At 34.8% G+C, this 144179-nt stretch overlaps 1 long non-coding RNA gene across 1 annotated transcript; it reads right to left on the reverse strand.

The window, feature by feature from the left end:
• Positions 1-6530: 6530 nt before the first annotated feature.
• Positions 6531-106061, reverse strand: LOC116565531. Its single transcript, XR_004275488.1, has 2 exons — positions 105610-106061; positions 6531-6684 (listed from the first exon to the last, which is right to left on the reverse strand). It is a non-coding gene; the product is annotated as an uncharacterized LOC116565531 (long non-coding RNA).
• Positions 106062-144179: the final 38118 nt, after the last annotated feature.

A 144179-nucleotide genomic window follows, 5' to 3' on the forward strand; every position in this document is an offset into this window, starting at 1 on the left:
TGGATGGCAAAGAGGGAGTGAGGCATCACACATGGTGGAGGTAAGAACAAGAGGAGCGGGAGCCGAGAATGGTGCCACACACACTTTTAAATTGCCAAATGTCATGAGAACTCACTAACCATTGCAAGGACAGTGCCAAGGAGATGGTGCTAAACCATTCATGAGAAATATGCCCTTATGATGCAATCACCTCCTACCAGGCCCCATCTCCCCTATTAGGGATTATAATTTGACATGAGATTTAGCAGGGACATAGATCCACACCGTCTCAGTGGCCATGCTCCAGTCTAATGCTAACTTTTCCACTTGTGCCTTAGATTTCATTCTCTTTTATTTTTCAAGGATTTGCTTCGGTAATTATTGATTATTTGATCTTAATTTGTTATCAGTGATTGCTTCTATATTCTATCATATTTTTCATTATCAACCCATGGAGTAACCTATTTAATTAAACAACAAACAAACAAACAAAACACAAAACGACCTGAACTGCTTAACTGCTTCTAGGTTATACTCCATTTTTCTGCCTTTCTTTGCAGCAAAACGTAAGGAAGTTCCCTCAGATCCCTATGGTTCTATTTGTTATTGAAACCACATCAATCAGATTTTTATCACCACTCTTTTGAAACCACCCACAGTCACACATGATCTCTCTGTGGCAAAGAAAGCTCACAATCAATTATTTTACTCAACCTTTCAATAACATTTAACACAGTCAGTAACTCTTTCTTTGAAGCTTTTTGTTCAATTGGCTTCTAAGACTGCACTTTCACCTAGTTCCCTCCAGGCTTGTTGGTTACTGCTTTTAACTCTCTCAAGTTGAGGTATCATGGTTTCCTAAACTCTTGGAATGTTATAAAGCTCAGTTCTTGTATCTCTTTTGCTCTATCTACCCTCACTCCCTAGGTAATATTTTTACCCATGACTTGAATGCCATATATATGCTAATAGATCTCAAACTTACATATTAAGCCCCCTACCCTATTCTAAAATTCATCTGGCCTTCTCAGCATTTTAGGAATCCTACACACCTCTCATCATCTCTCTTAGTTTTGAAATCAGATGTCACAAACATAATATTTCCACCTCAAAACTGACTCTGATCCTACCCCATCACGAGGATTTCACATATAAGAAAATTGTCATACTCTTTACATACTACTTTCCTGATTGTACTAAGATATTATTTGCCTTAATCATACTGTTTCTCTCTTAGCTGTAGAGTGGAGTTCTCCAGAGTTTATATGGAAAACATAACAGCATCACTTTTTACAGTTAATGTAATTTGTGCTTGTGTATTATGTGTATTTTTTAAATATCTCAGTTTTGATTGGAAAACGGAAGTCTGGCATTTCCTCAAAGGTTAAACATAGAATTACTATATGATTAGCAATTCTACTCCTAGTTTTCTATCCAATATGAATGAAGACACCCATAAAAACAAAAACATGTGCACAAATGTTTATAGCAGCATTATTTGTGATAGATAAAAAGTGAAAACAATCAAAATGTCTATCAAATAATGAATAGGTAAATAAAATGTAGTATATCTACACAATGAAATATAACCTTGAAAAATTTTAACTGATGGAAGCTAGTCACAAAAGACCACCTGTCATATAACTCAATTTATATAAAATATCCAGATATTCGGAATAGGCAAATCTGTAGAGATGAAAAGCAGATTAGTGCTGGTTTTTCTGGAGGTTCATAGAAAGAGATGAGTAATGACTGCAAATGAATACACATTTATTTTGGAGGTGATGAAAACATTCTAAAATTAAGTGTAATGCTTGCACAACTCTGAATACTAACAAACTATTAACTGCATACTTTAAAAAAAACATTTAATTTCAGGGGTGCAATTGCAGGTTTGTTACATAGGTAAACTTGTGTCATGGGGGTTTATTGTAAAAAAAACTAACAAATTGGAACTAGGATTAATACCTGAGTGAGGAAATAATCTGTATACCTTAAGCTGGTGAATTTTATGGTATGTGAATCATATCTCAATTTTATTTTAAATTATTATCATTATTTTTTAAATTGTGCTTTAGGTTTTGGGGTACAAGTGCAGATCATGCAGGATTGTTGCACAGGTACATACATAGCAAGGTGGTTTGTTGCCTTCATCTCCCCATCACCTGTATATGATATTTCTCCCCATGTTATCCTTCTACATCCCCCACTGTCCCTCCCCTAACCCCCCAGCTGAGCACGGTGTGTGATGCTCCCCTCCCTGTGTCCACGTGTTCTAATTGTTCAACACCCTCCTATGAATGAGAACATGTGGTGTTTGGTTTTCTGTTCTTGTGTCAATTTGCTGAGAATGATGGTTTCCGGATTCATCCATGTCCCTATGAAGGACATAAAATCATCATTTTTTATGGCTGCATAGTATTCCAGGGTGTATAGGTGCCACATTTTCTTTATCCAGCCTATCATTGACGGACATTTGAGTTGGTTCCAGGTCTTTGCTATTGTAAACAGTGCCACAATGAACATACGTGTATACATGTGCATGTGTCTTTATAATATAACAATTTATAATTTTGGGGGTATATATCCAGTAATGGGATTACTGAGTCAAATGGAATTTCTATTTCTAGATCCTTGAGGAATTGCCACATTGTCTTCCACAATGGTTGCACTAATTTACACTCCCACCAACAGTGTAGAAGTGTTCCTGTTTCTCTACATCCTCTCCAGCATGTTATCTCCTGATTTTTTAATGATCACCATTCTAACTAGTGTGAGATGGTATCTCAATGTGGTTTTGATTTGTATTTCTCTAATGACCAGTGATGATGAGCACTGTTTCATAAGTTTGTTGGTCTCATAGCTGCCTTCTTTTGTAAAGTGTCTTTTCATACCCTTCGCCCACTTTTGAATAGGTTTATTTGTTTTTTTCTTGTAATTCTGTTTTAGTTCTTTGTAGATTCCGGATATTAGCCCTTTGTCAGATGGGTAGGTTGCAAAAATTTTTTCCCATTTTGTTGGTTGTCTATTCGCTCTAATGATTATTTTCTTTGCTGTACAGAAACTCTGGAGTTTAATTAGATCCTATTTGTCTATTTTGGCTTTTGTTGCCATTGCTTTTGGTGTTTTAGTCATGAAGTCATTGCCTATGCCTATGTCCTGAATGGTTTTGCCTAGGTTTTCTTCTAAGGTTTTGATTTTTTTTTTTTTAAACAGGGTTTTGCTCTGTCACACAGTCCGGAGTATAGTGGCACAATCTTGGTTCATTGTAACCTCCCGGTTCAAGCAATTCTCTTGCCTCAGCTTCCTTAGTAGCTGGGATTACAGCTGCATGCCACCATGCCTGTCTAATATTTTTACATTTTTAGTAGCGATGGGGTTTCATCATGTTGGCCAGGCTGGTCTCGAACTACTGACCTCAGGTGATCTGCTCACCTCAGCCTCTCAAAGTGCTGGGATTACAGGCAAGAGCCACCACAGCAGGCCTTCAGTTTTGATTTCTAAAGTGGTAGATAGATAGAGCTCATATAAATAAAATTTCTTTGAAGTTCTCAATAATTTTTAAGAGTTTAACTTTTAAAAGTTTAAGAACCTCTTTCCTAATATAAACTAGAATCTCCTAGTTGGTCTTGATGTTTTTATTCTAATTCCCTGATGGTTTACCTTTAATAATGATTAAACAAAGATATCCTTTAAAAATGTAAGTTCAATTATATCATTCTATTTAAAAGCCTTTCAGAATCTTTCTATTAATTAGGGTAAATCTTATAGCCCTTATCATGACCTTGTTATCTTTATCAATAGTCATGTTCTCCCATACTGGCATTCTTACTATGTCACAAACATACCAAGCATGATTTCACATCAAGACCTTAGAATTTCTATTTTCTATGCCTAGGTCATCTGAAGATATTCACCTGAGTCACCTCATTACTTTATTTAGTCAACAGCTCAAATATCACTTTCTATTTTAGTCCTTTTCTGACATATTTCCTCCCATAGAACCCTTCATTTCTCTGTTTCCCCTTTCTCTTTTCTGAACTACTCTATTTGTGGACAGAGCAGATCATAATTACCAAATAAAACTCATACTTACTCAGCATCCCTTTACCAGTGATTGATAAAAGTTGATAGTAAAAGTATTCCAGCTCCTGTGATCCCAATGTGGTATTGCTCTTGAGACATAATGTTCTTCACTGGCACCTAGAGTTCACTAGTGGTATTAAGCTCCAGTTTTTCCACAGAAGCAAACTACCCAATAGCACACACTATATTGGTGGATTTCCTTTTGCAGTCTCATTTTCCTACTTTCTTAAGAGTATTTCCCAGTATTGCCTACTCACATTAAAATATTTGTTTCTTACAGTTATCAGATTTGATAATGTATTATTATATTTATTTATATTTGCTATTGCATATTTTCTCTTTCAACTACTAAAATATAATGCTAAGAAGATAAGAATCTTGTTTTTCTTATTGTGCTTATATTGCCTGGCACGATGCCTTGTTTAAAATTGGCACCTAGTATTTATTGAATGTAAGAATAAGTAATTATTTATTCCTTACAGTGATCCTGTAACATAGGTGCTATTGTCTCATTTCTCTATCATAGCTGATGAAAATAAGATTTCAAAAGGATAACTAAATTGTCCAGTGTTGCACAGTATGTGAAGAAGTGTCTCTGCCCTACCTGTGTGATATCAGAGTCCATACTTACAACAAAATTCATAAAAGAGAAAATTCAGCTTTAAGATCTAAGATAAATTATTAGAACACAATAGCAGCAAGTGACATTATAAAGGACATCTTAATATTCTTAGATTCCTCCTGATAAAGCTCGGGATTAAGTAAGGTAAATCTTCAAAACTTAAAGGAACATAAAGGTGAAATTAAAACAAATTAGTATAGATTCTTATGAAGATCTGAGCTCCTCCCCTCTAAGTTTTTTTCCCCCCCATTTATTTATTTTATTGCATTTTAGGTTTTGGTATGTGGCTTACAGGTCTCCTATACTCCTCGATGATTGCTGTGGTCACTTTTCCCATCAGAAAACTTGATGCAACTTATGATTCTCTGCTTTACCTGGTTAAGGGTCAAATCCATGTCTGTTTTAAGCTACCTCCTTGTGTTTTAAAGTTCAGAGTAAATCCACTATCTCCTAGATCTCCGTCATTTTTTATCTAAATATGGGAGAGCAACCTTTAAACTTGCCTAGGAGAATAGCCGGCACTATCCTCAGCAGGTGGCCATTTAATGGAATTACCCAAATGTAGCAGTTTGTGACCTCTGTTTTCTATTCAGTAATTGAATACCTATAGTATTCTATGACATCAGAACCGAAAGAACAAAAAAGAAAAATTATGAATGTCTACCTTTTTTAAATTATTGTTTCCTTATTTTCTTCAAATCTTAATTTATAAACTAATTTGGCAGATGGAACAAAATTGAAGCATTAGCAGCCCTAAATTATTTTATTTATTTTAATTATGTCTATTAGTGAGGAAAAACACAAATGATTTTAACTTCTTTACTGCTCAACTTAAAAAATTAGTGAGTCCTTTAACAAATTATTTTACAATAGGCCAAAGATATAGATTTTTCTCTCATAGGGTTTTAAACAATAAATAGTGTGGTGACTTGTCACAAAAGTTTCAAACGAAGTGGGCATCTGGTATTAGAGAATATAACAGTAGGACCAAGTGAAAGAGGAAGAGAGGGTGACTTGAATGAAGAGACAGCAGACAAAGCCAATTATATGACTCAAACCTGTTTGCCTGAGAATCACTATTTTAATATTTATCAATTCTATAGCTTTGCCAAAATTATTAAAGTCTTACTGAAAGGATGGTTTCATAGAAAATTAAAAGCAAGGACATTTGTTATAAAACTTGATTTGATTCAGCTCTACTACAATCTGATGACTTGAAAAAAAATCTTCATTGCCGGTGATACAATGAATTCGTTAAAGAATGAGAGGTTCACAAACACCATTTATTGTGTTGACTTCAGGTGCCTAAAGATACAGTCCTCAACTTCATTTATCTCCAGCATCTAGTGAAGTCAGATGATTGAGTTATTATGCACATTTACACAATATATATATGTACACATATATGTCACTTTTATTTATATTATTTATCCTGACATAATCTTTCAATTCAATGATGTTAAAAATTGGCAGCTGACTTGGCTGTTAACTTTTTTTGTTCAAATTCAAACTGCCATGGCATTATGAATACATGGAAAGAAAAAAAAGGGAAGAGGAGATCTGATGGCATCCTTTTACATATGGCTTCCAAAGAGGACTAGAAATGGCCATGCAGGGTTGCAAGAAATGCTTCCAAGACTCCACTCCCCTTTTGTGAAAGCAATAGTTTGATGGAAGAAGTCAAGTGTGACACAAGGAGGTATTTGTTACCTCTCTTCTCCTCACGAAGAGCTTCCCACCTTGAAGGGATTTGGCTCATGCCAGGAATGAAGAATTTCATAGAGAATAAACTGATGGAATAAAGATGTTATCATGGGTTCAGTCCTTTTTCTTTTTTCTTTTCTTTTTTTTTTTTACTCCCTTGGAGGAAAAACTGGGTAGCATCTCACCATTATTAATAGTTGTCCTCCTCATTGCTAAGATCATCATGCTGCATATCCTGGCCAACATTCCCAGTTCTGAATTCAGCAGAAACTTAATTTGAGGTAAATTCAAGGCTAATAAAGGAAAAAAATATAAAAGCAGAGTATATGTATCTCAGAGCCTCACCTGGTAATAAATGTACGTTTGTATATAACTTTACACACAAGTAATCCAGCAAAACCAAAATTAGTCTAGAGAAAATGTCCTTTTACTTTTTCCTGCCATCCTTGCTTCCTATAATATTATATTATTATGTATTCAAATAAAGAAAATATTGGGAAATGTAGAGATGAACTTTTTATTTATAAGTTGGTGAATTTGTCATCTAGGACCTATATATAAATTCTATTAGAAACTTTTGGATTTAAATATTATTGGTAGGAATGTTGTTTCTATAGATATAAAGTTCCAAATTCTCATAACCAAAAAGAGCAAGAAAAACATCTTCATCATAAATCCAGTCTACTAAGGTATTTCTAGACACTCAGCTTCCTGTCTTTGATCAGCAACACAGCAAAGACAGGAACAGGGAAGAGAAGCCTCCTTTCCTTTTTGTCTTTTCTAAAGGAAGTATTGTACTGAAATGTCCAGAGCTTAGAGAGTACTGTCACATTGTTTTTGGCTTGAGGGTTTTGGCTTGAAATCCTTTGATTAGATGAGACAAATAAGATTTTATTGAGCCACTAGGGAGTTAGAGGGTTCTCTGAGCCAGACAGGAATATCAAATGGTAAGAGGTATGCATTACAATTTAACTACACAAATGAACACGATTTGACAGTCTTAGAAATAAAAAGAAAGGTGACATAGGTGATCACAATTATAAAAATAATTTATAGTACCAAAAGTTTTCTTTTTCTTAACACCATAAATGGCCCTTGTTATTTAATGTTATATTTTTATATGTTCAGAAAAACAAATGAAAACTTTTTGTTCTTTTGTAACTAGCTGTGACTAATGAATATTTTTAACTCTTGACAAAACTATCATTATGTTGTTACCATTTTGAAGCAGAGTAAAATAATGTACATAGGTGACATATAATAATAATTGTGTGATCCTATTATTGGTAAGCAGAGAACTATGATTAGCAAGGTTAAGACATTAGATGTGAAATGTTTATGTATTTTTTTTCTTAAATAAGTGCAATGAAAGCAGAAAGTTGTAGAAGTTTCTGATTTTTATTTTATAAATGTGGCTGAATATAGAACAGGTGTCAGCGTCCATAGATTCATTTACATTTCTCTTCTTCCACATCTCCCAGCCTCCCCTTAACCCTCCAGAGCTCTCTCTATCTTTCCACATCCCCACATTTCCCCAGTCCAATCAATAAACTTCTTATCATAAAAATGCACTCGCTTTAACTTTGCCACTAATATTTAGTAGTTACAAAATCATGCTTTAACTAAACGGGTATATTTAATTTCTAGGAGTCACTTTTTAGTGGCCCTGATGTGATCACCCACTTGTAAATTGTCCAGAAGAAATGATTGACCAGATTTTTCTTGACGTTTTCAGATGAAGATAGCTGTCTTTTCTTTTTGATTTATGTCACTTGGCTTTTTACAAAACTCTTTCTCTTCAGAAAAGACCTGGTTTTGTCTAAAACGACTCACAGAGATGAAAGGCCCAAACAATGAGCAGAAAAGCATTCTGTGTCTGGAAATTAATGAAAGCCTTGTTTCTAATTTGAAGACTACATTGTATCTAAATATCCAACATAAAGGTCATTTACGTACCTTGATTTTAAATTAAAGCTAGGTAAGGAAGATTTATTTCATAGCAAGAAAAAACAGTAATTACAGCTCCCCATTCATTTACTATGATACCTAAATACTAAACCTGATACCACTTAAAGAGTCCTAGGACTTTTCCTTTTTCTAAAATCCTAGGGTGTTATCTAAATGCTTCAGAGTGCCTGGTGGTAATCACTGAGGTTGTTTGCTGGGGAGATAATTGCAGGCCTTGTTAACTGATCCACTCACAACAAGAAAACTGTAGACCAATATCTTGCTAAATCTTGCTAGAATCACTCACCTGCTCAAATTAGAGTATGGCCAAAGGTAGGGACTTGAAGGCAAAAGGCAGAAAACTTGACATGGTGCCACCACCCAGGCAATACATTTTACTGAAGACAAGACCCAAAAATATATTTCAGTATCTATGACAGATGAATTATCCTAAAGCTGCTGTCCAGTTGACTTTGGAATAATTGTCAGAAGCCAGATAATTTTTATAGGATGGGATCACCAGAAGAAAAGAATGTAGAAAAAAAACCATACTGGTCAACTCTGCCCAGGAGCCATAAGAATAAATTCCATTGATATTTATCTGTTAGGGGTGGGAAAATGAGTTGCATGATATGTTGGACATATTTTCTGTGAACCTGTATTTACTTTGAGATCATACGCTAAAGACAGAACTAAAGATTTTACTTACAGAAATGCATTTCTGTTGTCCCTCTTATTCTTTATAACTTACAGCATCTCTTCTCCAATGTCTGATCTTGTGCTTTATTTTTGGAATGTCATGGGAAAATTTACTGACCAAGAAAAGGCTACAACACAAAAAATGTGAGAGAGGGAAAAGATTAAAAGTGGTGGGTGTGTGAGCTTTTAAGCAGTATTCTGTTCGATTTATTCCACTTTCTTTACTGTTGTTTTTCAGGGTGTGTCCATTGGGGAATAATTTTCCCCACTCACAGTTCCGTGTGGAAAAAGATTCTTTCTTTGTTGTTCTGCTCTGTTTGAACTACAGCAATGCATAAAGCAGGTCCTGCCAAAGCTCTATGAGAAGGTTTGGTGTATATTGGAAACAAGTTGAAAGTGGGTGGGTGTAGGGAGGGGAGGAAGCTGTTAGGTAAGCTTGTGTGTTTCAGACTCAACAACAGGTTTTGCAAGTTCCGACACTGGTAATGAGTTTGTTCTCTGAAAGAAATCTGGGCCTCTGTGTGGATAAAATAAACATTTTAAATTGAAACGTATAAAAGAATGAAAGAGTCAAAACAACTCTTTCTCTCTTTCTCTCTGAGGGGTAGATGGAAGACTTTGGTATCTGACAGGTGCAGCTTATGAGTAACCTGGACAGCAGCCAGAAGCTCTTGTAAGAACAGACCTAGAAGACCACACCTGTTGATTGAAAACACTGTCTTCCCACATAAAAATATCAAACCACATAAAATGCCATCCCTATTCTCCCATTTCCGGCGTTGGCTGATTGTCATCAAATGAAGATTAACACTAACTATATTATGCAGTTCCAAATCCTGGAAATCTCCGTTGAATAGATTTCATTTGAATAAAATCATAGCCTTGCCTGAAATGGGAAGGTTCATTTTTAAATAGTCTTCCTAGTGTTGTTAAAGAATGACTTTGAATGCCCTTTAATATCCTTGGCAGGGCATTAAGTTAATCTGTTTGCTTCCTGGACATAAATTAGTTTGTATAACTTTCCACAGCTAAAAGCATTATGAAAGTTTGCTAAATGTGAAAGTCATGTCATGTGCCTAGAAGGTGAATGAAACAAGTCTTCAGGGTAATCTCTTTGGAAGAAATACTCACCATCCAATGAGCAATGCAAAGACAGAAGCTGTAAGGGATAGTTGTCTGGATAAAGAAGAGGAAGCTATCTAATAGAAGGGAGCAGGAAGAGACGAGGAAAAAAATCTGTACCAAGAAGCTTCAGAACAGTCTCTGACAAGAATACTTACTAGTAAATTGTTTAAATTCTGTTTAAACTATTGACCTATATGTAAACCTGTCATCTCCTATTTCTGTGCAGTTCTTTATGTCCATTCTGGTTGTTTTTCTTTTTTGAATTGCTGTAATTATAAAACTCCTTCGTATAGAGGTTTAGATGGAGAAGAACCCAATGTAGGAGAATTCCAGCTTTCTCACTACATAAATAAAACGCCTTACTCTAAAAAATTAATGGTGCTGGAACAATGAATTTTTGGCCAAATATTTTATACATATTTTATGTATATAGAAATAGATGTATATGAAAAACATTTGTAAAGCAATATTAATTACTTCCTCCATCTTTATTTCCTCTGTATCCCATATCTAACCCTCAACTTAACATACTTGAGGAATAAGATTTCAGAGTAAGTGAATTTGTTTTGTTTCTGATAGAAGGATGATATAATTTTCTGCCTCCCAAGTAAGAAAAATAGAATAAGCTCTTATTATGTACAAAGCACTGCTAAGGAAGCAGCTAGAGGCAATAAAACTGAGATTATATATCTTCTGTAATTAAATCTTTCTTTTTTTCCCCCACCTTGACCTATACCAGATAATTCCTTAGGTCCCATGAGCATATTTTACATATCATCCTCTACAGTAGCCTTAAGATAAGAAGAGGCAATAAATCAGAAATGTTTAACCCGTGGAGTTTTTTTTAGTTTCTTAAGAAAAATTTGGGAGATGGTGTTTCCATTCAACAGCTGTTGTTAGAAGTTGATTCATGATTCTTACCAGGCACCTATATAGTATTTACTCCAGAATGCATGTGGGTTTCATTGTTTTCTTTGTCTTTAAACATCTTACCCCCAGCCATGTGCACCTCTTTCTACTCCACCTCAGAACACACCCTACATAAATGGCGTTTGGGTTGGTTGGTTGCTTGGTTGTAAAAGTCTAGATGCTTTGGGCCCTATGTGGAAGATATGTGTTGATGAGTGACGGAGATGAATGCTAGGTGTGTGTTTGTTTCTGTCTTATGAGCTCGTGTGACTCTATTTACACTCATATGTTCCTGGATTTATGGATATATGGTAACATTGTTTTCTAAACAGACACATAATGCACTCTCATAAAAAAGGAAGAGCTCAAGAATTAGCAGAAACAAGAAATGCCCCTTTTTCTGTTCTTTACTCTGATGGATTAGACAGGGCTGACTTGGAGCGCCTTCAAATAAATATTTTAGTGCTAATGATCAAACTATCATAGATTTTTCAATCAGTTCAAGAAAGATGGAACAGAATGATTTAAACTTTCCTGACATAGAAACATAAGCATTTCTATCTATGTAGGCCAGGTTGTTACACATCAGTATCCTCTCCACATATTCTTTGCTATTTAGTGGAGATTAGGTGACCTAACTCCACCTGCTGGATGAGTCAGAATTACATTGCTTTGGATTAGGAAGGTGCACTGGCATCATGGGGTGGACAGCAACATAAAAGCTGAAAATTCTAAGAAATTTCTCATTTTCCTAAAGACAAAAAGAGTAATAACACCTCATCTCAGAGGTTGTAGGTATACAGTTTGAAGGACATTTTAACATTATCACAAGCTCTTTTTGGTGACCAAAGGTATTTGTGGTTCTAGACAATACAGCAATGACAGAGACAGAATTGTATGAGAGTTTGTTTATATTAATTAATGCAGACAATACAGGAGCAATATTGGGAACAATTCCAACTTACGTAAAAGAGAATATTTTAAGGAAGAGTAATAAAAATCATGAGAAAAAAAGTTACCTGTTTCTCATTTCAACATGTTATAATTTTTTTCCTGTGACAACATTGTGACCCCTCTGTGCTCACTATGGCAACTCAAATCACAGAAAATCACAACAATACAAACACTCATACACACCCATAAACATACACAGAAAAAGAGGGACCCAATCTTCAGTTCAGATCTTGTGGCCTCTGCCTGCGAATACTCAGCCTCTTGGTATGTCCAGGGTTCACAAGTGAATATTCAAAACTAAACAGATTGAACAAGGTATAATTTCACATTTTGGCATCAAGAGTATTGTTTTTGTCCTTCACCCTGTCAAAAACCACAAAGATCTTACATATTAGGTAAGAAAACTGTGAATAACTAGAGACCAAAGATAAAAAAGCATACTTGTTTAAATGGGATGGTCCTATTTGATAGAAAAGGAATTAAAGGGGAAAAGACTTAAATAAAAGTAGATTTGGCCTTAGGTCCCCAGAACATATGAATGGAGTTTGATGGGCATCTTTAATTTAAATCAATTAGGGTTATGTCCTCTCATGCTCGTACTATTTCTTATCCCTCTTATATGTCTCTTTATTAATAATTTAACCTTTTTTCGCCCGGGTTCTGACCTTTTCAACTCCCTCTTCTGATAGTGTGTTATTTAATTTCTAATATATATTTTTGTTAGTGTTTTATTTAATTTCTTTTTTTTAAGAAAATATATATATTATTGCAGTTTAGGTTCTGGGGTACATGTGCAGAACATGCAGGATTATTGCATAGGTACATATTTGGCAATGTGGTTTCCTGCCTCCATCCCACTGTCACCTGTATCTGGCATTTCCCCCCCATGTTATCCCTCCCCAACCTCCCTAACCCCCGCTGTTCCTCCGCTATTCTCCCCCAACAGACCCCAGTGTGTGACGCTCCCCTCTCTGTGTCCATGTGTTCTCATTGTTCAACACCCACCTATGAGTGAGAACACGCGGTGTTTGGTTTTCTGTTCTTGTGTCAGTTTGCTGAGAATGATGGTTTCTAGATTCATCCATGTCCCTACAAAGGACAGGAACTCATCGTTTTTTATGGCTGCACAGTGTTCAATGGTGTATATGTGGCATATTTTCCTTGTCCAGTCTATCATCGATGGACATTTGGGTTGGTTCCAGGTCTTTGGTATTGTAAACAGTGATACAATGAAAATACCTGTGCATGTGTCTTTACAATAGAACAATTTATAATCTTTTGGATATATACCCAGTAATGGGATTGCTGGGTCAAATGGAATTTCTAATTCTAGGTCCTTGAGGAATCGTCACACTGTCTTCCACAATGGTTGCACTAATTTACACTCCCACCAACAGTGGAAAAGTGTTCCTATACTATACTATACTATACTATACCATACTATACCATACCATACCATACCATACCATACCATACCATACCATACTATACCATACCATACCATACCATACCATACCATACCATACCATACTATACTATACTGTACTATACTGGTATAATTTGAAGTCCGATAGTGTGATGCCTCCAGCTTTGTTCTTTTTACTTAGAATTGTCTTGGCTATGAGGGCTGTCTTTTGGTTCCATATGAAGTTTAAGGTGTCTTTTTTTTCCAGCCTGTGAAGAGGGTCATAGGTAGCTTGATGGGGATTAGCATTGAATCAATAAATTACTTTGGGCTGTATGGCCATTTTCACAATATTGATTCTTCCTAACCAGGAGCATGGAATGTTTTTCCATCTGTTTGTGTCATCTCTTATTTCCTTGAGCAGTGGTTTGTAGTTCTCCTGAAGAGGTCCTTTATATCCTTTGTTAGTTGTATTCCTAGGTATTTTATTCTGTTTGTAGCAATTGTGGATGGCAGTTCATTCTTGATTTGGCTCTCTTGAAGTCTGTTGTTGATGTATAGGAATGCTTGTGATTTCTCCACACTGATTTTTATCCTGAGACTTTGCTGAAGTTGCTTATCAGTTTCAGGAGATTTGGGGCTGAGACAATGGGGTCTTCAAAATATACAATCATGTTGTCTTCAAATAGAGACAATTTGATTCCCTCCTTTCCTAATCGAATACCATTTATTTCTTTTTCTTGCCTGATTACTCTGGCTAGAACTTCCAATATTATATTGAATAGGAGTGATGAGAGAGGGCATCCTTGTCTAGTGCCAGATTTCAAAGGGGATGCTTCCAGTTTTTGCCCATTCAGTATGATATTGGCTGCATGTTTGTCGTAAGTAGCTTTTACTATTTTGAGATATGTTCCTTCGATACCTAATTTCTTGAGAGTTTTTAGCATAAAGTGCTGTTGAATTTTGTTGAAGGCCTTCTCTGCATCTATTGAGATAATCATGTGGTTTTTGTCTTTGGTTCTGTTTATGTGGTGAATTACGTTTATAGACTTGTGTATGTTGAACTTGCCTTGCATCCCTGGGATGAAGCCTACTTGATCGTGATGGATAAGCCTTTTGATTTGCTGTTGCAATTGGTTTGCCAGTATTTAATTGAAGATTTTTGCATCTGTGTTTATCATGGTTATTGGCCCTAAGTTTTCTTTTTTGTTGAATCTCTGCCAGGTTTTGGTACCAAGATGATGTTGGTCTCATAAAATGATTTGGGAAGGATTCCCTCTTTTCGAATTGTTTGGAATAGTTTCAGGAGTGGTACCAGCTCCTCTGTGTACGTCTGGTAGAATTCAGCTGTGAACTCATCTGGACCTGGGCTTTTTTTTGGTGTGTAGGCTATTAATTGCTACCTCAACTTCAGCCCATGTTATTGGCCTATCCAGGGTTTCGACTTCTTCCTGGTTTAGGCTTGGGAGAGTGCAAGTGTCCAGGAATGCATCCATTTCTTCCAAGTTTACTGGTTTATGTGCATAGAGTTGTTTGTAGTAATCTCTGATAGTAGTTTGTATTTCTGTGTAATCTGTTCCGAGAACAATATAACCTAAGATTATGTTTTTCAGTATAGACATTCAATATTTATTTATATCCACTTAACTGAAGAATCAAAATATTTCATATATATATTTCATGTATATGGACATATTGTTTTATCTTTTTTATTGCATCTATTTGATTTTTCTCTCTTTTGTTTTTTCTTAATCTGCATAGTGGTCTTTCTATATTGTTGATCTTTTTAAAACACCAGCTCCTGGATTTATGATTTTTTGAAGGATTTTTTTGTGTCTCTATCTCCTTCAATTCTGCTCTGATCTTAGTTATTTCTTGTCTTCTGTTAGCTTTTGAGGTTTTGGTTTTTTTTGTTGTTGTTTTTTGTTTGTTTTTTTTATCTTGCTCCTCTAGCTCTTTCAATTTTGATGATAGGGTGTTGAGTTTAGATCTTTTCTTACTTCTCATGTGGCCGTTTTTTCCTATAAATTTTCCTCTGGACCCTGCTTTATATGTGTCCCAGAGATTCTGGTACATTGTGTCTTTGTTCTCGTTGGTTTTGCAGAACATCTTTATTTCTGCATTACTTTCTTTGTTTATCCAGTCAACATTTGAGAGCCAGTTGTTCAGTCTCCATGAAGTTGTGTGGTTCTGAGTTAGTTTCTTATTCCTGAGTTCTAATTTGATTGCACTGTGGTCTGAGATACTGTTTATTATAATTTCCATTCTTTTGCATTTGCTGAGGAGTGATTTACTTCCAATTATGTGGTCAATTTCAGAGTAGGTGTGATGTGGTGCTGAGAAGAATGTATATTCTGTGAATTTGGGGTGGAGAGTTCTGTAGACGTCTTTTATGTTCCCTTGGTCCAGATCTGAGTTCAAGTCCTGGATATCCTTGTTAATTTTCTGTCTCATTGATCTGTCTAATATTGACAGTGGAGTGTTAAAGTCTCCCACTATTATTGTGCGGGATTCTGAATCTCTTTGTAGGTCATTAAGAACTTGTTTCATGTATCTGGGTGCTCCTGTATTGGGTGCATATATATTTAGAATTGTTAGTTCTTCTTGTTGCATTGATCCTTTTACCAGTATGTAATGCTCTTCTTTGTCTCTTTCAATCTTTGTTGGTTTAAAGTTTATTTTATTAGAGACTAGGATTGCAACTCCTCCTTTTTTTTGCTCTCCATTTGCTTGGTAAATCTTCCTCCATCCCTTTATTTTGAGCCTATGTGTGTCCTTGCACATGAGATGGGTTTCCTGGATACAGCACACTGATGGGTTTTGACTTTTTATCCAATTTGCCAGTCTGTGTCTTTTGATTGGGGCATTTAGCCCATTTACATTTAAGGTTAATATTGTTATGTGTGAATTTTATCCTGCCATTTTGATGCTAGCTGGTTGTTTTGCCCATTAGTTAATGCAGTTTCTTCATTGTGTTGATACTCTTTACTATTTGGTATGTTTTTAGAGTGGCTGGTACTTGTTGTTCCTTTCTATGTTTAGTTACCATTTGGTAAGTTTTTGTAGTGGCTGGTACTGGTTGTTCCTTTCCATGTTTAGTACTTCCTTCAGGAGTTTTCGTAAGGCAGATCTTGTAGCGACAAAATCTCTCAGCAATTGCTTATCCATAAGTGATTTTATTTCTCCTTCACTTATGAAGCTTAGTTTGGCTGGATATGAAATTCTGAGTTGAAAATTCTTTTCTTTAAGGATGTTGAATATTGGTCCCCATTCCCTTCTGCTGAGCGATCTTCTTTGAATCTGATGGTCTTTCCTTTGTGGGTGACTTGACCTTTCTCTCTGGCTGCCCTTAGGACTTTTTCCTTCATTTCAACTCTGGTGAATCTGACAATTCTGTGCCTTGGGGTTGCTCTTGTTGAGGAATATCTTTGTGGTGTTCTCTGTATTTCCTAGATTTGAATGTTGGCCTGCCTTTTTAGGTTGAGGAAGTTCTCTTGGATAATATCCTGAAGAGGGTTTTCCACCTTGGATTCATTCTCCCCATCACATTCAGTTATGCCGATCAAGGGTAGATTAGATCTTTCACATAATCCCATAGTTCTTGGAGGCTTTGTTCATTCCTTTTCACTCTTTTTCTCTAATATTGCCTTCTCATTTTATTTCATTGATTTGATCTTCTATCTCTGATATCTCTTCTTCTGCTTGATCAATTCAGCTGTTGAAACTTGTGCATGCCTTAAAATTTCTCGTGCTGTGATTTTCAGCTCCATCACGTCATTTATGTTCCTCTCTAAGCTAGTTATTCTAGTTAGCATTTCATCTAACGTTTTTTCAACGTTCTTAGTTTCTTTGCATTGCGTTGGAACATGGTCTTTTAACTCAGAGAAGTTTGTTATTATCCACCTTCTGAAGCCTGCTTCTGTCAATTTGTCACACTCATTTTCTGTCTTGTTTTGTTCCCTTGATGGTGAGGAGGTGTGATCCCTGGGAGGGGAAGAGGTGTTCTGGTCTTTGAAGGTTTCATCCTTTTTGCGCTGTTTTTTTCCCATCTTCATGAATTTATCTCCCTTTGATCTTTGAAGTTGGTGATTTCAGGAGAAATCTCTGAGTGGATGTCCTTTCTGTTGCAGTTGGAGCTATATCTTTTTTGGCCTGTAGAGGCACTGCTGGGCTGCCTAGAATTCAGTCAGGTTGCTAGGTGGGTGGTCTTCCCCAGGGGTTTGTTTGCAGGTGACATTAGCCCCACCTTCCCAATGGTGTCTCTCCTTCCCTGAGCTTGATCTTCCTGGTTGGGGTAAAACTGGTGTATTCAGTACCAAGCTCCCTGTGGGTTTCAGTTTGAGTTTTGTGGGAGGTGGGGCTTGCCAGGCTTTATGACTTATTTCCCTGCTTTCAAACTCTGCCTCTTTCTGTGGGATGCGTTGTTCTGTCCTGCTGGCACTAGTTCAAACTTCAGCCCTAGTCCAGCTGACGACTTAGCGTATCAGGCAGGAGCTGTCACTCAGATTTGAATCCACAACCCACAGTACTCCGCAGTTCTGGTGGGGCTTTCATGGACTATGGGTTGCAGGAGGGATGAGGTAAGCACAGAATCTGAATCAGAGCACCGAGGGAGTGAAGTCCCCTGACACTCCGAGCTGCTGCATGTTCCAGGTGGGGAGGTGCCCCACTCTGTCTTGGTTCATTCTCCCTGGGCGGCTCTCACCCTGCTTTGGCTCCCTCCCTGGGCTACTTTCAGAGTCCTTCCAGTTCCCTCAAAATGAACCTGGCACCTCACTTGGAATCATGAATTCTTCTAGCCCTCTGCGTCTCATTTGCTGGGAGCTGCATTCCAGTGTTGTCTCCTCTCAGCCCTCTTGGTGCCACCCCTGTTTTACTTAATTTCTAATATTTTTTTCTAATGGGCCCCATTTTCCAAGAACAATATAACCTAAGACTATGTTTTTCAGTATAGACATTCAATATTTATTTATATCCACTTAAATGAAAAATCAAAATATTTTATATATATATTTCATATATATGGACATATATACACACACATACATTGTGAGCATATAGATGATATATGTATGTATATATGTCATGAAGACATATCTATATGATCACCACATATGTGGTGATGTGTGTGCGTATATATGTCTTTATGACATACATATGCATATATTATCTATATGATTGCAATATATGTGTGTATGACATATATAATCTATATGATCACAATATTTCCTCCACATATGTATACATATATATGTGGAGGAAAGAATATATCTATATGTCTTTACTAAAGAGCAAGAAAGCCATAAATGCTTTCATTATTTACTAATGTACATTCATGCATTTAAAAATAATTATAACCTCTTTAATGTAATTGGGCGTAATAGTTTTCATTTTTGAAAATCAAGATGAAAAGTTACGAAAGACTCCCCTGAAAGGAAAAAATCATTTCATAATTTAACAGGGTTCATTTTAGTCAAATAGGAAGTAAATCTTTCTTAAGTGCTCTAGGACCTTTCCTTTACTTTGCCTGCAACCTCAAGTATGTGAAGATTCTTCTAGCTTCTCTAAAGTTAATAGAAGAGAATTTAACAGTCATGATTTCACAGATCATTTAAAAATTACAAGTTTACTGAGTGAAATTTACCTATGTATATACACATGTAAATCTGAAACTAGATATCATAATTTCAGTTATGTAATTTTAAAATTTAATTATATTATCATTTGAAAAGTTAATAAAAATAATAGCAGTTAAAACATGAGCTAATGTAGGATGATGGGCCCTGGAATTTAAAGTAAATATCTCAACAATTTGGGTAAGGAATCTGATAATATAGTCAACCTATCCTTACATCTGGAATAAGTTTTTAACATTTGCGTTAGTGAAACCACTAATAGATTCTGACAGGGTTTTCCCAGCTATATTTCTAAGCATTTATTGAAACACAGTAAAAATGGAATCCATGTGTACCTCGTTCATCATTGCTACATTCTATAAAACATGGTTTTATGTAAGCCACTGATGATATGGTCTCATGGCTTTTAGAATGCGTTCTTTCACAACTCCAACTCTTCTTTTTAGTATGAAGGTAAAAATATATTAATCCTATATTTCCATTTTAGAATTGATCTAAAATATCTGGTATCTGTCTTCAAATTACTTACGTCCTCCTGTCAAAACAAATGAATCTCTGATGGCATTTTCATATTTTATCAAATGAATATGACAATTTTTTCTGATTACAGAAGTAAGACAGAATCAATTTTAGATGTTCAGAAAATATTTAAAAGTATATTGATAGCATGGGTTTATTTATATTCCAGATTTGTCCTTTGCATATGCAAAAAAGTCTCTTTAATCACAAAATAAGATGATGTTATTGAACTGCCTGATAGAATGCATTTTTTTCTCCATTTTATATCTCATAGATATAATGCTACAGCAATTACTTTGCTTTACTTCCATCACTTGGAAAAGCTACATACTCTTCTATTCGCAAATATATCATGATTTATTTAACTTGTCCCCTTTCAATTGACATTTAGATTGTTTTCATGTTAATATAAACTACCCTGTAGTGTATGTCCCTTATATATGCCTCTGAACACTAAGCTGATTTTTTTTCTTCTTAAATCCCTAAAAGGAAGCTTGTTAAGTCAAACAAGTTAAGCACTTCTAAAGGTTTTGATTCACATTTCTAAAGGTTTTGCTTAATAGTTCTCCAGATTATTTGTATGAATTAGTATTTGTTGATAGTGTATGCAAATGCATACTTCCCCACATTCTCACGAATATTATTAATGTCATGGATAAGGCACTTACACAATTCTGCTTGTTGATCTTCTATATATGCTTCTAATAGCGCAGTTAAATACTAAAGGGTAAGTGTTTAGTGTTGAGATCTTGGGCTCTATGTAAAACACTGTGACAGATTTATAAGTCAGATAAGACGTCCATTTTGAACTGTAAAGGTTCAAATAAAAGAACTTTATTACGTATTCTTCTAAACACTTGCTTTGTGTTTCAACTTTTTTAGAGGCCCATTATAACAGAAATAGAATAGTGATTTGAGACTTAATGTAGAATTGATGGATAGATTACATTCACATATAGCACCATCTTGCTTGGGGAGTTGGAGTCATTCCCCAAGTTTCAAGTTTCACAATAGAATTTGGTTATGGTGAGAAGATGGTTATAATTCTCTGCCTTAGCTAGGTAACCAGTGATAATTCAGAGTTCAGACTGCAATTTAAATGAAAGGGTAGATTGTTCTAGTGTAGGGTGTCTGTGTGTGCATGTGCATGCATGTGTACGTGTCTATGAAAGAAATTCACTCAGCCAATTTTTTTTTTGTATTTTTGGTAAAAAGATTATATTTCAGTAATCTTCAAAAGCTTTTTCCAACTCAATCTTCCTTCCCTCTTTATTATCACTGTTTTTACAGTGCTCTTTTTGGACCCAACACTGTCCTTCCTCCTCTTTGCCTGTGGACTGACCTTTGCATGTTTTCTGCAGCTTCTCTTTGTTTATAGGACACATTATCTGTATCATATGTCTTTAGAACTCCTGTTGTAAATTCCCATAGAAGCTGCTCTTTCCTTTGTAGGGCTACTTTTCCCTGTTAAAATTATTTTCCTTTATGGTGACTGGCTTAATTTTAATGCAAATTCTAATGTAAGGCACTGCCTCTTATCAGTTTTGCATTTCCAGTTGTTTTCAGACATGCTCCAATCACTTGATGTGAGCTGCACTGACCTACTATGCCACATTCTCTCCCTTTTGATGGTTTCTTTCTCTTTCAATTTTAATCCTGTCTCATTCTTTGATAGTATTTTCTTCAACTGTACTTTTTTGTCTTTAATGAATTCTTTTGTGTTTCTTTCCTGTTATCATGCTTTCATGTTTAACATTGGTCTTTTTAGTTTGTTTTCACATCTGTGTCCACTGAAGCTCTTCTGTTCTGTCCTGTTCTATTGTTTCCTGAGATAGTCAATCATTTTTTATGATAACATACATACGGCATGGACCTCAAGGAAAATACCGTTAGGTGAGAAAAAATTATGTCTCCCTTTATCAACATATTGACTAAATCAGAATCATGTACAGCTAATGAGCTGGTATCCATTTGAAGGTTTGGAAATTTCTTGAAATATCTATTATGCTCCAGTAAGCGTTAAAAATATAAAACACTCAAAAATGATGCTGAAAGATAAGATAAAAATAAAAATAAATTTGAGATCTAGTAAAATAATGACTCTGCTATCATTAAGTCAGGGCTCAGAGTGATCTTAAATGTCCTTTAGATCACTGTATTATCTAATATCTTAAATCTCCACAACATCCCAAACAAATAATCATTTAGAGCATGATTAAGGAACAAGGATAACCAAAAACAGATTAGCTGATTAGACTTTCATATTTTCCTTATATAGAGTGAAAATCTGTGTCAATGTAGACATGTATTTTGGCCCTAGTTTTACTCACTGACATCATGCATTTTTTATAGATTTTATTTTTAAAGCAGTTTTAGGTTCACAGCAAAATTGAACATAAGGTACCAGAGATTTTCCATATGTCCCCAACCCCCACACTTGCAGAGCCTCCCACATTATAAACATCCCCCGCCATAGTGGTGCATTTATTATCATTGAGGAACCTACACTGACATATCATTATCACCCAGAGTCCACAACCTACATTAGAGTTTACTCTTGATGTACATTCTATAGGTTTGGACAAATTTATGAGAACATATATCTACTATTATAGTATCATACAAAGTGGTTTCACTTCCCTAAATAGCCTCTCTGCTCCATCTATTTATTCCTCCCTCCCTCCTAACTACTAACAACCGCTGATCTTTTTACTGCTCCATGATTTTGCCTTTTCAGAAATGTTATAGCATTGAAATTATATAGTATGTAAACTATTCAGATTGGCTTCTTTCACTTAGCAATAGATGTTAAGATTACATATCTGTTTTTATGGCTTCATATCTCATTTATTTTCAGCACTGCATAATAGTCAATTTTCTGGATATATTACAGTTTATTTTTCATCTACTGAAGAACATCTTAGTTTCTTCCAGTTTTGACAATTATGAATAAAGCATCTATAAACATTCATGCACAGGTTTTTGTGTGGACATAAGCATTCAACTCCTTCAGGTAAATACTATGGGGACATGATTTCTGTGTCATGTAGTAAGAGCACATTTACTTTTATATGAAACCACCAAACTGTCTTCCAAAGTGGCTGTACCATTTTGCATTCCCACCAGTAATAAATTAGAATTCCTGGTTCTCTGACATTTAGTATTGTCAGTATTATGGACAATGGCAAGTCTAAGAGTTGTGTAGTGGTATCTCATTGCTGTTTTAATTTGTATTTCTCTGATGACATATGATGTGAAACATCTTTTCATATGCTTCTTGCCATCTGTATATCTTGTTTTTGGGGTAGTGTCTTTTAAGGTCTTTGGTCTGTGTTTTTAGTTGAATTGTTTGTTTTTCTCATGGCTGAGTTTTAGCAGCTCTTCATTGTATGTTTTGGATAACAGTATTTTATCAGACATGTCTTTTGCAAATTTTTTTTTCTGTCTATGGTTTGTCTTTACATTTTCTCGTCAATGATTTTGACAGAGCAGAATTTTTAAAAGTTAATGAAGTCTGGCTTATCAACTACTTCTCTCATAGATCATGTGTTTTTTATCGTATACAAAAAATCATCACCAAACCCAAGGTTATCCAGATTTCTATGTTTTCTTGTAAGTCTTTTACAGCTTTATGCTTTACATTTAGTTATATGATCCATTTAAAGTTTATTTTTCTGAAGGGTCTAAGGTCTGTATCTAGATGAAATTTTTTTTTCATGTGAATGCCCAGTTGTTTCAGCATCATATGTTAAAAATCATTTTCCCTATATTATTGCCTTTGTTCCTTTTCCAAAGGACAGTTGATTGTATTTATGTGGGTCTATATCTGGGCTATTTTGTTCCATCAACTTATTTGTCTATTCTTTCACTGACACCACAGTGTCTTGATTACTATAGCTTTATAGTAAGACTTGAAGTTGGGTAGTATCAATCCTTTAACTTTTAATTTTCTTCTCCAGTATTGTGTAGGTTACTCTGGGTCTTTTATCTCAAAATATAAAGTTTTGAATGAGCTTGTTGATATCCACAAAATAATATGCTGGAATTTTGATTTCGATTTTATTGACTCAATACACCAATTTGAGAAGATCTAACATCTTGACAATACTGTCTTCTTGTTGATTAACATGGAATATCTTTGTATTTATTTAGTTCTTTGAGCTATTTTCTCTGAGTTTTGTTTTTCTCATGCTAGATCTTGTACATGTCTTGTTAGATCTATTTCAACTATTTTATTTTTAGGTGAGCTAATGTATATGGTACTTTTAATGTCAAGTTCTGCTTCTTTACTACTGGTGTATAGGAAAGTATGAGTTTTATATATTAACCTTGTGTCCTATGGCTCTATAAAAATTGCTTATTAGTTACAGAATTTTTTATTGATTCTTTCATATTTTCTATATAGATCATCGTGCCATCTGAAAACCAAGGCATCTTTATTTCTTCCTTTGTAATCTGAATACTTTTTCTTTTCTAGCTTTATTGCATTAGCTAGGACTTCCAGTGCAATTTCAAAAAGCAGTGGTCATAGACTATATCCTCAACTTGTTTCAGATCTTAGTGAAATCTGATGTTATTATATTATATATCCAGGTTTTTTTTTTTTAACCATTGATTAATGGTATTCTCTATCCATCTTATTGCTAGATTAATTAAAAATAAGAAAAAATGTAAGTTTTCATTTTACCTTCATTTATTTCTTCTCTGATACTCTTCCTTTCTTTACATAAGTGAGTTTTTGACCTATGTCATTTTCCTTCTGTAAATAACTTCTTTTAACATTTTTTTGCAAAAAAGATACACTGGCAGACAATTCCTCCAATTTTTATTTGAGAAAGACTTTATTATCTCCCTTCCAAGTACTAACCAGGCCCGACCCTGCTTAGCTTCCGAGATCAGATGAGATCGGGCGCGTTCAGGGTGGTATGGCCGTAGACTACTTTATTATCTCTTCACTTTTTTTGTTTGTTTTTTGAAACAGAGTTTTACTCTGTCATCCAGGCTGAAGTGCAGTGGCATGATCTTGGCTCACTGCAACGTCCACTTCCCAGGTTCAGGCAGTTCTCCTGCTTCAGCCTCCCGAGTAGCTGAATTACAGGCATATATCACTACATCCAGCTAATTTTTGCGTTTTTAGTAGGGACGGGGTTTTGCCATGTTGGCAAGACTGGTCTCGAACTCCTGACCCCAGGTGATCTGCCCACTTCAGCCTCCCAAAGTGCTGGGATTACAGGCATAAACCACTGCACCTGGCCCCTCCTCATTTCTGAAGAAAAATTTCGCAAGTTATAGTATTCTAGCTTGGTGAGTTTTGTTGTTTTGTTGTTGTTATTTTCTCTCTCTCTCCCAATGCTTTAAATATTTCATTTCATTCTCTTCTTGCTGACATGGTTTGTGAAGAAAATTCAGATGTAATTCTTATGTTTATTCTTTTTATAACAAGTACATTTGCTGTTTTTTTTTCCTTCTGTCTTCTTTCAAGTTTTTTTTTCTATTAAATTATTATTATTTTTCATGAGATCAGGTCTCACTCTGTCATCAAGGCTGGATTGCAGTGACATGATTACAGCTGCTAAGCTCAAGCAATACTCCCACTTCAGCTTCTTGAATAGCTGGAACTACAGGGAGAGGCTACTATTGTTTCTGGCAAAAATTTTTTATTTTTTGTAGAGTTAGGGTATCATTTTGTTGTCCAGGCTGGTCTCAAACTCCTGGCTTCAAGTGATTCCCTGTCTCACCCCCTGAAACTGCTGTGATTACAGGCATGAGCCGTCACATCGAACCATGAATTTTTGTAAATCTTTGATCCTGTGTACTTTATAAATGATATGCCTAGGTGTATTTTTATTTTCATATTTATACTGCTTGTTTTTCTATTGAACTTCTTGGATCTGTGGGGTTTTTTTTAATCTGATACTAATTTTGGGAAATTATCAGTCATTATGTTTTCCAATATTTTTTCTGTTTTTTCCTGCTTGATTTTTACTTCTGATAGTCCCATATGACATACTTTCTGCAGGTGTCCCACAGTCCTTGGATAATTTGTTCCAGGTTGTTTTTTTTTTTTTTTTCAGCCTTTTTTTTTCTCTTTTTCTGTTTTTTAGGTTTCTACTGAGATATCCTTAAGTTCTGAGATTCTTTTCTCAGCCACATTCATTCAATTAATAAGACCATATAAATCACCCTTATTTCTGTTATAGTTTTTTAAAAAAATTATTTACTATACTTTAAGTTCTGGGGTACATGTGCAGACCATGTGGGTTTGTTACATAGGTATACACATGCCATGGTAACGGTTTGCTGCGTCTATCACCCCGTCATCTACATTACGTATTTCTCCTAATACTATCCTTCCCCAATCCCCCCAACCCCCTGCTATTCCTACCCTAGCCTCCCACCCCCCAGGCCCCAGTGTGTGATGTTCCCCTCCCTGTGTCCATGTGTTCTCATTGTTCAACACCCACTTACGAGTGAGAACATGCGGTGTTTGGTTTTCTGTTCTTGCGTCAGATTGCTGAGAATATGCAGCCATAAAAAAGGATGAGTTCATATCCTTTGAAGGAACATGGATAAAACTGTTACAGGTTTTTTTTTTTTTTAATCTTTACTGTCTTCCTAGAATTTCCATCTAACTACTTACCTTGACTATCTGTTCTTGCATGCTCTCTACTTTATCCATTATAGCCCCTACCATGTTAATCATAATTGTCTTTAAATCCCAGCTGGTAATTCCAGCATTCTTCCCATACCTAAATGTGGATTGATGTTTGCTCTGCTTTTACAAACTGTGTTTTTTTGCCTCTTAGTTTGTTTTGTAAGTTTTTGTTGACATCTTTACTTGGTATACTGGATAAAAAGAACTACTTTTAATAGGGCTTCAGTAATGCGGTAGTAAGGTTTGGTGGAGAGGAAATGTGTTCCATAGTTTATATAAAGAGTGATGTCTCAGTCTTTTAGGAAGCCTGTGCCTCTGGAAAGTGAACTTTACACTTGCTTCTCAGGGCCCCTCCACTCATCTTAGGTGAGAGAGGAGGTCTAAAGTAGTTTGGAGTTCGGTATTTCCCTTCTTCCAGGTCAGTTTGGTGCTGATAAAATCCTGGCAGTTAAGGTCTGGTTAACTGAGAGCAGATCTTGTTAAGAACAGAGTTCTCTGTGTATTTTAAAACCCCTGCCTGCAATCAGGACAAGGAAATATTTTTCTGAGAACCTACTAGATCTCTAGGAGGTAAAATACAACAGTAAGGGGGATACTAGGGTCTTTCTAGAGTTCTTAGCTGTTACGACTTGTCCACAGTGAGCCTTCAGCAATTTGTTAATTACAATTCAGCTTTTCCTCCTCAGCACTGGTTCCCACAAAGATTTCAGATCTTTGGTTTCTGCTGCAGTTAAGTTGTGATTCTCAGTATTCTCCTGTCAACCTTTCCCCTTTTTTTGTGTGGCAGAGGTTTACCCTGTGACCTCATTTCTCTTACAGATCTAAGAAAAGTTGTTGACTTTTCAGTATCTTCAGAGTTTTACTGAAGAAGAAGCATGAAGCGGTGACTTCCAAGGATCTTACATGCAGGATTGGAAACCAGAAGCTCCCTCTACATTTTCTTTAAAATATAATTCTATTGTATCATGGTGTTCTAGACATTTGAAAACATATTTTATCTTCTGTTCTTTAGTTTGAAAAATTTTAATGACTAGATATTCCCAGTATCTGTAACTAACTCTTCCATAGGGAGAATTTTTTGTTATACTTTCACCATCCTTGTTATATCCTTTATAGTATATTTCTGTGTGTCTGAAATGTATAGTATTTCTGTGTGTGTGAAATGTAAGACATAAATATATATCACATCACATGATATACATAGATAGATAGATAGATATCACATCATTCTGGAAGTAGTTGAGCAACTGACAGGAAAAGGCCCATCTCATTCTTTAATCAAGAGATTAGAGTAATGTAATATAATATATGACTACATTAACATTTCTGTAATTGAAACACATTGAATTTCTTTACTTTTCATCAATAAGTAATTTCTTTACTTTTCATCAACTGCTCTATTGCATTTGAGTTTTTAGATGTGAATGTCTATTGCACGTCATCTTGCAAAATATGGCTCATCACTCTTATTTATTGAGGGGTTTGAAACATGATTTTATCATAGTATAAATTAAGTTGTTTTATTTCCTTGATGAATATCATTTTCCATTCATGTTATTGATAGTGAACAAAACATATTCAAGGGCAAAACTCTGTGAAATGCTTTACAGACTGACATTTGTCCTCTACCCAACATTATTTGAATACTACTATTCAATCAGTTTAAAATCCATCTAATTGAAATAACATCCAACCCTACTTGAGCTTTAATCTCATGAAAACATCTTATTAAATTATATTTGTTTAATGCATTTCCTTTATCAACCAATCTAGTAATTATTTTAAAATACATTTTATAAGATTTCTTACTGAGGAAGAACCAATCAGGCACACAGATTCTGATCATTCTAACCCAGGTTTTAATTTAAGCAAATTTTGCATATATAAGTGGCTCATATGATCATAGTCTGTCTCTATTTTCTGGGTTACAACAGCAAAAAGATGATTTAGTCCCCTTATTAATTGATGTTGAAGTTCTACAACAAACATAGTATAAACATTCATTTTTTTTTTTTTTAATTTGCTCATTCCAGAGCCAAGACCCACAAGTTCAGTAGAAAATTCTTTGGCATCCTGTAACAAATAGGTATTTCTGAAGTAGGTATTTCTAGTATCATGGCAATAGATTTCCCATAAAGATATGGCAATCATAGCACCTTATATATAGACTATTCAATACTCAAATCCCCAAGTACAGAAACTTAACAACATAAACATATTTGAAAATATATTTTAAATTATATAAAAATCTTCCTACATTTTTCAATTTGAATGAAGTTTAGCAGAGTTTCTCTTTCATTGTTTAGGAAGGTGTGCTATTATATTTTGCCTGCTAACATTCTACATCTTTATGTCGATGTGTCTAAATATAAGCAAGACTACACTGGGAAGGAGCACAAAGGAATTATCAGGAGGATATAAATATAAACAAGTAAAGCACGTACATAGTCAACATACTGGTTTGAATTTATATGTAATCACAAAACTGACACAGTAAAGCTGAAAGTACAACTTCACAGAAAAACAAGATCTTGTTCTTTTCTCCAGTATTTTCTAGGTTATTATTTTTCCACAATTTGATATACTTTGGGGTTGTTTTTCTTTTTAAATCTTGATTTTAGAGCACTTTGAAAAAATTGAAAATGTTCTACCAAAGATATTATATCATCTACATCTAGAGGAAATCAAACTAGAAAAAAAATGTATATTTAATTTTAAATGATACAACTTTAATTGTTCTTTTTATTTGATTCAGTATGTGTAAAAAGGACACAATAAAGAATATGACCAGAAATTCAATAAAACAATTTACATCTTGACAAGGGACTTCTTTTAAGTTTTATAGTTAATGTTAGTTGAGAATTCTAAGTACTGCTATTGATTATTGTAGCTCTTCATCAATTTAATGTTCAATTTAACTTGTATCCTGCATTGAACTTAGGTATTTATTTATCGAAGGGCTTAGGCATGTGTGGGTATGTCTGAAGTAATGCAATAGCAAGTCCTTCAATTGTCCTATTTGCGTGGGAACTCTTGGAGATTCCTGGGAAATAATTCAACCTAAGAGAAGGGGGTTCTAGCAGATGACTTAGATTTCACAGAGTCAGAAGCAGGGTGGTGTGATATACAGTATGCTCTCAGTCATTCATGGTTTTCTGGCATCACTCCCGAATTATTTTTTGAAAGGCTGTAAAAAACATAGTGTAGACTAAAAGCTTAAGAGTGTGAAACGTAAGTAACATTCAAGTAAACTTGTTCTTCAGAGACAGAAAGTAGTAACTTCAGATGTGAATGTATGGGGCATAAATTGTGTTGCCAGATTTACTAAATAAAAATGCAGAATACCCAGTTAAATTTAAGATAAACAATACACACACACACACACACACACACACACAGAGAGAGAGAAACCTATAAATATATATAATATTTCTAGTTAACTTGTGTGTATATACACAAATATATGATATACTTTATATCTCTCATATATATATATATATATATATATATATAGTTTTTAAGTAAGTCTCATGATATTTGAGGCCATACCTATATTAAAAACAATTATTGATCATTCCTTTGCCATTCAAATTTAACTGGGTATCCTGCATTCTGTTGATGGGCATCCAACAGCATATCATCAACATTGGCAGTCGCAGTGGAAGGGGCCAGGACCTATAACTCAGAAATATTTTCCTTTAACACATGGAATATAGAGAGCAGATGCTCCTACAATGAGCAGCAGCATAATTGGAACCCTTAATGTTTTCTGTATATTGGCCCTGAATATGTAGCCATTGAATATTTTTGGCTTACTGTACACTTCCTTTCTCTGTTAATGTGTGCAGTTCCAAGTAATTTCTTTTTTATACTTCAGTAATTAATTTAGAAAAAGAAAATATGTAAGAAAAAGAATAATAAACAAATCAAAAATATAACAAAAATTTTAAAAAATAGAATAAAACAGCAAATTTTTGAGCCAACACTCAACAGACAAGCAAAATAAGATATTACCAATAGAGTGACAATGTTCCTCTATATTCCAATATCTTCTTCCTTAGAAAATACCCTTATTCTGACTTCTGTGTTTATCAGTTTCTTGTCTTTTATGGTAGAATTTTCTTTAGTCCTAGGATTATAAATATTATTATATGTAAGTGTTTTATTCAACTTACTTTATTAAGACCTATCAATCATGTGGCCTATTTGTGTAGTTTCGCTGATACACCATCTTCTACAGGTATAATATGGTACAAACTGTTCAATCACATTCTGTTGATGATTTTTTACCATTTTGATTGTTGTTATTGTAAATAATGCTGCCCTGACATTTTATTTACATGTCTCCAGAAACAGATGTGCAAAATTATTTCTTTAAACACTGCTGTACTTAGGTGGGGAATTGTTGATTTATACAACACGGGCATATTCAATTTTGCAAGATACTGTCAAATTGTTTTCCAAAGTTACATCAATTAAATTCCTACCAGCTATGTCGCTTCTCCATACCCACATTCATACTTAGCATTTGCCAACTTTTAAATTTTGCCAATCGAATGAGTATAAAGTGGTATCTCTTAGGTCTTAATTTATGTTTCCCTGAATGCTAATTAAATTAAACAGCTTTTCCTATGCTAAATGGCCATTCACATTTCTCCTTTGTCAAGAGCTTTTTTTGTTTTTGATTTTTTTGCATTGATTTAAGCATTTCATTATAAATTAGGATAAATAATTATTTTATGTATACGTTGGTTGCCAAGATATTTTTCCAACTTCATAAAACATCTTTACTGTGGTAGCTTATGCGTTCTTAGCTTTTCTTTATTCTCTCCTTCCATGTGCCATTTTAAACGTATTCTTTCATACTTTCTCTGACATGTTATGCAGGATAGTTAGCCTATTCATAATTTTGTCTTCTTTTAAAACATATTTTCTTATGGTTGTTGCTTTTGATATTTACCTCCTTCAGTATCTATGGATTCATGTATTTCATGAGCTTTTTTGTACTCGTAACTTACATGTTACAACTCTTTTTTTTTGTTTTCTTCTTATAGAAATCTTATTAGAGATAACTTTCCTTATTCTATCATACATGTGTTCACATGTACATACACATTTTATTTTTCAATATTGTTATTTCTCCCTGCTGCAATTTAGGTCATTTTATTTTTTCAGATTGAACATATAATTCCCTAATGATAGAAAACAATTGTGTTTAACTTGTTTAATCATGGAATGGAGTTTTTAAAATTTCAATAATTATATTTTTGACAGCTTTACTTGTTTATATCAAAAGAATGTCTGGTTGTTGTTTCCAGATCTTACAGTATAGATACAATTAATTTGCTCTAGAGAAACAGTGTTTTCTAGTATCAACTAAGTGTTAATTGTTTACTTATTTTTGACCCTTGTAGGTATTTCTAACTTTCTTGCAAGCACAATCAGCTTTAAAAAGTAATAACTTTGGTATAAAATCTATAATACTCTTACACTCTTAAAGAAGATCCAATCAAAATACTTGTTCTTCTATATTTCTGAAGTAGAAACTGGTTATTACTCATGACTCTTGTCTCAGGTTGCTTCTCCCTTTTCTGAGAAGACTCTCCTGGCTCCCATAACACCCATGACTAACTCAAGTCAGTTTCTTGAGTTTAGTTTGCATGAAATAAAATTCAGTGGATATTGACAAATGTGTTTTGTTTTCTATTGATAATGGAAGGAAGAATGGGTTTTATCACATAGGAACAAAATTGAGGATGTTGGAAATGTCCAATGCCATAGTTTAGCTGAGGGGTCTAATATATTGATTAGTTGAAATTGTGACATCATGAGAGTTCCCTGATATTTCAGGATAATGTTGAAGGGGCTTGTAGCTCCTGAAGAAAGAAAAGCAGTGCTACAGAATGATTTCACGATCTTGTATTATCTGTAGGCCTCTGTGTCCTGAGAAACATAGGTAATTTAGCCATTTAGAACTAAGGGAACAAAGAACTTTCTTTCTTTCAACTAGTAAATTTGGTATTTCTGATCATAGCACAATATTTCCTCACATTTTATAACTTTAAGGAAATTGGTGACCTTACCGTCATTTGTTTCTATTGAAAAAATAACAAGAAAGTGTATATAAAATTATGACTGCAATCTACTAGCCATCATTAGAACATACTGGATTTTAACAGGCAATGTATAGTTTACAGAAACAATCTTCACAAGCGATCATATTATAGATTTTAGATATATTTTATACTAAAAAAAGACAGAAAGGTACAACTTAATGAGAACAGTTTTTACTTCAACTACTCCCTTATCTCATCTTTATGATGTAGAGATTTTTTTTTCTCACATTTCCCTTGGCTTTGTTGTAAATCATGAGTCTCTTCCCATGTTGTATCACTTTTTAAAATTTTTTTTCTAATATAAATTCTGTTTTCCATTCTCCTTGATGAAATAATTTTAAATTTGAATAGTTGTTTTACCTGAGCTTCTGTGTCCTCTATAGTTCTTACAATTATAGAAGCTTATGTGTACTTTCCTCAGCCAAACAGGTATGTTTCACTTCACTTAATATCTACTCGTGGATAGACATGAGAAAAATAATGAGTCCATGAGAGTGTCAATAAGAAATACATACTGGCAATGGATTCTGGCCATGATATTGCGATTTAGCAGTGCCCAGGAAGGCCACAGCTTGAGCATAAAATGTTATCCCTTTTTCCTCAATAGGACTACACAGACCACAGTGTCTCTTTCATTAACCATGTATAGAAATAAATTACCACAAGGTAAGAGAAATTATGTAAAAGCTCTGTCAATGCTGACATTAGAACCAACTCTACTAAAAATAACTTCTTTGTGGAGAAATGACTTGGAAATGTAATCTCTTTATCCAGATAGGTCAAAACAAAGCCTGGGTGAAGAAATACTCTGCTGAGGCACTGGTGATATTTACTAGTGGTGACAGAAACTTCAGAAAGTAGTGTCAGCTTTTTCCATAGGTTATAACTATATATGCTCAAAGCATTATATAAATACTCATTGAGATAATCTGAGGCAAGATAGATGAGGAAGACCAAAAGTTTCTTAATAAATGCTATGTACATCCTTTCTTAAAATATATTAATTGTATCTGTAGTGCATACCAGGACATATCACAAGTTTCTCAGTTCATCTATATTTCTAACACCTTGAACCATCTTTAATACTGGAGGAAATATTCAAAATACCTCTAATTTAGAATATGACTGTCAGTAGAATAGTCAGTGGGTTTTTATTTGTCTTTCTTATCTTGTACAGAATTGTGGCTGTAAATAATTTTTCAATAATATAAATTTAAAATCAATATTATCTTTATTTTAGATAATAAACTCCACAACCTATGAATAATTTTAATTTGTATTTTATTTGAAATTCAAAAACCATTGTTCCTTTGTATTTTTCTTTACATAAGATGATTATAAATGTGTGAGAATAGCATACAATCTCTTACTGCCTCTTTAATTAAAAAGTTACTATCCCGATGTAGAAATGAGGCGAAAGATATATGAGCTGGAATTAGTTTAATTATATAAAATAATTAAGAGCTACTTTCATTCACAACTCTGTGATCTACATTACAAAATTAAAATCTATATAAAAACTAAATATATAGCATTTTTTTCCCAAGATGGCAGATCAGAGGCTTTTAGCATGCCTCACTAGTTGAAATAGAAATATAGCACATAAAGATAAACTCTAGGAGCTTTAATTCAAGAAAGAGAATGATAATCCATCAGAATCATGAAGAACAGCCCAGATTCTGGGGAGGACAGTGGAGGCAAATAGCTCCCATAATGGCATCTGGCTAACACAGCTTGAATCTCTAGTGGAGAGGTAAATCACAGAAGGAGTCTCCCTGCCTCTCTCACATCTCCCATTGATATGGTTAAGCTTTGTGTCCCCACACAAGTCTCATCCTGAATTGTAATCCCCATAATCCCCATGTGTCAAGGGAGAGACCAGGTGGAAGTAACTGAATCATGGGGACTATTCCCCCCAAGCTGTTCTTTTGATTGTGAGTGAGTTATCATGAGATCTGGTGGTTTTATAAGGGCTCTTCCTTCTTCTCTCAGCACTTATGCTTTCTGATGCCTTGGGAAAAAGATACCTTGCTTCCCCTGCCGCTTCCACCATGATTATACGTTTTCTAAGGCTTCCCCAGCCATGCTGAATTGTGAGTCAATAAAACCTCTTTCCTTCATAAATGACCTAGTCTTGGGCAGTTCTTTACAACGGTATGAAAATGGACTAATAGAGGAAATTGGTACCAGTAGAGTCAGGTGTTGATGTAAAGATACTGGAAAATGTGAAAGTGTCTTTAGAACTGGGTACTAGGCAGAGGCTGGAACAGTTTGGAGGGCTCAGAGAAGACAGGAAGATGTGGGAAAGTTTGGAACTTTCTAGAGATTTGACTTTGACCAAAATGCTGATAGTGATATAAACAATGAAGTTCAGTCTAAGGTGATCTCAGATAGAGATGAAGAACTTGTTGGGAACTGAAATAAAGGTGACTCTTGCTATGTTTTAGCAAAGAGACTGGTGGTATTTTACCCCTGCCCTAGAAATCTTTGGAACTTTCAACTTGAGAGAGATGATTTTGGATATCTGGCAGAAGAAATTTCTAAACACAAAGCATTCAAGATATGATTTATGTGCTCTTAAAAGCATTTAGTTTTATGCATTCACAAAAATATGATTTGGAATTGGAACTTACTTTTAAAAGGGAAGCAGAGCATAAAAGTTTGGAAAATGTGAAGCCTGGCAATGCTATAGAAAAGAAAAATCCATTTTCTGGAGAGAAAGTCAAGCCAGTTGCAAAAATTTGCATAAATAACAAGGAACCAAATGTTAACTTCCAAGACAATTGGCGAAATGCCTCCAGGACACATCAGAGGTTTCCAAGGTAGCCCCTCCCATTAAAGTCCCAGAGGCCTAAGCAAAAAAAATGGTTTCATGGGCTGGCCCCAGGGCCTTGATGCTTTGTGCCATCTGGGAACTTAGTGCCCTGCATCCCAGTCATAGCTAAAAGGGGCCAATGTACAGCTCAGGCCATTGCCTCAGAGGGTGCAAGCTCTAAGCCTTGGTGGCCTCCACATGTTGTTGGTCCTGCCAGTACATGGAATATAAAACTAAGGTTTGAAAACTTCCACCTACATTTCAGAGGATGTATGAAAATGCCTGGATGTCCAGGCAGAAGTTTGCTGCAGAGATGGAGACCTCACAAAGATCCTATGCTAGAGCAGTGCAGAAGGGAAATGTGGGGGTGAGGCCCACACACAGAGTTCCCACTGGGGCAATGCCCAGTGGAGCTGTAATAAGAGGGCTACCATTTTTCTGAACCCAGAATGGTAGATCCTCTGACATTTAGCACTGTGCACCTGGAAAGCCCACAGATACTCAACACCAGCCTGTGAAAGCAACAAGCAGGGGTTGTAGCCTAAAGAGCCCTACTGGTGGAGCTGCCCAAGACCATGGAAACCCACCTCTTGCATCAGTATGACCTGGATATGAGACAGAGTCAAAGGATGTTATTTTGGAGCTTTAAGATGTGACTGCCCCACTGGATTTTGGACTTGCATGGGACCCAAAGCCCCTTTATTTTGACCAATTCTCCCATTTGGAATGAGTGCATTAACCCAATTTCTGTATGTCCATTGTATCTAGGAAGTAACTACCTTGCTTTTGATATTACAGGTTCATAGGCAGAAGGGACTAGTCTTGTCTCAAATAAGATTTTGGATTTAGAATTTTGGGTTAATGCTGAAATGAATTAAGACTTTGGTAGACTGTTGGGAAGGCATGATTGGTTTTGAAATGTAAAAGGGACATGAGATTTGAAAGGGCCCAGGGGAAGAATGATATGGTTATGCTTTGTGTCCCCACCCAAATCTCATCTTGAATTGTAATTCCCATTATCCTCATAATCCCCATATGTCAAGGGAAAGACCAGGTGAAGGTAATTGAATCATGGGGGCAGTTTCCCCATGCTGTTCTAATGATGGTGAGTTAGTTCCCATGAGATCTGATGGTTTTATAAAGGACTTTTTCCCTTCTCTCAGCACATTTCCTTCCTGCTGCCTTATGAAGAAGGGCTCTTGCTTTCCCCTCACCTTCTGCCATGACTGTAAGTTTCTTGATGCCACCCTAGCCATACTAAACTGTGAGTCAATTAAACCTGTTTCCTTTATAAATTACCCAGTCTCCAGCAGTTCTTTATAGCAGTATGGAAATAGACTAATACACCCAGTATGGGAGCACTTTGTTTCTCCTAAGCCCTGGAGCTACCTTGGGGGAATGTCTGGAGATGCTGTGATGCAAAGACACTGGGAAAAGATGCAGACATTTCCCAGATCTGTCATTGAGAGTAGGATTCCCTTTATAATCTGGGCACATATAAAGTCAGCATGCTTTGGCAAGCATGGGATGTAGGAATTTTATTCTCCTATTCTGGAGTGGGATAGGGATCTCCCCAGCCAGAACTGTGGAAATATCCTCAGTAATAGGCACTGGAATTATGCCGTCCCCTGTCACATGCCTAGCATGGGAGGAATGCTGCTAAAGCTATGGTTTCTCCTGGACAATGAGATTTGTAGCCATGGCCAGCTTGGTGACCTGGAATTGGTCTGCATGTATAATTCCTGGGCACCCAGCCTGATCCACTGAGATTGTGATGCAGTTGGTACCCTTTCTGTTCTGTACCCATGCAGATCTTCAGGTATTCAGAGCACCCTCTTGTCTGGATCAGCAGCCTGAGCTATCCCACCCTCCTGTGCATAGACCATGGTGGAGCGGGATCCTCTTCACTCCATGTGTAGGGATACTTCCAGGAATCTGGAACACCTGCTTGCATGAATTAGCAACCTGATTTCCCCACCCTTCCAGTGCAGAGAACCTGTGCATGGTCATGCCCAGGTAGATCTCTAGGCATTCAGAGTACCAGTTCACCTGGCTGAGCAGCCTGAGTCACCCCGCCTTTCCTAGGCATAGATTATGGTGCAGTGTGGCCCTCTAAGCTCCATACCCAGACAGAGCTCCAGGGATCTTGAGCACCCACTATCTTGGATTGGGAGTTTTGGCCACCCCAGTACCCATGCAGACAGCTTGGAGCTGAGGAGGTTTCCAAGCTACACACCTAGGTACACCTCGGGTGCTTTGCTTGATGTCTGCCTACTGGATTCTCCCTTAGCACTGGTACTTGTACCTACCTTTGGAGGACCTATAGGCTCTCCTGCCTGGTCTGACTCCACGCATCTTGCCCCCAGCTACACCTCAGGGATGAGGAAGGACCTCAGATCAATGTACACTCCATGAATTAGTCCCTTTCCTGAGGCAACAAAGAGCTTCTCTCAGTAAACAAGTATATACCCAACCACATTGGCTGCTTCTGGCTTTTATGTGTAAGCACCTTCTACTAGCTTATAGACTGAAATACAGAGCCCAGTATAAAAACTTTCAACAGTCTTCAAAATAAGCCTTTCATAAGGCTACAGAATAATTTTGTATACAAGAATTTTGGCACCATAAATATATGTGAATGCAATGACACCACCGAAGGATCTCCAACAACAGTCTGTAATCAAAATGAAAACTCAGAAATGACAGATAGGAACTTCGAAACACAGATTGCAAGGAAGAGCAACTAGATCAAAAACAAGGTTGTAAAATCCGTACAAACTTTTAAAGCAATCCAGGCCCAGTGAGAAGAGCAAAAACAGGGAGTGAATCCTGCACTAGCAACTGAAGCATGCAGGTTCTCTCACTGGACTGACTCACTGGTTGGTGCACCCCACGCAGAGTGAGGAAAAGAAGGTTGGTGCAATGGCCCACCTGGAAGCCACATGGGGCAAAAGGAGCTCCCACCCCCAGGAAAGGGAAGCAATGAGTGATTGTGCTAAGCCATCCAAGAAACCACACTTTTCCCAAGGATCTGTGCAACTCACAAATCAGGAGATTCCCCCTTGTGAGCACATGCCACCAGTGCCTGGTTCCCAAGCACAGAGCTGTGCAGATTCTCAGCAGTCACTCATCTAGAGACTGCCTAAGACTACCAAATTCCCTGAATGAAGAGTGGCCATCATCACTGCAGCTGTCTGCTGCCTAAGGTGACACTTTCTAGAGGGAGGGGCATCAGCCATCACTGCTTCCAGGGCAAGCAGGCAAGAGGAAGAAATAAAGGATATGCAAATAGGAAGATATAAAGTGAAACTGTCTCTATTTGCAGATGACATGATCCTCTATCTAGAAAACCTCACCATCTCAGCCCCAAAACTTCTTAAGATGATAAACAACTTCAGCAAATTCTCAGGATACAAAATAAATGTGCAAAAATCACAGGCCTTACTATACACCAACAATAGCTAAGCAGATAGCCAAATCATGAATGAATTCTCATTCACAACTGCTACAAAGAGAATAAAATACATAGGAATACAGATAACAAGGGAAGTTAAGGGCCTTTTCAAGGAGAACTACAAAGCACTGCTCAAGGAAATCAGAACACAAACAAATGGAAAAAGTTTCAATGTTTATGGATAAGAAGAATCATTATTGTGAAAATGATCATACTGCCCAAAGTAATTTATAGATTCAATGCTATTCCCATTAAAATACCACTGGTATTTTTCACAGATTTAGAAAAATATATTTTATAATTCATATTGAACAAAAAACAGGCTGCATAGCCAAGACAAACCTAAGCAAACAAACAAATAAACAACAACAACAAAAAACATACACAAAGAAAGCTGAAATCATCACATTACCTGACTTCAAATTATAGTACAAGGCTACAGTAACCACGGTAACTAAAACAGCATGGTCCTGGTACCAAAACAGACAGACAGACAAATGGAGCAGTATAGTGATCTCAGAAATAAGACTGCACATCAACAACCATCTGATCTCCAACAAACATGGCAAAAACAAACAACAGAGAACAAATTTGCTATTTAATAAATTGTGCTGTGAAAACTGGCCAGGCATATGCAAAAATTAAAACTTGATCTCTTCTTTACACCTTATACAAAAATTAACTGAAGATGAATTAAAGACTTAAATGTAAAACCAAAAACTGTAAAAACCCTAGAAGAACATCTAGGCAATACCATTCAGTCATAGACACTGAATGGCAAAAAAATCATGACAAAAATGCTAGAAGCAGTTTCAACAAAAGCAAAAAAATGACAAATGAGATCTAATTAAACTAAAGAGCTTCTGCACAGCAAAAGAAACAATCAGCAAACAGAAAACCTACAGAATGAGAAAATTTTTTCAGTCTATCCATCTGACAAACATCTAATATGCAGAATCTATAAGGAACTTAAAAAAATTATAAGAAAAAACAAACAACCCCATTACAAATTGGGCAAAGGACATGTACCGACATTTCTGAAAAGAAGACATTTATGTGGCCAACAAACATATGAAAAAAGTTTCAACATCGCTGATCATTAGAGAAATACAAATCAAAACCACAATGAGGTACCATCTCACAGCAGTCAGAATGTTAAGTATTCAAAAGTCAAGAAACAACAGATGTTGCTGAGGCTGTGGAGAAACAGAAACACTTTTACACTCTTTGTAGAAATGTAAATTATTTCAACCATTGCTGAAAATAGTGTGGTGATTCCTCAATACCTAAAACCAGTAATACCATTTGACCCAGCAATCCCATTACTTGATATATAAATCATTCTACTATAAAGATACAGGCACACATACATTCATTGTAGCACTATTCACAATAACAGAGGCATGGAATCAACCCAAATGTCCATCAATGATAAATTAGATAAAGAAAATGTGGTAGATGTACACCATAGAATACTATGCAGCTATAAAAAAGAATAAGATCATGTCCTTTGCAGGGACATGGTTGAAGCTGGAAGCCATCAGCCTCAGCAAACTAACAGAGAAACAGAAAACCAAACACCACATGTTCTCACACACAAGTAGGAGTTGAAAAATGAACACATGGACACAGGGAGGGAAACAACACACACACTGGGGACTATCAGAGAGTGGGGATCAAGGGGAGGGAGAGCATTAAGACAAATACCTAATGCATTTAGGGCTTAAAACCTAGATGATGGGTTGACAGCTGCAGCAAACCACAATGGTACAGCCATAAAAAGGGATGAGATCATCTCCTTTGCCGGGACATGGATAGAGCTGGAAAGCATTATCCTCAGCAAACACAGGAACAGAAAGCCAAACACTTGGCTGGGCACAGTGACTCATGCCTGTAATCCCAGCACTTTGGAAGGAAGAGGCAGGCAGAGGCAGGCAGATCACCTGAGATCAGGAGTTTAAGACCAGCCTAGCCAACATGGCAAAACCCCCCATCTCTACTAAAAATACAAAAATTAGCTGGACCTGGTGGCACATGCCTGTATTCCAAACTACATGGGAGGCTGAGACGGGAGAATCACTTGAACCCGGGACGCAAGGGTTGCAGTGAGCTGAGATCACGCCATTGCACTCCAGCCTGAGTGACACAGTAAGACACCGTGTCACACGTGCACACACACACACACACACACACACATACACAAACAAACACCAAACACTGCATGTTCTCACTTATAAGTGGGAGTTGAACAATAAGAACACATACACATGGGCACAGAAGGGGAACAACACACACTGGGGCCTGTTAGGGGGGTGTGGAAGGATGGAGAGCATCAGGATAAATAGCTAATGCATGTGGAGCTTAATACCTATGTGATGGGTTGGTAGGTGCAGCAAACCACCATAGCAAATGTTTACCTATGTCACAAACATTTACCTATGTCACAAACTTGCATGTCCTTTACATGTGTCCCGGAACTTAAAATAAAATAATTTTTTTAAAAAAAGTAATCCAGGAAATGAAGGAAAATGTAAACCTATAAAAAACAAATCAATGAGAACTTCTGGAATTGAATAATTCACAAAAGGAATTTCAAAATACAGTTGCAAGCTTTATCAATGGATGGGACAAAGTAGAAAAAATAATTTCAGAGCTTGAAGACCAATCTTTTAAACTAACTCAGTCGACAAAAGGTAAAAAGAAAATAATTTTTTTAAATGAACAAAGTCTTTGAGAAGAAATAACACCACTCTCCTATAGCTATTTGACCTTTAACAAAGTCAAAGCCATTTGACTTTTGACAAACAAGCAATGGGAATGGCTCCCAATTCAATAACTTGTTCTGGTATAGCTAGCTAGCTATTTGCAGAAGAATGAAACTGGACTCCTACCTTTCACCATATACAAAATTTAACTCAATATAGATTAAAAATTTAGGTTTCAAACTATAAGAAACCTAGAAGGAAACCTAGGAAATATCATTCCTGACATCAGCCTTGGGAAAGAATTTATGGCTAAATCCTCAAAAGAAATTGCAACAAAAACAAATATATACAGGTGGGTCCTAATTAAACTAAAGAACTTCTCCCTGGCAAAAGAAACTATCCACAGAGTAAGTAGAAAACCTGCAGATGAGAGAAAACATTTGCAATCTATACATCCCACAAAGGTCTAACATACAGAATTGTTAAGGAACTTAAACTATGGAACAAGCAAAAACAAATAATCCCACTAAAATGCACAAAAGACCTGAACAGACACTTCTCAAAAGACATACAAGTGGCCCATAAATGTAAATAAATATTCACCAATACTAATCATCAAAAAAAATGTGAATCAAAACCACAATGACATACAATCTCACACCGGTCAGAACGCTGTCATTAAAAATTCAAAAAACAGCAGATGTTGCTGAGGCTGTGGAGAAAAGGGAATGCTTACAACTGTTGGTGAAAATGTAAACTAGTTCAGCCACTGTGGAAAGAAGTTTGGAGATTTCTTAAAGAACCTAAAACAAAACTATCAACATAGTAATCCTATTACTGGGTACATATATCCAACAAGAAAAAAAAAAAATTGTTCTACCAAAAAGACACATGAGCTTGCACATTTCTTACAGTATTTTTCACAATAGAAAAGATATGGAATTAACCAAAGTGTCTATCATTGGTGGATTAAAGAAAGAAAATGTGGTACATATCCACCATAGAATACGATACAGCCTTTGTAAAGAATGAAATCATGTCCTTTGCAGCAACATGGATGCAGTTGGATGTTACTATCCTAAAAAAATTAATGCACAAATGGAAAATCAGATACTGTATGTTCCCACTTATATTTGGGAGCTAAAAATGGATACTCATGGGTATAACAACGGAAGCAATTGACAGTCCATACTAGGGTGTGGTAGGGGAGGCAAGGAGAAGAAATGTTGAAAACTATTGATTACTATGTTCAGGACCTGGGTGATGGGATATGTCATACCTCGAACTTCAGCATCACGCAATATACTCAGGTTAAAAACCTGCACATGTGTCCCCTAAATCTAAAATAGAAATTGAAATTATTTTTAACCCCCCCCCAATTAATTATATACCTGTTCAATGTAAAAATATTATACTTTCTACATCATTTAACATTTGGATGATGATACTTTAGAGGTTTTGTTGCTGGGATTACTCTAAGCTCTTGGAAAGCAGAATTGTGTACCCTCAAGAAGTTTCCTTACTCTTTATAAATATTACATTTTAAATAGTGATTTTACAAGTTTATTAAGCTAAATAATTTACTTTCTATTAGTGATTTTCATTCTAAAACTCAAATTGTATTTTATTATTTATAAATTTCTAGGAAACCATTTGGGACATGTTTTCTTTTTGTTGACATGATTAAAAGCAGTGTAAAAGTCTAGCAATTCACTACTTTTGTTGTAAAAATGCCAGATTGAAATAGATAATTTCTAGATTTAATGTATAAAGACTCTGATATTTCAATGTCTCCTGTATTTTTAATGAACAAAATATACCTTTTTATAATAATGGTTAGTGATGCAGTAGGTACTTTACACTCTACTAAGAAAAATTAAAAATAAAACTAAAAAGACTACAATGATTTTCGTATTGTTAATTTTAAGTTAGTTCTATAAGTGGTGAAACAGAGAGAAAAGACCTCAGGGCTAGAAGAGTCATCATTAACCTAAAATTAGAAGACACCTAATTAGAAGTTTAATCAGCACCACATCTTATGAATCATTAGCTATATTTTCAACATCTGCATATCTGATGACAGGTGTGTCTATAGTCATTATCTGGAAAATTCAAGTTTCACATCAGAGGCTTGTCAAAATTCAGGACATTCTGGTAATAATACTGCTTTGTATATGTACTGTGTTTTCTCCTATACAGTGTATTTCACATAATCATCATACTTGTGTCTTGTTTCAAACCTGCAGTGTAGGTGGAGACTTTAAATAAAACAGAGGAGCATAGGGCTTAGCAAAATCTAATCTAAGTCATTAATAATTAATAGCCAAGATGTTCTGAATCTATGGTTTTCTCATCACCAATATATTGACTTAAATATACTGATTTATACACTACGCTACTGCAAACTTCTGATTTTCTTTGGCTCTGAAAACGTCAGAAATCAAAAAAGAAAAAACAAACAGAAGTAGAGATGCTGTATTTCTACATAATAAGGTAAGAAAGAAACCTCTCATTTAAAGTCTAAATTTGACATCCACTTAAAGCTAAAATTCTTTGCTGTCTTGCTATCACTTATATTCACCACCACCCCCATTGACACACACATCCCTTTCCATTTACAGTTAGGTGCTGCATAACAATGTTTTGGCCAATGACCGACCGCATATGCAATGATGATCTCAAGATTACAGTACATATTTTTACTGTACTTCTTCTATATTTAGACATGTTTAGCTACAAAAGTATTTACCATTGTGTTACAATTGCCCACAGTATTTAGTACAGTAACATGCTGTGCATGTTTGTGGCTTGTATCAATAGAATATAGCACATAGCCTAGGTGTATAGTAGGCTATACCATTGAGTTTATGTAAGTATGCCCTGTGTTATTTGCAGAGTGACAAAATCATCTAATGATGCAGTTCTCAAAATGCATTCCATTGTTAATAAACACATGACTGTACTTATTCTACTGTAACTGAAGAAAAACTCATTTTGTCAAACTCAAAGTGGTTTTTGGCTAATTCATTCTCTCCCTCCTTCTCTTCCATTTTAGCTTCCTTGGTAGATGTCCACATGTCCCATATATATGTGTTCTTATGATTCTCTTCATCACAGTAATGTTTTTTCCTTATCTAGAAGAATAGGAAACATCATAGGTTCTAATTTCAATTTTGCTACTAAGGACATGGCATTGATCAAGTCCATCTTTCCTGCATTCCTTTAGGTCTTCTCTGCACTGAGGTTACCGATTTGTTGCAAAAACACACTGTGATTAATTACGAAACACTGGATATCAGATGAAATTTAATACATAAGCTTTGGAAACATAGCAAAGAGAGATTCACTGTTAAACATCATTGTCTTTCTTGGGTACATTTCCAGGTTTACGGGAACACTATAAAGATGCCAGTTCCTGCAGGGACAGAAAAATGCTTTTCTCAGTTTTAGGCTGGCAACACTTTCCAGGTGTCCTTCAACTATTCAATCATTCAGTCCGGTTTTCCTCACTGTTTTCCTTTGCTATCCAATGCAATTATTTTGATTGGTACGCAACTATGTCTTTGTAAAATGCTTAATAATCTCTATGTGAATTTAATTAAAATACACAAATAGCTGGTATATATCCTTGCTTAGCTTTGTTTTTGGGTTGGATATGAGAAAAGTGAGTACATGAGTAACTGGCTCTTAATGTTCCAATTTAAGGTAGTGAATGAATGGGGAAGTACCTAAAAGACTGTGACATCGCTCTGATTCTCTTCGTTACTCTTGCTCTTTCTTCTCCCCTTCTCTAGAATAAGAAAATTTATGATACAAACTGCACTGAATAAAAAGTGTCCTCATATGGAAATAAGAATGAGCAAGAACCTTAAGGAGAATTTAATCCTTCATTTTATACGTGAAATCTCAAATGACCAGCCCTAGCACACATAGATCCTAGATACTAAGAAGTGTGTGTTGAGGGGAGGAACAGAGACCCTTGATTCACATAGGTCAGAGTTTTTCCTGACGTGATACACATGATATACATCTTTCATTGAAGTCACGTATACAATCAAAACAGGTAGAAGATAAAGCATTATTTATAAGATTTCAAATTTCTAACTTGATCAAGTATTATGTATATGATCTCTAAGCATCCAGTTTGCACATTTCAAAGATACAACATGTGAATAAAATGTACTATTTTAGGTAAACTAATTTTTAAAAAAGAGTATGCTAGTTTCACAATAATTTTTTATTCTCCTTACAGATTTTTAATTTGCTAATGAAAATTGAGTTGGGACTTACAGAGTTTAGTAGATAAACAATCTTATTACCGGCTTAAGTAGGATAGCTAGTTTATATAAGGATCAGTAAAAAAAAAAAAAAAAAAAAAAAGAGGAAAAACTATGTACAGGATAATGAGATATAACATTTATGTGAGCCGTAAATTCACGTACCTGATTGCTTAAGTTGTAAAGCCATTATTACTTTCCTACGAATAAGATTGACAGTATAAAAATATTAGTTTATATCCACACTAATCATCTGACATATATGATAGAAAAAGATTTTTGAATAACAATTTTTTTAAAAACCTACAAGATTTTCACTCAAATATAGATCTGCCAATTTATTTTAGGAAAGAGCTATATCACCAGTTCTAATCTTAGAACATATTAAAAGGAAAACCCAGGAATTCTAACACTAGTGACCCACTTTGAAATACTATACAAAGAATCAGAAAGTTGTAGAAGTGGAAGAGGCCTTAGATATAACTTCCTCCAACTCTTTCTTTTTCCAAGCTACAAATATGGGATTTGGAAAGGTTAAGCGATTTGACCATGGTCATAGAACTCATTAAAGGCAGAGCTGGTCTGGATTCTAAGACTGTTTCCTGACTGTTCTCAGTTTCGGAAACCATTTAAGTTTAAAAATCTGTTTCTACCTAAGGCTGCTTTGAAAATGTTACACGTCTTCAAGATAGGAAAGAAGATGGTAGAAATAAAGAGTATGACTTAGTACTGAAAGTTTTATCTGATTTATTAAATAAAAGAACAACTACTAACCATTTTGAGAGCTGGAGTAGAAGAAGGTTATTTTTAAAAAATATACAACAACTTAATAACAGATTATGTGGTTGCAAGAAGCCAATATGATTATTTATTCTAACAAAAAATATTAAATCATATATAATATTGCATAATTAGCAACTAGCCTGTCAGAACAAGAAAGCTGTGAAGTTGTTGGCTTTTACTTTTAACGGGATACAGTAGAATGAACGTGTTGACAGCAACATCTGTAGTTTACCTGTAGCCTCTTTCTGTTGGAGCTATTTTTTTTTAATTCCATTGATCTTCTGGAAAATTTACCCTGTAGGCATTTTCTTAGGTTTTTAACTAGTGTTTGTCAATTTAGAAATAACTCTTCAAAGTTTTAACTTCTTCTTTGAACATTCTATTCATCTAATATCTTATTGGTATAATGATCCTTGTCATCGTTCTGAAAGATATGTAGATAGGAAGGCAGAAGAAGGTATTAACAATTTTTCCAACATAATTTAGGGAAAAGTACCATATATAGGCAAATTACTGTCATTGTGACATTAATTTAAAAAAAACCCACATTACTCCTAATTTCCTTTTTCTACAGTGTTGATACAGTATTGATTTGTGGCTTCAGTTAAACATGAAAAGCAGAATACATAACAAGCCAGAAATACATAAGTCTTAGAACTTTTGGCAATTGATTTACTAGTATGGAATTTTTAAACTAGATGTCATGTGGGATTTTAACCAGTTTCTGAAACTATTTAAGTTTAAAAATCTGTTTAACTTATGAATTTCATTTGAGAAATGGTTGCAAGACATTAAAAATGTTCTATTAGAGAAGTAGATGGAAATCTTCATTCTGAAGGATACTCAAATATCCAAGACATAGGTGAAAATTCAGAAAAAAAATCTCTAAACAAAGTAAATGTCCTAAAATTGAGTCGCTGTAATTCATACAGTACTTCACGTATAGGAAACCACATGAACATTCAATCATAAATTCTGTATTTTTATAAGGCTGATTTCCAATGAACTTGATTTGCCATTTAGTTGCTTAAATACGTTAGAATTGATGTAAGAAAGGAAGAGGTTGATAAAATAGTCACAACAGGACAAGAGAAGAAAGTGAGACAAATCTGGCAGAAAATTTAAAACCAAGCAAATAAATATTATAAATAAATAGAAATGGACATTCAGAGCAAATACACTTTCAGGTTACTTAACACAGGGACAAATGGGCTCCATACCTCCTTCAAACAAAAATGTGTCACCGCATTCAGAAAGGTAATAGCATTTTCCCTTTCTCTATTAAATATGCTTTTGTCAAGTTGATAGTGAAACTCTGATATGACCTAGTGCACTAATGCTTCGTTCTAGTTTTTGTAGCACTCTATATGTCACAATTCCAATCATTAAAATGCCAGAGTGTGGTGGGAGCAGTACCTCTAAGTGAAGTCTGGTTTTGAGTACCAATTGTGTCACTTCATAGTAGTGCCAACATTGACATGTTTTTTAAATTTGCTGAGCTTATACTCCTTATTCATAAAATGGAGATTAAAAATAAGTGTCAAATAGGCTTGTTTTGACAATCAAAGTATTGTATAAGGCATTCATCATTCTGCCTGCCACATATTAAGTATTAGTTTTTTTTTACTTATTATATGTCAACTTTCTATTTCAGTCATTTTAAATGGAACAAATTTATGACATATGTTATTTGAAAAAATTTAACAAATTTAACAAATTCATGACAGATTTTTTTCTAAAATTATACATTGTATATAATTGTATTCACTATCATTGTTATAGACACTAGTTTTGCTGAGTTTTAATATAGTGATATCAAGAGGAATCACTGAGGTATACAGTTTTACACTATACTAATGTACCCCAGACTAAATTGAATATTTTAAATTTGCATATGTATCTGTGTCTACATATATGTGGCATGTATGGGTATAGTTTTGAAAAGTCCTTCAGTTTCTTCCCTAGCTGTTAGTCATCACCACATGGTTAATAGTGGGTGTTCTTTCAATAATTTCTTCACCTATTTGGTTTCTTTCTATTTGTTGAGAGTTAAGAAAACTAAATTTATTAGCGAAGATGTGATCGTTAATAATGAATGTCAACTAGATTGGATTGAAGGATGCAAAGTATTGTTCCTGAGTGTGTCTGTGAGGGTGTTGCCAAAGGAGATTGACATTTGAGTCAGTGGACTGGGAAAGGCAGACCCACCATAATCTGGTGGGCATAATCTAATCAGCTGCCAGTCCAGCCAGAATAAAGCAGGCAGAAAAATGTGAAAAGACTAGACTGGCTTAGCCTCCCAGTCTGCATCTTTCTCCCATGTGGGATGCTTCCTGTCCTCGGACTCCAGGTTCTTTAACTTTGGGACTCAGACTGGCTTCCTTGCTCCTCAGCTTGCAGATGGTCTATTGTGGGACCTTATGATCATGTGAGTTAATAGTCTTTAATAAACTCCCCTTTATATATACACCTATCCTATTAGTCTGTCCCTCTAGAGAACCCTGATTCATACAGAAGGTCCCAAGTTTGTCTTTGTGCACATGTGTATTGGGGAGTGCGGCAGGAAATGAGTCAGTACATACTTTATTTTGTCGTTTTTCTTATGTGTTTGTTTGAACTTGTGACATGTATTTTAGCTATATGTATTTTGGCTACTTTTACTTTCTATATGGGTCTCTGTGCTCTATTCCTGATATAGTATTTTGATACATTATTTTTATGTAGGTGAGGATTTAGCACCAATGTTAGCCTTTCGTTGAATCTATTTAAAGCCTACTTAAATTTGTTGATTCAGATATTTTAAAAAGTAAAGACTTGTTTGATTTAATTAACAGTATCCATTAAAATATCTGGGTGAACAGATGTATATACTTTACAGAATTTTTCTTCTCTACTCCCAAATTTTTTCCTGTTCCATCCAAGTGAAAAACAATTCTAAAATGTAACATAGGTAGATTTTTCTAGGAAGATCTTTGAAAAAGCAAAAAAAAAAAAATTGCAGTTTTGGCTTGGTTCTCTGACCAAGTAAATTCCATTTGTTTTAGAGATGGTTGTTTCTTTCAGTTTGCTTCTTCTCAATGTCTCTGTGAGTCATACTGCCACCTACTGGCACCCTCCAATATAGCAGCCATGTTTTGAATCTCCAAACGAGGTAAGCCTGCCTTTTAAACAAAACTTGGTGATTGTTATCATTGAAATTATACTCTAATTCTTTCTTTATTATATATTATACAGTGATAGATATTAAATATATATATATATATTTAGTTAATAAAACAGAGCCTCCAAACATTTGTAATTCCATTCTTGCATTGTTGAAATAGCCATTATTTTACCTCTTTCCCCCATGTCCTGCTGTAATGTTGCATCACAAAATAAACTTGTGTGTTGACAGGTACGAAACTTCTTTTTCCTTCTGTATGTTTGATGAAATTAAAATTTTATGAAAGAATGACCAAATTATAACATTTTGATTTTAGACATAAAATGTTAGTGTCCTGAATTATATTTAAAATACTTTTATTCCTAATTTAGCAGTATCCGTTTTGAGTGACATTTAAAAATAAACAAAAAGTCACATGCAAAAGGAATTTTCGGAACAAGGAAAAGGACTTATATCCAAAATGATGAGTTGTGATAGTCTACTCTTTGAAATTATAAAGTAAGTTCTTGGCCTACTTTTAACATAATGGCTGCAAAATTTAGATCATTCTGTAAATATCCAAATTCATTGGAGTGTAAGCAGATCTTGAAGCAAATTTACATCTTTTAGATGGAGCGCAAATACATTTACTGGCAACCTTTAATTATTATGGACTATGAAATACCGTTTATGTCCAAAGTATTTTATTAAATGGGATTAATGGGTTGAAAAGTCTCTTCCCTTTTCCCAAAGATCTCAATGTAGAGTAAGTGAAACTAAGTTATAAAATTGTACTTAGGAAATCAGTGAATTGGAGGACAACCTCAGAGAGGTAACTTTAACCTCCTCCTTTTAGAGTTATTCAGAATTAAATAAATCTTAAGAACATAATGCATATAAACATTCAGCTTTCACCTTCATGTTTTAGGAAAGATCACTTTTGTAATATAATTTAAAATGAATTTTTCTCATTCCTTACCTATAAGCTAATGTAATGGCTACTTATTTTATATATATATATAAAATATATAATTTACCATATATATAATATATATTTATATATAAATATTATTTATATACATTAAATATATATATTAAATATTTATATATAAATATATAATATATAAATAATATATAATTATTTGAGAAAAAGTAATTCAAATATTTAAACAGTTTTTGCAAAACGGCAGTGTTTAAAATACCTTGGTGGTAAATTTTATATATATATATATATATATGTATATTATATATGTGTATATTTTAAATATATATACATATTTGTATTTTACAAACATGTATATATATTATATATGTGTATATTTTAAATATATATATACACATATGTATATTTTAAATATCTATACACATATATAATATATATATATATTATTTACCACCAAAGTATTTTAAACACTCTCTTTTCTAGTTTCCAACTCCTCCTATTTTTCACAATATATTTTGTTTTTTAATTTTTGCTCTCCTTTTAATTTTCAAACCATGACAGCTTTCCCCAAAATTATGTGGCTTTCTTTAAGGGAGAAAAAAATATGAGTTTTTTATGAAACTTACTATATGTGTAATGAACCAAATTGCAAAAACTATTTAAATATTTAAATTACTTTTTCTCAAATAATTATTTCTCTTGTCTCTGCTTTTTTCTCAAATAAAATTAATACACAATTTTGTCCTTTGAATGAATGTCCTTCCTATTCAATTATATCAGAGAAAAATATATTGAAGATGAACAGCAGTGTGCAATTTACTGTTAATGATCAACCACTATTATTGAATACAATTCCATTTTAGGAATTTGATGGTATTGAGGCATTAAATTATTTTATATCTTTTATGGATGAAATTACCACAGTCTCTAAGTTTATGAGTCGCTGAAGAAAGCTGTGAACTCTCTTCTTTAAAATCATCATAACACAAAAATTTTATGGGCTCCCTCAAATCTAGGCAGCTTTGCTTAGTAAATACTGTACATTTTAGAATGCAGGAGTGGCTTAAATAAATAGAAGATGTCAATATGTACTATTCCAAAATGATCCATAAAGCATTTACTAAAGAAATTTCACCACCAAAAATGAAACATGGATTACAATAAACAAAAAATTCAGTTTTATTGTACATTCTACAAATAAAAGTCATGCCTACTTTGCAAAGGAAATGATTCCAGTGATATCTGTATGTATTAGGCCTTTCAAACAACTCTATAATTTTAAAGACTAAGCAGATACAACTGAATACTTAGGACAAGTATTAACTTATGGAATGACACAGTGGATTGGTCAAATTTTACATATTATCCCATGATTCCCATACATGTTTCAAATACTTTTTTAAAGAAGCTAAATATGGCCGACATTGATTTGTCAAGTTAATTTTAAAAACTTCCCATTTATATCCCTGGATTAGCTGTTGAATTTCACATTTTGTTTACTTACTGCAGCATGGAATGCACTTAACACTAATATTAACTAAAGAGCAACTGATTTTTAAATCTGTGCAAGTGAAAGTCACAAATTTTGAAAATTTATCATGGGCATTTGGTTATTCTAAGACCGTTTCCATTAATTGGAAAGAAATTCAGATATATGAGAGCATACAAAACTGAAATTTTCTCCTCACATTACCTAATAAGGCTGTGAAATACAAACTAACGTCATTCATTAAAACACATTCTAATTATCTCACCTAATAACAAAGGTTTTTTCTTCCTTGAAGATGAAAAAATATTTTTTGGGAACCCGGGAACAGAATAAAGTTATAAAGTCAAATTTCATTGTCTTGATGAAATCACTGTAACTTCTAAATAACATTTTCAGTAGGACATTTTCAGAGCAGGTGTTCTGTGACCTTCATTGGCCAAATTCTTCCCTGAGTGCTCAGGAGCACCTGTCTGTTCTTCAAATTTATTGGGTATTGCTGAGCATCTGAAAAAGCCACATCTGCCCTCTGCAACATTGAGTAATAGATTGCTCTACTATTTCCCCTTAGTGAAATAATTTTCTTGAAAAGTGGAAGTATGTTAAAATGCTCTGTACGAAAAGTTTCAGTTTTTAACTCACTCAATCTCTAGCTTTTGAACCAGTTTATCAGTCACTTTCTGATACTTTAAATAATTTGTTCCCCACTTACCTGCCAAGATTCTATATCCTTTAATTGTCCCACCTACTTCCTTCACCTCTGTTTCTTGACCTTCTTTTCTGGCTTCTCCTCCTTTTCCCATTTCCCAAATTTCAAGATTTTTTGAATTTTATCCTTAAATTTTACCTCTTCATCTTTACTCCCTCTGTAGGTAACTGCCAGCTCTCATGACTGCAAATACCATGTATTTACCACTAACTTCTCCATTTTAAAAATCTCCAACTCCAAACCAATTCCCTGGACTCTCGACTCTATTTTGAACTTTCTCTTCACCAACATTTCCACTTAAACTTCTCACAGGTTTCTCAAATTTTAATAGGCTCAGAATTGAACTCTTAATTTTTCTCTCTAAATTTATCTTCTTTCACTGATTCTCATTTCATGAAAGGATATCACTTACTTGCTCAGCCAGATATATTAAAGTTGGCCTTGACGTCGATCTTCTCATACTCAATGAGACCAGTTGATATATATAAGGATAGCACTAATGTAATATATATCCCAAGTCCTACCGTTGTTACTATATCATACCATCTTTTCACTTTCAATATAGTTTTCACTCCCTATCCAGAAAAATCCTCTCAAAACACAGATCAGATCACGCTTATATCTTGTTTATAACCTTCCAATGGCCTCTTTGGATAATAAAAAAAAATTCCAAAGTTCTTGCCACAGCCTGCATGGCCTTACGTGAAAAAATCCTTGATCATCTTTTCAATTTTATCTTCACTATTTTCCTTTTAGCCTCCTGGAAGAACAACTATCTTTGCTATTTCATTTATACAAGTCAATAATATTTCTGGCTTAAGGCCCCTGAACTTTCTGTTTCCTGTATCTAAAAGGTTTTCTCCTCAAACATGTGAATGACTTGCTTTCTCATTTCATTCAAGTTTGTATTCAGCTATAACCACAAGGTCCCTTTTTAAGTACTATATAGAAAATAGGTCCCTTATTTACTCTTTATATTTTATCTTTTATCATTAGATTGTATATTGTTGATTTAGTTATCTCCATCTTTCTAAATATGAATATATCAAGGCCTTTATCCATACCATTCATCAGCATTAGCTAAAACATGTGCCTGGCACATAGTAAGCACTCAATACATATTGGATGAATGAATGAATCTTAACTATAATGCATTTCCAAGTAGTGGTGTATAAGAAAGTACCTTGCTATATTAAGCACATATAGATACCAAATGTAACATGTAGGTAACCACATATAACTTAACAATTATAGCAGTTCTCTGTAGTATTTGTCAATCAAGACCCCATTATTTTAATATTCTGATAAATTTTATGTGAATAAGCTATAATGTTAGTCTTTCACTTTTCTCAGTCATTACAATTATTACATTATATAAAACTATTCATCCTGCTTTCCTTGTTCTGACAATGATAACCTTAAAATTATGATGACTAAACAATCTGAATTCTTTCCCCTAATTTTGAAATTACTTTTTAAAAAGGTCTAATTGTGGGCAAAAGTTCTGACAAATTTTTACCATTGATCATTTATGAGATGATTTTTAATCTATAGATTAAAAATTATTTTATCTATGGCTTAGTTTTCTAGTCATGCCATAACAAAATACCACAGAAAGGCTTAAATAACAGAAACTGATTTACACAGTTCTGGAGGCTAGAAGTTCAAGCTCAAAGAGTCAGCAGATTTGGTTTCTTCTGAGTCTTTCCTTAGCTTGCATATAGCTGCTTTCTCATTGTGCCCTCATGTGGGATTTTCTCCCCTGATGTTTCTCTGTGTGTACAAATTTCCACTTCTTATAAGGACCCCAATCAGATTGGATCAGGGCACACCCTACCAGTTTCACTTTAATGTGCTCACTTATTTAAAGACCTTGTAAACAGGGTTTACAAGTACGAGGGGTTAGAGTTTCAGTATATGAATTTGAAGGGATAGGATGCATTCCATAATACTCTATAATCCAAATTCTATAAGCACTGGAACTGAATTTGTGTTTTACATGTGCTTTTTCTCTGTGTTCTATAATGCAAATATCCTTATTAAGGATAACATCCTATGCAAAACTCATTCCAAGGAATGAATATTTTCAGATTCCCATCAATAGAATAAAAACATTCCTATTTCTCCACAGTTTCACCAGCATCTACTGTTCCTTGACTTTTTAGTAATCACCATTCAGACTGGCATGCAATGATATTTCATGGTGGTTGTGGTTTGTATTTCTATAATGATTAGTCAGGTTGAGCTTTTTTTTCATATATTTGGTGGGTATGTACTGTCTTCTTTTGAGAAGTGTCAGTTTATGTCCTTTGCCCACTTTTTAATGGCGTTTGTTTTTTTTCTTGTAAATTAGTTTAAGTTCCTTGTATATTCTGGATATTAGGCCTTTGTCAGATGGATAGATTGCAAAACTTCTCCCCTATTCTGTAGGTTATCTGTTCACTCTGACGGTAGTTTCTTTTGCTGTGCAGGTGCTCTAGTTTAACTAGATCCCGTTCCTCAAGTTCTGTGTTTGCTGCAATTGTTTTTGACACTTTTGTCATGAAATCTTTGCCTGCCCCGATCTCCTGAAAAGTATTGTTTAGATTTTCATCTTGTGGAAGACAGTAGCAATTTCTCAAAGACCTAGAACCAGAAATGCCTTTTGACTAATAATTCTATTACTAGGTATATACCCAAAAGAATATAAATCATTCTATTATAAAGATATATGCTCACATATGCTCACTGTAGCACTATTCACTATAGAAAAGACATGGAATCAACCCAAGTGCCCATCAATGATAGACTGGAAAAAGAAAATGTGGTACATACATACCACAGAACACTATGCAGTCATAAAATTAATGGGATCATGTACTTTGCAGGAACAGCGATGGAGCTGGAAGCCGTTATCCTCAGCAAACTAACACAGGAACAGAAAACCAAACACTGCATGTTCTCACTTATAAGTGGAAGTTGAACAATGAGAACACATAAAAACAGAGAGGTGAACAACACACACTGGGGCCTATCAGTAGGGGATGTGGTGGGAGGAAGAGTATCAGAAAGAATAGCTAATGCATGTGGGGCTTAATACCTAGGAGATGGTTTGATAGGTACAGCAAACCACCATGACACACATTTACCCATATAACAAAGCTGTACATCCTATACATGTATCCCAGAACTTAAAATTAAATTAAATTAAAAAGAATGTTTTCAGAGATTATGGTATCAATAAGTAGGTTAAATTATAGGGAATATACAAAATGGCAGTCAAAGAAGATTATGGAAATGAGGGCAGGAAGGACAGACTTGGAGTTCTGAAATCACTTTCTCCTAAATTTTAATTTGTATTCTACGTAAGTTCCATGCAGTTGAGAAAGTAGTTTCTTAAGTGTTGGTTGTTAGATTAATTTTGGACTCTGTCACCTAGGCTGGAGTGTAGTCATGCAAACTCAGCTCACTGAAACCTCTGCCTCCCAGGTTCAAGCGATTCTCCTGCCTCAACCTCCCAAATAGCTGGGATTACAGGCATGCACCACCACATCCAGCTAATTTTTGTATTTCTAGCAGAGACAGGGTTTCAACGTTTTGGAAATCTGGTGTCAAACTCCTGCCCTCAAGTGATTCGCCCACATTGGCCTCTCAAAGTGCTGGGATGACAGGTGTGAGCCACTGTGCCTGGCCTAGTCCTAAATATTTTTGAACAGTGAATGAATAAAGAGATAACTTTAGGGTACTCTCTCAAAATCTTTAGAGTTTATTCTTTCTCCTAATTCTGTTTTGCAATCTTTGGTATGCAAGATTCTAAAAATCCTTTTTGCTGATTATATATACATTTCTTATATTAATGTTAAAAGCAACATTATAGAGAAGCGCCGATATTTGTATTTTTCACGTTAAAAAATAAAGCTGAGATTTATAATGGTAAAGTGAATTGGCTGTAATTGTGTAACAAAAAAATTTCAGAGTCCTGATTCTAAGCAGATCTGTCCTATACTTCAGGCTGTGTTTTACCTAAATCATCTCTCTGGAGAATTTAGGTTTCTTACAGCTGAACATCTATCGCTGTTGAATATCAATGGTAGACAGAATTTTGGCTCTCTGACCTTTGCTCCCTGGTGTTACACCTGTGAATATGTTATATTACATGGCAAAATGACTTTGCAGAGGTAATTAAGGTTAAGAATCAATTGAGTTTAAGATACAGAGATTAGCCTAGATTTCCCAGGTGGGCCAATGTAATTACAGGAGTCTTTAAATCAAAGTATTCTCCTTGCTGAGGACAGAAGAGGAAGTCAAGGAGATCTGAGCAGAGAAGGAAGGGCTTGATGGATTGTTGCTGGCTTGGAAATAAAGACAGACATGGAGAAGGACTGTGGGTCCCCTGGAGGAGCTGAGGGTGACTCCCAGCCACCAGCCAGCAAGAAGGGAGGACTTTAGTTCTGCAACTGCAAGGAACTAAGTTCTACCAAAAACATCATTCAGCCAGGAAATTGTTTCCACATCAAATCTTACAGATAAGAACCTAGTTAGTTGATATTTTAATTTCTGGCTTGTGAGAAACCTAAGCAGAGAACTAAAGTAAACCACACCAGAATTCTGACTGACAGAACTTTGAGCTAATACATTCATGCTGCAATAATTTGCTGTTTGTGACCTTTTGTTATGGCAGCAATAGAAAAACAATAGAGCACCTGAATTCTGTGTCCAGTGTAATTACTTAATAAAAATTAACTTAGATAACTTCTGTTTAAAAGGTTTCTAATTTTTCATACAGTCAAGAAAAGAAATACTTCTCTTTTTTGTGGCTAAAGCTTCATCCTGATAGTTCATGAAATCTTTTTATCTTTTTAAAATTAATTCATCCACTCTGTTATTAATTTCATCATTTAATTATTAATTCAACAAATATTTATTAATGCAGAGAACATATATGGACTGCATTAAATCCTGGCAATATAGTATAAATTAGGAAATGCATGGTCCCTATTCATTTACACAATAGTCTAGCGGAGAACATAGAAATTAAACGAACAATTTTACGTAATGTAGTAGAGAGTTATAATATGGCCCCCATGAGTCAAGCCTGCTTGTGTCCATATCCCAGAGCAATGTAATGTTTCTGTTCCTTCCAACAAAAAACAGTCTGTTCCTCTACTCTCTTGAATTTGGGCTGACCTTGTAACTTGTTTTGATCAATAGAATGAGACAGAAGCTTAGTGTGTAAATTCTGGATCCTAGGTCTTAGATGCCTTACAGTTTCTGTTTTTCCAGTTGTAATACTGTCCTGAGACTATCATGTAAGAAACCCTGTCTAGCATACTGGAGAATGAGAGGCCATCAGTCAACAAAAGCACCAAGTGCCAGACATATGAATACAGCCATTTTCATCTTTCTGGTTGAGTGAACCCAGGAGAGATCAGCCAATGAAATACCTGACCAACCTACTGAATGTCAACAGTAAAGCCTATTTTTTTTGTTGTTTCTTTGTTTGAAGCCATTGAATCTGGGATGGGTTGATACACACTGATGAATAAGTAATATCAATTAGATAATTAAAATTTTAATAATCAATTAGATAATTAAAAGTGTGTTATTTGCTGGAAAGGAAAATTATTAAGATCTTTTTCAAGGTCACCTAAGATATAGTGAAGTTGAGTTCTAAAAGATGGGCAAGATGAAGGGTGAATGTTGGAGTTGGAAATGGGAATTGAGCAGGCAGTATATCATTAAGAGTAGAGTAAATAGCATGAGCTGGGGTGAAAGTGTGGGGGTCCAAATTTAAGAAACTAAAAGAAGTGGAAAGAGGCCTATGTGACTGTGGAATAGTTGCCAAGCAGGACAGTGGTGAGAAATGAGGTCGGTGAAGATCTTACTCCACAAACATATACTGAGTAAATTGTGAGGGTAGTTTTATTGGTACAGTGAGAGAGATGTAAGTTAAATGGCATGGTCATGTCCTTAAAGAAGTAATGTTATAGCAGCACAGTGAGAGGAGAAGGATAGATACGTTTTGACATAATATAATACAAACCTGAGTGAAATAAGTAATTTGCCATAACTTCTAAGAGCTGTAATAGTACAGAAGACAGAAGCAATTTATCACACGACTATGAGACTGTTTCAGCTGCAGCCTTTAACTCCAGACTCCAGGGCCTAGCCACTGAGCCAACTATTCCTATGGTGGATACGGCCCCTAATTCTGCACAAAGAAGCACAGATTTACATGATTATAAGTTAGCCCCTAGTTCTGCACAAAGCAACACAGATTTACATGATTTATAAGTTATTGTTGTTTCTCTCTAACCAAAAAATTTGTTAACCAGGAAAAAAATAACCTAGGGTTATGCAAATATTTTTAGAGTTACACAGTTCTAGGAATCTGAGCAATTACTCAGTTCAAACGTTTCGTTTTATAAATGAGGAAGCATCTCAAAAAGATGAACTGATCTGCATAACGTTTTCATGCTTGACGATGATGACACTCAGAGTGCAAACCAAGTCACTTGAACTCTAGTTCTGTGCTTTCACTAAGACTTGCAATCTGCTGCTTATGTAGCTACCTCAAACTTGAGAGGTACTTGGTCAGGTACAGAAAAGGTTTGGCTGTGTCTCCACCCAAATCTCATCTTGAATTATAGTTCCCATAATCCCCATGTGTCATGGAAGGGACCCAATGGGATGTAACTGAATCATAAGGACGGGTTTTTCCCATGCTGTTCATGTGATAGTGAATAAGTCTCACGAAAGCCAATGGTTTTATAAAGGGCAGTTCCCCTGCACACGCCCTTTTTCCCATGCTACGTAAAATGTGCCATTGTTTCTCCTTCCCCTTCCATCATGACTGTGAGGCTACCCCAGCCATGTGGAACTGTGAGTCCATTAAACCTCTTTTACTTCATAAATTACCCAGTCTTGGGTATTTCTTTATAGCAGTATGAAAATCCACTAATACAGGCACTTCTCACCAATCTTTAAAAGCAGGCTTGCCTTATTAAACTTGTATCTGAAAATGTCATTAAGAACTAAGTCACTCTTATGCCCAATCTTTGGCACTCAGTTAACAGTTAAAGGGATGGTTAATAATGAACTTTTCCCTGTGTGTGTGTGTGTGTGTGTGTGTGTGTGTGTGTGTGTGTGTGTGTGTATATATATTCCTATTTCCTTTAAGCTCTCCTAACCAGACTGATATAGGGGGAATTTGGAAATCCCACCATGTTCAGGTGACAGGACTTTAGCTGTGGAGGTCTCTTTGGCCAATGTTCAATATATTGAGACACTCGATGCTTTACATATGTCATTTAACATTTATAATTCACTGGAAGAAAAAAAGCACAACTATATTAAATATATTTTCAGTGCCCAATTTTTTCTCAGTATTCTATGAAGTATTTTCTGTTTAGCTTCCACTAAATGGCAGAACAACATCAGATAAGAAAATAATTCCTAACTACCACTGTTGGCATTTGGGCATTTTCCTGGGCCATTTTTCAATGGCAGACTCAGCCAGGCAGTGTTGACGATGTTACATTTCAACTATAAGAAAATTATGTCAGCATCAGAATCACATTTTTATTTGTTGCTTTAAGTATGGGCATTTATTATCCTTTTAAATTACTAAATTTTAGAGCGTTTTTACTTCCTAAAAAGATCTTTGAAGGAGAAAGTTTTCTTGGTGAATTTCAGACAACGCTGTTAATTTTTTCAGATTCTGTTCATGCAAAACTTAATGCATGAAAGGATAAGAGAATCGAGATAAGGGAAATGTCAGCAGAAAATTCTCTCTTTCTACATATACTTGTGCTTGCTGATTGCCAATAAGGGTCTGTATTATATCTTTCTTTTGTCTACCTTGTTGTGTCTAACATTCCAATGCAACAGAAATGGGATGAAGGATAGCCTGGCTTCAAGCCCTTTTCAAAATTACAAAGTCCTGAAAGTCATCTCATTCAGACAGATATATGTAGACAATACCCTGCGTTCAGTGAAATTGATGCATACAGCCCTGAATGCAAAAATGTATATCAAGCAACAAAGAAGGAAATGTGATATTTCCCATTTGAAGCTTTCACATGGCTTTTGTGCTTTGTGGAGGTTCTGAATTCATTATAAGACATATTCTTTCAAAATCAACTCAGAGAGCTGCCAAGGGATAATTTAAGGCAGGGTAAAAAATGAAAACACTGTGGTTTAGAGTTTAAACAATATCTCATTTTCAAATAAAATGTCTATAGCAAATTGCAGATTGAAAAGGAAAATGATTATATTCTATGATTGAGCTTCTTAGGCCACAGTGTTTTTGTGATAAGAAGGGGCATCCACATAAAATGTAAATGAAGGCTGAAGGTGTATGTAATCATACACTCTTCTGTTTGAAGGTGTTTTGTGTGTGATAGTTTGTGTGCATGTGTGCATGTGTCTGTACCTATCTATATGTATTTCAGAGGCAGCGTTTTAATTGCCTCTGCAGCTTCTCTTATCAGCCTATCTGGATCCAATTGTACTAATATTTTGCTCACCTTTCAACTTCTTTAATGTTTCTCCCTGGTTTGAAACAACATAAATTTGGCTTTCTCATCAAGAAGCTCATTTAGCTGCAGCTTGATTGCAAGTAATTTGCCCTAAGTAGCTCCATCTTTTAATTGTCTGTGCCTTTTTTCAATCTATAAACTGTAACTTCAGGCAGACTGTTTTTGTCTTACTATTTTCTCTTTAGAAAAGCACATCTAATATTCCCCATATCCTTTGGCTTTAGGCATTCCTCACCATATGAACAGAAGGAATAGGATTTTCATGTAGTTTTAATTGATTTAAAAAATAAATTCACAACATTTTGATATCGGGAAAGAGGTAAATCAAATATGATCCACAAAATTTAATGTTGTGTCTTTTGTTTTTAAGAGGAGAGATAAGAAGAAAAAGGGAACATCGGTCTCTGTGGCTACTAACAATAGTAAGATAGCTCTCACAGAGATCAAAAACTGCCAAAGAGAAGAGTTTTTTTTTTTTGTTTTGTTTTGTTTTGTTTTGTTTCGATAAGTTTAGATATTCCACAGATTCTTGTTTTATTCGGAGAATAAGGAATATATCCTAAAGAAAGATATTCTGGCCTTTCTGAACTGTTATTTTTTTCTCTAGTAAAGACATAAAATGTGACATCTTTGTATCTAGATTTACTCACATCCATGCATACAATATCCTTTTTAGAAAAATTTCATTGAAACTTTATAAGATATTCTTTTCAAATTATTTCTTACAACTAATCTGTTACCTAATTTGTATCATAAATATGTTAGATTAGCAGTATATTCAGGGATGATCCATTTCAAACAAGTAAACTATCTATTTTTCTGATCTACACTTTTTGTTTAATTATTCCAAAGCTAACTGATAAAACATATGATATCCTATCCTCCCCAAAATATGAAGAGCAATTAGTGTGTTTTCATTTACTTATCACATGTTAAGTAAATTTTTGGTAAGTAACAAATACTTTCACCTCTCTTTGCTCTTGAAATAAGTGAACATTTCTACTTCATCCTTGCTTTTGATGTCATAGATGGACATTTCAAATGTTTGAATCATGCAGTTTCAAAAAAACAAAAGTAATAAACAGAGACCTGTTACTATTGTGAATCTTATTGCAGAATATTAAGGATCTAGGAATTAGTATATTAACATTTATATACATCTAAGATTAGGTAGTTGAATAGACATTAAATTAACCATTTTCTGACACATTACTTATAAAAAGAAAAATGTAATTTGAAAGAAATATCACTGGTTAAAAAGTTTTTATTTATGTTAAGAGATTCAGTTCACCAAATCAGAGCAAGTCGTTTTAGATACATATTCTTAAAGGTCAGCCAAGTCAGAGTAAACCAATTTACTCTAATTGGTTTACTGGCCCTAACCAGTAGACAAAAGACCTTGAGAGTTTCATTTTTTTTTTCTTGTTACTTTGAGACAGTCTCACTCTGTCTCCCAGGCTGGAGTCCAGTGGTGTGATCATAGCTCACTGCAACCTTGACCTCTCAGCCTCAAGTGATCCTCTTAGCTCAATCTCCTGAGTAGCTGGGACTATAAGTGCACACCACCATGTCTGGTTAATTTTTTTAAAATTTTGTAGACATGGGGGTCTCCCTATGCTGCCTAGGCTGATCTTGAGCTCCTGGGCTCAACTGATTCTCCCACCTTGACTCACAAAATGTTGGGATTACAGAGGTAAGTCACTGTGCCTGGCTGTTTCATTTTTCTTTTTTTAAAAAAAATTTCACTTTAAATTCTGTGGTACATGTGCAGATCTTGCAGGATTGTTACATAGGTATACGCATGCCATGGTGGTTTGCTGCTTCCATTCCCCTGTCACCTACATTAGGTATTTCTCCTAATGTTTTATCCCTCCCCAATCTCCCCACCCACTTCTATCCCTTCCTTAGTCCCCATTCCCCAACAGATCCCAGCATGTGATGCTCTCCTCCCTTTGTCCATGTGTTCTCGTTGTTCAACACCCACTTATGAGTGAGCACATGCAGTGTTTGGTTTTCTGTTCTTATGGCAGTTTGCTGAGAATGATGGTTTCCAGATTTATCTATGTCCCTGCAAAGGATATGAACTCATTATTTTTTATGGCTGCATAGTATTCCATGGTGTATATGTGCCACATTATCCTTGTCCAGTCTATCATTGATGGGCATTTGGGGTGGTCCCACGTCTTTGCTATTGTAAACAGTGCCACAATGAACATATGTGTGCATGTGTCTTTATAATAGAACAATTTATAATCCTTTGGATATATACCCAGTAATGGGATTCCTGAGTCAAATGGAATTTCTATTTCTGCATCCTTGAGGAATTGCCACACTCTCTTCCAACATAGTTGAACTAAGTTACACTCCTACCAAAAGTGTAAAAGTGTTCCTATTCCTCCGCATCCTCTCCAGCATCTGTTGTCTCCAGGTTTTTTAATGATCACCATTCTAATTGGCTTGAGATGGTATCTCAATGTGGCTTAGATTCACATTTCTCTAATGACCAGTGATGATGAGCTTTTTTTCATATGTTTGATGCCCACATAAATGTCTTCTTTTGAAAAATGTCTGTTCATATCCTTTGCCCACTTTTTAGTGGGGTTGTTTTATTCTTGTATATTTGTTTTAGTTCTTTGTAGATTCTGGATATTAGCCCTTTGTCAGATGGGTAGTGTACAAAATTTTTTTTCCCATTCTGTTGTTTGCCAGTTCACTCTAATAATTATTTCTTTTGCTGTACAGAAGCTCTTAAGTTTGATTAGATCCCATTTGTCTATTTTGGCTTTTGTTACCATTGCTTTTGGTGTTTTAGTCATGAAGTCCTTGTCCATGCCTATGTCGTGAATGGTATTGCCTTGGTTTTATTCTAGGGTTTTTATGGTGTTAGGTCTTATGTTTAAGTCTTTAATCCAACTGGAGTTAATTTTTGTATAAGGTGTAAGGAAGGGGTCCAGTTTCATCTTTCTGCACATGGCTGGCCAGTTTTCCCAACACCATTTATTAAACAGGGAATCGTTTCCCCATTGCTTGTTTTTGTCAGGTTTGTCAAAGATCAGATGGTTGCAGGTGTGAGGCATTACTTCTGAGGCCTGTTCCATTGATCTATATTTCTGTTTTGGTACCAGTACCATGCTGTTTTGATTACTGTAGCCTTGTAGGATAGTTTGAAGTCCAGTAGTGTGATACCTGCAGCTTTGTTCTTTTTGCTTAGTATTGTCTTGGCTATGCAGGCTCTTTTTTGGTGCCATCTGAAGTTTAAGGTGGTTTTTTCCAGTTCTATGAAGAAGGTAAACAGTAGCTTGATGGGAATAGCATTGAATCTATAAATTACTTTGGGCATTAATAAAAATGGCCATTTTCACGATATTGATTCTTCCTAACCATGAGCATGGAATGTTTTTCCATCTGTTTGTGTAGTCTCTTATTTCCTTGAGCAGTGGTTTGTAGTTCTCCTTGAAGAGGTCCTTCATGTCGTTTGTTAGTTGTATTCCTAGGTATTTTATTCTCTTTGTAGCAACTGTGAATGGGAGTTCACTCATGATTTCGCTATCTGTTATTGGTGTATAGGAATGCTTGTGATTTCTGCACATTGATTTTGTATCCTGAGACTTTGCTGAAGTTACTTATCATCTTAAGGAGATTTGGGGCTGAGACAATGGGGTTTTCTAAATATACAATCATGTCATCTGCAAATAGAGACAATTTGACTTCCTCCTTTCCTAATTGAATGCCCTTCATTTCTTTTTCTTGACTGATTGCTCTGGCTAGAACTTCTAATACTTTGTTGAATACGAGTGGTGAGAGGGCACCCTCGTCTAATGCCAGATTTCAAAGGGAATGCTTCTCGTTTTTGCCCATTCAGTATGATATTGGCTGTGGATAAGTTGTAAATAGCTTTTCTTATTTTGGGATAAGTTCCGTTGATACCTAGTTTAGTAAGAGTTTTTAGCATAAAGGACTGTTGAATTTTGTCCTAGGCCTTCTCTGCATCTATTGAGATAATCATGTGATTTTTATCTTTGGTTTGGTTTATGTGATGGATTACATTTATAGATTTATGTATGTTGAACCAGTCTTGCATCCCTGGGATGAAGCCTACTTGATGATGCTGGATAAGCTTTTTGATGTGCTTTTGCAATTGGTTTGCTAGTATTTTATTGAAGGTTTTTGCATCTGTGTTCATCATGGATATTGGCCTGAAATTTTCTTTTTAGTTGTGTCTCCATCAGGTTTTGGTATCTGGATGATGTTGGCCTTGTAACATGGTTAGGGAGGATTCCCTTTTTTTGTATTGTTTGGAATCATTTCAGAAGGAATGGTACCAGCTCCTCTTTGTTTGTCTGGTAGAATTTGGCTGCGCACCTGATTGGACCTGGACTTTTTTTGGTTGGTAGGCTATTAATTACTGCCTCAACTTCAGACTTTGTTATTGGTCTATTCAGAGATTCAACTTCTTCCTGGCTTAGTCTTAGGAGGGTGTAAGTGTTCAGGAATTTATCCATTTCTTCTAGATTTACTAGTTATGTGCATAGAGTTGCTGGTAGTAATTTCTGATGGTAGTTTATCTGTGGAATTGGTGGTGACATCCCCTTTATCATTTTTTATTGCATCTATTCAATTCTTCTCTCTTTTCTTTTTTATTATTCTTTCTAGCAGTCTACCAATTTTGTTGATCTTTTCAAAAAACCAGCTCCTGGATTTATTTTTTTTTTCAAGGGGTTTTTTTTGTCTGTATCCCCTTCAGTTCTGCTCAGATTTTAGTTATTTATTGACTTCTGCTAGCTTTTGAATTTGTTGGATCTTGCTCCTTTAGCTCTTTTAATTGTGACGATAGGGTATCAATTTTAGATTTTTCCTCACTTCACATGTAGGCATTTAGTGCTATAAATTTCCCTCTAGACACTGCTTTAAATGTGTCCCAGAGATTCTGATACGTTGTGTCTTTGTTCTCATTGGTTTTGAAGAACATCTTTAATTCTGCCTTCATTTCATTATTTATCCAGTAGTCATTCAGGAGCAAGTTGTTCAGTTTCCATGTAGTGGTGCAGTTTTGAGTGAGTTTCTTAATTCCGAGTTCTAATTTGATTGTACTACTGTCTGAGAGACTGGTTATTATGATTTCTGTTCTTTTGTATTTGCTGAGGCGTGATTTACTTCCAATTATGTGATCAATTTTAGAGTAAGTGTGATGTGGTGCTGAGAAGAATGTATATACTGTGGATTTTGGGCAGAGAGTTCTGTAGATGTCTATTAGGTCCGCTCAGTCCAGATCTGAGTTCAAGTCCTGGATATCTTTGCTAATTTTCTGTCTTGTTGATTTGCTTAATGTTGACAGTGGAGTGTTGAAGTCTCCCACTATTTTTGTGTGGGAGTCTAAGTCTCTTCGTAGATCACTGAGAACTTGCTTTATGTATCTCTGGGTGCTCCTGTATTGGGTGTATATATATTTATGATAGTTAGCTCTTCTTGTTGCATTGATCCTTTTACCATTATGTAATGCCCTTCTTTGTCTCTTTTGATCTTTGTTGGTTGAAAGTCCATTTTATCAAAGACTAGGATTGCAACTTCTGCTTTGTTTGTTCTCTCTTTGCTTGGTAGATCTTCCTCCATCCCTTTATTTTGAGCCTATGTGTGTCTTTTCATGTGAGATGAGTTTCCTGAATATAGCACACCAATAGGTCTTGATTTTACCAGTCTGTGTCTTTTGATTGGGGTATTTAGCCAGTTTACATTTAAGGTTAATATTGATATGTGTGAATTTGTTCCTGCCATTTTGATGCTAGCTGGTTGTTTTGCCCATTAGTTGATGCAGTTTCTTCATTGTGTTGATGGTCTTTACCATTTGGTACATGTTCGCAGTGGCTGGTACTGGTTGTTCCTTTCCATATTTATTGCTTCCTTCAGGAGCTCTTGTAAGGCAGGCCTGGTGGTGATGAAATCTCTCAGCAATTGATTGTCCATAAAGGATTTTATTTCTCTTTCACTTATGAAGCTTAGTTTGGGGGAATATGAAATTCGGGGTTGAAAGTTCTTCTCTTTAAGGATTTTGAATATTGTCCCCTACTCTCTTCTAGCCTATAGGGTTTCTGCCGAGAGCTCTGCTGTGAGTCTGATGGGATTGCCTTTGTGCATAACCCAACCTTTCTCTCTGGCTTCCCTTAGCATTTTTTCCTTCATTTCAACCCTGGTGAATCTGAAGATTATTTGCCTTGGGGGTTGTTCTTCTTGAAGAATATCTTTGTGGTGTTCTCTGTATTTCCTGGATTTGAATGTTGGCCTGCCTTGCTAGGTTGGGGAAGTTCTCCTGGATAATATTCTGAAAGTTGTTTTTCAGCCTGGATTCATTCTCCCCATCACATTCAGTTATACCAATCAAATGTAGATTAGGTATTTTCATATAATCCCATATTTCTTGGAGGCTTTGTTTTATTTTTCTAAGAAGTGTCTGAAACCCTTAGCTTGATAGTCTCTGAAATTCTAGGTAATGCATCCTTTGTTACATCAATCTTTTACTACTGGTCATTTCAGATTTTTAAATATTATATAATTGGCTTTCCTAATTATTGAAGTGATTACTGATTTCAAACCTATTTTGATTCAGAGTTGAGTTTTAAGATACCCTTTTATCTAAGCCAGATGTTTTTCTCTGAACATATTGCTAATCTACCTTCTGTAAATCATTTTTTTCTTTGTAAATTTGGGCATTAAAAATGCAAAGTTTGGGAGAGGATCACCAAGTGTATTCTATATAGTATGCTCAAAGTTATGTAAATATGCTAAGTGACAGTTGTAAAGCTGATATAGAGCTCTCCTATGCCGAGATACTAGATAAAAACTTGGCAACCCTTCCTTACAGTTATAGGAATATGTGGTTCTGTCCTAGCATATTTGAGTCCTTGGAAACCCAGAAACTAAAAATAAATATTGTGTTCTAACATTTAAGTACATGCTCCACAACATAGAATAGAAAAAAAAAAATCTAGCAGTTAGAAACAGACATCGTCTTGTGAAAAAATATGCCAGAATTCTAAATTATTCATTATTTTATCATTCAACAAATATTTACTGAGTTTGTACTATGTGCCGGGTCCTAGGGATACAGCAATGAACATAAACAGCAGTGTCTGAAGCTTCGTGAGGCAAATATTTTAGTGGAAAAAACTGCAACCAATGACTAATTATGTGATGGTAGCTTTGTTTGGATGGTTGTAAGTGGATCCCTTTAGAAAGTTTAGTTAGAGTCAGTCTCTTTAAAAGAACAACATTTATGTTGAGCTTTGAAGTGTAAGAAAGAACCAGATAAATAAAATTACTTCTAACAAAGATCATAGATACACACACTGCAGTTTAATTTTGCTCTACCATTTATAGAATCACAGGAGCCACTGCCTAGTACCACTATACTATGACTTTATACCATGATCCTTTTTTATTTTTCTCCAAGTTGTCTTAGCTTAATTTTTTGTTCACTTATCTTCTTTTTATTTTGCTGTTTTCTTATCATTTTGATCCAAAAATCAAACAGTAGTGGAAATTGAGAACAATTATAATATTTGGGTGTCACATCTCCAAATCAATGTATCATTAAAACTGTTTACTTTCTTATTCCTAAGGCCCACAAATTGTAAATGTTAGGTCAATGAGACTAGAGACCAAATCTATTTTTTCCTTTGTGGTCCTACTATCTGCATACAAGGATGCACAGATGTCACAAAACAAATCCCACAAAAGATTATGTTCAGTGAATACATGTGTAAATGAGCAAATACACAGATTTACTAAACACTAAAGTCAAGAAATTGTGCACATAATTTGTTGCCAGTGCACAAGAAACTTATATGTAGAATCACTGTTATTTAAAAAATACTATTTTAAGTAAATAATTTCATGTTTAGAACAGAAATTAGCATTTGATTTCAAATTTTCACTTTTATCCACATAGGTCATCCTTCTAATCTACTGTACAGGTTAAAATACTTGTAAAATAAATTCCTTGAGTGATGAAGCATTTTACTGCTGAGCCTCACAACACAGTTATTTTTGGATAAGCATCAGAAGTTTGGGGATATTGTCTGACCCTTCAAACAGTTTAGATAATAGGTGGTGAACATTGGAGATCTTGTTTCTTATCAACTCTGCCCCAAATTAAAATGCCAAGAATGCAATAATATTTTCCTCTGAGTCATGTATTTTTCCATTCGTTTAAGAGTCTTTTTTAGTATTATTTTTATAATTCTGCAGCTCAAGGTGGCCAGTGAAAAAGATTCTTTGAATCTGCACTTGATTATTAGTCTCGCTTACTCTGTACAACAGCAAGGATCCTGTTTTCTCAAAAATATTTGAGACAGCCTCATGGTGAGCTGTAAAGTTATTAATGTTGCTTGATATTTGCTTTGACAGCTGCTCTGTACTCCCTTTAATCATCTTCATCATGGTGCGTAGCTCTTTTTTCCTTCCATTTCACTTTCGCCTATGCTGCTTAGAGAGGATGATCTATGCAGAAAAATTGATAGATCCCCTCCCCTCACATTTTCTCAGATCTTTCTATTCTACAAGTTTAAATTCATTCCTTCATGCAGACATTTATTCATTCAATAAGTATGTGTTTAACTTTTGTCATATTCAAAGCCCTAGATGATGTTCTGGGGATATTACAGAGATTAGCAAAAGATAATTTATACTTTTAATAAATTTATCTTGTAATAGGCTGGCTAAGATAGGATCATTCCAAGGTAGTTGCCTATGACAAGACCCATAACACAGAGAGTAAAAATGTGGGTTTTAGAGTCAAACAGATATAGATTTGGATCTTGATTTTACTACTTACTACCTAAGTGACAATATATGGCTACTAATCTCCTAAATACCTACTCCCAGAGATCCCCAAACTTTAACTTTCTTATCTGCAAAATGGGAATAATATTGTACCTTCTTCATGAGGATTCAATAATATAAGGCCTAAGTCACAATGACACATTCATGAGGTAAATATTTCTCTTTCCCTTACCTCCATTAGTCATCATTTTATAGAAGTAACAATGTAGATGAGAGGTTAAGTCATTCATTCAGTCACTCAGCTAGGAATGAGCAGAGCAAGAATAAAAACAAAGATTAGCTTGCCAACAGACTATAGACTTTGTAAGGAGAAATACAGTTCAGTTTAATTTACGTTATATTTGTATGCATGGGATAGTAAGTCCTTGGCACCTACATGGTTATTGAATGAATTTCCCCACATTCATGTTTCTTTAACAAACCATGCTGATTCTTGGTAGGGATTAAACCTTGATGACAAGTAAAAGACTCTGTGATTTTTATACTAAGTAGTAGAGACTTTGAGTAGGGATGTAGGAACTTAACTGTGTTGTTCATAACATAGTTGCAAAAGGAGGAACTGGCTGGGAAAAGCAATATGGAAGTTTTCTCAATATATATAGAAAACAGAAAATGAAGCTTTGGAGTAGGCAGATAGTAATGGAGATGAATAAGATTGACTAGACAGGGGGAAGGGGTGATGATGTTCTTTTTCCTGATGGCTGAGGGAATAATAATATTGTTAAAATAACATGAACTTTTTAAAAACAACAGCAACAATAATAAGCAAGCAATGCAGGCAGGAGAAAGAAGCAAATAATTTTTGTGTGACTAAAAGAAAAAATTTTGCCTTTTAACCTGTTGACTTTTTAATAATGGGTAAAATATCTACACATATATGGGAAGCAGTTGGAAATAAAGTACTGGAGCTTGGGAGTATGGTAAGGTTGTAGATTCAAATTTGAACATTTCCAGCATAGAGTTGTTATTTGTAAAATTGATAAAATTACTAATGGAGTTCACTTATTTCCTATTCAGGCTAATTATTTGTTTCTTCAGCTTAAGTCATATATCAAAATAGATATAATTTCACGAAAGGCTTGGCTGAACTTTATTCTATGGTTTAAAAATGTATGTGCTATTTAAGTATGCATGTGAAATACAAAAATATTTCATTTACTTGTAAGCACTAAAAATTAAGGTTCACTCTATCATTTAAACAAATAATTAACTATGGAAATAGTTTAAATAGCCTAATTAATGGACTTATAAATTATACTTTTCTGATATGGACTTTAGTTTGTTGTCTTAAAACTTCAACAAAACATACAAACAGGGGTGGTAATATTGAACACTTTGATTTTGCCATTATGAAAAAGAGGCTGGTCACTAAGTATCATGAATAAAAGGACAAGGGTTCATGCTCCCTTACATCGCCAGCATTTTCTCTTTCTATAAGAATATGCTAATTTTTAAAGAAAAATTTCTTCTAGCCTGCTCCAGTCTTTGCTCTTTCACAATCTTGGTGGTAAAGGGAATAAACATCTCTACTAAGACAGCATTTGCATCTTAGAGAACAGATGTGTTGCTGTTTGCATAGCTTCCAGGGGTTCTGCCAACTAGTGGGCCTTATTATGGGAAATAACACTGGAAGCTCTTTAAAATACTGTTGCCGGGGGTTGGTTGGGCTTAAAGCTGTGCACTATGTACAACAGGATTTTACTGTGTGTAGTTGTATTTTAGGGACCATAATTATTCCTGGAAACTTAATAGGCTCTATTAAACTGAGCCATGTTCAAACTGAATTAAAGGAAAGCTTTAGATCTAATTGAGATTACTGGAGATAATTTTCAGGTATTGAAATGAATAATTACAAACTAAATATATCATTGCACTCTTCATTATGATAGTAGCAGATACATAAATATTATATATTCCAAAAATGGAATATATATAGAAATTAATATGGAAAGATAATATTTTTAGTGATTATGACCCCAATTCCTACATTATATTGTCATTAAGCATTTATTATAAAGTCGTGGGCTTAAAAATATCTTCCTTCTTTTTAGTAAATTACCTAAAAGCACCAAAAAGCAAGAAGCCTGGTATCTTATGCAAAGTTTACAGGGACGGTTTAGAAGACATAATTCACAACAATTCACAAGAAATCAAGAATTAACATGATGTGATGCCTCTGGCAAATTAGTCCAAAGCACAAATACAGTCTAATCCTGAACAAGGGGCAACTGGTTCTGCTGTATTGGTCTAGCATGCATGAGACATTGCAGTTCTCACTGATAACATTGTGCATTATCTTGCCTAGTGTTTTCCTAATTAATTTTCAATGTGCTACTTAGTAGATGATTAATATGAATAAAAGGTGAGATATCCATGGATTATTTTAACTTTGGCAGGCCAATAGATTGCACTGGAGATGCTAGTTAGCTATTTTACAGTGAGGAGGTAGCCAGAATTACCTTGGATTCTGCACATTTCCTTAGAAAGGTCTCATTTGAACAGCATGCAGGATCTACCCAGTGGTTCATTTATTTTTCAATGTTCTTGAAAGTTATGCACTTTATGTCCATGAGGGATGCATATTGAAGGACGACTCAATGATTAATAGCTGCATGGCAACAAAGGGTACATAAGAACAAAGAAACACTCCTTTTTCCATTACCTTCTCTACTTCCAACACATTCTACCAAACTAGTGTTGATGAAGAGCCAAACTCTGTAAAATATGTGAAGAGATTTATACTGAGCCAAATACAAGTGACCATGGCCCACGACACAGCCCTCAGGAGGTCCTGAGAACATGTACCCAAGGTGGTCGGGGTGCAGCTTGGTTTTATACATTTTAGGGAGGCATGAGACATTAATCAAATACATTTGATAGGTACCTTGATTTTGTCTAGAGAGGCAAGAGAATTAGAAGTGGGTTGGCATGGGGAGGGTGCTTCCTGGCTATAGATAAATTTACACATTTTCTGATTGACAATTGGTTGAGTTTGTCTAAAGACCTGGGATCAATAGAAAGAAAATGTTCAGGTTAAGACAAAAAGAGTATGAAGAAGACCAAGGCTCTTTGAGGTCTCATAGTGGCTGCAAATATTTCCTATTCTGAACTTTAAAATGTGCTACACTCATAGATAATCTCTTCAGGATTGGGAGGGCCTGGAAGAAAAAGCTCTAGCTATTTTTTGTTTGTTTGTTTGTTTGTTTTTAGATGGAGTCTAGCTTGTTGCCCAGGCTGGAGTGGAGCAATCTCAGCTCACTGCAACCTCTGCCTTTTGGGATCAAGTAATTCTCCTGCCTCAGCCTCCCAAGTAGCTGGGATTACAGGCACCTGCCACCACACCCAGCTAATTTTTTTTGTTTGTTTTGGTAGAGATGGGGTTTACTGTGTTGGCCAGGCTGGTCTCAAACTTCTGACCTCATGATCTGCCCACCTCTGCCTCAAAGTGCTGGGATTATAAGGATGAGCCACTGCACCCTGCCCAAGATCTAGCTATCTTTTAATAGAGATTTTATTCCAGAAGTAAAGTTTTCCTCTGTAAAGGATTTCTTTGGAGGACCATTTCAAAATATGGCAAAGAAATATGTTTTGAGGTAAAATATTTTGGAATTCTTCTTTGTCACATAATGCTTTGCCAGAGTCAGATTGGAAAGTAATTCACAATATATAGGGTTAAATAAAACCCATCTGATGAGAATTTATGGTTTATGGGGCATGATTCCCCAGACTCCTTAGATAGGAATTTGGGCAAGATAAGAAAAAAAATCAGAGCTTAGTCCTCATTAAGTATGTTTTATGATCTATATTTATTCATTGATAAAAGTGCATAGGAAAACAATTTTTGCACTCAATCAATATACAGTTTGTTAGTACTAGTAACATCACTTCTACTACTGTGGACCAAGAAAATAATGATAACATTCTGCCCTTCAAATCTCCCTGATAATCACTGGGAGAAAGCCAGTGGATTTGCACTTAATTAGAACCTTCTGTTCTTTACAGCGCACTCCCTCTCTCCTGCCCTCATTCCTATAAAGAAACTTATTTGCGGATGGAATTGCTTTATATTTCTGGCTCAGTTAGCATTCTGCCAGTGCAGTCATGACTAAAACAACAATATGACAAACATTGACAGTGACAACTACCCCCCCAGAATTTTCAATTAGCAATTATGAGGACAAACTCTCGCCATGATAATTTGATTGATGAATGTCATCAGGAAGAAAAAAAATGAGAAAAAAAGAAGTCAAAATTATTTGGAAAAGAAAAGAATGCTTGAAGTACTGAAAAAAGAAACACCACCCCCCACCTCTGGATTTATTATTATTATTAACATTCTTTTAAAGAAATGTATTTTCTTTTCTGCCACCTAGTTTTGAGAAACCTAGACATAATAGGCATTCACATGAGAAGTTCTAGGAGTAAAGAATTAAAGGAAAAATGTCTTTATAAGAGGTAAACTTTTTAGAAGATCTTCATTTGGGATGAGAAAGACCTGTGTTTAGCTTCTAACTCAAATACTTGTTATTAAAAACAGGTGTATAGAATGGCTTACTAGAAAGATTCCATTTCATTACATCCTAAGATGTACTATATGCCTTGCAAACACATTTTTTTAGTTCCTTTCTGAAATCATCTTTTCACAATGCTCTCTGTCCGTGCTCTTTTCAACCAATATGCGTCAATTTATAAAACCTTAACTAGCATCCTAAATTATTGTGAAATTATCAGTTCCCACAACCTAAAACAGGATTTGTACAATGTTCTCCATTGAGTTCAATTTAGGCATATACATCTGCAGATATCACCCTAATGCTTATAGTTGTGGCCCTATTTCTCACTCCAAAACCTAAAACAGCAGGAAATGTAGACATTTACAATAATAATGTCACATGTGGCCAGAAACTTAACATTAAATTGGATTGTGAGGTGGGAAAGATAACTAATGGTTTTCCCTGTATTTGATAGAGCGCCTTTATTACATTGGTAAATTTGTCCTGATCCCACTTCATGTTTTCAGGTTTAAAATTGTGATTGCTTTGGCATACTGAACGTGGGTTACTTTCAGGGATAGATATGTATTCACTAAAGTCACAGAGACTGATATATAAAATCAAATGCCAAGGGCTTGTTTTACAATAAGAACTAAAACCATCATGCAGATTATAATACTTCTCTCAGTGTAGCCACATCTTTCCCTGAAAGGAGATCATATAAGGAAGCAAATTATATTCAGAAATTTGCTTGGTGTGCACAGTATAAAGCCACAGATCTTAAATACCATTAGCTTTTAATTCTAGTCTTAAGAAAACATTCATTGTTGAAGAATACACTCTCCCTGCATCAAAAGAGTGTTGGGATGGGGTTTGCCAATGGTTTCACAAGTGTTTCTTTATCCTTTGTTTGCAAGACGGAGGACCTCCTACTGATGGACACATTATTTCTTTGATATGCTAATATATCAATAAAGTTATAGTTTGTCTTAAAGGTTTCAGAGCCATATTTTTCTTTTTAAGATGACTTTAGTGATCTTTTTTCTAATCCAGAGTGTACTGAATTAACTTTTAGCTAAGAAAGCAGTCTCCCATACCCTTATTTCCGAGTTCTCAGGTGTATATTTATTATAACTCATAGTTAAATCCCAAAACTCCAAAATAAACATTTTAGATACATTTATAAATCTGTCTACTTAATCAAGGATGGTGCTGGTTTTGCTTATGACCATCTCTTTAGTACCAACTTCAGTGTTTGGCTTACAGCAGGCAGTGAATTAAAATTTGTTGAATACATTAATGTTAGTGTTAGTTTTATTAGGTAGATACTAAAAGCACAAATTTCTTGTATCTCTCATTATTAATTGGTACCTAAGGTACAAGCATATTCAAATATATAAAGGAAAAATGCAGACCCTGTTATAAATGTAGTGTAGTACAAATCTCATAATGTTTTGCCATGTGTCATATTGGCTTAGAAGTATTTGACTTCCTGTCACCGTGAAATAAAATTATCTTAAATAACAAAGGGTTAGAATCAGTGCCAAATTTGATATTGGTATTAATTCACTTCTCTGAAGTTATTCTTGAAATTAGTTGTCTTTAATTTCTTTAAGTTAATTACATTTATTTAATTTGGCTCATCCAAATTTAAGCTTCTCGAATGTAAGAAGGATGCTTTATTATTAAAATTTTGGGGGACTGCATTTGGCAAAAGTTCCAAATGCAGTACTGGAGATACAGGTATTGCCAATAATAGCTTCTTATTTGACTAAATCTATTTCTAAATTACAATTTGTAGAGTGTGTTCTAAAATGTGAATTTTTGTGATAATAAGAGTAACTGGTTCTGCACCTTATTTTAAGACAATTATATGTCTTAATATCAGAGCACAAACTGTACCAAGATGATGAGAGAGATGCTCTTCTTTTCATATTTTGATTTGAATTCAATGTGGTCTGAGTCTATTCCATTAACTGCTCAGTACCCCTTATATTGGAAAGCCATTCATGACATTTACATACATTTGTATGTGGAATTTGTATGTGTTATGTATTTTTGATAATGCTTTCACATTTTCTCTCTGTCTTCTCTGTATTTATTCCTTCTACTGCAAATAAAAAGGATAAATAAAAAGAAATAAAAGTGTTATAAATAGTCTATTTCACAAAGGCAATGGGAGAAGGCTGCTATGACAGAAGGGTAAAAACTATCTAAACTTCTTCAATCAAACAGTACATTTGTCCTTCTTATCCTTTCTTTTTTTGATTCAAGATTTATTTAGTATTTAAAATTCTTACCTAGTCAATCAATTTTCTTTTAAGAGACTCTTAAATCAAAAGGCCTATATAAAGTACTTCAGTCCTCAGATGACAAGTCTGGGTCTTCATTGATCATCCTCACAAACATTAATAACATGTTCTATTGGGTAAGTAGGATTTCCTTGAATGCCTGGTTCCATGTATATGAAACATGTTTTAGATTTTCTTTACTGTCATGAGAATATACTCTCTTACTCTGAAATAAGAGTGTATTTTTAAGTAAAGGCTCTCCATAGACTATGCTATTTGCTATTAACAGTTGTGTTTTAGCTATTACTAAAAAGTTAAAAATAAAATAACAGACTCTGGCAAGGTTGTGGAGAAAAGGGAATGCTTATACACTATTGGTGGGAAGGTAAATTAGTACAACCATTGTAGAAGACAGTATGACAATTCCTCAAAGACCTATAATCAGAATTGCCATTTGACCCAGAATCCCATTACTGGGTATATACCCAAGACAATATAAATTGTTCTATTATAAAGACACATGCATGCATATGTTCACTGCAGCACTATTCGCAATAGTAAAGACATAGAATCAACCTAAGTGCCCATCAGTGATAGACTGGATAAATACAATGTGGCACATATACACCATGGAATGCTATGCACCCATATAAAAGAATGAGATCATGTTCTTTGCAGGAACACAGATGGATCTAAGACCATTATCTTTAGCAAACTAACATAGGAACAGAAAACCAAATACCACATGATCTCACTTACAAGTGGCAGCTGAATGATTAGAATACATGGACACATAGTGGGGAACGGCTGACTCTGAGACCTATCTGAAGGTGGAGGATAGGAGGAAGAGGATCAGGGCATATAACTAATGGGTAGGCTTAATACCTGGGTGACAAAATAATCTGTACAAAAACCCCCATGACACAAGTTTACCTATATAACAAACCTGCATCTGTACCCCAAACTTAAAATTAAAATATAAATAGTTATATTATGCTACTGATTGTAAGTGGAATTTCAGAGAACATCATGTTAAATTAATATATAAGATTTAAGATACCTTCTGTCTCAGTCTGTTTGTGCTGCTATTACTTAATAGTGGAAACAGCGTAATTTACAAATAACAGAAATTTCTTTCTCAAGTTTCTAGAGGCTTGGAAGTACAATATTAAGGTGCCAACATTTTGGTGTCTTGTAAGGGCCTTTTTGCTGCATCCTTACATGACAGAAGCAGCAAGCACTGTGTCCTCACATGGTGGAAGAGCAGAAAAGCAAAAAGGGCCTCGCTGGTTTTCTCCAGCCCTTTAATAAGGCACTAACCCATTCATGAGGGTCCTTAATCACTTCCCAAAATGCCCTGCCTCTTAATATTATCACAATAAGAATTAAGTTTCAACATATGAATTTTGGGAGCTATTCATTCCACCTTCTTTGCTGCAATTTCTGCCATTTATAGTCCAGGTGTTATTATAATTCCCTATATTGAAGTTCTTGAAAATTCTTCTAGTTTCTCTGATAAAAGTGTTGGAATATGCATGCTATCTACTACTTTTTTTCTTGATGATTCACTGTACTACTTTTTGACTGATATTATTTTATTGGTACTTTTAATCATGTACTCATTTCTATTTCCTTTTGAATAGTTTAATAAAATGAAGCCACCTAGGACTAGATATTAAAAACCAAAGTCATCACTGGAATAAAATTGAAAGATGTAGAGTGTGAATGAGGACATACTTGTAACTCTAATAAAAGTTTTTGACCTCTAGGGTAATTATATAACACACTTCAATTGTTATAAAGATACAGGATCAGAGTTGAGTATTTTTTTTAATAGTATAGAAAAAGAAATTGAATTAGGGTTGGTATTAGAAAAGGATGAGTATATTTTAATCAAAAATGTCATATTATGCACACATATATACAATTATATACATGTACGTGTGTGTGTATATATAGACACATGAAGAGGCGTGTTTTTGCTATAACATATCTTTGTGATTCAGTCAGAATAAATAAGAAGGTCATTCAAACTGAGCTTCAGTGGTAATATAAATTAGAAAGTTTGAGTTCCTGACAGTAAGGAGAATGAAGCTTTATTGTGTTTTAAGAGTTTTAGGAGAATTTTCATGTAGTTTGTTAAGAATATTATGTTTTTCTAACATTTTACCTTTGAACTCTAATCAGAAATTGAGGTCTAAAGTCTACATAGATCCTTAGAATATGATTCCTGGCAACTGATTGTTCTCTGAAGGCAGGGATTCACGTGTACTATCTGTGTTATTCTGAATTCACTTGCGTTTATCTTTCTCTAATAGTTCTATGTGCAGTATGTATTAAGTGAGTCTGTGGTTATCTCCTTTTTCCATAACTCTTCTTTCTTCATGGTTGGAGGGGATTTACTACCTATCAGTAGTGATTCTAATGTTTCCTCAAGAACATAAACGGTCTCATTAGAAATGTAGAATCCATGGGAAATTTTGTAACTCATTTGGATCAGAGTTGTCTGTGATGAGAGAAGATATGAAGAGAAAATTTGTCCATTATTTTCCTAATTGGCTTGGATCCAAATGGCTCCTCAGACAAACATGGGTCATGCCCAAGACAGTTTAATTTCCTTTTTAATTTCAGCACCGAAATATGTGAAAATCTGTAGAGATAAATATTTGTATAGAAGTATATAAATCATAAAATTATACATATGTGTCCATCCATGTTCCTGCAAAGGACATGATCTTATTTTTTTTTGTTTGTTTTCCGGCTGCAAAGTATTTCATAATGTATATGTACCACATTTTCTTTATCCAGACTGCAATTGATGGCTGTTTAGGTTCATTCCAGGTTTTTGCTATTGTGACTAGTGCTTGAAAAAAAATGGTCTCATTAAAAATCTAGAATCCACATATACATGCATGTGTCTTTATAATGGAACAATTTGTATCCCTTTTCGTATATAACCAGTAATGAGATTGCTGGAGAAAATAGTATTTCTGGTTCTAGGTCTTTGAGGAATTGCCACACTGTCTTCATGTGTTTGAACAAATTTACATTCCCACCAACAGTGTATAAGTATTCCTTTTATTTCACAACCTTGCCACCATCTGTTAATTTTTGACTTTTTAAAAATATTCTGACTGGTATGACATGGTGTCTCATTGTGTTTTGATTTGAATTTCTCTGATGATTAGTGATGTTGTGCATTTTTTCATATGTATATTGGCCATGTGTATGTCTTCTTCTGAAAAGTGCGTCCTTTGCTCACTTTTTAATGTTGTTTTCTTTTTTTTTTTTTTTTTGGCTTGTAGATTCTTGATATCAGTCTTTTGTCAGATGCATAGATTGCAAATATTTTCTTCTTTTCTGTAGATTTTCTGTTCACCCTGTTGATAGTTTCTTTTGCTGTGCAGAAGCTTTTTAGTTTAATTAGATCCCATTTGTCAATTTTCATTTTTTAGCAATTGCTTTTGACATTTTCTGCCAGGGCCTATGTCTAGAATGGTATTTCCTAGGTTATCTTTAGGTTTTACATTCAAGTTATTCATCCATCTTAAGCTGATTTTTGTATATGGTGTAAAGAAGATGTCTAGTTTCAATTTTCTGCATGTAGCTAGCCAGTTATCCCAACTTGCTTGTATTTGGATAACTAGTTGGTAATGTGAAAAGACATTATTATGTCATTATTTTATTCCTGATTCTTGAGGCATTTACACAGAAAAATGCAGAACTCATACCTGTAATTGCATTCTTACACCTTTATATCTTACATCTTCTTTATATCTTCTTATATCTTATATCTTGTTGCATAGTTCTGGAGTAAGGGTAAATTTCTACATTACTTTTTTGCAAATATTCTCTCCCATTCTGCAGGTTGTTTCTTCACTCTGTTGATAGTTTCCTCCAATATAGAGAAGCTCTTTAGTTTAATTAGATCCCATTTGTCAGTTTTTGCTTTGTTGCAATGGCTTTTGGTGTCTTCATCATTAAATCTCGGCATTTTCTATGTTCACAATGTTATTGCCTAGGTTATCTTCCAGGGTTTTTATAGTTTTGGGTTTTATATTTAAGTTTTTAATCCACCTTGAGTTGATTTTTGTATACCAGTTAAGCAAGGGTTCAAGCTTCATTCTTCTGCATATGTCCAGCCAGTTATCCTGACACAATTTATTGAATAGGGAGTCCTTTCTCCAGTGCTATTTTTGTAGGTTGTTTAAAGATCAGAGAGTTGTAGGTGTGAAGACTTATTTCTAGGTTCTCTATTCTGTTCCATTGGTCTCTGTGTCTATTTTTGTAACAATACCCTACCGTTTTGGTTACTGTAGCCTTAGAGTATACTTTGAAGTTGGGTAGCATGATGCTTCCGGCCTTGTTCCTTTTGCTTAGAATTGCCTTGGCTATTTGGGCTCTTTTTGATTTATATGGATTGTAAAATAACTTTTTCTAGTTCTGTGAAGAATGCCATTGGCAGTTTAATAGAAATATCATTGAATCTGTCTATAAATGGCTTTGGGCAGTCTGTCCATTTTAATGATATTGATTCTCCCTATCTATGAGCATGGAATGATTTTCCACTTGCATGTCTCATCTATGATTTCTCTGAGGAGTGTTTTATAATTCGCCTTATGGAGATCTTTCACTTCCCTAGTTGGCTGTATTCCTAGGTATTTTATTTTTTGTGTGGCAATTGTGAATTGGATTGCATTCCTAATTTGGCCTTCTGGCTTGAGTGTTATTGGTGTATAGAAATGTTAGTGATTTTTGCACATTGACTTTGTGTCTTGAAACTTTGCTGAAGTTGTTTATCAGTTTAAGGAGCTTTGGGGCTGTGACTATGGGGTTTTTTTCTAGGTGTAGGATCTTGTTATTTGAAATCAGTTATGATTTAACTTTCTTTCTTCCTATTTGATGCCCTTTATTTTTTTCTCTTGCCTGATTGTCCTGGTCAGGACTTCCAAGACTATGTTGAATAGGAGTGGTGAGAGAGGGCATCCTGGTCTTTGCCAGTTAGATGTTTCAGGTTTTGCCCATGCTGTATGATGCTGGCTGTGGGTTTTGCCATGGATAGTTTTTATTATTTTTAGCTATGTTCCTTCAATACCTAGTTTATTGAGAGCCCATAACATGAATGTGTGGTGAATTTTATCAAAAGCCTTCTCTGCATCTATTGAGACAATCACGGGGCTTTTGTCTTTAGTTCTGTTAATGCGATGAATCATATTCATTGATTTGTGTATGGTGAACCAACCTTGCATCCCATGGATAATGCCTACTTGATTGTTTTGAACTGGCTGTTTGATGTGCTGCTGGATTTGATTTGCCAGCATTTTGTTCAGAATTTTTGCATCAATGTTCATCAAGGATACTGGCCTGAAGTTTTATTTTCCTGTTGGATCTCTGCCAGATTTTGGTATCAGGATGATGCTGGCCTCATAGAATGAGTTAGGAAGGAGTCCTTCTTCCTCAATTTTTTGGAATATTTTCAGTACAAATGGCACTAGCTCTTCCTTGTACATCTGGTAGAATTCAGCTGTGAATTTATCTGGTCCTGGCCTTTTTTTGATTAGTAGAATATTTATTACTGACTCAATTTCAGAGCTTGTTCTTGGTCTGCTCAGAGATTCAGTTTCTTCCTGGTTCATTCTTGGGATGGTTTATGTGTCCAGTAATTTATCAATTTCTTCTGGATTTTTGAGTTTATGTGCATAGAGGTGTTCGTAATATTTTCTAATGACAATTTCTATTTCTTTGGTTTCAGTGGTACTATCTCCCTACTCGTTTCTGATTGTGTTTACTTGAATCTTCTCTCTTTTCTTTTTTATTAGTGTAGCTCATGGTCTATTTTATTAATATATTTTTTAAACAACAGCTCCTAGATTCATTGATCTTTTGGATTTTTTTGCATGTCTCTATCTCCTTCAGTTTAGCTCTGATTTTGGTTATTTCTTGTCTTCTGCTAGCTTTGGGATTGGTTTGCTGCTGGTTTGTTCTTTGGTTCTTTTAGTTGTGATATTAGGTTGTCAACCTAATTGAGATACTTCTGACTTTTTGATGTGAGCATGTAGTGCTATAAATTTCCCTCTCAATCCTGCCCTAGATGTGTCCCAGATATTCTGGTATGTTGTATCTCCTTGTTACTTTCAAAGAACTTCTTGAATTCTGCTTTAATTTTATTATTTACCCAAAAGTCACTCAGGAGCAGATCATTCAATTTCCATTTACTTGTATGGTTTTGAGTAAATTTTTTAGTCTTGATTTCTCATTTAATTGCACTGTGGTCCGATAGTGTTTGTTATGCTTTCAGTTCTCTTGCATTTGCTGAGGAGTGTTTTACATCCAATTATGTGATTGCTTTTATAGTACGTTTTATGTGGTGATGAGAATGTATATTCTGTTGTTTTGGGCTGGAGAGTTCTATAGATGTCTATAAGCTCCATTTGATTCAATACTGAATTTATATCTTGAATATATTTGTTGATTTTCTTTCTTGATGATCTGTCTAATATTGTCAGTGAGGTGTTAAAGTCTCCCACTGTTATTGTATGGGAGTCTAAGTTTCTTTGAAGGTCTTTAAGAACTCACTTTATGGATCTGGGAGCTCCTATGTTAGATGTATATATATTTAGGATAGTTAGATCTTCTTGTTGAATTGAACCCTTTATCATTCTTTAATGCCCTTCTATGTCTTTGATGATGTTGTTGGTTTAAAGTCTATTTTGTCAGAAACTAGAATTGCAACCCCTGCTTTTTTCTGTTTTCCATTTTCTTGGTAGATTTTTCTTCATCCCTTTATTTTAAGGCTATGTGTGTCATTGCATGTGAGATGGTCTCTTAAAGGTAGCGCACCAACAGCTATCTTTAAGATATTCATCCAGTTTGCCACTCTGTGCCTTTTAATTGGGGCATTTAGGCCATTTACATTAAAGGCTAGTATTAATATGTGTGTATTTGATTCTGTCATCATGTTAGCTGGTTATTTTGCAGACTTGTTTATGTGATCGCTTCATAGTGTCACTGGTCTGTGATTCAGTGAGTTTTTGTAATGTCTAGTAATGGTCTTTCCTTTCCATATGTAGTGTTTCCTTAAAGTACTCTTGAAGCTCCCTTTGGGAGTTTCCTTCAGGTCTGGGGGTAATAAATTCTCTCAGCATTTTCTTGTCTGAAAAGGATCTCATTTTTCTTTCACTTAGGCAGTTTTGTTTGGCTGTATAAAATTCTGGGTTGGAATTCCTTTTCTTTAAGAATATTGTATATTGGCCCCCAATCTCTTCTGGCTTGTAGGGTTTCTGCTAAGATATCTGCTGTTAGTCTGATGGGCTTCCCTTTGTAGGTGACCTGACTTTTCTCTTTAGCTGCATTTAACATTTTTTTCTTTCATTTTGATTATAGAAAATCTCAGGACAATATGTGTTAGAGATGATTTTCTTGTAAAATAAGATCTTTCTGGTGTTCTCTGCATTTCCTGAATTTGAATGTTGGCCTCTCAAGCTGGAGTGGGGATATTCTCATGCATGATATCCTGAAATATGTTTTTCAAGTTGGTTACACTTTCCTCATCTCTTTCAGGTAGACCTATCGGTCAAAGATTTGGTCTCTTTACATAATACCATATTTCTTGAATGTTTCGTTCTTTCCTTGCTTCTTTTTTCTCTATTCTTGTATGATTGACTTATTTCAGAAAGCCAGTCTTAGAACGTTGAGAATTTTTTCCCACTTATTATAATCTGCTATTAATATATGATTGCATTATGAAATTTTTGTAGTTCATTTTCAGCTGTATCAGATTGGTTCCATTCTTTCTATACTGGCTATTTTGTCTGTCAGCTCCTGCAGTGCTTTCTCATGAGTTTTATCTTCCTTGGATTAGATTTTAATGTACTCCTGTAGCTCAGTAATCATTGTTACTATCCATATTCTGAATTCTGTTTCTGACATTTAAGCCACTGCAGCCTGGTTCAGAGCCCTTGCTAGAGAGGTGATGTGTTTATTTGGACGAAAGGAGGTACTGCAGTTTTTTTTGTTTGTTTTCAGGGTTCTTGAACTGATCCTTTCTTATTCGTGTGGGCTTATCTTCCTTCAGTCTTTGAGGTTGTAGACCTTTGGATGGGCTTTTTTTCCTCTTTTATCCCATTTGATTACTTTGAGGATTTCATTTTGGTATAACATGAATGTAGCTGACAGGCTTCATTTCTGGAAGACTTTAGAGGCCAGTGCTCATTTCCCAGCTTCTGGACTGCCTGCTCTAATTCCGTAGGACTTCTATTTGGCCCTGACTTTGCGCTCTGTCTCCTGAGGGTTAGGAATCCACTGTGCTGGGGATCCAAGCTGCTCCTGGTACAAAGGTCAGCACACTCTGATGGGATGTGTCAGCTAAAATGTTTCATATTGTGGTGGCAGTAGGATTTGTTCTTATCATCATGTGTCAGCAGTGGTAGCAGGAGCTGCAGCAGCATGCTAATGGGTGCCTGGCTGCCTCCTTCCCTGCAGGCATTCCCCACAATGGTAGAGGTGTTCACCACAATGGCAGGGGAAGAGGGAATACTACGGGGCCCCTTCTAGTAACTATGTTTTTGGTCATGCTAGAGGTGGTGTTGGGCTAGGGGACACAGGTCTGGGTGCCATCTCTGTACCCTGCAAGCAAGAGTTGTCACTCAGGACAGGGGAGGATCTGCTGTTCTCTGTACAGTGTTAGCTAAAAGGCAGGGCACTGCAGGGGCTGGGGCTGGCTGGCTCTGTGCCCACCAAGGCCCTGTATACAATGGCTTTCAGCATGGAGCAGGGTGGACTGCATTTCTGTGCGCTGACAAGGCAAGGAAAGCAAAGCCAGCCTATGGAGACACACACCAGCAGAGATGTGGGGAGCTGCTCTGAGCCTAGGGAAAGCTGTAGTATGGAGAGGGAGCATGCAGGCTGGTGCATGGAGGCTGCCCCACTGGGCTCTCTATCAGTCAGTCATGGTCCACCAGCACAAAAACTATGGTGTAGGCCCACAGATCACATGAGGTTGCCCTGCGAGCAGGTGTAGCTAGGCTGGGGCCCTGGAAGAGGCCAGCAAACCAAGGAATGCTCAGGTAGGACTGACCTTATCTGACGGACAAGACTTCTCTCAAACTTTGGGACTGAAAGCTCCCATAGGGCTAAACTTTCTTATGGGAGCAAGTTTTGTGCCTAGAAGTATGGCTGTCCCTGGCCACGCTCTGTTACAGATACTTCTGCACCCCACCATCTGGGCGCCAAACAGCTGGCTTGCTGCCTCTACCGCTTCTCTAAGCAGCTGTCCCTGGAAACTCCAATGTCCATGGTGGTCGAGAGGCCTCCTCCTGCTGGAGTCCAGAGGCCCATGACAAGAGTGGAGAACTCTTTGCCAGTTCAAATCACCCATTCCCCTAAAGCTGTTGCAAGCCAGGAAGGAGTCCAGGTGCACGATAGCCCCATGTAGAGTCCCCAGCTTCTTCCCCCTCCAATGCAGCTTCTATGTCTTCCTTTGGTCCACTCTCAGTGTCTTCCCTCTGAAGATCTGTTAGGAGCATGCCAATCGTCTTGATCCTTCAGCAGTAGCTGTTCCACCTGGCTGGGTCTAGTTGGCCATCTGGCCCTCCCTTTCCACTTTTGATTCTTAGGCATTAAAAAATATATACTATTGATCAGTCAATATAAATATATTTTTCTATTGATTGGATAAACAAATCTTGAATTGAGTTAACTTTTTGGACAAACATAAAAACTTAAGGAACATGACAAATTAAATATAAACGTGCCTCAAAAATTGTCTATTTTTGATGTGAACACTAAGCTAGATTTTATGAAGGAATATGTTGAGGAAACATAAGTTTTGGGATTCAAGGAATATAGAAAAGTAGGCATAATAATGAGACTATTGTCAGGAGTGCACACATTTTCTCTGCTTGTTTAAACTCACAAGAAACAATTCAATGATGTTAACTAGAGATACTTTTTCTCCAAATCTGAGTTCTATGATACATTTTGTAGATATATTTACGTGAGGGTCATTGCTGTTGACCCCCTGGAGGTTCACTGAAAATCACTGACGTTACACTGGGCACGGTGGCTCATGCCTGTAATCCCAGCACTTTGGGAGGCTGAGGCAGGTGGATCACCTGAGGCGAGGAGTTCCAGATCAGCCTGGCCAACATGTTGAAACCTTGTCTCTACTAAAACTATAAAAATTATCTGGGAGTGGTGGTGGGTGCCTGTAATCCCATCTACTTGGGAGGCTGAGGCAGGAAAATCATTTGAACTCAGGAGGCGAAGCAGAGGTTGAAATGAGCTGAGATCACGCCACGGCACTCCACTGTGGGCAACAGAGTGAGACTCTGTCTCAAAAAATAATAAAAAAAAAATGCTGACATTAGGCAGATTGATTAATAGGATAAAGGGCATACAAATCTACTGAATGTGTATACCTAGGAGACTTCAGAATGAAGACCCAGTCAGTTACAGAAGTGTATACACCATCTCTACGTTACAGAAAGAATTTGAGCTGACAGCATGGCCAAAAGCAGGTATTGTTGATAAATCAGGTTTAGTGGAAAGACAGATTATGAGAGGGAGAAAGAAAGAGGCTTGGATAGGAAAGGTGGCCTTGTTATGTAGATGAAGACTTCCGTGCAGACAGAATGGATGGTAAATGCTTTTTTCTAGACTTTTAAAAGTGTCACACTCCTAATCTCTCTTCAGTCTAGAAAAGGACTGGCAACACTAATAAACATTCTCCACAAAAGACAACTTTGCAAGGCCACTTCTGTTTGCTGGGCCTACAGAAGCCATCTAAAAATATGTCATAAAAATATATTTTAGGGTAAAATATTTTGATTTTCTTTACAAATATGTTATTAGTTTTCATATGATAGAAGTAATGATTATTCAATTTTAAATTTTATTTTCATCTCAGTTTAAACACTCAAAAAACAAAAATGATGTTTGTCATTTCAATATGCAGAATTCCTAGAAAATATCAGTAGAACTTGAAAGGTTCTTTGAACTGACTGTACCATGGACTATGTCATAGTCAAACCATGGTGACTCCTCCAGAAAGTCCGAGATAACAAGAAAACCACAAAAGGAGAAGAACGGCTAGCTACTGGAGTGCCTGATTAACCAATCTTGCAACATTCCACCATTGTTCCTGCCTCAACTGATAAGTCAACCTTGTGACATTGGACCCTGTGACACCACCCCCACACTGGCTTGCAAAAAACTGCCCTAAACTGTAACTTCTCATTACCTACCCCCAACCTATAAAACCAGCTCCTATCCCACCACTCTGTTGATTCTCTTTTCAGACCCAGCCCACTCGCACCAGAGTGAATAAACAGCCATGTTGCTCACACAAAGTCTGTTTAGGTGGTCTCTTCATTTAGAGCGTGCTTAACAGGACTGCTATCTATTTATTAAGCATTCATATTTTATATAAATTTTATTACCATAGTTTCAAGGTACCAAACATCCATTTATAAAAAGTACAATTATTATTTCTAATAAATGCTCTGTAAAAACTGTAACAAATCAATTCACATTAAGCAAGCATTTAATTAATGGGTACTATTTATGTGTCAGACATTGAGTTTATAATGATAACTAAGATATATATTTTTTGCTATGCTCCAGCCTAAAGAAGTTTGAAATATTTTGGATGAAGGAAGGTTCAAGGTGAAAATGCAGAACAAGAACAGAACAACTGACACATCTATCAAGTGGCCCTTAGTGTAACTTCCTAATGGGTTCTCCTTGCTTGCTGCCCAGTTAGAACTGATTTGTCAAGACAGAGGAATTGCAATAGAGAAAGTTTAATTCACACAGAGCCAGCTGAACAGGAGACTGGAGTTTTGTTACTCAAATCAGTCTCTCCAAAAATTTGGAAATTGGGTTTTTTTTTTAAGGACACCTTGGTGGTATGGGGGCAGTGAGTAGGAAGTGCTGATCGAGTGGGTCTGATAGAAAATCATACAAAGTTGAAGCTGTCCTCTTGCCCTGAGTTGGTTCCTGGATAGGGGCCACAAGACCAGATGAGTGAGCCAGTTTATCCATCTCGGTGACGCCAGCTGATTCATCAAAAGCAGGGTTTGAAAAATATCTTAAACACCAATCTTAGGTTTTATAATAGTAATGTTATCTATCGGAGCATTTGGGGAAGCCAGTGATCTTGTAGTTTATGGCTGCATAACTCCTGAACTGTAACTTCTAGCCTTGTGGCTAATTTGTTATGTTAAAAAGGCAGTCTGGTTCCCCTGTAATAAGGCAGTTTCATTTGAGAAAAGACTGTTACTATCTTTGTTTCAAAGTTAAACTATAAACTAAATTTCTCCCAAAGTTAGTTCAGCATATGCCTAGGAATGAACAAGGGCAGCATAGAGGTTAGATGCAAGATGAGTCAGTTATGTCAGAACTCTTTTGCTCTCATAATTTTCTCACTCTTATAATTTTCGCAAAGGCAATTTCATTAGAACAATCTGCTAACTAAGGGCTCTCTGTAAAGGTTGCTGATTTTCTTTAGAGGTTAGACAGAACCGGGTGCCTAATCTGCACAGGTCATTGAAATGTAAAAATGCAAGCCACTTTTTCAATAATTATTAAGCATTTCAAGATTGCAACAGCAGTCAGCAAGCAAAGGCCTTTCTAAGCATTGGGTCCTGTGTGACTGCCCATATCACCTGCCCCTGAAGCCTGCCCTGAGGTTAGATTTTTTTTTTCTTGCTTGCTAATACTTTAGTTTCTCTTAGAATGCTTTTGTTGTCTGATGCATTAATTTGCTAAAAATGGTTCTGCGTCTCTGTAGTCCAATGAGCATAGATCATGCCATCATGGTTTTCTGGCAATGTTTTAGTTATATGTGGCATTATCTTTAAAAAAGATCTATGCAATAAAGATCTACAAATGACTTCCATTTTACTTTCTTGTAGGGCTTCACTGGAAATAGATATGTGAGTAGAACTGAGGTTATTTTTCCTTTATCATTATGCCATTATATAAGGAGTAAAGAATTGCATGTTAATCCATATATATAGAATGAAATTAGGATACCAAGGATTTCAGATAGCCTTCACACATCTAACTTGCTGTCCGGTCGGTAGCAACACTAATGAGTAAAATAATATTGGGAAAAAAAGGATGCATTTGAATTTTCTGTACACTTAAAATACATTATATATGAATGCATTTTATCATCATTTCATCTAGTAGTCATCTGATTATATCATAACAGTGAAATACTGCATTTTACAACTGTGTGTATCCCTAAGCATATTAAGGACAGTGAGGAGAGATTATGTTTTGATGTGGTGATTTGTGATTACATATTTATATGTTCATATATATATTATATATATATATGTGTATATACACTTAGGGTTGTACTAGATACTACATTTGTAGTGGATATTAAATGCAAGCTTATATGGCATGTTGGTTTTATGACTTAGTAATGAGTATACATTTCATAAAAAGTGAAACTAATAATTAATAAACAGATAATTAAGATGTTGCTTGCCAACAGTATTGAATAATATGCATTACACAGTGAAACTTTCTAGATTCCAGTAAGTAAAAAGAAGCTGATATTTAGTTATGAATTATTTTCTGAATTTAAATAAGTGCTCATCATAGAAATCATTTTATATAAGCTGTGTTTAAAATCTAGTTATTTGTGAATAAAGTAGACCCAATTCATAAATTTATGTGTATTAATTTAAGCACATGCATTTATAAGCAGGATTATATGTACAAACAATAATACTAACAAACATATTACTTATCACAACATAAGACAGCATATCTTATTTAATTGCTGAACTGATAATATTTTCACTCCAGTGGCAGAAATGTACTGCAAAGCCCTAATAAAATGCAACACGTATTGCCGATAAATCCCCTCCATATCGAATACTTTGGATTTATTGTGATCTGTCGTCCCAAGATCTATTGAGAGTTGAACAACATAAATACATAATTTATGCCTAGGAGATAAAATATGGATAAAAATTATCATTATCTAACAATGTGATTTGAAATCTGGCATCTAATTTAGACACACAAACACACACACTTAAGTCTAGTGTGTATTGCCTATAGTGCTCTGACATTACTAGAGGTAAACTATTCTAAGCCAAGAATTTCCTTTGTAGTGGTGGAAATACGTGTGCGGCATAGTTATATGCGCAAACATATGCACACACACACACACACACACACACACACACACAAATGCACATGGCTAACCAAACCTTGAAAATTTAAGTTGCCTTTTGCACTCTCATTTCACTAACTGAAGGTAGACAATCTCTGCATGTATAATAAAAGCAATCGGATTTTTATAATGTAGTTTCTTTAAGCCAATGACATAATCCATTTCTCTTCATCTGGTTCTGATCTAAGGATAATTGACTTAATAATCTCTACTACTAAAGAGACAAGGTGAAATAAGTGAAAGGAAATAGTATTCATAATAATCAGTTTATGTCACTGTGTAGTAATCAACACCCTGATAAACCCTTTCCTCCATCTTCTCCTGAGTGGACAGGGGAGTGAAGATGAAGAATGCCAATGGGAGCAAAAGGAGTCAACTTTCACTCATTTTTGGCAAGCAGACATCTGTGTCCTGGAGATTGTAATTAACCATAATATCAACAAAGGGTGACTATGGAAGAATTGTGCTTTGGAAATCGTCTATTGACTGGAGAACCACAACCATAAATACAAAAGCAAATGCCACCCCATCTTTTGAGCCTAAACTTAATACATTTATGAGATGTCTTTAAATACAATTATTTTCACTCGTAAAAAATGTGAAGCCCTTTCAAAGTAGGAAAAAAATGTGTCCTATTTAAAAACATATAGAAATGAATAGACTATGGAAAATATCCAATTTATGTTTAAAAGTATATTTAGCGTGTTAGTATTAAATTCCCCAGCTGCCTCATTCGCTCACACTCTTGCCTATCACAGATGTAACATTTTATGTTTTTAAAACTTATTTTGTAGTGCGAATTATATACAAGATAAATAAATAAATAAATAAACTTTTTGGATGGAGTCTTGCTCTTGTTGCCCAGGCGGGATTGCAGGGGCGCAGTCTCAGCTCACTCATGGATTCAAGTGATTCTCCTGCCTTAACCTCCTGAGTAGTTGGGATTACAGGTGCCTGCCACCATGCCCAGCTAATTTTTGTACTGTTAGTAGAGATCGGGTTTCACCATGTTGGCCAGGCTTGTCTCGAACAACTGACCTCAGGTGATCCACCTACCTGAGCCTCCCAAAGTGCTGGGATTACAGGCATGAGCCACCGCACCGGGCTGAATAGTGTATATTTTAAGTTATGATTAAATTTTATGCGTTTAAATTAATTGTTTTAGTTAAGTTATAATTTTTTGTATTCCTAAAGATTCTAAAATGTATTTACTTACAATCTTATTATATTGTTTTTTATTTTTAAAAAATAAAAAGTGATTAATAGTTACATATAGATAAAACTAAAATATGCCATCTCAAAATACAACTCTTTGGCATATTTTGAAATGGCTCTTCAGAAGGAATGCAGACACAAGTATGGCTATGAAAGTTATCCTTTGGGGGAGAGATTTGCATCTGTAGAGAAAATTTACATTAGTTAAGTAAACAGCAAATGCAGAAGCTTTTTATAAAGGTGTTTTTATCTGGATCTTGAAAAAATTAACTCACAAGAAAAGGAGCTAATAATTTTGACACTTATAAAGTCCTGATGGTGAAACTTTTACCGAAGACTACTACTATCTACTCTTTCTGATGGCTGCTACCTGTGAGGCTTCATCTGCATAAAAAGACAGCCTTTGTTCACCATGTCTTTTTCCCCATCTCTCGTCCATAATCTGTCACCATGCTCCAAGCCTCAATTTCTTTCTGTAAAATACAAAAACTGTGTCATTTGGCTCTTCTTTCAGTCTTATATTTATAGCACTCCTTCGGTCATGTGCACATTAATAAATCTGTATCCTTTTTCTCCTGTTAATCGGTCTGTTGTCAATTCATTTCAACAGACTTAGACTTGAACATTCAGGGAGAAAATTTGAACTTCCCTACAGTTTTGGCATCTTTGACAGGATTATAGCAAATCACTCTGCCCACACCCGAGGTTGCAGCAAGAAACCATGGAAACTGACACACACCAGCAAAAAGAAAGAAAAAAATTAAGAAGTTTCTTACCATTAAGCCTCCCTGGGTTTCGGTCTGAGTACTAGTCAGGTGAGTGGTAAAAGTCTATCTTTGCCTTTCCTTGTTTCCAAATTTAAAAGAGAGAAAATATTACTAAAAATTAGTTCTTTAAATTTGTGCCTCTTGTGGACTTGTTTTATACTTATTGCTGCTTAATCATTAAACTTCCAAAGACTGTCCTTGTTTTTCTTGTCTCTGTCGTTTGTGTGGTTTGGTATAAAGAGAAAAACCATAATAAGCTTTTCCTTTCATCTTGTTTTTAAGTCTTGAGAAACTTGGCTTTGTAATCCCCAAATTTATTTTCTCATCTCCACCAACCTGGAGGGCGTATTTTTCAGACATATGCCAGGCTGGGAATCTGAAATCTGTTTGTCCAAATGTGTAGATTCTCAAAAAAAAAATTGCCTTTATTATCTCAGCCTTCATTGCCTAACAATGAATGTCTTTGCTTCCTGGAGCTATCTTTGGGAGGAGCTTTAAATAATGAGAGGAGTTGTGTGTACCCTTTTTGAAATGAAATTCTTGTGCTTATTGATTTTAAGCCATAAAAGGGCTTACTATAATAGTTTTGAGTCACAATTGAAGTAGGTATACATTTGGAAGTTTGGAAACCATTTGTATGACTCCTGACATTCATTAATGACCCCTGTCTCCCCACCCCTTGTTACAGGTGGTAGCTGGTCAGACATGAGAAGTGCAGGAAAGGGCTTCCCTGACTTCCTGACACACACACTAGGTTTATCAGGTGACCATCCCGTGATGGTCAGGCAGTTGTTAACTCTCTCTAAAATAGTAATTGTTCAGAGTCAATGCCAGGGAAAGGCAGTCTCTTAATAAACTGAAACACCTGAAACTGGTGATCAACAGCTTCCCTATAAAATTTCAGGAGTTGGAGGAGTTGGCAGAAGCATGCACATTAAAAAGCAAAATGGTGGAGTTTAACTGGTATTTGACTTTCTAGGGACATTTGACTGGTAAGGGAAGAACACCTCAAGTGTGCATGCATCCAACTCTAGTAAACACATCTGCATGCTCCCCTCCCAAGTGCTGGCAGGCCACTGCACAATAGACAGCCCACCCCAGGGGAAGAATCACAGGAGAAGGAATCCAAGATGCTGGAAATGTCTCAACTTACAAAACCTGAAGTCAAAAGGTCAAACTGCACATTTGATCTCTCAAGTTACTCAGTTGGCCCTCTTCCAAGTGTATCTCCTTTCATTACTGCTAGTCCTGCTCTAAACCTTTTTTTTTTTTTTTTTTAAGATGGAGTCATGCTCTGTCACCCAGGCTGGAGTGCAGTGGTGTAATCTTGCCTCACTGCAACCTCCGCCTCCCATGTTCAAGCCATTCTCCTGTCTCAGCCTCCAGAGTAGCTGGGATTACATGTGTGTACCACCACACCCAGATAATTTTTATATTTTTAGTAAAGACACAGTTTAATCATGTTGGCCAGGCTGGTCTTGAACTCCTGATCCTCAAGTGATCAGCCCACCTCAGCGTCCCACTGTGAGGCCACTGTGCCTGGCCTCTAAAGCTTTTTAATGAACTTTCACTCTTGCTCTAAATTTTGCCTTGCTCTTTCTTTTCGCTTTATGCCTCCTCAGTTGAATTGCTTCTTCTGAGAAGGCAAGAATTGAGGTTGTGGCAGACCAGTACGGGAACATACATTGGTGCCTGCTGGGAACATACATTGGTGCCTTGTGACTTGGATATGTTCTGAGGCTAACACTAATGTGAATAACTTGCTTTTTTTTTTTTCTTATTGATTGTTCCCTCATTTTGATGTTTTATCTATCAAGGTCATATGAAATGATCTGGCCTTCATGCACAGGTGGCCAACCAAAAGTTTAGGAGCCCCAAGGATATGGCCAAACAGAAATGTTAGTTGTACATCATTTGTAGCTAGTGAAGTTTTTATTTCTTGCCTGTTCTGTGAGAGTGATCTGAGTCTTGGAAGAGCTACATCTTTCTCTTTCCTCTTTGGAGTCCTTGGTTACAACCATAGAGAGGGTAATTAGTTTAATCTTGAGTCACTTGTTAAATACATCTCTGGTTAAGATTTTGGGTTATATTCAGAGAATATATATTTTTTTAACTTTTCTTTTTGTTTGTTTTCTGCATTCTCATTTGAGCTAACAGGAAATTTTATACTCAAAAGAAGAAATTTGATTAGTAATTACCCTGAACTTCTAAAAACTTTCATTATTTTTGTACCTTTTGAGATGTAAATGCTCTCTCCAGTCTTACCTGAGAAATAATTCCTTTTAAAATGCAAATTTCAGGGAAAGAAAAGCCAGGAAACAGAAATGTTTGCTGTTTGGCTAAAACCTATGATGAGATATTTAAAGATTTCTTTTTTTAAGAGCTTTATGGTCAAAAATTGACTTAATTAACAACTGATATTCAGGCTACAATTTTTTTTAAAAGCCTCCCTGCTTTTTCTGTTTTGGATTCTATTTCTGTTATGGAATTTTTTTAGTCCACAGAAGCACCTTTTAATTATATGTTTAATTCCTTTGTCTGCTTCCCAATTGTCTGCTTTAGGATTTGTTCTTCCATTTACTTCTGCCCTTATTTCTTTTGTCATCTTAATACCCCTTGAGGAACAAATGAAATGGTGCCACTGACCCTCTTTCATCCTCTGTCTTCCTCACAAGCCTTAAGAGTGATAAGTCAGTTCCTCTCAGGTATAAGGTTCTATTGTCTTTCATATCCAGCAACCTAATCTTTTGGCTGTTAGGAGGTGAGGTACTGAGGGACTCCTCCTGCATCTGTGAGGGGCAGGGTTTCAAAGGCAGGAATTTCCCAGCTCTACCCCTTCATCTGGGAATGTAAAGTTCTTTGTCTGGGTTTCCCAGCATGGGCTAGGTAGAGAAATCCACGTGGGCTCCTTTGTCTAAAAACCCCCGCTGAGAGCTCTGGGAGGAGAGGGCTCTTTAACTCAGAGTTGTGGACCAAGTAGCCAATCTGGTATAGAGTCAAAGATCAATCCCTCCAGAGGAAGTTTGCAAGAACTTCTCTCATTGGATGAGAACATGAATGGGGAGGGAATAACTCAAGGGTTAAAATCTAGCACCTCCCTCCCTATATGGATTCCTTCTCTGGATCCCGTTCAGTGCCGCGTGGGAGCCGTTTCTCTTTCTCTCTCTCTCTGTCTCTCACTCTCTCTCTCTCTCTCTCTCTGTCTAATAAATCGCTTTCCGCCAAACTCTTTGAGTCCGTGGTATTTATTAGAATGGCAAACTCAGCCTCAGGGGCCTCTTTCCCCATCCTTCGGAGTAACAGAGGCCAAGAACCTCAGATCCGGGAACCAGGAGCATCTTTGGGACACCCACACTCCCCTGTCCTGGGTTACAGTACCAAGTCTTGCTTTATAGCAGTCGCTGGCAAGAACTACAATTTTAAAGGTAACTAACAATGTTACAGCAACCAGTTATTATTGCAGAAGGGAAACCCTTACTTCTCCTTCTTCATTTCTTTGGATGCTTAGATGTATGACTAAGTCAGACACAACTGAAAATCAGACAGTTATTTTAAACAGCTTCTGAATTATCTTTTAGGCTTATCTGTATGTAGCTACCCAATGGGTTCACCTTGCCTAGAAATCAAGACAGAAAAATTGCAATAGAGAAAGAGTTTAATTTATGCAGAGCCAGCTGTACAGGAGACCAGAGTTTTATTATTACTCAAATCAGTCTTTCTGAAAACACAGTGATCCGGGTTTTCATAGTTTGGTGGGTAGAGAGTCAGAAAGTGGGGAGTGCTGATTGGTTGGGTCAGAGCTGAAATCCTATAGAGTTGAGGTTGTTCTCTTGTACTGAGTCAGTTCCTGTGTGGGGGCCACAAGACGGGATGAGCTAGTTTTTGGATCTGGGTAGTGCTAGCTGATTCATCAAGTACAGGGCCTGCAGAATATCTCAAGCTTTGTTCTTAGGTTTACAATAGTAGCATTATTCCGAGAAACAATTTGGGATGTTTAGAATCTTACAGCCTTCAGCTGCATGATTCCTAAACCATAATTTCTAATCTTTTAGCTAATCTATTAGGCCTGCAAAGACAGTATGGTCCACCAGACAGAAAGGGGGTTTGTTTGCGGAAAGGACGCTTATCAATTCTGTTTCAAAGCTAAACTATGAACAAAGTTCCTCCCAAAGGAAGGACCCCAGATCCAAAGTTAGTTTGGCCTATGCCCAGGAATGAACAAGGATAGCTTGGAGGTTAGAAGCTAGATGGAATTAGTTAGGTTAAATCTCTTTCACTATAATAATTGTCTTAGTTATAATTTTTGAAAATGTAGTTTCACGTATACTTTATTGTAAGAATCCTCTAATTAATTCTTAATTTATATTAACTTAGCAACCATTTAAAATCTTCCTCTTTGTCTCACCTAAGGCACCCAAAACTCCTTGAGAAAACATGTTCTTTCTGTATGCCTTTGAGATGTAAATCTCCCACCTGGTATTCTCTAGGACTTGATAACATTCTTTTGAAAAAATCTGTAAGATCTCTGTATCTATCTGCATGATCGTTTGTGTTTATACACATATACATGTATGATATCTGTTGTATTTACATGATACAAAATCCCTTGATTGAATTTTAAATTGATTTAAAAGACAAATGAACATGCATAAATTAAATACTTTAGACTCCTAAAAGTATAGAAACTAACTCAAATTATTTTCAAGCTCATGTGACTTGGATAAATGTTTGTAAATAAGGCTAGCTTAATATTGCTGGTTTAAAAAACAGTAAATCAAATAAATATGAGTGAGATAGAAGTGTATCTCTTTGGTAACTACATCCTTAGAGTTTTGCTAACTTACATTAAATGATGGTTATTCATTGAATATTTAGTTCATTTCTAAATAAAAGATTAAAACATTAATTATGCAATATAGGTTTAAATTTATTTATATTTGGCTTCTTACATCTTATAGAAAGATAAAATAGATTTCGGTTTGTTAGCAAATATGTCCTTTTCCACATTGGAAAATATGTTCTATCAGGAAGTCTATGTTTCTAGAAGCCATAACGTATATAGTCATAAAATGGGTTGGTATGTGACTTCAAAGTTGTTTACTTCCTAGAGTTTTACTAGAAATTAAGATTCTTAGGATTATGTAACTGGAAATTAATACGTATACTTAAAACTACTAAAAATAAAATAATTCTGTATATAAAGTGTACAAGCAAATTAATGTGTTATAAGGTATCAACATGTGTTTTTGTTGAGGAAAGAAATCATTTTGTCTAGGTAGAGGTTATTTAAAGGTTGACTCAAAAATAAATGAATGGAGGAAAGAATGATTGAGCTGAACTTGAATAAATATAGAAGGTTGGGAAAAGAAAGATAATGAAAAAAATCTTATGTGGTTAAAATGATAAAAATTTACTAAATTTATTATAAGTGTTTTAAAATTGAGACAACATTAATAGTACACTAGTACAAAACTAGAATTTGCTTTTTAAAGATATTCATGTAGTATTAATAAGAGATAATAAAAGATTTTTGTTTGCCAAAACAAAGAGAGAGCGAGAAACATGATATGTGTGCCTCAGTTATCTTTACTAGGCCTTTTGATTATTTAGGAAAACTGAATTAAAGATAAGTTTTTCTATAAAAAATGTAACTTCCTGTATTTGATTCTAAAATTTTTTAGTTATTACCCTGAATTATTAGAATTTCATATTTCCTTGTAATTCTATTTTTATCAAGTGTTTTAATCATTTGATATTTAATAAACTTCTCAAAAATCAAAATTTGGGGGTCTTTTTGATGCCATTTAACTTTCTCTTCACCTGATTCCTCCAGATTTCAGAAACTTTTGTGAGTATTCTTATTTTATGGCAATATGGTTATTTGTGTACCTTCAATCAGAATCTGTTTTGGAGTTCCACAAGGGCTCCTGAACATCTAAAGCACAGACATTAAGCCAGTTCGCCTGATTCAATGTTTCAAGTTATATGGAAAGCATTGTCAGGTAAGTGATGCTGAATGTTCTGCCTGTATTATTAATATAAGTGTTCCGAAATTGTATGAGATTACTAAAAATCTAGTATGTCATCAGTTATAATTTTTGGATATTATGTTAAATGTTATATTCATCAGAAATAACCACATTTATCTGTCATTTATGAGTGATAATAAACTACCATAAGACCTTTAACCATGGTTATTTTAAGTCTCATTGTTCACAGTTAATTGCTTTATTCTGACACTATTTCTAAAAGTGCTTTGCAATTAGCTACAGTCTAAAATTTGCTTATTCTTCAAGAAGAAGCATGGGAAAGACCCTAACAAATGCCCTTGAATATAGATTTCTTTTAACTTTAGAATCATGTCACTGGACTGTATAAGAATTTCCAGAACACTTATGAAGAAACTGATGGATTCCTAAAACTCCCAACCTAACACCAAGCAAAACAAGAATTAATTACATTGTACTGAAATATTTTTTATGCTTTTCGTTTGAAGCATTACTAATTCTTTTTATGTTTTGTTTTCTAAAGTTAAGAAAACTTTTTCTCTTAAACTGTCTATAGCTTTATAGCAATTTGGTAATGTATACTTTCGTGAACAGCATTTAAACATTTATCTTTTCTTTACCTGATCCTTTCAGATTTCAGAAACTATACTTTTGTGAGCAACATTTAAACATTTGTCTTTCTGTTTTTATTTTTTTAGACAGGATTTCTCTGTCACCCAGGCTGGAGTACAGTGGTATGATCAAGGCCCACTGTAACTTCTGCCTCACAGGCCCAAATGATTCTCCTGCCTCAGCCTCCTGAGTAGTTGGAATTACAGGCATGTGCCACCAAGCCCAGGCAATTCTGTTTGTATCTTTAGTAGAGACAGGTTTCACCACGTTGGTTAGGCTGCTCTGGAACTCCTGACCTCAGGTGATCCACTTGCCTCGGCCTCCCAAAATGTTGAGATTACAGGTGTGAGCCACTGCACCCAGCCACATTTATCTTTCTCTTTATCTGATTCCTCCAGTTTCAGAAATTATTTGTGAGTGTTCTTACTTTATGGAAGTATGGTTATTTGTATACCTTCAATAAGAATCCATTCTCTTGAATAACAAAACACAACTAGAAACACTGGTCATTGTTTCCAGGTTTTGGACATAATGGCATATGTTTGAAATTGACCACTGTGCTTTAAGATATTAAGGTTGACTTTGTGGAACTAAGAAAAAGACTCAGAAAAACTGGCCTGGCACCTTAAATACATAACTCACATGATTGTCTTACAGGTAGGTAAAGAGCGCCACTTCTTGGCAACTCCCAAAAAGTCAGGATATTTTGAGAACCTCGAGAAGAGAGGAATTCATGCAGATACTACAGATATTGCAGGGAGAGTTTGAGGTCGCATCTTTGACTTGGTTTCCTAGCCTTGAGAGGCTTTAAAAAGAAGTCTAATCTGAGATTTATTGTAAAATGTTTCAGCAAAGCAGACTTTATAAAGGGCCTGCAACTCTAATCACTATTCTTGCTAAACCATGTAAATGATCTATGTAATAAACTATGTAAATAATCACAACAAAGACTAACCTTATTTTGCAACCAAATTAGTTTTAATATAGATATCTTTGGTAGAAATGGAGGCGGATGTAGAGAAAAAATATGTTTTAGAATAAAATTATAGTACACCTGTTATTAGATTTTAGAACACTATTTTTGAGATTTTATTTTTTACTTGTTATCTGTACTGAATACCAAACACTTTTAGTTTCCTCCTGTATCTGGCTATAAATCTCCAAAACATTATTTCCAATTATTTTTCCCCTTTTGACTTGGAATAGCTAATAATTAAAACTGTTTTCTTGTGCTTCTACAAGCTAAAGTGGGTTCACTTGATAAATAGACTCAAGAGAAACCACCACACTGGCCTGTGTTTAGATAACCTTTATGATATTTAAACAACAAAGCAGGTAACTCTGTTGAATTGCCATTGATTTCCCTGGTTCAACTGAAGATGCTTCAGCCCAGATTCAAAAATCTCCACTGGCTGCCCTCCAGACTCAGAGACTAACTTAAACATTGCTCTGCACATTAACTTTTGTTTTTATTTTTGTTTCCTGATAAAGACATCTAGTTAAATATGTGTATGTTTGCACTATGTAGAGCAGTAGTCTCCAACCTTTTGGCGCCAGGGACCAATTTTTGTGGAAGACAATTTTTCCATAGATAGTACAGGAATGTGGTTTTTGGATGCAACTGTTCCACCTCAGATCATCAAGTATTAGATTCTCATAAGGAGAATCTAATAAGGAGAATGCAACCTAGCTTCCTAGCCTGTGGAGTTCACAGCAGGGTTCAGGATCCTGTAAGAATCTAATGCTGCCACTGATTTGACAAAAGGTTGAGCTCATGCAGTAATGCTCGCTCACTTGTGGCTCACGTATTTCTGTGTGACCCAGTTCCTAACAGGCCACAGACTGGAACTGGTTTAACTTAACTGACTTATTCTAAGGACTAAGATACTGATTTAAGAAGATGTGGTACAGTGTACTCAAATTTGTTCTGTTCTGCTTGTTCCAATCTATGTTTTCTTTCCCTCTGCCAATCTCTTCTCTTAAATTTTCTAATTCAAAGAAATCACCATAGCTACCAATTTTACTTTAACATGTGAAATTTCTGAAAATAAAGTTTCAAATGGGGGACTGAAGGAAACCAAAATATGACACCCCAAAATATATTTGGCATATTTTGAAATGTCTATTTAGAGGGGCTGCAGACACAGAAATAGTTTCGAAAAGCTGTCCTTGTGGGAGAGATTTGCATCTGTAGAGAAAATCTACATTAGTCAATAGCAGATGCAGAAGCTTTCTCAGAGGTTCTCTTATCCAAGTCTAGGAAAGATTAATTCACAGAATAAGAAGAATGAAAATGTGACACTTTTAAAGATCTAACAGAGACTACCATTTATTATTTCTGAGAGCTGCTACTTGTCAGTCTTCATGTGCATACCAAGACATGTTTTGCTAACCACAGCTTTCCTCTCTCTCCCTCCCTTAACCTGCCACCATATTTCAAGCCTCTATTCATTTCCATACAATACAAAAACTTCAATTATTTGGCTCTTGAGTCTCATACTGATAGTGACAGGAGACAGACAAATTCCTAGGCAGACAGGGACACATCCCCAGTGAAATCCAGCCTTCAAGCCAAAGACAGCCTGAAACCTGAAAACCAAACTGCTGGTTCCACATAAAGCCCATGACTGGAGTGAGAACTTTCTCAATGCTTTTTAACCAATTGAATGGTCCTTTTTCTAAGACTACCCATGAACCAATCAACACACATGCCCCTATTTTATGAGCCCTTAAAAACCTCAGACTCAGCTGCAAAGAGGACTGCCCACTTTTGGGTTCCTTCTTGCAGCTGAAGGCAAGCTGAATTCAAGGTGCCCTCTAACATTTGAGAACTTTCCTTCTGTCACTTAATAAAATTATTCTCTGCCTTACTCATTCTCTGGTGTTTGTGCACCTTATTCTTCCTGATTTTGGGACAGGAACCCAGAACTCACTGAGCTGCGGGCAGCAGGAACAAATGAGTGCTAACCCTCCTGTTCACTGAGCTGTGGGCAATGGGAATAAGAGAGCTGTAATATGCTCCCATTTGCCTAGCTGTGATTTTGAAGAGGTGAAGCCATTGGGTACCATTCCCTCCTGGACAGCTTGCTGAACTACAAAAGCCACAACATTTCTTGGGGAGTCAGACCTCAGGATTCCCCTCAGGTGAAAGCTATAACATCCCCTCTGGCTCTGCAGTTGCTGGCATCTCTGAGTTTTCAAGTGTTACCATGTTCCCCTTGTCTAGACACTGGTGCCCAATGTGAAAGCCACTTGCAGTATGCCTGGTCCAGCTATGGCTGAGCATGCCATCCCTGTTCTGGTGTAGGATCTGGGCCAAGGTATGAGCCAAGTGCAGTCTGCCAGGCCAAGTCATTGGAGCAAGCCCTGTAGGCCTGAGTGAGGCCCTGGGAAGTTGTCATGGCAGCTGCAGAGACTTCTGGCTGGCAAAGTAGCAGTAAAGGAATCCTGTAACAATATTTGTGGAATTCCTATATCTATGTGCCCATTAATAAATTTATAAATGTTTACATTTTCTTCTGTTATTCTATTATCAATTCATTCAGCTGACTTAGTCTCTTAGACCTTAGAGAAAAACGTTTAAATTTCTGACAGTATATATAATATATATGTACACACACATACATGGATGTTTGTATACATATACATGCATAGTTTTCTTTCAAATCTATTCCACATATAATGACCATAAAGAGTTCATGTTCATCTTAAAAAATCATAATATGTACTACAATAGGACTACTCTTGTTTTAAAAAAATATAAATAAATAAATACTAAAAAAAATCATAATATGGTAAGGCAAATTATTATTGTAGTGACATATTTCATCTTCTCTGCTGCTCAATAAAGGCATACACTTCAATTGTTGAGAAAATTCTCAACTTATGTGGTAATAACTATCTCCCACTAAAGAAAGTAAAAATGTAAGATTTGAGTTTTTGTTACTACTACAGCTATTTAGTAGAAAATATGAATATCTTAAGTTCCTCAGTGAGATGACTTATTCTATAAATTGAATAGAAGAGCATGAGGATCTATTTAGACAATGAGTGACACCAGTGCTTCCACATGTAATTAGTTTCAGAGGCACCAACGACGTTGTTTCTAGGGACAGCTTCTAGTGCCTATGTGAGCAATATTAGCAGGGCAAGCTAAATTATTCTCCGGTGCATTAGCAGAAAAGTCTTTACTGAACAAATCTGGGTAATTGTGAGCATAGCTCCTGGCCACACAGCTTTCAAGACTGGTTTTCTAGCTTTTAAAAAAATAAATGGCTTCCTCACCATCACATTAATAAACTGAATCTTTTACAACTGGGTTGCTTTTATTTGCTTTCAAATGAAGAAAACTCACTGATTAAAAAATGCTATCAGTGGTGATTAAAAAAAGATTGTCAGAGATTGTAGGAAATCTACACTTGGTTGGGGATAAAAAGAAGTAAATAAAGAACTAGTGTTAATGAATGAAACTTTGTGAACATAGAACAATATGAAAGGCATAAAAAGTGAGTAGTAAACCTCCTTCTAGTGATGCTGAGCAATTTAAAGAGAAGAGGAGATATAGCTTACAAATTACTGCATGAAACAAAACCAAACAACATTCTCTATTTGTGTGGAGAAAAACAAACTTCTTATTTGTTTGCAACTGTGAGGCTGCGATGGTTACACACACAGAAACATAATATTTTTATTGTGGGTGTTGGTATCATTGTGAATGCATAATTTTGTATTGGCCCCAAACTCCTCCTAAAAACCAAAAGTCTACTTGGCCAGCAAAAGAAATAGAAAATATCTTCAATAAAAACTAAGAAACATGGCATCAATATAAGGCTCAGAATATGCAGATGGGGATGGTATGACTAGACTACCAACAGCAGAAACAGTGCAAAATGTACAGTTTGTTAGCATGTGTAGAAGTAATAAAAGAGAAACTGATCACTATCAGATCTGGAACCTTAATATTTCAAAATAAATAAATAAATTAATTAAAATAAATTAAAACCCCAAATGGAAAACAACAGCAAAGCTTCAAAAAGAAATTTGATTAAGTCCCAGGACATCAGAAATATCTGGGATACTTGTTCATTCATGACCTCTAAGATGTAAGTAAAGGCACACAAAGAACCAAAGTAGCTGTAAATATTTAACAACAGAAAATCAAATACTGATGTGGATTTCGGAAACATCAAAAAATCTTCCCTCCCATAAGGACTGAGTTTAATTTAGAGGAGACATAGGAAAAGGTATCAAGTTGAGCATAGCAAAAACAGTCTGGGTAAGAAAGAGAATAGGTTCATATATCAAGCTACAAAAAACCCAGGAGAGTGAAAAACCAGACATTACTGTACAGAAAAATAAGCATCTAAAAGTAGGAAAATTGTTTTTGAAAACAAGGACAATATGACTCTAGGAAACATAGAGCAGGAAGTAAGAAAACACATTCCTGAATCTGCTGTATCTCCGGGAGACAAAGAAGAGGTCACAAAAAGTTATAATGATTAGAGTTCTTCACTGAAACAATCTCATACAAAATCTAAAACGCTGAAAGTTGAAAAAGCTACTCTAGTCCATTACTACTCCTTGTAGAGGAATCCTCTCCTAGTGAGAGAGAAAAACACTTCAAACAAAATTGTAAAAAACCTAAATAGGACAAATGCATTAAATCAGGCAAAAATGTTTTAATATTAAAGGTTATAATTCCCAATAGAATGTGACAATTATTAATATAAGTGGACTAAACAAACTAGTAACATCTGTTATTAAAAAACCCACTAAGTAATAAAAGGTAAAATAGACATGCACAAAAAGAAAAACAAAGAGAACAAAAACAGATTTTAATGTACTTCTCTCACGCTAGACAGAAACAATTAAGATATATCAAACTCCATATTCTAATATAAGGACCTTCTTCACCAAGGCATGAAATCTGACCACATAGTAGAAGACAAAGAAAACTTGAATAAATTGCAAAACTATGAATATTAGAAATAGTTTTCTCTGACCATAGTGCAACCGCTGTGAGACATATCTGAATGGCATCAGCAGCTCATTTCCTTTCTCCTTTTCAAGGCTCAGAAGAGCGTTGGCTCAGTTTCTGTTGCCCTGAGGATATTTGTGCAGAGGCAATGTCTTTGGCTAATGTCAGCTTAGCTGGCATGTAAGTCTGTTGCCCCTGCCTAGGGCCTTAGTATAAAGACTTTGTCTCTTGACTCACAGAAACACTCACAGCACTTCTGGGCCTGGAGATTCCTTTATCTGCCCTTTGTTACTCAGAGAAACTAAGTATTCCCCAATCCCTTTGAGGAAACTCCACAGACATTTTGTTGGAGTGGAGCTCAAAACTGACCTTGGAGGCCTCTCAGTTAGATGTCCAGGCAGCTGGAACCTTGTTCAAAGTACACTCAGCACAGTTATGCTCAGCCTATACTGTGAAATGTCAGTTCAAAGACTGTGTGTGGTCTGCTATTTCTCTGCTGGTATGCTTCCCCCCAATAAACTCTACCTTATATTTGCATTGTGAGTTACCAGTAATAGGTATCTATGATTATCTGCCCCAAGACAGCAACAAAATCAGAAATTAATGAAGCATTTGAAAAAAAGAAAGAAAAGAAAAAGTACTTCTCTTGGAAGTGGAGAGTCAAAGTAAGAAATTCATAAAGTAAAAAAGATTATTGAGTTAGAAAACAAACATATAAAACTAATATATAAATTAAATATGGTTCACAGATAACATCAACCAAAAAGACAAACTATTTCAACCTAATTAAAGAGAAAGTGGAGAAAGAACAGATATCTAGAAATAAAAATGGAAAGGAATAAATAACCCTTCAACTGGATTAAATTTTGAAAAAATAATGAGTATTCATTGCACATCACTAAGCAAACACAGCTAAAAACTTAGGTAAAATGTAAAATTTTCTGGGAAAATATAATTTGGCCAAAGTGACCCACTTAGAAAGGAAGTATAACCAATATTTTTTCAGTTTAACATAATTGTAAAACAGAAAACAAAAATTTTTAAAAACTACTTAAAGTAAAAGTAAAATAATTTAGGCAAATAGCAGGATATAAAATTAATATATAAAGTATAACAATGAATTTGAATATTATATATCATAACTAAATGTATAAAACTATATGTAACTATATAACTATGTATATAATATTTATGACTAACAAAAGACAAAATGAATAAGAAGACTTCATTTTTTTATAGCCTACAGTCATATATATGTGCGTGTGTGTATATATATATATATGACAGAGAAAGTCATAAACCTAAGAATGTGTATGAACTATCTAAGGAATATTTAAAACACTTTAGAAAGACGTTAAAGTAGAATTGAACAAATATTCAGGGATAGAAGTATTCAACACTGTTAATGTGTCTGTTTCCCCTAATTTACAAATTTAACATGATCTTGATAAAAATTCCTGAAAAAAGTACAAGGTAGGGGAGTTAGTCCTAACAGAATTATGTAATATATTTTTAAATTAAAATAGTGTAGTTTTACTGGAAGAAGAGACAAACCAATGGAACAGGATAGGATGCCTACAAATAAATCCAAGTCATTTTAGAAATTTAATATAGAAAATCAAGGCAGCCATTATAAATAAGTAGAAAAGTTTGATTTTTTAATAAATGTGATAATTTAATTGGATAGCAATTTAAAAAATAGTTACATGTAATTAACTCTAAAGTTAGTTAATGTAGAAAACAAACAAACAGGTTTTAGTTAGAAAAAGAAGCCCAACTAGACTGAATCAATCAGAAAATTTAGTCAAGCAGATTCATACAAGCTAAACACAGAAAAATCATAACTTTAAATTGAGCACTAAAAAATAAAAATAAAAAATAGTATTTTTAAGATGGTGAAAAATTTGTAACCTTTAAGGATTAAATGTAATATTGAACAAGGACCAATGTAAATATAGCCAGAAGTCTATTGACTCCCTGAAAACTTATCATAACAAGTGAAAAGCACATCCTAGGGTTACCATTTTCTTGCATGCAAAAATAGTATTCCTATAGTGATTTGACTAAATTGAATACATTGTATAAATTTAAAATAATTTTAATTAAAATTTCCTCTTTTAAAAACAGCATTCATTTATCTTTAAAGTCATATGGAAGGATAGATTCTGGTACATAGTAAAGAAATATGTGAAGAAATAATATGAAGAATGGTTAGTGTCATTTTTGGCTATCAGAACATAGATCTAAAAAGCTAGTGACCTGTGGAACTGACTATACAATCCAGAAATAGATCCCCTGAAAGCAGATTCTAATATATAGGAAATGTAGTTTCTAATATATGGCAAAAGAATAGCTTATTTAGAAATAAAATAATATAGGCTACCCATTTGAAATATAATAAAATTGGAGCAGCATTTAAACCAGTTACAAAATCAGTTTCAGATACATCAAAACAGGAAACAAAAATTAGTGAGATATATTCCATAGTAGGGAATGCTAATACTACCAAATTCATAAAAGAGAAATGAACATTTCACCACGTAGACATGAAAAGCCTTTTGTGGCAAAACACACCATACATAGTGAATAAAAAGACTAGATATTTAAAAATGTGCAATGAGAATATCAAATAAATGTGCTATGTTTATAATAAAAGTGATAATCTATAGTCTATACATAGACATATAAGCCAATGCAAAGACAGGCAAGTCACAGAGGAGCAAGTGGTTAAGAACCATAAATAGATGCAGAAATCACTAGAATTAAGGAAAATGGAATTGAAATTATTAATGAGATATTTATCTCTTGTAGTTTAGAAAAAGGGTTAAAGTGAACGTAGTTAATAATGTAGGGGAAATGCACTATCATATACACTTCATAGAAACTAAAATTTTATGCCTTTTTATGAAGGTATTCTTACAAAATATTTTAAGAAAAAACACAGTGCTTGTTTCTTTAACACAAAAATCTCACTGATGGAAATGTATCATTTAGAAATAAATGCCCCAGTTGAAACTGTGATATGTTCAAGGATATTAAAAATATTATTTTGTTATGGCAAAATATGAAATTATGGCAAAATAACTGAAATAAAATGAAAGATTAGTGATGAGAAGTAATTAAATACATTGTATATTACATATCCACCATGGAATAATATATAACATTAGCAAGAATGAATTAGGACTCCACAAGTAAACAGGCTGTGTGTAGGGATAGGTCAGATTTAGCAAAATCTTATAAAGAAAAGTAAAAAGCAAAAGCATGTGCAAAATATAACTCTGGTTTGAAAAGAGCAACTTTGACAAAAATCTATACAGTATAGATGAATATAGTAAGTCTACATCTACATGTTCTCTACAAAATATGAATATGGGGGTAAATTAAGGAATGATACCCGCTAACCTAATAACCTGTGTTGTTGAAAATAATTGAGAATGGGATTATGCAAGTGAATGGGGAAACTGTCAAATTAGTCATAATCTCATTCAGTAATTATGAGGTTAATACCAACATTTATGTGGACATTAAAAAATATGAGAAATAATTTTCTCAAATGAAGAAATACAAGTGGCCAACAGGTATATAAAAAAATACTCAACATCATTAATCATTAGGGAAATGCAAATCAAAACCACAATGAGATATCATCTCACCTGTTAAAATGGCAATTATCAAAAAGACAAATATTACAGATTCTGGCAAGGATGTGGAGAAAAGTGAACTCTTATACACTGTTAGTGGGAATATAAATTAGTACAGCTATTATAAAAAACAACATGGAAATTTCTCAAAAAGCTAAATATAGACCTACCATATGATTCAGCAATCGTAATAGTGGGTATTTATCCAAAGGAAAGAAAATCAGCATATCAAATGGTATGTGTAACCCCATGTTTATTAGCACACTATTGACAATAGCAAAGATATGGAATCAACCTAACTGTCCATAAATATATAATTGGATAAAGAAAATGTAGTATATATGCACAGTGGAACATTACTTGTCCATTAAAAAAAGAATGAAATTGGTTATTTTCAGCAACATTGATGAAACAAGAGGTCATTATGATAAGTAGAATAAGCCAGACACAGAAAGGCAAATACTTCATGTTCTCATCCACATGTGAGAGCTAAAAAAGTTGATCTTAGGAAGGTAGAGAGTAGAATGGTGGTTACCAGAGGCCAGGAAGAGGGTGTGCTGGTGGTGGTGATAGGCATTGGGGCATGTGGGTATGGAGGAAGAGAGGTTGGTTGCTAGGTGAAAACATATAGTGAAACAGAAGAAATAAGTTATAATGTTTGATATCAGAGTAGAGTGACTATAGTTAATGCTTTGCTTATTCCAAAATATCTAGGAAAGAGAACTTGAAATGTTCTCAACATGGAAATGATAAGCACTTGAGGTGACAGATAACCTAAATATCCTGATGATTATTACACATTCTATGCAAGTAACAAAATATGTCATGTACCCCATAAAATATGCAAAAATGCATTAATTAATAAATGTATATATGAAATATTAAGTATAGATCCAGATTTTTCTCAATTTCATATTTTGGTCTAGTTTCTCATAAGTAAAAAGCAAAAGCCTGTGTAAAATATATCCCTGGTTTGAAAAGAGCAATTATGACAAACACCTATACAGTATACATGTATACAGTAAGTCTATCTCTACATCTTCTTTATATACTATGAATATGGAGGTAAACACTTGAGGTGGCAGATAACCTAAATATCCTGACGATTATTATATCGTAGGGTGTTTTTTGCCACCTGGCTTTTCATTTCTTGATCAAAAGTACTTCCTACTTAGCATCTAGAAACAATCAGATATATTTCTGTGGTATTTACTTTGAAATACTCTGGTATAACAAACTTTGTTTCTTTTTTACTTCAGTGTAGGAACTCAATTATTCATTAAAAAACCTGACTATTCATTTTCTGAGCTAAAAATATAAAATTGCTTTCATACAGGTAATTTATAGATTTGTGTAAGTATCTGTTATAGTTTGGACACTTGACTTTCTAAGGTCCATGTTGAAACTTGATCTCCAGTGTTGCAAGTGGGGCCTAGTGGGTGGTGTTTGGGTTATCAGAGTGGATCCTTCATGAATAGATTAATATCTTTTCTGGTAGGTGGGGTGTTGAGTGTACTTTTGCTCAGCTAGTTCCTGTGAGAGCTGGTTGTTTAAAATAATGTAGCATTTTTCTCCCTTTTTCTCTACTTTTATCATATGATCTCTGCACATGCTGGTTCCTCTTAGCCTTCCAGCAGGAGTGAGAGCAGCCCGAAGCCTTTACTAGAAGCAGATGTTAGTGCCATTCTTCTTTTACAGCCGTCAGAAGCCTCTAGTATTAATTTATAGCAACACAAATGGACCAAGACAATACCATAGACTTGCATTTTATAATTCCCACTTATAGCTATTTTTCCTGCTTCATCACATGGGAAAATTTTAATACTATACAGATCTTAGAATTTATAGATTAAACCTGTGAAGATATTCAGCTGAAATACAAAGAATTCTCATATTCATTAAGGCAATGTCAGTATAAACTGGCTTAATTATTACTTTAACTGAATTCAATACCTTTTGGAGCATATTGGACATCTGGAAAACAAAAGATCAGACTCATTGTGTAAGCAACGGTATTTCCCCTAATTCCAGGAAGTTAAAAGGAAAAACATTTTGTCCAGAGCTGTATTGCACCAATATAAAGCAATATATTTAGCCAGATTCCTCATAAATTAATGTGAATAATGTTATATTTAAACATTTTATAGGGAAAAGAAAAATATGAATTAATATTTTAATACATAATGCTAGAATTCATCATAGACAGGAAATCATTTTTAACTGGAAATAAAGTTGTAAGTACTATTGAATGTGAGTTTAATCTCAAATATATAGAAAATGATCAAATGTGCTTGCTGGGCATGGTAGTTCATTCCTGTAATCCCAGCACTTTGGGAGGTCGAGGCAGGAGGATCACCTGAAGTCAGAAGTTTGAGACCAGCCTGGTCAACATGGTAAATCCCTGTCTCTACTAAAAATACAAAAATTTACCAGGTGGAGGTGGGTGCCTGTAATACCAGCTACTGGTGAGGCTGAAGCATGAGAATCACTGTTTTTAAAAAATAAATAAGATTTATAAAAAGAAAAAGAAAAGAAAATTATCAAAACACAAAGAAATAGCAAAATTCTCCATATAATTAATCAGTAAAAATGTACAGGAGTGAGGAGGGAAGAGAGTAAAGAGGTGAATGGAGAATCATGGAGAGAGTTGACAGTAAACCCATAGCAAGAGCCTGCCACTTTGGAAAAACTTAATCAGTGGTGATTTTGTCACAAATGGTGACAAAATCAAAGGTTGTATTTAAAGAGCCTTTAGTAAGAATCACCTTTTATACCCCAGGATCACAACTGTTAACTTATGTGACCTCTGCTGTAACTGTGTGCTTTAGTTTCTTCATGTGAAAAAATAAAATAAAATAAGTAATTATAGTATCTGCCTCATGGGTTTGTTGTGAGAATCAAATGAGCTAACATGTATAAATAACTTAGAGTGATGTTTAGTAGATGTTACATGGGTTAGGTTTTACTGTTTTTGTTTGTTGTTTATTTCAAGCAATTTATGCTGCTATATATGAAACCCTTGCATTGCTCTCAACCTTTCTGTAAAATCTGCCACAAATATAAATGAATTATGTGAATAGTTGGAGCGGGGGTGGGTGGCATATCATGAAATGGAACTGCATAAACTTCATTGGCTCTATGCCAGCGACAATAACAGAGCCAAAACATGAAAAATGACGTTTCATCTGTGGAAATATACAGAACTGAAATTGACCCAGCTTACACATGCTTCTGGTAATTGACAGATATTTAAAGGAAGACTTTGGCCAAATCACCATTTGTAAGATGGGATTACAAGCTAATTCGTTTAAAATCTTAAAGAAAGGGTGCTTTTGAGTAACATTTACACAGTTCTTTTATTAAGAATACTCATAACTATACTACAAGGCTACAGTAATCAAAACAGCATGGTACTGGTACTAAAACAGAGATATAGACCAATGGAACACAACAGAGGTCTCGGAGGCAACACAACCTTTCTACAACCATCTGATCTTTGACAAACCAGACAAAAACAAGCAATGGGGAAAGGATTCCCTGTTCAATAAATGGTGTTGGGAAAGCTGGCTAGCCATGTGCAGAAAGCAGAAACTGGACCCCTTCCTGACACCTTACACTAAAATTAACTCCAGATGGATAAAAGACTTAAACATAAGACCTAACACCATAAAAACCCTAGAAGAAAATCTAGGCAAAACCATTCAGGACGTAGGTGTAGGCAAGGACTTCATGACCAAAACACCAAAAGCATTGACAACAAAAGCCAAAATAGACAAATGGGACCTAATCAAACTCCACAGCTTCTGCACAGCAAAAGAAACAATCATTAGAGTGAATCGGCAACCAACAGATTGGGAAAAAATTTTTGCAGTTTACCCATCTGACAAAGGGCTGATATCCAAAATTTACAAAGAACTAAAGCAGATTTACAAGAAAAAAACTAACAAGCCCATTCAAAAGTGGGCAAAGGATATGAACAGACACTTCTCAAAAGAAGACATACGTGAGGCCAACAAACATATGAAAAAATGCTCATCATCACTGGTCATTAGAGAAATGCAAATCAAAACTACACTGAGATACCATCTCACGCTGGTTAGAATGGCGATCATTAAAAAATCTAGAGACAACAGATGCTGGAGAGGATGCGGAGAAATAGGAACATTTTAACACTTTTGGTGGGAGTGTAAATTAGTTCAACCATTGTGGAAGACAGTGTGGCGATTCCTCAAGGACCTAGAAATAGAAATTCCATTTGACCCAGCAATCCCATTACTGGGTATATATCCAAAGGATTACAAATCGTTCTACTATAAGGACACGTGTACCCGAATGTTCATTGCAGCACTGTTTACAATAGCAAAGACCTGGAACCAACCCAAATGCCCATCGACGATAGACTGGATAGGGAAAATGTGGCACATATACACCATGGAATATTATGCAGCCATCAAAAACAATGAGTTTGGGTCCTTTGTGGGGACATGGATGAACCTGGAAACCATCATTCTCAGCAAACTGACAGAAGACCAGAAGATCAAACACCGCATGTTCTCACTCATAGGCGGGTGTTAAACAATGAGAACACATGGACACAGGGAGGGGAGCACTACACACTGGGGTCAGTTGGGGGGAAATAGGGGAGGGACGGTGGGGGGTGGGAAGCTGGGGAGAGATAGCAAGGGGAGAAATGCCAGATGTAGGTGATGGGGAGGAAGGCAGCAAATCACACTGCCACGTGTGTTCCTATGCAACAATTTTGCATGTTCTTCACATGTACCCCAAAACCTAAAATGCAATAAAATAAATAAATGGGAAAAAAAAAAATACTCATTCAGTTCATTCAAGAAAAATACTGAGAATTCACTGTGTTTGAATACCATACCAAGACCTGGCCATTAAAATATTTAATTTCTGTCTTCAAATATCTCAAATTTAATGAGAAAAAATTTTTAAATTATAATATTTGTAAAAAATTACAACTTATGATATATTTTTAAGATAGACATATTTACCCAGCAGCATACTTCCAACTTTAGCAAGCAAAATCATCAAATTATAAGTGGTATATTTACATTCATATAAATTATACTGAATTAATATTATACATGTTCTTTACTGAAAAATATTAACAGAAGTGAAAAGTAGAAAAAACACTGGTTATGATAAATAAAACCAAATGCCGATTCCATAAAAAATTTTAAAATGTAAACTTCTGGAACTACAGTTTAATGTCTACAACAAAACAGTGTGGAGTATTGATTTTTAAAAAAGGAACATAATAGTGGATACGCTAGAGATTTAACATCATAATTGAATTATATAAACAAGTTATATTTTCTATTTGTCATTAAACAAACAGAAAATCTCAGAAAAATTTTATAAATATTCAAATTACCAGAATAAATAATAGAAAATAATTTTTCAAAAAATTAAGTTGATGTTTAATAATTGTCTCTTCTTGGCCAAACACTAAAAAATTAAGCAAATAAAAAAAAATAGCAGGGTCAATTTTAAGTTATGTTTCACCAAAGTGCTAAGAATAAGATCAATTTCACATTAAATAAGTTGTTACTCTGAATTAATGGAGGTGATTCAATTCATTTTACAAGGCTAATATGTCCTCAGTTTCCAAACTAGATAAAAACAGACTAAGAAATTAAAAGGAAAGCCATTATTACTTATGACCATAAATAAAAAAATCATGAAGAAAATATAAAATAAAATAATAAGGACAAAATAATAAAATAGCAAAAAATAGAATATTGCTTTTGGATTTAAATCTCAAGTATTTAAGTATGTTGTGTATATATGTATATATTTATATATTATATATTTGATTTATATGTGTACATAGTTGTGCATGTAAATATAATGCATATAGAATGTGTACATTAATTTATCCATATACATAAAGGTACTTGTATACCTATATGTATGAATGTGTATTTATGAACATAAATATATTTATATTATATATTTAATTTATAATTTATATTTGATTATATTTACAAGTAAAATGTGCTTATTTAAATTTACACATATATAAGTGTATAAATTAAACAATATATACATGCTATATTTTTAACTGTGTAATAAGAAAAATCATTATTAAAAAGTTACAAAGAAGAAAAGACATAAAAAAATTTTTGAACCTTAAGTTAAAATTTAAAATCTCTGGAAATACGACCAGGATGGTTAGTTAAATAACTAACCTCCTTCAAAAAGAAGGTCCAAACAGCAAGAAAGTAACCACATGTCAAATAGAGCATCCAAAAGAGAACACTAGAATTCAGCAGGAGAGTGATACAGCCCCTTGGCCCTTATAGGCTCTGAGCCTTATGAAACATACCAGAAGCTATCTGGAGTCCATGCAATTCCATTGTTTCAGAAACAGAATTCAAGCAAGGTCCAGCCTCTAGTACTCAAGCTACTGCAGTATGATACCATTTTGAGGAATCAGCTCCAGAAGATTATATCCTGCCATGGAGCCTACTAATACACCATTGTCACTACTACCAACATTCTCCAGGATAGATTATATATTAGGCAACAAAACAAGTCTAACAATTAAAAAAAAATAGAAATTATATCAAATATATTCTCAGACCACAACTGAATAGAACTAGAAATCATAACTAGACAAATTTTAGAAACTGTACAAATACATGGAAATTAAACAGTATGCTCCTCATTGACCAATGGGTCAATGAAGAAATTAACAAATAAATTTTATTGGGTGTGATGGTGTGCACCTGTAATCCCAGCTACTCAGAGGGTGAGGCAGGAGAATTATTTGACCCTGGGAGGTGGAGGTTGCTGTGAGCGGAGATCGCACCACTGCACTACAGCTTGGGCAAAGAAGTGGGATTTCATCTCAAAAAAAGAGAAATTTTTAAAATTCTTGAAAAAAATGAAAACGGAAACACAATATACCCAAACCTATAAGATAAAGCAAAAGCAGTGCCAAGAGGGAATTTTTATACCAATAATGGCCTATGTTAAAAAAATCAAAAAGATTTCAATTAAATAATCTAACTAAGTGCCTCAAGGAATGATAAAAGCAAGAATAATCCAATTCCAAGTATAGCAGATAAAAAGAAATATATAAAGTTAGAGTAGAACTAAGTTAAATGGAGACTATAAAATAGTACAAAGAATCAATAAAATTAATTATTCTCTGAAATGATGAACAAAATTGACAAAATACTATTAAAGTTATAAGGAAAAAAGAGAAGACTCAAATAAAATTAGAAATTAAAAAAGGAGACATTAGATCCTACAGAAATAAAAATGATTATTAGAAACTATTACAATAGATAATCACGTTAACAAATTCAAAATGCTAGAACAAATGGTAAAACTAGACACATATAAGCTAACTGGATTGAACCAGAAAGAAACATAAAATTGAACAGACTAATAATGAGTAACAAGATTGAATCAGCATTAAATAATTTTTCAACAGAGAAAAGCCGAGGATTGAATAGCTTTAATGCTGAATCCTACCAAAAGTTTAAAGAACTAACACCAATTTTTCTTAAACCATTCCAGATAATTGAATAGGAGGGAATTCTGCATAACTTATTTACCTTGCCAGGATTATCTTGATACCAAAACCAGATAAAAACACAACAAAAATATAAAACTACAGGCCAATATTTCTGATGAACATAGATACAAAAATCCTCAATGAAATACTAGGAATCTAACTCCAACAACATGTCAAAAATTTAATATGTCATGGTGAACTGCTATTTATCCCAGGGATGAAGGAATGTTTTTAACATACGCAAATCAAGAAACATGTACATCACATGAACAGAATTAAGGACAAAAGCCATAGGTTTATCTCAATAGATGTAGAAAAAAAAATCACTTGTGAAAATTCAATGTGCCTTTATGATGAAAACTCTTAACAAACAACAATTCGTCATAGAAATAACATTCTTCAACATGTAAAAGTCCACATAAGACAAGCCCTCGGCTAACAACAATGAATGTAGAAAAGCTGAAAATTTTTCTTCTAATCTTTCTTTGAAACAAACAAGGATGCCTATTTTTATCATCCTTCTTCAACATAGTACTGAAATTTCCAGGCTAAGCAATTGAGCAAGAGAAAGAAATAAAGAGCATCCAACTTAAAAAAGAAAAGTGAAATTGTTCCTCATTACAGATGGCAGGATTTTAGATATAGAAACTATCAGAACAGATAAATTCAGCATAGTTTCAGGATAGAAAATTAAAATACAAAGATCAGTAGTGTTTCTATAGTCCAATAATGAACCAGCTAAAAATAAATTAAGATAGCAATCTTATTCACAGTATGTACAAAAAATAACACCTAGTAATAAATTTAATCAATGAATTGAGAGACTTCTATAATGAAAATTACAAAACTCTCATAAAAGAAATTGAAGAGGACATGAGCCAAAGGAAAGACATCTCATGCTTATGAATTGGAAAAATTAACATTCTGAATGTGACCGTAGTACTCAGTGAAACCTATAGATTCAATGCAATCCCCATCACAATAGCAATGACATTATTCTCAGAAGTAGAAAAATTTCTAAAATTTGTGTGGGACCACAAAAGACCTCAAATAACCAAAGCAATACTGAGCAAAATAGACAAAGCTGGAGGCATGATATCACTTAACTTCAAAATATACTACAAAGCTATAGTAACCAAACAGCATGCTAGTGGTATAAAAATAGATTCATAGCCCAGTGAAACAGAAATAAATTCACACATTTAGAGTCCACTAATTTTCTACAAACTTGCTAGGAACATACATTAAGGAAAGTACACCTTCTTCAATAAACAGTGCTGAAAATCTTGGACAGCCATATACAGAATATTGAAACTAAACCCCTGTCTCTCTTCATATCCAAAAAGCAGCTCAAAAAGGATTAAATACTTAAATATAATGACCTGAATCTAGAAAACTACTGGAAAAAGACTCTGGAGAAATATTTCAGGTTATTGGTGTAGGCAAGGACTATATGGCTAAGACTTGAAAAGCACAGACAACAAAACAAATAGGTGAAGGGGCTATATCAAAGTAAAATGCTTCTGCACAGTCAAGAAAACAATCAGAATGAAGAGACAACTTTTAAAATTGGGACAAATATTTGTAAACTATTCATCTGTCAAGGAGCTAATATCCAGGTTATTCAAGGAAATCAACTCAATAGCAAAACCTAAAAATAAATAATCCGATTAAGTGAACAAAGAATCTGAAAAGAAACAAAACTACAAACGAATATATTTTAAAAATTCAACATCACTAATCATCAGGGAAATGCAAATCAAAATCACAATGAGATATTATCACACCTCAGTTAGAATGCTTACTATCAAAAAGATTTTTTTAAATGACAAATGCTGCTAAGAATGTGGAGAAAAAAATAACTTGTACATGGTGACTGGGAATGTAAATTGAAATGGCCATTTGGAAAAACAGTGTTGAAGTTTTTCAAAAAAACGAAAATTAGAACTACCATATGATTCGGCGGTCTCACTACTAGGTATATAGCTAAAGGAAAGAAAATCAGTATGTTAAATAGTTACCTACACCCCCAGATTTATTGCAACTCTATTTTTTGTTTTTGGGAGGGAGTTTCGCTCTCATCACCCAGGCTGGAGTGCAATGGCATAATCTCAGCTCAGAGCAATCTCAACCTCCCAAGCTCAAGTGATTCTCCTGCCTCAGTCTCCCAAGTAGCTGAGATTACAGGCATCTGCCAACATGCCTAGGTAAATTTTGTAGTTTTAGTAGAGATGGGGTTTTACCATGTTGACCAGGCTTGTCTCAAACTTCTGACCTCAGGTGATTGACCTTCCAAAATGCTGGGATTACAGATGTGAGCCACTGTGCCTTATTACTAAGATATGTAATAGAATTAAACGTCCATCAAAAGACAAAGGATAAAGAAAATGGGATATATATATGCACAATGGAATACTATTTAGCCATAAAAATGAAATTTTGTAATTAATGGCAACATGAATGAGCCTGGAGGTCATTACATTAAGTGAAATAAGTCAGGGACAGAAAGATAAATATTGCATGTCTACACTCAGACTAAAGCTAAAAAAAAGTTGGAGCTTACAAAATTAGAGTGTAGAATTGCAGGTATTAGAGACAAGGAAGTGCAGTAGAGAGGGGAAGAGGGGAATTAAGTTGGTTTAGGGATACAAAATTAATGCTAAACAGAAGAAATGAGTTCTGGTGTTCAGCACCAATGTAGGATAAATATGGTTAAGTTAATTATTTGTATACTTTCAAAGAGCTAGAGAAAAAAGTGTCATTTTCACAACTTTAAGAAATTATATGTTGTCCATGATCAATATGCAAATAATACTGGTCTGATCATTACACATTGTATACACATTGAAATATCAATATGTATCCTATAAATATGTATAATTATTACTTGTTAATTAAAAATAAAAGGAGAAAGAAAATTAGATCTGACTACATAGCATTCTATGGAAGAATTTGTATTTTTAAATTACCTTTTCCTCATAATTAAATAAATACATTTTTGTTAAAAAATTTAAATTTCTAACATCAGCATAAGCTTAAAGAAAAAAATAAAGAGTTGGTGAAAATACTTTTAACAGACATATGCAAATGAAGAGCATACTTAGTGTGTTTTGAAGTACAATTTCCCCACAAAATAGAACATTAGACAGAGATTATTGAGTAGTCTAAAATTGTAAGTACTTTAAAGAATTTAAACAAATTTTTAACCTTCTTGGTAAATAAGGATTTGAAATGGGTTAGCCCACTATGTTGGCAAAAGTTCAATTTAAATTTTGATTAAAAGTCATGATCAAAAGAAGTGGGAAATAGTTTCTCTTACATAGTGAGAAACTAAAATATGCAACCCCTTTGGAGGACAGTTTGACAATACAATTGCAAATGAAAATGCATATGTTCTAAGAATAACAGTACATTTTAGGACTCCTCCTAAAGTAATGTATGCACATAAAGTTGTATAAAAGTAAATTCACTATTATAAGAGTTTTCAATGACATAATGTTGAAGATGGTTTCAAAATGTATCTGTATTATAGGGGGACTATACAAACGGTGTTCTGCGCATACAATCTGAATTGTTATATACCACATTGTACCCTTAATGACGAAACGCTAGGACATATTGTTGAGGGCAAAGAAAGGTTGGAGGTAAATATAAATAATATGAGGCATTGAATGTGAACTATCCTCCAGATTTTGACAAAATTGCATATATATTATGTACAATATATTTGCATTAAGAGATAGTGAACTTTCTCAATTAATAGAAAGAGGTTGAGAATATGACATCAAATTGGTATCAGTGGTTATTACGCTTAAGAAATTGGAGTAAAATTTATACACAGAATAATGTTTACATATTACCGAGAAAAATTATGTCATATTTTGCTTGCATAATTAAAACAAAAACTTTAGATGAGCTTAGCGCTACTTCACACATACTCTACATATTGATGCATCCGCACCTCTAAACTATAATGTCACAGCATTCCATATATTCCAAACAAAACGTGTTTGTTTGCCTAACAAATGTTTTTTGAATGCATACTATGTGCCAGACACTCTTCTTGACACTAAGGATATATCATAAAATAAATTGAAAAAGAATCCCAGTCCTAATGGATCTAATTTTCTAATTTTAATGTAAATGTGTGTGTGCAAGGTACCTGCTCTAGGTTGAGTCCATTACTTTGAATTTCTGTCAGAGATCAAATCGGCTCCATTGCTAATGAGCAAAATATTATGGCAGTTATTTTTTCTTCTTAATTTTCAGAAAATGATTGTTTTTTTTATGACACAGGGTGTCACTCTTTTTCCCAGGCTGGAGAACAGTCACACAATCATTGTTCATTGTACCCTCAAACTCTTGGGCTCAAGTGACCCTCCAACTTGAGCCTCTCAAGTATCCAGAACTACAGTTGCTTGTCATTATGCCCAGCTCAGAAAATGATTCTAAAGCAAAATTAGAAAGAGTAAACAAGAAGTTTTACATTTAGGTCTGGAATTATTGTTTTTATCACTCTTCTACCACAATGAGACAACTCATTTCTGCTACTCTAATCGATAGAATCATTTTAATGTGAAGCTTTTGTTTAGAAACCTTCTATTATTGAAACATGAATTACCTCAGGTCATCTAATGTATTCTACTCAAAGACAGATAGATGTTATATACATAATGAGAGACATAAGATATACATATACAGGTTTGCATATGTAAATAGATGATAGGAAAATATGTAGGTAGATATAGATAATTTCTGATCATTACTTTTAAGCCTGTGAAATTCTCAAAAGAGAAATTTACAGAAATATAAAATAATATTGTGATGGTAAAAGTATCTCCATTAGGCCCAGCAATGTTTTATTACAGCATGTCTTTCCACCCATGAGCTCTGGAGATCCTGGACACCCACTGGTGGGATAAAACTCCATGGCTAGGAATCACCAGTTTAGCCATTCTGCTTCCAAATGAATAATGAAGACAAATATGATCATAATAATTCTTGTGCATGCTGAGTTCCCTACATATTATTTTCTCTGATGGAATATATGCCACAGGATAATATTTTAAAGCCAAATATCTACAGGAATACAAGGACATACATGCAAAATAGATAGGAAAAGCAATTGGTGCATTTTGTTGTGCCAAAAAATACATGATCAATCTAAAACTACATTTAAGGCAGATTTATTTTTACACACTGAGCAAAACATTTCTGAAGATTAATGCATTATGCTCCTTTCTTCCCAACTTGTGACTGTCATGATCTACAGTTTTGTATTGTTTTGTTTTGTTTATTTCCCATGATGTCCCCTTTCTCTATTCCAATGCTGGCAGGTAATCAGTACTGGGGTGTGTTTTCTTCCCAAGGGGAATATATATTATATGGTAAAAATCACAGATAAGTTTGATTTGTCTGAAATTTTTGTTTTTGGAAGTTCTTACTATAACTAAGAGGATTCAAGTTATAGTAAAGGTATATATTTCTTCTATAGAGAAGATATTGGGCTTTTTACACTATACCAAATCCCACTGTAAATGAAGATTTCCTGGTCAAGGGGAGGAGAAAATGTGGAAGGGGTAAGAAGTGCTGTGTGAGAAATGGCTCAGTAATACCAATAGTCCCTAACCCATAAAGAATTATCTGGTAGTCAAATGCACTGCATTTTGAAGCATAGACAGTCTCACAGAATTTCTCAAATTCTGGGCATGGAAATAAAGCAGCAGAAATATGCGTATATTTCCCAACATGTGGTGAAGGCATATTATAAATAATATTCCCTGACTCAAGCATGGTCCAGGAGAAGGTCAAAGAACCATGTGTGCAATATGCCTCATGTAGGTACATCCTGACAGTCCAATACCAGAGAGACTTTCAAATAATCAGTTTTGTGCCATTAACATCTTCCAGAATCTAATCACAGTACTGAGGGAGATATACATGTGGGATGGGGCTGAAAAGGTTGAAGTTAATACTTCCTGGCATCCTCACAGAATGGTGTTTGAAATTTTGCAACTGAATTTGGGAAGGGAGGGACCACTTTTGCATGAGAACTCCAGTCTATTTTTATTAGTATAAAATAGAATTCCTTCATTCTTAACTTTAAAAATGGGATTAATGTAAAATTTAGGAAAACTTTAAATAACTAAGGACATGTCTGAAACAGTTTTTAAATTTTACATATTTTAATTTCTGTTATTTCTCAATATTAAATTTAACATTCTTAATGAATTTGGCATCAATTTCAATATTAAAAAATCTGCCATATTTTCTACATGCATTAGAAATAATTTGAAAATTTGAAAGGATATTTTACTAAGGTATATAACATGATAATAAATAACAAATTTATGGACGTATTCACAGTAATACTCTACCTGTCTGAGTACTCTCAAATTCACCCTGAAACAAAAATAAACTATAGAGTGTATCTGAGTAACCAAAAGAGATTTTATGAAACCCATGCCTTGAAATCTCATGTCCTTTCCTCATTGAAGGGCCCTCAAGACACCTCTCAAGGACCATTAACTTTAATTATACACACATCTAATAAACTTGATTATTGGCATTACCTTCCCAGAGCAGATATAACCATTTTAAAGGAAACTGTAAAGAGCAGGCTCAAGAGCTTGGAAACCACAGCTGGCTGGATCCATTTAGTGTAAAGCACTGTATAGCCTCCATTCACCTGCACCTCTGCTTCGAACCCCAATAGGGTAGAACTACTTTCTTAAAAAGTAACAAATTCAATTATTTGAATCCTCTGTGGAGGTAACAATCAATGAAATGTAAGGAAAGAATCACTGCCACAATAGTTTTCCATGTTAATTCTCCAAATAGATTCATGCAATTTATTCTTCCAGTCCCAGCTTCTTAATAGAATTGTTACTATTTAGGTCTTTAAGAGATGAAACAATGGTTAGCTCTAAATAAAAAATAAATGTTCTATACATTCTTTTCTTTTTCTTTCTTTGTTTCTTTCTTTCTTTTTTTTTTTTTTTTTTTAAGAGATGGGTCTTGGTCTGTCATCCAGGCTGGAATGCAGTGACATGATTATAGCGATTATCGCTCACTGCAGACTGGAACTCCTGGGCTCAAGGGATCCTCCCACTCAGCTGGCTGAATTGCTGGGATTACCAATGTGAGCCACTGGTCCCAGCATTGTGATTTCGTTCATATGTAGATGTTAGGTTGAGAAAGAAAAGTGGATTTACAGTAGAGAACTTTTTGTTAAGTGTTTATTATTTTTTGAATTCTTGCTTAATGTGACAATAAATTGTTTCCCTATGTTCATAGGTTATAATTTTACTTAACTGGGTTTTCCATCCTTTTCTGAATGTTATAATAAAAAAACTGTCTGGAAACATGTTGAAACTATTTTAGTTTGAATAAATGGTAGAAACTATATGTTTTTCATATTATATTTTGTATCTATCTTACTTTTCCTGAACTCCAGTCCAATGGATGGCAATTTCCACTTGAATCTCCAATGTCATAGTTGTCTTCACATTTCCAAATTTAAACTGACCAACCTATTTAACTCACCCCCTTCTTCCAGTGACTCATGATATTCTCCCAGTCTCACTCAACATTTTCCAGTTTATTTTTATCTAAAAAAATAGATGGAGCCATCGTCACTCCTCCCAGCCTTCCTTGGTGTCTCCCCCTATATCTAATCAGTCATTATAGTTTATAGATATTTTTTTTAGGAAAACTTAAACCATTTTTTCATCTCACTGCCTTCATTATAGTTTTGGCTGCTCATAATTGAAAGGTTTTTATTGAATCAACCCCACGCTAGCTCACTCAGACTGCAACTAGGCATCTCTCCGGGACTCTGCTGCCGTATTATCCTGTAAGCACTTCTTAAATAAAGTGAGATCTCCTCAAAAGCTTCTTATTTTTTCTGTAATGTTCTAAGTCACCTATGTGGCCTTTTGTGTTCTCCATAGTCTAATTTCCTTAACGTAGGATCTTCTTTTTCTCTCTCTTATAAAATAGGAAAACTCACTGCAGCCTTTGCAGTTTTACACAGGTTCCTTCTGTCCTCTGAGTTGCCATTTTCCTTGACCTGTATCTGTTGGAACTGGGGTTCTAATACATTTTTTTTCAAGGCTTGTCTCACAGCTAGCGCCTTCTACATCATTCTCTGGCCATTGTACCACATTACTCATCCTTTTCTACCCTGAACTTCTGTAAAACTAACTGCTATATCACATACGTCACATTTACTTTGAAAGGCTTTGTTTTTATAGTTCAGGATAGAATACAAACTCCTTGAGGCAGGAATAGGTCTTATATGAATATGACAATAATATCAATCAAATAACCTTTATTGAGCTTTTATTATACTTGTTCTAAGAATATATATTATCTATTTATGTCTTACAAAACTCAGATGTTATAATTATTATAATTTCATAGATGAATAGATGAGACACAAAGAGATCTAGTAGTGTTTACAATAATTGAGTGGCAGAAGCTACATTTAAATACAAGGTGTCTGACTTCTTTGCTTCTGCTCTAAACTATGATCTTAGGTTACATTCTTATCTCCCATGTGCACAACACAGATCTGCACATAAGAGACATGTTCTTCAAAATATTTTTAATAAAATGAGTGAGTCAAAATCCTGAAAGATTGAATAGTCAGTATTCTTTACATGTCTTTTATATTATTTAAACTGCCTCTCACAATGGAATACCTAAAATATCTGGATTTGCCACTAACTTTGCTTCTCCACATCCATATTCCTCCTTTCAGCTACATCAATAATTTTTCAATAGCCCAAACAATTTTCTTACTGCAGGCTTAATGAAACCAGTAAAGCTAAAACATTCTGAGTGCTCAGCAGTGACAGTGTCAGTAAGCAATTAATCTCCAACAGTTCACCTACCATGTGTGAACATTAGAGCTCAATTCAGCTCCTCACATGACTCTACATCCTAATTCTCTCCTGGAAAAGAAAGTCTGTAAGCCAAAAACAGAGCATCAAGAAAATAGTAAGAAAAAAACGATAGCAATAGAAATGAGTTTTTCATCTATAAAAAAAGGATGAGCATATTTTTCATTGAGAAAAACAATTCTGATCTTGGATATTTTTTGATTGGTTACATTTTGGCTTGCCTCATTTTCACCCTCTGCAAAATAGGTTTCACAGTATTTGTGCATTAGAAGAGGACATTGTAGGACTTAATTAAAGCTTATAAAACATAGAGGGATCTTTTCTGTAATTACTTTGCCACTCACCTTTGTCATTTATCTTTCCTCCAGAGAGCCATATCTTTTATCCGGTGCAATATAGAAGAAAACCACAGAACACCATGTGATGCAATTGTGGAAAAGAATTTTATGCAGCCGTAAATAAGTAGCAACATAAGGCAATACTTGGCAAGATAAAATTCCAGCATACATATGCTGCAAAAATAAAGTACAGACTTTGTCACTGTGTCAGCTTCTACTCTTAGCCCACTAGAATCTATTCTCAAGAGAACACTGTCAGAGTGATCCTTTAAAAATATAAGACCAATGCTCTCATTTTCTCAAACTCCTCATGGTTTCCCATCTTCGTGAGAATAAAAGCCAAAGACTTGACAAGAAGCCACTCACTCTTTGATCCTTTCTTTTTTCTCTAACCTCACATCCTATTTCCTCCCAAATCATGTTGGTTTCCTTGCCAGGTGAGTGCCTGTCTCATGTATTCTGCCTGGCTCATTTGCTAAGTCTCAAATGCTTTTTAGCCAAATCTCTGCATGATTCATTTCTTTTATCTTTCCTTCAGGTATTTGCACACATGACACTTTGTTAGTGAGCCTTGTTTGAGCATCCTATTAACAATGGTACCCTGACATTTGCTCTTATTTTCTTTTCTTTTTTTTTTTTTTTGAAACAGAGTCTTGCTCTGTCACCCAGGCTGGACCACAGTGGTGTGATCTTGGCTCACTGGGACCACAGGTGCATGCCACCATATCTGGTTAATTTTTTTTATTTTTAGTAGAGATGGGGTTTCCCTATATTGGCCAGGCTGGTCTCAAACTCCTGGCCTCGTGATCCGTCTGCCTTGGCGTCCCAAAGTGTTAGGTTTACAGGCAAGAGCCATGTCCTTTGACCTCTTTAATTTTCTTCCCTGTTAGAGTTTTTCCATAATCTTTCTCACCATATGACAGGCTATATATTAAAATTGTTTGTTTATTGTCTGTTTCTCCTTACTAGTTTGTATACTTCATGTGCATAGGAATATTGAGTTGTTTTATTTACAATTTAGTACCTGGAAAACTGCTGTCACAAAGTTGGTTTTACTGAGGTAAATATATATTGAATAAATAAATGAGCTGAAAACATTTCAAATCTAAAAATGAAAATGAGGTGGTATGAAACATAGTCAAGCAGGAATTTTCTACAGGAGTAAAAATGCCTATGTATTTACAGATAAAATTTTTCATTTTACATATATTATTTTTTGCTATATTAAAAGTCATATGATTACTTAGGCTATTAAATAATTTAATATTTATTCATAACATTTGGATATGTAGCATTTCCTCCAAATTATGGGAAATAGTTCAAAAAAGGGTGGTCTTGTATCCCATAAAGTTGCCAAAAAATTAACATTTTAAAAACTAAAATATCCTGCATTGAACGATCACTTTTGTATCCCTATTCCCCGGACATTTTAATACATGCATCAAAGAAAAATGGGACGTAGGGGATATTGATAGAGAGAGGCTACGTAGGTGCAGAATAAAAATAGAAATGTACACATTTTAAATATTATGGAAAAGGGAAGAGTTTTAGTTGAAATAAATCTTAATTTGATTTTATAGATGTTCATGCCAATAAATGGAATGTAAATATATGTTGCATGATAATTAGTAATAATGAGGTTAATTTTATTCTTTATTATTCATAAGCTACATGGAATTTTTTACGTCAAGGTAGTGAAATAAAAAATAAGCAGGGTATAAAGAAAAAAGTGACTCGTCTCTCGAAGAAGTTCAAATCATGTCATATGAAGTTGAAAAAAAAAAAGAAGAAGGTAAGTAAGTAGGGGGAAATAAAACCCTATTAAATATATATATATATATGTATATATATATATATATATATATATATGACAAAGAAGATAAAGTAAACTTGATTTGCTTGCCCCCAAAGCAATATACAAGGACCAGACACAGGACAATATCAATGCAAAAAGAATTTGGTGGAGAATTTTCCATTCTCAAATGGCATGCCTGGGTGGTAATATAATTTGTACCAATATATCTGCTCATGTACAAAATGGCTGAGTATAAGATTGGAGTAATTTAAACAGGGATTCAAGTATTAGAACAATAGATAAAAATCCTGCCTTGTTAGGTAATTAATTTATTTAAAAAATCTTTAAATACAACTCTACAAAAAATTATTAATAATTAGAGTTGAATCCAGAGAGAGAACACTTTGCCACAGGCAAATTTCAGGGTTGTTGTCTAAGAACAAATTTATAAATCTAATATAAATTTTATTTATTTAGAAGGTTATAAAATTTAGAAATATTTATCAAATTTTGAAAACATACCCTTTAATTTCATTTCTGAAAATGTATCATAAATTATTGTATACTGCAGCATTGGTTATAATAGTAAAAGGCTGCAAACCATTTACACTTCTAAAAATTGTGGATGGGTTAAGTAATTTATGTTATATCCAAATATTTGACCAACCTACATACCTATTTAAGTAATGTTATAGGAGAAAAATTAATGATAAATAAGCATGTACAGGGTATATATACATTGTAATAAAATTTCAAATATATAAATCTGTTTGGATAGTGTTATTAAATAATTGCTATAAAATCAGCTTATAAATTAACTCATTAACTAATGTGGAGTACTATATAATATGTCACCCATAACATGAGTTTCATCTGATCACATACACACATACACACACACACACATACACGCACACACACTCACACAAAGATGACTGGCTTATCTAATTTTTAAAATTATTTTTGTTTTAAAATAAATGTCTAATACCTTTACAATTTTGTTAAATCTAGTGGAATGAGAGATAAGCTACTTGTAGTTATCTTTTCACATTCCATTGTTGACCCAACCGTGTTGGTTCTACCTTCAAAATATTTCTAGAATTACTATTCATCTCCACTGAATATTTCAAAAGACTCCCAATGGTCTCTTTCCAGATTCATTGCCCTCAAGGATTTGTTTAATTACGTAACTATTTAAAATGCAATTTTGCTGAAATTCACTAAGATGCATCATAAGTAAGAAAAAATTGGAGAAGAAGATGGATTTCAATATTTTGAAGATGGGACTGAAGCAATTTCTTAGAACATGCATGATCAGTAGTGTTTTCCTATATGGAGAGCATTTTGCAGGACTATAACAACATGCATTCTAAGATTTTTGTTTTATTTAGCTTATTTTCATAACCAGCACACATAAAAGTTTTTTCCAATACTTTAAGGTTGACATTTAAAAATTATGGAATTTGCCACATTCAGGTAACTTTTCAGCAATTATAGACACAGGGAATCTATGTATTTTTTTTCCACTTTCCAATCTATCTTGTAATATGTAATACTGTTAACTTTCTAATACAGGCTATTTTTAAAAAGTAATAATTTTCTTAAGCCTTTCTGGATTATTTTATATCAACATTTGTTTCAGCCTTATATTTAATACAAAGTTATCTAGAAAAAAAAGTTGTTAGAACACAGTGTAATTTATTTTCTGATTGAGCTTCTTAGTTTCACCGATTTGTGATAGGTTGATATAAACCTTAGAACACAAAAATAAATTATAGCATTTAGTTTTACCTAAATATCATTGCAATAGGATAAAAGAAGCTCATTATACCATTATGTTTCAGTTTTTTATGTTCATCTTTATTTTATTTGTATTAATCTGAAATGTTACGACGCGTACTTCTTTAACAGATAGGATCATTTACAATTCTATGGTATTTTTTTTCACATGCAGAATTTATTTATGTAGACTCAAATAAGAATATGACTTCTTTTTGTTTCCATATGGCTTACTTAGTTCAACTGCATTGGGTTCTTCATAACTTCTATCAATAATAATAACAGAGAACACCATCACTTGTTCATCTTACTCCTCTCATGCTAGCTTTCCTGAGAAAGACACTTTATGAAACTTTCTCTTAGAAGGAACATATGGTTCACTAAGCATGTTGAAAATAAAACTGGAGACTAGAAACATTAATGAGGGATTCTGTATTAAGAGGAACATTGTGTTTGATATTTACTTTCAGTTGTCAAATAAAATACTATTTACTAATTTGTACTGCAATATTTATTGGAACAGGCATTTTCATCTTTTCAGCATTGGTCTAGAAAATGGGACTTCCTGTGTATTGTTGCTTACAAATTAATATACTATAGAAATGACATTTAAAACATATTTTTAAGAGCTACACTGAAGCCATGGCTATTTGTGTAAACCTGATTGAATCTACTAGTACATAGGCAAGTATTGGACTCCTGATTATAATAACCCTTCAGAAAATATCAATGAACTTCACTTGAGTCAGTACAATAAGGGCATTATTATCACTGGAAATGTTGCCCTGTAACTATATTAATGAATTAATTAGGTTGGATTTGTAGCAGCTTCATTGGTTTCACAATGAGCACACTGTGGAAGAAAATGAATCAGAAACAAATTACGTTTGTGAATGAATGTTACCTTTTTCTATGCACAATAAATAGCACTAGAAATTTGGATTTTGATTTATCTTACTAGTACAATTACTTTATTAATTATAAAATGCAAACAACATATCTTCCTTCCACTTCCTTACTTACAGAATTACTTTTGTAAGTCTATTTTTCTTTAATTTTTATTACATCAGACTTTAATTGAAGACAAATCTGGTTTCTGAACTCACCACAAACCTACTTAAAATATATTCAAGACTTACCTCTTTTTTCAAGATCTGACATGGGTTACCTATACATTGGATGTTTTTACTAGCACACACCCACAGCACACACAGAAACATGTACACACAAACACCACATATGCATACATACACAAATAGATCTGTACCACACATAGGCACACATATATGAAAACATGCAAAGAAAAAGTACACATCTACGTACACACACACACACACACACACACACACACATCCTAGATGTTATTTTACTGATCAATGGGCTTTGACAAGACCTTTGGTTGGCCTATTCCCAGTTATTGATTTTTCACTATTCCACTTAGACCAGAAGGAAATTGGTAGTAATTCAATTTCCTATTACCCCATTTAGAAGTAAGGAATTAATGTCACAGTGAAGAAAAAAGAAAGTATATGCTGTATGAAGATGAAAAATGGTTTATTTTGGTAAGGGAGATGAAGAAAAGGGACTATTAAGAAGAATGGGAAAGATCAGAAAAAAAGGTAAAAAAAAGGTGAAGAAATGACTATGAAATATGACAAGGTAGACAAAGGAAGAAAGATGGGTTTGTACAATAAAAGAGATTCAGCAACCATATTCTTCACTTTTTCTGTCAGAATGGCTTTCTTTTCTCATAACATGGGAGAATATTTGCAAAAGGAATGAAGACACTTCCATTTTCCTCTGGCTTTTTTGGAAATAGAGTCTTCTCTGTTGAATTCTTAAATATAATAAAAGAAAGTAGTCTGACAAGACTGAAGAATGATTCAAAAAGAGAGCTCTATCATTTGACATATTTTTTTATGGTTCGGTAAAATTTCTCTTCCACTATCACCATTTCCAGCCAACTTGCAGTACCATGAAAGACTCAGAATGTCACTGATTTGAGCTCTTTATTACTAGAAATATGTATTATAAATTTTACCTTTGTTTAGAGTTCCTTTTCTCTTACTTTGTTAAAAGGACACTCATTCCCTAGTGTCACGTAAAACTTTTTTGTCAGATTTTTTCTTAAGGTAACATACTCTTTGGTAAAAGTCAATTAATTATCAAAACTAATATGTTCTCTATTGTTTTTATTGGATACATGTGGCCAGGGAGCAGAAGGAAAAGGATATTTTATTTCCCCTTTTATTTGTTTTTCAATTTACAACCATCTGGCATAAACCTGAAACTTGTGGCAGGGGTCCCACTAAAAAGAGGAATACAAAAACATGAGCAAGGGTTATTTTCATAACTGAGGATGAAACCTATATTCACATATTTATGGAGCCTTTGTTGATAGATTAGTGTGATTACATATTTCAGAAATGTGACATTAGGCTTTGTCATGAATTATAAAATTAGGCAAACATTTGTGACTTGTCCATAAAGCATAGGTTATTAAATGGAAACTGTGTAGGACTTAATAATTAAGGGTATAGGTATGAAATTTAAGAACTTGGATTTTTTTTCTGCCACATTCTGTCTAGCTGTGTGCTTACAGGCATTTCGAGATTTTCTTATATAAATGGGGATAATAAGGCAACTCCCTCAAAGGGTTGGTTTGCTGATTACATAAGAAAAATGCATATAAAACAATTAGCACTGTTCACTACTCTTCTAATTTTTCAGTGAATGTGTGTTTTTATTACCTGAGAAGAAAACATAGTTTTAGTCATGGAGTGAGGTCACAAAACTCTGTGATTTACATGATTTGATTTACATGATCATTCTTCTGCATGTGGATCCAAATGTTAACATTGAAAGGAATTTTAAGCAGTAAATAGGGTGCATTTTGAGTTAAAATTTTAAAAGGCTGGCACTGTGGCTCATACCTATAATCCCAGCACTTTGGGAGGCTGAGGCAGGCAGACCACCTGGGATCTGAAGTTTGAGACCAGCCTGGCCAACATGGTGTAAGGTGAAATCCCATCTCTAGTAAAAATACAAAAAAAAAAAGACCACACACACCCATACACACACATTGTTAAGGCATGGTGGCAGGCGCCTGTAGTCCCAGATACTTCAGAGGCTGAGGCAGGAGAATCGCTTGAACCCGGGAGGTAGAGGTTTCAGCGAGCTGAGATCATGCCACTGCACTCCAGCCTGGAGGACAGAGAGAAATTCTGCCAAAAAAAAAAAAAAAAAAAAGAAATGCCATACACTAAAAACCAGAAAAAGCAGAATAATTTACAAAATTATACTTTTGAGCTTATCTGAGAGCTAAGCTTGCAGGGCGGCCAGAGAAACTGAATTTCAGAGAGTACCAAACACCTCTGAGGAGAGATGGAGACACATAAAATGTTACAACTTTGGCAGAGAATATAAAAAGAGGTAGAAACTATCAAGGCAAAAAGAAAAAAAGCCTGTACTTTTAACAAGTTATTAAAAGCCAAGTGTGAACTATTGTGCCAGTTTAAAATCCTAGGGACAACTAGGCATAAAGGAATAGTAACCTGGGGATCTGTTAATTTACAGAATAAAGGAAAACTAAGGTGCAAATAGAATTAAGGTTGCTAAGCAGTGGATCTCAAAATGGGAAAATAATCCGGATTATTTGTGTGGACTTGATGTAAGAACAAAGTAGAATATTGAAAAAGAGGGGTCAGAGTCAGAAAGACATTTAAAGATGCAATATTGAGGCCTTGAAGATGCAGAAAAAAGCTATCACTTAAGGATTACAAGTGCTATCTGAAAGATGGAAAATGCAAAGCAATTAATTATTTCCCACAGACTCCATAAAGTTCATGAGCCTTTCAATACATGAATTTTCGTCCAGCAAAACTTCTAAAACATAGAACACATAAGACAATAAATTTGTGTCCTTTAAAGTCAGTTTACTTGTTTGGTAATTTGCTACAGTATCTACAGACAACTGATACGAATATCAAGACTGATGACTTCACTCACGCACCAAGATGACAGATATTGGCGAATTCCTTAATTATTATTACTATTTCGAGACCGGGTCTTGCTATTTTACCCAGCTCTCACAATGAGGCTTTCTGGGAAGATAAGCATAGGTTTCTAGGCAGGTTCAAAAGTTGAGGGAGAGCAAGAAGTGATTGGGTTTGGTGTTTTATTCTGATTACGTTGTGGAGCTAGGGTTTTCCTGCATGAGCTGAGCTTACTTGATTTGAAGTTCCTGACAACAACAAATAAGGGAGTCGATCTCTGTCTCTCCCTTTCTCTCTTTCTTGATGGAGTTTCACTCTTGTCGCCTAGGCTGGAGTGCAGTGGCACGATCTCAGCTCACTGCAACCTCCTCCTCAACTCCGCCTCCTGGATTCTCCTGCCTCAGCCTCCCAAGTAGCTAGGACTATAGGTACACCACCAAGCGCGGCTCATTTTTTATATTTTAGTAGAGATCGGCTTTCACCGTGTTAGCCAGGAGAGTCTAGATCTCCTGACCTTGTGACCCGCCCGCCTTGGCCTCCCAAAGTGCTGGGATTACAGGCGTGAGCCACCACGTCTGGCAGAGCACCCGAAATTTCTTATTAGCTTTCATAGAAGTGAGGCAGAATGCAAAGTGATATGTGTTGGGCATGAAAGCTATTCACAGACATCAAAATAAAATCTAATTTTCTATTACAGTTTACAGGTGTCACCAAATTAGAAGCTTCTGTTCTTCCATACACAATGTTAAGAAAATGTAAACACAAGCCACATAATGGAAAAAAAAATACATATATATATATTTCACAATAGCATTGTGCCCAAAATATTAAAAGGTGCTCTTACGACTCAGTAAGAAAAACAATAAAATATAAACTATGGACAAGATTTGAAGTGGTATGAAGAATATATGCCATTAATAAACACATGAAAAGATGTTCAACATTTTCCACCAGCAAAATGAAAATTAAAACCACAGTGTGATACCCATATGTATTCATTACAATGGGTAAAATTTAAAAAAAAAGTCTGACAGATTGAAGTCTTGGCAATATAGATCAAATGAAACTCTGATATTTGCTGGTAGAAATGCAAAATTATACAGACACTATCTGTAAAACAGTTTGAAAGTTTCTTGTGGGAGTAGAGCACCTGAAATGCAATTAGAGCACCTCATTGTAAAGTTACATAAACAATTATGAGATGATCATATCATGTCACTTCTAGTTATTTACTCAAAATAAATGCAAATATAGGGCTACACAAAGACCTGTAAACAAATATTTATAACAAATTTATTCATAATGGCTAAAAACTTAGAAAAATGCCTCCATCAATCTGAAAGTGGGTAAAGAAATTTTAGTATATCCACACAATAAGATACTACTGAAAAATTAGATGGAATGGACTACTGATGTATGCAACAAAATGGAAACTCTAAAGCAATATGTTAAGTAAAAGAAGCCAGATATGAAAGACTAAATATAGTGTTCTTTCATTTACATTGATAATCTGGAAATGGCAAAACCAAAGGGAAAGAAAGTAAATACATTTTGCCAAGAACTGGGGTGAGACAAAGTAATGGACTAAAAAGGAACTGATGGCAAAAATTCCAGAACACAGGAATCTTCTATGTTCTCATGGTAATAGTGCTTTTACATTACTATTCATAGTTGTCAAAACTCATTCAACTTTGTATTTTAAAATGGCACATTTTTAATGCAAAGTATACCTTTGTATATAGGTGGGACAAATAGGGCAAAATGTTGATGAATGTTGAAAGCGTGCATACATGTGCTCATTGTGCCATTCTTCCAATTTGTTTTTCTTTGGGTGGGGTGTGATTATAATAATACACTTCATAAATAAATGAAAATAGTTAATTATTTCACTTTATATGAGAGATAAGATTTATCCCATAAAAGATTCACTTCAAGATGTGTCCCAACATAGGTTGTTTGAAGACTTTAAGATTACAAAAATATTTTTCCATGTCTACAGCAATGATGGAGAAGCACTAAGCTATAAAACGTGATAATGGAGGGCATCTTAGTAGAAAAGACTTGCATTCAATTCTCAGCCAATTTAATTAATCAAGTTTTTAGGCTATGTGACGTATTTCCCCTACCACTAAAGTAAGAAAAACTATGTTAACTAGTATGGTTAACCACATTAGATTAATCAACCTGTATAAAGTGACTCTCATGTAATAGTGTCTATGAGGTGGCCCACTAAATTTTCTATAAAATTTTTCAGTTCCATAAGTCAGCGTATCACTGATGCCTGACTACCATAGAACATAAATGAAGTTTTCTCTTTTTTCATAAGTAACCTATGAGATCTCAATTCAGGTATTACAGGAAGTTTTCATGTACCTAAACATTTTATGCACTGCTCCATGTTATACAGCATTGTCATCATTTGTGCTTTAAAATATAATATTGAAAGGTCCTGTAAAAATAAGTATGCATTATGTGGCATAATCAAAACATTAATTCATGATGAAATAGTGTGCAAATTAGTTGGAAACAAAGAGCAGAATTAATAATTCTTTACATTTACTAAAATATTCGAACACAATATATATATATATACACAACATATATTAGGTGTTCTAATACAAATCTATGTTAAATGCAAAATCTTGGAAATGAGTGTATTACTCTTATTCATTTTTTTTGTTGTTATTTCACAGTCAAAGTAGAGGATCATTTTTATTTATACTTTTCTATATTTTCCAGGTTTTTTTTTTTTTTAATTTAAGTTCTGGAATACATGGGCCAAAAGTGCAGGTTTGTTACATAGGTATATATGTGCCATGGTGGTTTGCCGCACCCATCATCCCGTCATCTACATTAGGTATTTCTCCTAATGCTATCCCACCCCTGGCTCCCCACCCCCTAAAAAGGCCCTCATCTGTGATATTCCCCTTCCTGTGTCCATGTGTTCTCATTGTTCAACTCCCACTTTTGGGTGAGAACATGCGGTGTTTGGTTTTCTGTTATTGTGTTGGTTTGCTGAGAATGAGGGTTTCCAGCTTCATACTTCTACCTGCAAAGGACACAAGCTCATTCTTTTTTTATGGCTGCATAGTATTCCATGGTATATATGTACCACAGTTTCTTTATCCAGTCTATCATTGATAGGTATTTGTGTTGGTTCCAAGTCTTTACTATTGTGAATAGTGCTGTAATAAATATACATATGCATGTGTATTTATAGTAGAATGATTTATAATCCTTTGGGTATATATCCAGTAATGGGACTGCTGGGTCAAATGGTATTTCTGGTTCTAGATCCTTGAGGAAGTGCCACACTATCTTCCACGATAGTTGAAATAATTTACACTCCTACCAACGGTGTAAAAGTGTTCCTATTCCTCCACATCCTCTCCAGCATCTGTTGCTTACTGACTTTCTAATGATCATCACTCTAATTGGCGTGAGATGGTATCTCACCATGGTTTTGACTTGTATTTCTCTAATGGCCAGTGACGATGAGCCGTTTCTCATGTTTTTTGGCTGCATAAATGTCTTCTTTGAGATGTGTCTGTTCATATCCTTCACCCCCTTTTTTATAGGGTTGTTTGCTTTTCTCTTGTAAATTTAAGTCCTTTGTAGATTCTGGATATTCGCCCTTTGTTAAATGGATAGATTGCAAAAATGTTCTCCCATTTGGTAGTTGTGTGTTCACTCTGATGATAATTTCCTTTGCTGTGAATAAGCTCTTTAGTTTTATTAGATCCCATTTGTCAATTTTGGCTTCTGTTGCCATTGCTTTTGGTGTTTTAGTCATGATGTCTTTGCCCGTGCCTATGTCCTGAACTGTATTGCCCAGGTTTTCTTCTAGGGTTTTTATCATTTTAGGTTTTACATTTAAATCTTTAATTAATCTTAATTTTTGTATAATGTGTAAGGAAGAGGTCCAGTTTCAGTTTTCTGCATATGGCTAGCCAGTCTTCCCAACACCATTTATTAAATATAGAATCATTTCCCCATTGCTTGTATTTGTCAGGTTTGTCAAAGATCAGATTGTTGAAGATGTGTAGCATTATTTCTGAGGCCTCTGTTCTGTTCCACCAGTTTATATATCTGTTTTGGTTCTAGTACCATGCTGTTTTGGTTACCATAGACCTGTAGTATACAGTACAGGTATAGGTATACTACCGTGAAGTCAGGTAGTGTGATGCTTCCAGCTTTGTTCATTTTGCTTAGGATTGTCTTGGCTACATGGGTTCTTTTTTGGTTCCATATGAAATTTAAAGTAGTTTTTTCTAATTCTGTGAAGAAGGTCAATGGTAGCTTGATGGAGATAGCATTGAATCTATAAATTACTTTAGACAGTAAGGCCATTTTCAGGATATTGATTCTTTCTATCCATGAGCATGGAATGTTTTTCCATTTGTTTGTATCCTCTCCTACTTCCTGTAGTGGTGGTTTGTCATTCTCCTTGAAGAGGACTACAAGGGATATGAAGGTCTCTTCACATCCCTTGTAAGTTGTTTTTCTAGGTACTTTATTCTCTTTGTAGCATTTGTGAAAGGAAGTTCACTCATGATTTGGTTCTTTTTTTTCTATTAGTGGTGTACAGAAATGCTTGTTATTTTTGCACATTAATTTTGTATCCTGAGACTTTGCTGAAGTGTCTTATTAGCTTAAGGAGATTTGGGCTGAGACAGTGGGGTTTTCTAAATATATAGTTAGGTCATCTGCAAAAACAAAATTTGACTTCCTCTCTTCCTATTTGAATCTGCTTTATTTCTTTCTCTTGCCTGATTGCCCTGGCCAGAACCTCCAATACTATGTTGAACAGGAGTGTTGAGCAAGGGCATTCTTGTCTTGTGCTAATTTTCAAAGGGAATGCTTCCAGCTTCTGCTTATTCAGTATGAGATTGGCTGTGGGTTTGCTATGAAAACTCTTATTATTTTGAGGTATGTTCCATTAATACCTAGTTTATTGAAAGTTTTTAGCAAGAAGTGTTGTTGAATTTTATCCAAGGCCTTTTCTGCATCCACTGAGACAATCATGTGGTTTTTGTCATTGGTTCTGTTTATGTGATGGATTATGTTTATTGATTTGCATATGTTGAATCAGCCTTGCATCCCAGGGAAGAAGCCAACTTGATTGTAGTGGATAAGCTTTTTGATGTGCTGTTGGATTTGGTTTGCCAGCATTTTATTAAGGATTTTTGTATCGATGTTCATCAGGGATGTTGCCCTGAAATTTTCTTTTTTTGCTGTGTCTCTGCCAGGTTGGCTGGGCTCATAAAATGAGTTAGGGAGGAATCCCTCTTTTTTTATTGTTTGAAATAGTTTCAGAAGGAATGGTACCAGCTCCTCTTTATACCTCTGGTAGAATTCTGCTGTGAATTTGTCTGGTCCCAGACTTTTTGGTTGGTAGGTTATTAACTGCTGCCTCAATTTCAGAATTTGTTATTGGTCTAGTCAGGGATTCGACTTCTTTCTGGTTTAGTCTTGTGGGGATGTATGTGTCCAGGAATTTATCCAACTCTTCTAGATTTTCTAGTTTATTTGCATAGAGGTGTTTATAGTATTCTGTTCTGGTAGTTTGTATTTCTGTGGGGTTGGTGGTGATATCCCCTTTATAATTTTCTATTGTGTTCTTTTTGATTCTTCTTTCCTTTCCTCTTTATTAGTCTGGCTAGCAGTCTAACCATTTTGTTATTTTTTTTCAAAAAACCAGCTGCTGGATTCATTGATTTTTTGAAGAGTTTTTGTTTCTCTATATCCTTCTGCTCTAATCTTAGTTATTTCTTGTCTTCTGTCAGCTTTTGAAGTTATTTTAATTGTGATGTTAGGGTGTTGATCTTGCTTCTCTAGTTCTTCTAATTGTGATGTTAGGGTGTTGATTTTAAATCTTTCCTGCTTTCTCCTGTGGGCATTTAATGCTATAAATTTCCCTCTAAACACTTGTTTAACTGTGTCCCAGAGATTCTCACATGTTGTGCCTTTCTTTGTTCTCATTGATTTCAATTAACTTATTTCTGCCTTAATTTTGTTATTTACCCACTAGTCATTCAGGAGCAGGTTGTTCAGTTTCCATGTAGTTGTGTGGCTTTGAGTGACTTTCTTAATTCTGAGTTCTAATTTGATTGGACTGTGGTCTGGGAGACTGTTATGATTGCTGTTCTTTTACATTTGCAGAGGAGTGTTTTACTTCCAATTATATGGTCTATTTTAGAATAAGTGCAATGTGGTGCTGAGAAGAATGTATATTCTATTGATTTGGTGTGGAGAGTTTGGTAGATGTCTATTAGTTCTGCTTGGTCCAGAGCTGAGTTCAAGTCCTGAATATCCTTGTTAATTTTGTGTCTCATTGATGTGTCTACTACTGACAGTGGGGTGTTAGAGTCTCCTAGTATTATTGTGTGGGAGTAAAATTCTTTTTGTAGGTCTCTAAGAACTTACTTTATGAATCTGGGTGCTCTTGTATTGGGTGCAAATATATTTAGGATAGTTAGCTCTTTTGTTGCATTGATCCCTTTACCATTATGTAATGCCCTTCTTTGTCTGTCTTGATCTTTGTTGGTTTAAAGTTTGTTTTATCTGAAACTAGGTTTGCAACCACTTCTTCTCCTTTTTTTCTTTTTTCTTTTTTAATTTCCATTTGCTTGGTAAATATTTCTCCATCCTTTTATTTTGGTCCTCATGTATTTTTGATTGCAAGTAAAATAATTTTACTTATTGCAGCAATGTTTGTAAACAAAGATTAGGAGAAAAACAAATGTTCCTCGAAGGGGATTGATACGATTAATTATTATACACCTGTATAATAGAATTCTATGTAATAAAAATAGGAGTTTTATTTTTATAACAAAAATAGGTTGTTATTAATGAATTTTGAGAAATTAAAAATATTTTTTTGATAAAACATTTAGATTCAGGGGTACAGGTATAGGTTTGTTACATGGGTATATAGCATGATACTGAAGTTTGGGCTTCTATCACTCTCAAAGTGAAGAACATACTCAATGGGCAGTTTTTCAAACTTACCTCCCTCACTGCCTCCCATCTTTTGGAGTCCCCAGTTACAACTGTTCCCATATTTATGTCTGTGTGTACCCAATATGAGGTCCGACTTATGAGCGAGAACATATCGTATTTGTTTATTTCTTTATCTACTTAAAATGACACTTTTGTCATGAAACCTCTTCTAATCTTGTTTAATAATTCTGTTCTCCATATACTCCAACCTCCTAACCAAACATAATCACTTCCTTCAATTTATTTATGCAGCAATTGTTTTACTTCCAAAGCTCTAAATTGGGCATATATAATATTTGCATTATTTTTCTCATTCTACCAGATTTTAATCACAAAGCATTCAGAAAGTTAGATAATGTGTAAAGCCTCAGTTTTCTCTTGTGTAGAATGGGTATAAAGTTGCTCGTTCATTTGTTTAACAGAGTTGCTGAAGAGATACAAAAAACACAGAGTTGCTGAAGAGATAGAAATATGCATTTGTTATCTGGTGGACTATTTTTTTTAAAAATATTAAGTAAATAACAAGGCCAACCAGATATTTAAGATTTCTATGGCCTGAAGAGTGAACTTCTAAAGACCTGAAAGAGAAGAGCTGGATCCAAGGAAACTCCTGGATAAGATAAAGAGACAACACAGCAGGCAGTTATGTGGACCATAGGTGAAACTAGAATGGAATGGTGTACTATATATTAAACTAAAATCAAATAATGATAAAAAAAAAAGTCACTGGTAGAATAAAGAGATGAAAACTCTAATTAAATGCTTATTATATTTTGCATCACATATACGTACTTCTTGAAACTGGATTGAATTCAGAAAGAACCCTAGGAAACAGAGAGAGAACATCTAAAATTGGCTAAGCCTGCATTCTCTAACTAGCATAATAAAATTGAGGTTTAAAAATACAATTTGAATTGCAATTAAGAAGAAAGAAAATTAAATAATAAATATCTTGATTTCTATATGCACCCATAAAGAAATAGGCACAGCAAGACAATCTAATGGTTTCCATGGAGATTAGGCCTTAATACCGGTTATATCTGGGTTCAAATTTCATCTTTCTCATTTACTAAATATAATTTTGAGAAAACCATGTAAAGTCCCTGACTTAAACTTTACCCACCTGTATAAATTAGATACTGTTAGTATATAATTAATTAGATAATTTAGAAGGTACAATAACACAATGAATTTAAAAGTTAGTCACTGTGTTTAGAACAAAGTGAGCATTTAATAAGTGTACTTTACTACTATTATTATTTAGAGTGATATTTTAAATTCTGTCTGGCATAGTATGTGTTTCCTATTTCATCAGGCTATTATTTCTTAAATATGGCATCACTTATGAACCTAATTTATAATCCCAACCAAACTTGTTAAGTGTTTATTGAATTGTCACTAGATTTTCCCAATCACATATATTTCCATTAGTTGGCTTACAAAATTCCTTCCAAAGGGCCAAACTATCAGGCACTATAATATAAAGCAAAAGCATCTTGATGAGGAAGAAATAAAATTTCTTGAATGAGGTGTTTCATAAAGAACAAGATTCAGTAGAAAGCTTAACAAGCTACCTTAGGGTAAAGTGAGGTAATGCTAGAGAAAAACTGAAATAAGAAAAAAGGTGAAAGATACTTGTAAGTTTCTGTGTACATTAGGGGTAGAAGTCTTGGCTGTACATATAAGCATATCTCAGAGATATGATTCCACACCACAACAATAAAGTGAGTCATACAATTTTCTTGGTTTAGTGCATGCAAGAGATATATTTGCACTACTCTGTAGTCTAACTTTGCAATAGCATTAAGTCTGAAAAATAACATATATGCCTTAAAGAGATTTTATTACCAAAAATGCTAACAATTATCTGAGCCAGCAGTGAGCTGTATACAATCTTTTTGCTGGCAGAAGGTCTGCCTTGATATTAATGGCTGCTGATTAATCAGGGTGGTAGTTGCTGAAGATTGGGGTCATTGTGGCAATTCTTTAAAATAAGACAAAAAAGAAGTTTGCCACATCAATTGATTCTTTCTTCCATAGAATATTAGTCTGTAGTATGTGATGATGTTTGATAAGTATACTAAATTGGTAAAATTAGTCTCAATCCTCTCAAACCCTGTTACTGCTTTGTCAATTTAATTTATGTAATTTTCAAAATGCTTCATTGTCATTTCAACAGTGTTCACAGCATCTTTACCAGGAGTAGATTTGATCTCAATAAACCATTTTCTTTAAGCATCCATGAGAAGCAACTTCTTACTCATTTAAGTTTTAGAATGAGATTGCAGCAATTCAATCACAACTTCAGGCTCCACCTCTAGTTCCACCACATCTGCATGTACTTCCTTCATTTAAAGACTTAAACCTCAAAGTCATCCACAAGGGTTGAAATCAACTTCTTCCAAACTCATTAATGGTGAAATTTTGGCTTCCTCCCACGAATCATAAATGTTATTAACGGCATGTGTAATAGTGAGCCCTTTCCAGAGGTTTTCAATTTATTTTACTTAGAACCATCAGAGAAATCACTCTCTGTGCCAGCTATGGCCTTACAAAATACATTTCTTATATAATAAGACTTGAAAGTTGAAATTACTCCTTAATTCATGGCTGCAGAATGAATGTTGTGTTAGAAGGCATGAAACATTAATCTCCTTGGACATCTCCATCAGGGCTTCAGAGCTCTTGGCTGACTAAGTGCATTGTCAATAAGCCAAATATTTTAATTAATTAATTTGCTTATTGTTTTTCATTTGTAACTTTTATTTTAGGTTCAGGGGTACAGGTACAGGTTTGTTATATAGATAAACTCTTGCTGGGGGAGGGTGATGTACAGATTATTTCATCACTTAGGTACTAAACACAGTACTCAATTATTTTTTCTGCTCTTCTCTCTTCTCCCACCTTTCACCCTCTGGGAGGCTTCAGTTCTCTTTGTGCCCATATGTTCTTATCATTTAGCTCCCATTTATAAGTGAGAACACATGGTGTTTGGTTTTGTGTTCTTGCTTTAGTTTGATAATGATAATGGCCTCCTGATCCATTCATGTTCCTGAAAGTCATGATCTCATCTGTTTTTATGGCTACATAGTACTCCATGTTGTATATGTACCACATTTTCTTTAAACAGACTACCAGTGATGGGCGTTTAGCTTGATTCCATTCTTTGCTACTGTGAATAGTGCTGCAATTAACTTAAGTATGTGTGCCTTGGTGATAGAATGTTTTATATTCCTTCACCTATAAGGCTATAAACTCAATAATGGAACTGCTAAGTTGAACAGTAGTTCTCTTTTTAGCTTTTTGAGGAATTATCACACTGCTTTCCACAATGGTTAAACTAATTTACACATTCACCAACAGTGTATAACATTTCCTTTTCTCTGCATTCTTGCCAGCATCTGTTATTTTTTTGAATTTTTAATAATGGTCATTCTGATTTGTGTGAGATGATAGCTTTCATGGTTTTGATTTGCATTCTACAGTGACCAGTGATATTAACCTTTTTTTTTTTTTTGCTGTGTGCTTGTTGGCAGCGTACAGGTCTTTTTCTGAAAAGTTTCTGTTCATGTCCTTTGCCCACT

Source organism: Sapajus apella, unplaced genomic scaffold (assembly GCF_009761245.1).
Source record: "Sapajus apella isolate SASKATOON/1434 unplaced genomic scaffold, GSC_monkey_1.0 scaffold40, whole genome shotgun sequence".
Lineage (NCBI taxonomy): Eukaryota > Metazoa > Chordata > Mammalia > Primates > Cebidae > Sapajus > Sapajus apella.